The sequence below is a fragment of the Agelaius phoeniceus genome, chromosome 13 (genome assembly GCF_051311805.1).
Source record: "Agelaius phoeniceus isolate bAgePho1 chromosome 13, bAgePho1.hap1, whole genome shotgun sequence".
NCBI lineage: Eukaryota > Metazoa > Chordata > Aves > Passeriformes > Icteridae > Agelaius > Agelaius phoeniceus.
The window spans coordinates 10,429,109-10,547,427 of NC_135277.1; the positions used below are offsets into that span (position 1 = coordinate 10,429,109).

General features: G+C 39.3%; 3 protein-coding genes across 5 annotated transcripts; 2 read left to right on the forward strand and 1 right to left on the reverse strand.

Annotated features, from left to right (window-relative positions):
- Positions 1-6,287: 6,287 nt before the first annotated feature.
- On the reverse strand, positions 6,288-53,462 carry GALK2 (galactokinase 2). The gene is made up of 10 exons (XM_054642134.2): positions 53,185-53,462; positions 50,543-50,631; positions 49,294-49,417; positions 44,521-44,611; positions 41,531-41,677; positions 28,920-29,018; positions 26,044-26,196; positions 21,015-21,225; positions 13,620-13,821; positions 6,288-6,772 (listed from the first exon to the last, which is right to left on the reverse strand). The coding sequence occupies exons 1-10, from the start codon at positions 53,235-53,237 to the stop codon at positions 6,565-6,567; spliced, it is 1,377 nt and encodes a 458-aa protein (XP_054498109.2). The 5' UTR covers positions 53,238-53,462; the 3' UTR covers positions 6,288-6,564.
- A 1,633-nt stretch (positions 53,463-55,095) lies between these two features.
- COPS2 (COP9 signalosome subunit 2) lies at positions 55,096-77,006 on the forward strand. Of its 2 annotated transcripts, none has more exons than XM_054642384.2 (13): positions 55,096-55,270; positions 64,217-64,330; positions 65,393-65,470; positions 66,066-66,191; positions 67,465-67,575; positions 67,692-67,769; positions 68,608-68,782; positions 69,800-69,978; positions 70,118-70,170; positions 72,242-72,339; positions 74,238-74,320; positions 75,395-75,453; positions 76,251-77,006. In XM_054642384.2, exons 1-13 carry the CDS (start codon positions 55,217-55,219, stop codon positions 76,393-76,395), a joined length of 1,353 nt encoding a protein of 450 aa, XP_054498359.1. In that variant the 5' UTR covers positions 55,096-55,216; the 3' UTR covers positions 76,396-77,006. The 2 variants fall into 2 exon arrangements, with proteins under 2 accessions (XP_054498359.1, XP_054498360.1); XM_054642385.2 differs by having other exon boundaries at positions 55,099-55,270; positions 67,486-67,575.
- A 7,055-nt stretch (positions 77,007-84,061) lies between these two features.
- On the forward strand, positions 84,062-112,158 carry SECISBP2L (SECIS binding protein 2 like). Of its 2 annotated transcripts, none has more exons than XM_077185418.1 (18): positions 84,062-84,242; positions 93,338-93,516; positions 94,091-94,415; positions 94,533-94,671; positions 95,063-95,292; positions 95,383-95,407; positions 96,141-96,256; positions 98,048-98,179; positions 98,712-98,795; positions 99,604-99,771; positions 99,922-100,063; positions 101,671-101,840; positions 102,933-103,065; positions 104,048-104,210; positions 104,926-105,146; positions 105,798-105,952; positions 106,415-106,634; positions 107,609-112,158. In XM_077185418.1, the coding sequence occupies exons 1-18, from the start codon at positions 84,225-84,227 to the stop codon at positions 108,280-108,282; spliced, it is 3,294 nt and encodes a 1,097-aa protein (XP_077041533.1). In that variant the 5' UTR covers positions 84,062-84,224; the 3' UTR covers positions 108,283-112,158. The 2 variants fall into 2 exon arrangements, with proteins under 2 accessions (XP_077041533.1, XP_054498357.2); XM_054642382.2 differs by having other exon boundaries at positions 94,536-94,671.
- The last annotated feature ends 6,161 nt before the right edge of the window (positions 112,159-118,319 follow it).

Sequence of the window (118,319 nt, forward strand, 5' to 3'; positions counted from 1 at the left end):
TTTTATTAATTTAACCATTTAATTTGTTTTATGAAAAATCAGCTTTAGGAAGGCATACCACTGCAATCTTAAAATCAAGGAAGTTAAACATTTTATGACTTTTAGGCAGGACAATAAATTTTGAAGGTTTTCAGTAACAATAGCAAGAGGCCTTTAGGTCCAGCTCCTGAAGCAGCTCCCAGAAACCATCCTATTCCCTCTAGAGGAAGTATTGAAAATCATTTGCAGCCAGTGACCCCTCTCTCCCCGCTGGCCATCATCGGGTTATAGATCTTCAGAAACAAAAGCTGCCCAGGCCCTCACTCACTCTCTCAAATGGCCTTCTGAAAATAAATGAAAAAAACAAAATAATTTTTTAAATCAAGGCTATTCAAAGCTCCTCATCTGTTTTGCTGCTGACATAGTCAGATTGGCTGTGGAAAGATTGAAGAGGAATTTGACTGGATATATTTGTAGGGCCAAGGTCTGACCATATCCAACTTGAAAAAAAGCCCAATAGGTATTTTTTCCTTGACCTTTAACCCTTTGTCCCCAAATTTTTTCATTCACAGATAGTATTTGGCTCTAAGTTTATGATTCAGCTGTGGAGCTTTAACTTAATCTGACAGAAGTTCTGTAAATCCTTGCTAGATGTTTTTGGTTCTGATTTTAGCTTCTGGTTTTGGTTAGACTTTTTAATTCAGCTATGAAAGTTAGAGCTTTATGTTCCTAAATAAAATTAGGTTCCGCCCTTCATAAAAAACTTCTTATTCTTGGAGCTGCTATAGATGTTTAAAAGGGTTGCTCTGATTTTTAATTTTTTCCCCTCAAGTACAGGGTCTTGTCTGAATTCTCTTCTAGATTGAAGTCTGAAAAGGAAGGAGATAGGAAAGAATGTTCCCAGGGACAAAGTCAGTAGAAAGTGCTTCAGCATTTAAGCAGAACAATTTCAGTCTGTTGATAATTGATCAGTAGAACACAATTAAAGAATCCTGCTCAATGTCAAAACAGCTCAGCCAACAGAAATAAATGCATGTATTTGTCACATGAGGGACAGATAAGAAACCAGAAAATGTAGAACAATGTGATTAAACCCTTCCACCATATGGAATTTGGCAAAAAATAAGGTATTTAATAATTTTCCTGAGGAATTGCTGTAAGAACTTCATACAAACCTGCTTCAGTATCCCTTGAAAAATTAATTTGTATTTTACAAAAAGAACCCCACACATCTGGCTTGATCATTGGCTGATAAAATATATTTTTATTCCCACCCCAAATCACATACAGCTTGGCTGGAAAGACAGCTGCTTGGGCACTAGTTGTGTTTCAGTCTGAAGTACATCTAATCTTTATTGATTTATTTGATTCTCGTGTGCCAAGTGCAGAAAGTTGTGCTTTAGTGGGAAGACAATTTTTTTCCCTTTTAATATTAATGTGTAATTTTGGCCAACAAAAAAAACGTTTAGAAGATGATAGCAGTTCTCAAAATGCATTAGACTTAAAATCCAATAAGTATACCCAGTGCTTTTGTATGAATCCTCCTCAGTTTGTTGCTTCTACAGGAAGCACTCCTATTGGAAATCAATCTCAAGCATTTTAAGGATCAATTAATTCTGAAAGCTCCTTAATGTCTTCTCATCTGAAGCTTAAACATTTTTTCCTTGTCTACAGTTTTTCCATTGCTAGGTCTGACACCTGTGATGAATTTGGTATGAGTGCCTTAAGTTACTTGTGAGATTTGGGAATGTTACCTCTATGTGCAAACCCTCACTATTTGTTATTGTACTGCTTGAACTGTTTGCAGGGAGTATGGGCTGGGTAAATCCACATTATACTGAAATCAGTGACCAAACCTGCAGAGGCTTCAGGAGCTCCAGAGAACCTTCACCCACAGGTTTCACTGGTCAGACAATCGTAGGTGACCAGAGGAAACCACGTGCTCAGGAAGCAGCGGTCGCCAATGTAGCAGCTCCAGCTGTCCAAGGCAGGGCAGCACTGCAGGGAGGCTGCAGAGGAGCAGGCTGGGCACTGCCCACCCTGGGCACAGGGACAGCTGTCTCTGTGAACTCAGGGCTGTCACAGGAGGCTGTGGTCTGTCGTGTCTCAGAGAATCTCAGTTACTTGTGACACAAGTCCAAAAGCACAGTATGAGAGATAAGATCATTACCAGAATTAAATATCTTGTCTCTATTTTATGATATTGAATCTCAGAAGAGCATTTGATGAAAGAATAGGCTGAACTGCAGAGCTGAGGGAGGACAGATGTGTCGGCAGCATTGCTTGGCAGTGTTTCCTCTGCCAGTTCTCTGTGCACTGGGAAAATCTGTCAAACAGGGCAAACCTATATCACAGTGAGCAATTTGCAGTTAGTTTTACATTCCTCACTGTAGTCCTTTCTGCACTGTGAACTAGCCTCTCTTATCAATTCCTAGCCTTCCATCTCAATTTAATGTGCTGCATGATTCATAGCACAGGTTTCATGACATTGTCTTACCAGTCCAGTTTTCATGCTACTGGTACTTTTTAGTATGAGTTCTTTTATAGAGGTTGTTTTTGTTGATGAACCTTATAATGACAAGAATTGGGGAGCACTACTTCAGTTCTGCCCAGAACAGATATAATTTGCAAGGTATCCTTTTTTAGAACAGGATACTCTTGTGAATGTTGTGTATCTTTAACTAGACCTAGTTGGGATTAAGCACACAAATAAGCTTCGTAGTTAGCTGAAAATACAAGTCTTTCACTTGACTGAAGCTGTAGTGCAGCAGTTGCTCCAACATATCAAGATGTTATTAAAGAGACACATGAACTTGGAGAGGAATTTCAAAAGGATTATACTGACTGAGTACTCAGCAGTTGCTAAAATAAAAGTTGGCATTCAGATCGTATTAACTAGAAACCAATATTCCCAAAAATGTTATGTAAGTAATTATTATATATTAGGTTGCCATATGTCTCTGTGTGTGCTGTGTCCAAGACAGCAAACATCAAATGCATGGTCCTGATCCCCTCCTGTCGAGTGAATGGTAAAATTGCTCTCGTGCTATTTCAGAGGATGAGCATGTTCGTGTGTAAGAGACACAGTCAGCAAGTGCAGTGATGAAGACATACATGTCAGTGGGATTACCCTAATACAGGGTATTAATATGGCACCAGGCAATGATGCTGCACCCAGATGTCTAACAGTGTCTCCATTCCAGATCCTTTTTGGAAATGTTTAGAGCCCATTTACTGCACACTAAGATTAAACTCCTGATTGAATGAATTACAGTCAGGGCTTAAGATAAAATTACACTCCATGGATAATCATAGCTTGTGCTAACCTTTATTGGGTGCAGGGGGTAACATAGTGACAAAGGATGAGGATACGCCTGAGGCACTGAAGGACTGAGGCGGAGAAGGCATTAATAGTAAGAGCAGTTGTTCTCAGGGTACCAAACCCCCTGAGCAGGAGGAGAGGAACAGGGATCAGAATGAGGCACCTGTAATCCAAGGGGAGATTTCACTGCCACTTGGCTTCAACACTCACAAGTTTCTGGGGCTGGCTGGATCCAAGGGAACTGAGAGACCTGGTGGAAGGGCTCACTGAGCCATTCCATCATTGATCAGCAGTTTCACCAGAGGAGGTTTAGATTGGATATTTGGAAAAAGTTCGTCATGGCAAGGATTGTGAAGCACTGAAACAGCCTGCCCAGGGCAGTGGTGGTGATCCCTGGAGGGATTTAAAGGCTGTGTTGATGTGGCACTTGGGGACATGGTTTGTGGTGCACTTGTCAGTGCTGGCACAATGGTTGGACTTGATGGTCTCAGAGGTCTTCTCCAACCTAAACAATTCTATGATCTGATTTACCAATCAGCGTTACTTTAGCTATAGAAGAGATTTTTAAAAGGTAGTCAGGAAAAGCCACTAAAAATACAGACCTGGAAAGCCTTGCTTAGGCAATATGCTCATGAGCTGCTGCGCTAGACTTAGACATTTTCATCAAAATCTTCTTGCTTTATTGTTAGAGATACTTGTAATACCTTTGCCCCTTGTCATTGTCATGCTCTGATCACTGGGGAGTTTTACCATTATGTAGAAACATAATGGTCTTTAAAGGTTTAAAAAGCAAGCAAAACAAAACCCCAAATGCATTTTTTGTTTGTTTAAAAAGAAACATTTACTTCCTGTATATAGTCAATAAGTAAAAATGCCTGACTGCCCTTTTTATATGAATCGAATTCTGTAGGTTTTTCCATGGAAATTAGGTCTAACTCTTACTGGGAAAGAGATTCATCAGAAGTTTAGAACTTTTGGTTTTATTCTTTTATACTGTCTTCCTTTTATATTTGTTTCCTTTTCTTTGTTTATGAGAATATAATTTATAAGATTCATTGTCAGAAAAATTTTGAAATGTACTGCAGCCTGTGTGTTGTGGGGAAGACCCTATGACTTTGTGTGTCATACTCAATTTAAAAAAGAAGAAGAAAAAACCCCCATAATATATTTTTATTTTGCTCATATGCTGATAACTGTTTCCATTAATCCAGCTGAACTGAAGTTTTATGCAAATATCTTAATGAAAGGACTGGTATTTACTGTATTCTACTCCATTTTTATGACAGGATAATAAATAGGAACTCACTGGAGTAAGCTCAGGACTGTATTTTGTTAGGACGTTGGTAACAAAGCAATACCAATATTTTCTTTAAAATATCAGTGGTTATCTTACACATTGTTGAAGATACTTATCTGATTTTTTTACTTTTGGGAGCCCTATAACTACAGGTTTACTTGAATGCACAGTATATCTACTACATTACAAATTGATTATAAGGTAATAAATTTCCAAGATGGCAATAGGGAATGTTTAAGATTAGCCCATTTTATTATTCTGCCAATTGTTCAGAACTGTTTTCCCTCTCCCTCGCTTTCCTCTTCTCACATGCATCCTTGTAACTGTCCTGCCTCCAAATCGTCTTTTCATCTCCCCACCTTGTGTCCAGAGCCCATCCTTTTCCTCTTGAGTGTTTGATTTACTTGACCCAAGCATTCTCTTCCACTCTTCCTGGTTTTCAGAAATAAGAGATCTTCTCTACTGATACTACTGCTATGACATTCCCCTCTGAGGTTCCTGAAAAGATCTGATAGTTTGCATTGGCTGTCGTTCATCTGCTGTGCTCAGATTTGGCAGAGTCTTCTCACAGAATGAGGAGCTTCTGAGAATTTGGGTTTGGCCTGAATTAGCATGGATAATGTACAGAAAATTTGAGAGATCTCTAATTTGATGCAGACTTCTGGACATTAACTTGTGCTTAGCATCACAAAAACGTGCCCAGGGCCAACTCTTGCTGTGTCTTTTATGGCTTCAAGGGCTGTGACACAACCAAATCTCCTCTTTGGTTTTCTTTGGAGAGAGCAGAGAAGTGGAAGTTTGTGCAAGAGAGAGGCCACAGGAGCCTGACTTTCCCCTTGGGAGCAGGGTTAGGACATCTTTGGGGGATCCTGATGTACAGTGCCCTTTCTGCAATCACAACTATTTCTCCTGCTGAGGAGGCAGGTTATGAACTGTGGGTCTGTACTGCCAGAGCAGTTATAGGAGATGGCAGGAGCAGACAGTGGTAGCAAGGTCAGAATTTGTCAGTAATGTCAATGACATTTTCCCTTGGTCCTACCTAGAACTTACTTTTGCTTAGTACAACTCAGTAAATTCTCTCATTAATTATTCCTTCTACATTTTAATTGTTCTTTTACATGGTCAGCAGATCATATTTAGTCCTTTATAATAGTTTTGCATAAAATGAAAATGTTCTATGATGTAGATGCACAGCTGGGACTCAAGCATGAGAGTTTGGTGTTTGGATCACTCAAAATCCATTTGCTTCATTATTTGCTCATTCACTTAAGTTGTCACATCATACAGCTCATGAATAGCATTCATTTTTGTTGAAACTTTCATACCTTCACAAAGACACTAAGAAACATCCCTAGGAGAAAAGTCCTACTCAACATAATGTATTCCTAATGCTTTACTTGGCCTGCAGGTGCTCCTCCAATATTATCATTAATTACAACAGTAATTATCCTACTTGTGGAGAAGAGAAAACTTCAAATGTTTAGCAAGGCCCTTCCAATTTTTTGAATGCTTCAGTTTAATCTTCCTTATTTACAGAACACTCCAAAAAAAAAAAACAATGCCCAGGACCTGAAGAGGAAAAGCATTGAACAGCCCTGCAAACACTGCAAGGTACCCTCCCTCCACTGAGGCAGCTCATTGCACACCTCATCTCTCTTTTAATACAGTAATGGGAAAAGAAGAGAGAGACACTGTAACAAATCATTATCTTTATTTCAATTTCAGTTTTCCCTGTCATTAGGTTTTAGTAAATCAATATTTATACTGAAAGATATATTTAATATGGGGGAAAAAAAGACTTTTATAATCAAAGAGTTTTCTTTTAATTGCTTCTTCAGAAATACATTTTGATAATAGCAACTGCTCATTACAATACAAACCAGAAAAAAGCATTCATGTACTGTGGCATGGGAAGTACTGCCAGTTCTACATGCTCTACATAGTTGCTTTAAAATTTTTACGTTCTTTAGGCCTCAACAAAAACCAAAGCTCCTCTTCCAGGTTTGGTAGCAAACAGACTGTTATTCTCCACTGCTAACCTTTGGCCATCCGTTTGGTAATAAGCTTTTTTTACATTTTTTAGGAAAGTGTTCAGCTTGTCAGTAGGCACCATTGACACAGTGCAGCCACCCCATCCAGCTCCAGTCAGACGTGACCCGATAGCCCCAAATTGCCTAAAAGAAAATAACAGGGGAAAAAATCATGTAAAATAAACCAAAAAGAGGTACTTTGTCATATATAAAATTTTTATAGAAAACTCAGATGTGTTTTGAGTATTCCCATGTCATCAGACTTTTCTGATGTTCACTTCCTTGTAAGTAACACTACAGCAATTTGCAGTTACTCTTTTGGACCAAAGAAAAGTACTGATGCCTTAAACTGCAATATAGTAATTTCTGTCAGCTCCAAAAGTCCCCTTGTTTTCTAAAGCTTCAGCATCAGCTGTTTTTGGGATCACAGCACAGCTGAGATGAAGAAAGCAGGAGAAGAAAGGAATTGTGTTAGCAACATTCATAAGACATCAGAAGTGAAAACAGAAATACATGACAAAAATAACAAAAGAGGGTTCATAAACTAATTGCACAGGATGTAGGCATGCAAGCCATTTTCTAATGTGGCAAAGACAAATAGCTCTATTCTTCCAGGACAGATCTGAACCATGCTGAAGATTCACAGGCTTCTGCATGACTGCTGAGCATGCCAGTCAAGAAGAGGAGAGTTCAGAGACTCTCAAAAAGTCATAGAGTCACTGCACTCTGTATAAATAAACTCACATAAACTTGTGTTTATGCTGAATGGACATAGTTGGGTATCTCTCTTTAGAGGAACCTCAAGAACTTAAGACTGACAGCAGTAGAGGTAAAGTATGAATGTAGTCCCAAAAGAAAAAAATGCTCTTAATGAGGAGTGTGAACAGAAAGAACAATGACAAATAAATGACATGCAAAATATAAACCATTCCCAGCCTCAAGACACTGGCCTGCTAGAAATGTCCTAGAGCAAATCCCATGCCGTTACACTGCAAGACTCAGATGCCATCTCGTTAGAATTTAGCACTGTTTTCAGTAGTTTGCTTACCTGTGTTCCTGATCTTTACTTGAAAAAAGTAGGAAAAGACCATATAATGAGTTACTTTGGGGCTTTTCTAACTTAATGAGAAAAGAACCAGTCAGATTTAGAAAACTCATCTGAAATCTTATTCTTGTGGGAGATATAATCTGACTTACAAACAAATACTTTTGATGTGTTTCCAATAGCCATGCATAGAGAGATTCACCAGCCCTAGAATATGTTAGAGGGAGAGACAATATCATGTGAATAGCATTGGAAAATGACAGCTCATTTGGAGTGTAATTCTTCCTATGTGCATTTTATGTTAAATGAATCTGGTGTAGTGCTGGGTTAGTAGAGGTTTAGGTCATATTTCAAGCAAGTACTTGCATATGTGTTTGATTCTAAACACACATCTCTTCTTGAACAGAAACACTTTCTTCAGTGTGTCTGTGTGGTGCCACCCTTCATATTGACTCGATTTTATGTTCATTCTGCATTTCCTGTTGGTGTTTTATTTTACTTATTGTTATTCCTGTAAGCCACTCATTCTCTGATGCAATTTTGGTAGTTTCTAGTCCATGGAGTAACCTCCTAAAATGAGCAGGATCCAATCCAGTATCAGTTGTAATCAATAAGGATACTCCCATTGACTTTATAAGGCCCAATCCACTTTTCAGAGTCTGTTAAATCAATTGTCTGTACTCATTTCGTCTGTTACCTCAGACAGAACTTCGTATTTCAGATGGTGTCTGGCTTTTATTTTGGTAGGCAACCGAAATCCCTTCAGAATTGTTCTGAACCTTTTATTGATTTCATAATTCTCTGTGGTCATGCTCATGCCTCATTTTTACTGAGTCATTTTCGAATACTTAGTAGAAATAAAGCATAAAGTAGGCAGAAAATATGCCTGTTGCAGAGCTGAAGTCACTGTGTTTCAAAATACTGTGGCTTAACAGTGTCAAATGTGGTGATAGCAGCCACCTGGGGCTGCTGAGGAACCTGATGGGCAGTGCTGCACCATCTGAAAACCAGGTACCTGGTACCACATGGATCCAGGAGGGAGCACCTAATTCTGTGTCTGTAGGAGATGTGGTGCCTGGGAGGTTTCTAGATCAAACACAAGGAAGTTCTCTTTGGAACAGGTCTGAAACTGCCTCATTAAAGTTTTAATCAGTTCAGTACTAAGCTGGACCCCTCTTGTAAAGTGGGATTCCTGGCCAGACACTCCTCTTGTGCACTGGGATCTTTTTGAAGAGGAGTGTGAGCAGACAATCCTGTGGATGGGGAGCTGCCCCACGCAGTGGGAGCTGTGGGTTTCATGTGTGGGAAAGGCCCCGTGTGTGGCTGGGCTGTGCTGCACTGCGGGGCCAGGGAAGGCAGCGAGCAGGATCGTGAGGCTGGACTCCAGGCCTGGGGCACTCAGCCCCCAGTGCCAGCCTTTGCTTCTGGAAATGTTTGTGTATCTTGTTCCAGTCTTCACTGGACATAAAGAGAATTAGCTTATGGGGGTGTAAATGAGTAAAAATATGAGTAGTGCAGCAAAGGAAAGAAGAATAAAAGAATAAAAGGAGGGAGTAAATAGGAAATCCCATAGTTTGGTATATGGAAACAGCAGGCAAAACATGGTAGTAGTCCATTTTAAAAATAACTGTGCTTTTAAGAGGTAAAAAAAACCCAGAGCAATATTGTTAATTTGAAATACTTAAAATTATGAAGTAGCTTTTCAGAAGGCATGGAGTTAACACGGTAAGATTTAAATATATAAATGGAGAGGATTGTGCTTATTCTGCTTTGTAATTTAGTTTGTATTTGGATAGCATCTTTAACTGTTTCTGGATTTGTTGAAATTTCAAATTATGCCATGACTGCAGGCTCTGCTGCTTTAAGAAAATCATCAGTGGAAATGGTAAGAGTCTTGATAAAATGCAGAATTGTGTTGGCTATCATAATACAGATTGTACATTACATCCAGGTGGATGTAATGTACAATCTGTATCTTTTACAAGCGGTCAGAGAGGATTCATCTGTCTGTCAGGTAAGAGGCATGGCTGGGAACACAAAAATTATCAGGATTTATAGCACCAAAAGATGGAGAGTAAGAAAATGAAAGTAAGTTATGTGCAACACTAAGGACTGAGAGATTTTCAAGAGTACCTAACTTACTCAGGAGCTCACATCAGATTTTTTGTCCCATAACTATTTAGTAATCTGCTGTGTTACCTGCTTTAGAAGACCAACAGGTAAACCAGCTACTAAGAGCATGAGGAGGGTTAGAGAAAGCACAAGTCTTCAGTCTTTGCAAAATGAAAAAAACAACTGACCAACTCATGGTTACAGTTTTCAGCACTACAAACCACAGCAAGTATGGATCCCTTTCTTTCTTGGCAGAGGTTATACAGTAAAACATAAAGATCTAGGCAAAAGAGAAAACATCTGGATATGCAGATTATTCTTCACAGTTTAAACCTTGTAAGGAGAGAGCAGCAGTAGACTCAGGCAATTCTGTGGAATGTATTTTTGGAAAAGCTTTTGAAAGTTACAGGGTGGCTGTATATCATCGTGAGTAAAGAATGTAATTTATGTAGTTCCTGACCATTTCTATAATCACATCAGCCAAGTCTTCCTGGAGTGACTAGTGATTTTATGTTCTTTAGGTTTTTTAATGTACAACTTAAGAAAAGTTAAGACTTTTTTTCCAAAAATTAGATGGTGGCTTAGGCTGCATTCATCCAGAAGAACTATACACTTTTAGAAATCTAATTATTGAATCAGAAAAAGATTTAATACTAAAATTCTAGAGAGGAAAGATGCATTTCTTAGGAAATATTCTTGATGGGACAAGACTGCAAAGAATAATGAACAAAAAATTTACTTTTTTCTGTGCAAAGAATACAATACAAAAAATCTGGATGAAATAATTTTAATATATAAATTTGAAATCATTCCATGTGAATGACACTCCACTGTGGTACTTAGCTCTGCCATCAATATACTGTGGGATCTTCTGCTGGTAAATCAGAAATCTGATGTAACACGGGCACACACACATCCCTTTTTTCCTTTACTATTTATATTTTGCTCCCTGGAACTGAAATGCTCCGATGAATTTTAATTTAATTTAGAAAAAATCCTAACTGCTGCTTTCCTTTTGGTGCTGTGGCTGTCCCCCTGCCTGAGCTGGCTGGAGCTGTGTCACCATGGAAGCACAGAGCTCAGCACAAATGAGGGACACAATTTCCATTCCTGTGATGAGCTTCCTGCTGCCAGAGGCTGTCACTGCCATGCTCGCTGCTCTACTGGGACATGGCACAGGTAATTCTGTGTTTGCTGGGACATGGCACAGGTAACTCTGTGTATAATGGGACATGGCACAGGTAATTCTGTGTATAATGGAACATGGCACAGGTAACCCTGTGTATAATGGAACATGGCACAGGTAACTCCATGCTGCAGAGCACATCTGGCCAGGCTGTACCTGCTTGTTGTCCCCTGCCCAGGGCAGGACAGTTTCCTCCCAGCTTTTCTGAGAACAGGCCCTGCCAGAATGGGTTCCTCAGGTCTGCCAAGTGCATTCTTTGGATGGCACTGACTGAGGCACCAGCTCTAGCCAGTTACTGTATCAAAAGCAATGCAGATGTTAATTTAAGGCTCCTGCCGTGCCAGTGGTGCCTCAGAACAGGCAATGCCAATGCCTTGCACAGGATGAAGACTTTGTTGCCCAAGATCTTTGATAATTCAGTAGAGCTCAGTCTCTGTCTCCAGCTGGCACTGGAGATGGTTCTCCCTTCTCACATTCAGATCAGCACATTCAGTTCCCTTTGAGCAGCTGGGATAACTCTGGTGGAACTGTCCTGCTGAGTGACTGTCACAGCTTATTGTATGATGTGATCACTATGTGATACAATAAACTGAACACAGCCTGGGAGTTACACCCTGGACTGGGTCCCAAGAGAAGAATCAAAACTTGTTCTGCTCAGTTGCTATCAGTCTGTCCAGTGGCTATCAGTTGCTTTGTGTTTTAGCACAAAAGAGCACATGTATCCCACATGCAAAATAATCTGTCAATGTCCAGAAGTCTTCTGTTCAGTTTTTAGGTTTGTACCTTTCTGCCTCAGAAAGACATTTTGACTTTTGCACACATTCCATCTTGTCTGCAAAACAAATCAGACCCACCTAAATAATCCAGTTTCATACTCTATTGATTTACAAACCTGATAAATGGGTACTGCAATTTAAAAAATCCATGAGTGCAGAAGAAAAAAACATATGGCAAATTGCATGCTTGTAAAATTAATATTTTCATTCTAAGCCAGACTAATTTCTAAAGGTGGTAAGGTATCAATTATTTAATTTTTTAAACTTCAAATTGAAACTTTATTTTCTTCAAGACTGAAAAGATGTAGAGAGAGGGTGGGATATCTGCTTCTAAAAGACAGTGAAACAACATTTCTTGACCCAGGCCTGCAAACATTTCCCTTCTGGCAGGGCCATAATGCTCTGGCTTAGGGCTGTTTCCCAAACTAAGCACACCCTTCTCCAAGGAGAAGAAGGAACAATTAGGGGCACAAGTTAGGAGGGTGGCATCACCAGGGAGCCATTATGGGACTGTGGGGAGCAGGTGGGACAGGGTGGCTGGAGCAGAGGCAGGGATAGCCCAGCTGGGCAACTGTTTATTTCCCCCAGCCACTGTTAAAATGATCACCAACCACTAAATTCCTTCTATAGGCACTGGATTTAGATGAAAGGTAGTCTGTCCTGTGATTAGGTATACCAGAAAAAGAGAAATAAGGAAGGACTGAAATGTGTCCATTGTTCGATGCTGACCCTGCTGGAGGGATGAAATGCTGTGTAGGATGTGAATACTAAGTGCTTGTTTTTACTTTGTGGATTAACACACGATTGTACCAGATCTCATTGTCCCCTGTAGCTGAGCCATGGAAACAACAGCCTGATACCACAACAACCTGTGTGGGGGAGAAGAGAAGGGACAAAATGGCACTCAGAGAATGTGCTTTGGAATTGCAATTGTTTCCTCACGACCAAACTGAGTTAGGAAGGGATCACAGCTGAAAGATTAATGCTGAGGCAGAGATGGGGACTTAATAATATGTGGAAAGCTCAGACAGCACAGAGAGAAGCAGAATGTCAACCCCTGTAACAGCACACTTATTTCTTAAACAGTGAAATGCTGTCCAACCTATCTGATACCCTGGACAACTTATTTTTTAATTGAAAAAATGCAAATGGCATTTCACTACATTTCATCATAATTCCAAGACAACCTAAGATTGTAGAACAGCTCATTTATGCCCTGGAACTCCTGTGGCAGCAGTACTGAAATGGTTAAGAAACATGAGAAAGGTAGATTTAGATTAGCTATTGGAAAGAAATTCTTTCATATGAGAGTTGTGAGGCACTGGAATAGTTTGCCCAGAGAAACTGTGGATGCCCCATCCCTGGAAGTGTTCAAGGCCAGTTTGGATGGGGCTCTGAGCAGCCTGGTCTGGTGCAAGGTGTCCCTGCCCATGGCAGGGGAGTTGGAACATGATGATCTTTAAGGACCCTTCCAACCCAAATCATTCTATGGTGCTATAATTCTAAGAAACAGAGAAAAAGTAGCAGTTCAGATAGAACAAGTAAGATGATGTTTTAAGAAAACTACTTATGACTTCTTTTGCAACTTAAAAAAGAGTAGCCAACAGTCTAACGTAACACTTGTGACGATGAGTCAGTCCAAAAGCAAAATCTGTAATAAAGCCATAAACCGTGGCTTTCATCTGAAAGTATTACACAGATGTCAGCAGGGAAACAATTGACCATGTAATGTCCCTGCAGGAGATTAATTTTGTAAGAAGAGACAAGAATACTTTCATTTTAAGATTGCAATAGCCAAGGATGTGATGTTTTCTCCTCAATTCGAACCGTATTCTCCACAGGCGATTACTCTTCCTTGTGGTCAGAACTTACAGGCAGATGTCGACCAGGCGGTCCAGTTCAGGACAGCTGCACTCATACATCTCCCTGCAGCTGATATGGCTCTGCTTCATTAATTCTCCCAGCAGCTGGAGTGCATTGGCAGGTGCTTCACTGCAAATCTTCTGGAATTCCAGCACTCTGGCAGCCTCACTGTACACGTGCTTTGCACGCTGGTATAACTTAAAGGTGGAAACTACACAAAAAGAAAACTGCATTATTATTTGCTACAAAAGCAACATACAAAAACATAACAGAATTGTGGGTTTTTAGCAATTTATCCTTTATATGAGAACTCTCTAGGCTGAAAGTCTTCTGCAAAAGTTCTCCTACATCTTCTTTAAAAGCCCTAATAAAACATAATGTTTAGAGGTTATCAAAATGCAATGTACACATATTTTTTTATTTTGACAGCTTCATGCACATGCTCTGGTTATTTCCTGTGCCACTGAACAGGCTCAGTCTCTCTTACTTTGCAGAGGCAAGGCAGAAGCTTAAGGGTTGGCAGTGACAGCATTAGGGCATTAATCTAAAGCTTTCAGGTTTTCAAATAGCAGCAGAACAGAGGCAGAATAGCAGCAGAACACCTGGAGGGTCCCCAGTGCCCTGCAGGCAGCTGTCAGCCAGCACTTGCTGGCCCAGGGCCTTGTGTGTGGCTGCTCCAGGCCAAATCTGCAGCAACCGTGGAACTGTGCAGATGGACCTTTACTTGGAAAAAACAACCACCAAACCACAAAAAACACCACCCAATTTTTTATCTTTTTTTTTCTTTTCTCAACAATGCAGGCTCACTGTGACTGTAGTTAATACTGGATTAAAGGTACCATGAAGAGAACAGGTGCTTTCACTTTGGTTTTCAGGGTTCATTTTTGGTACAGGTTACTTGCCAAAGTGTTAGTGCTGCCTGTGTGGATGTGAAGAGATGCCAAGCCCAGACAGGTTAGTACTGACTTACTAAGATCAAAGACTAGTGCAAGGATTTTGGCTAAATTTTTTCTATTGTGCCATGAAAAAGCAGTTCTGCTGGGAAGGGTCAGGGGGGTGTCCAAACCTGTGTGGCCATCAGCGTAGAGACCTCCACCAAGCCTGAATAATGGGGCACAAAAAGGAAGGAGATCGCTGTGGTTAAAGACAGCACAAGCCACCCATATTTACAGGAAGGTTTGGTTTGCAACTAATATTTGAGAATTGATCTGCTGTTCCCAAGCTCGTGCTGTAGTCCATTGTTTTCCTCTCCCAATATAGTTCTGTTTGCTTTAATACCATGGCTACTATTTAGGAAGTATTGTTCACCAGAAGCATGCATGACATAATTCAATTTATGACTAAATTGGTTTGTGTGAGCTGTTTGGGTGGTAAATATTAATGGACTTTAACCTCTATATGGGTCACCTACTGCACTGTTTCCTTATTTTAGCACAGTAAAGCCTTGCTAGAACACTTCAGAACATCCTTCATCTTCTTTTTTTTCTACATGTGAATTTAGAGAGAAGTTTCTCTCTCAATTCAACTCCTAGTCTCTCTTGCTTTCTAAAATGGCTGATAAAACCCTCAAATAGAGGTAAAAGGAGAAGCAAGACCAGCCCTGTATTTAAAATAGAACTTGCTGTCTGACCCAGTCCCACAGAGTTCCTACTTGGCTGTTCTGTGGAGACTGCCAAGTTCTGGAACCACTTCTGACACTTTCAGTAATCTAGATTTGCAAATACATGTAGAAATCTTCCTTGAAAGACTGGAAATAAAATTAGGTCCAGTATGAAGTCTCTCATGTTGAACACTCCAGGCAGCAATCCTTACAAACTAAAACTTCATCAGCACCTCTATAATGCCTTTTTTTTTCTCCAGAGTATTTCACAACTGTAAATGCTGAAAATAGTGCTGAGTTAGAACTAGTCTAAAATGAGACAGAAACATTTAACATAGCAATGTTCTGCTACTGCTGATATTGCTTCTGCTCCTATTTATTTTGTAATTCAATACAGTCTGCTACTGAGAAACCCTGTGCTGTTTGTCTTGTGAACAGGCCTTCTGAAAGCATTTCAAACTAGGACAGAAATGAGAAAATTGAGTGCCCCCCAGAACCATGGACTTGAGAGTATCACACAGGAAGAGCATATTTTAGTTTCTGATTTCGTTGCTGCTGGAGTTAGTTGCACTGTGTTTTGCAAAGTGGTGCCTCTATTTTGAAAGCTGAAGAAAGGCAGCTTGGCCTATTTTTAAGGATGGTTTCTCTTTAAATATTCTTTTCTTATGAGGCATTGTTTTAGAGCAAGGAGATTTCTAAATGTGCATTCGTTTAGGGAATATCTAAAGTTGCGTGAGAGATTGCCATAGCTCACACTCTCTTGTAAATCACCATAGAACAGTAGTAACCCAAAGAATGAACTGAAAACATGTCTGGTTTCAATTGTCAGGCCACAGACTTGCCAAAGGCTGTGATTGATTCGGAGACCACCCTTTGGCAGAGCAGTGCTCTACTGGCCAGATTACCTTAAAACCTCTGGGGTTGTGTTGTGCTCGTCATGATGGGAATTGGCAGCCACAGTGGGCTCTTGGTTCTGGCTGTGAGCCAGGGGACCTGAGCTGTGTGCTGGGCAGTGCTGGCTCTGGGAGAGCCTCTCAGTGGAGGGGGGAATTTGCTACCTTGACACAGCTTCCTCTGGCTCCTTCCAGGCAGCAGAGAGTGGTTGTGTGTTATTTGCAGACTCCTTTGCAGACGTTTACCAAATGGGTACCAGTTAAAGGCTGGGATCCTGGCATTAGTTGTTGGTCTGTTATAGGCAGCATTTTATTTCCAAAAAATTATGTTCGTGTTTAAAAATTTTTGTTATAGCTTGCTATTCTTCTCAGGCAGTTTTCTTTTCAGGCAGAATTCTCTTCAGGATAGCAAACAGCTCGGTACTCCCTAAGCCTTATTCTAAAATAATATGATTCACGCATTTTCAGCTTTCAACACCAAATGCCTCTGATAATACAGAAACCTTCTTCTATGTCTTCTGTTTGGATGGGTAGTCCAAACAAACCCTCTTTACCTAACTGAAGATAGAGTACAGATGATATTTCTAAAAGTCACATCTATATTGGAATCTGCTACATTACAGCTTGTATATGAGCTCCATTGATTTCCTAAGCCATACTCACTCATTTCCTAAGCCAGTCACAGTTAAAAGAAACAAAACCAGAGGGTCCACACCTGATTAGTTTATATCTGAGCCAAGGATGGAGTGCTCTGAAAGAGGAAAAACAGAAGCCCTCAAAGAAACCCTTGCAGGATTGCACAGAACTGGGTTATATGGTCTCACCTTCTGTGGTGCTCAAAGGAGAGCATAAAAAGTAGGGTTAGGGAACAAATGCCAGATTCTTAAAAGCATGTGGATCCTTAAGGCTACTGTAATGGAATTAAGTAATTAATTAGACCAAAAATGTAAATATACTTTCCTAATCCACTCAACTATAATAAAGGCCTGGTTTCTTCTTCCACTTCAACTTCCGAGTTCTCTGAGCTTTGCTCCTGCAGAGGATTTCTGTCAGGTCACCCATGAACAGGTAAATGGAGTTCACTTTCAAACCACCAAATGCCCTTGAAAGAATGGTGCCATTTTCCAGGGCACTAATAGATAGCACTGCAGCAAGAGCCTTCCAAGTTGCTGTGACCCAGCAGATGAATGTTAATGAAAGCTTGTCCAAAATCCATATAAAATCCCTTAACAGACAAAAATCTGGGCTATTAGACCCAAGTAATTGTGTGTTAACTAAATATAACAGAAATGTTTACTGTGGATTTTCAACTGTATGGTCATATTTTTAATTTTAGCTTTACAAAAATTGTGCAAACCTGTCCAGTCCATTTAAAGGAATTTTTTTTCTGTATAAGTAAATGTTGTGGCTTCTCAGCAACTCCTATTATTTGTTACAACTTCAACTTCAGCAGATTCCTTTCTTTAGAGGCTTCCTGTACAATTCTATCTGACCTTTAGCTAAAGACCAACCTCTCCAGGCAATATATTTTTTTCTAGTTGCTTTGGCAGCTTCTAAAGATACATTTCACTGGAGATTAATGAGCTACACATGGCTGATGGGACTGTCAGAAATTTACAACCGGAAAAACTCACGGACACGCAGTTGCGTAGGGGACAGTTTCTAGCACCATTACTCACGTGGAATTGTACCCTTCTCTGTTAGGCATCCTGCTGATTGAACATGATGAGGGTGAAGGTTTCTGGCTCATAATGTATATAAGAAAATGCTGCCAGATGGCTTTAATTTGAGCCAGATTGTGAACCCCCTACTTGAAGTGGGGAACAGTTACTCTACTGGGACTGCTCAAGTAACTGTTTGCAATCCAGCTTTCTGAAAATAAACCAGGGGACGAGTCATCACTGGATTCGGTGACACATTTAGCAGACACCTGTTTTGAGATTATGATAACTACTGGTTTAAAGTGATTTTTCCTCCAGAGGAATGATGGCTTTACAGGCTTTTGCAATTAATCTGGACTATTCAGTGCCTGTGCCTAACCTGTGGCACACCCCAAAAGCCTCCATCTTTTAGGTATGGCATCTGCCTGGAGCAGCCACATCTCAGTTTCTGTGGTATGTCCCAAAATTTCTCCATGACATGGATCAGAGTGAGGCTAGGCACCTGGACCCTTAAACTGGAAAGTGCTCTGAAGTCTGCCAGTTTGGAGGTGTCATGCAGGACATCTGATGCACAGAGAGAGCTTTTTGTGCCTCTGAGCTGCCTGACAGAACACTCGAGACCCCCTCACCTACACCCATCAGTGCAGGGAGTGTGGAAACTGTTCCTGCACTCAGGTCACCATCAACACCCATGAATGGCTGTTCAAGTACCAGTGGAATTTGCAGCACAGATTTAGAATTCTCTTTCCAGGGGACAAATAGGAGTTAAACAGCCAAATCCACACAGAAAATGGATGCCTACTCCTCCCATGGTGTTTTCATTCTCTGGTTTAAATGTCAGAATTAGATTAATTTTTTTTTATATGAAGAGGAAAAATGGGTTTTAAAAATACCTCATTTAAGAAGAAAAAACATTTCATGGTTAAAGGAATACAGTGTTTTACAGGAGAATATCCTTTTGTGGCGAAGCTTATAAATACTTAATGTCCCACAATCACCACACATTATGTGTTCTGTGAAGCAGTCAAGTCCAAGCCAAAATTATGGCACAGTGCACCTTAGAAAGTAATAAATATTATTTTTCTAGAGATGTTCAGAAGCCACAAGTGCAATCCATGTGTAAACATTTGCAAGGGAGCTTTAAACTCAGGATTTTGAGTTGACCAAGGAACAACTGCAAGAAGTTTAGAGAGGATTTACACACCATCTGTACTTCTCCAAACATGGGGAACGAATGGGCTGTACAGTGGGGAACTGCAGAAATCCTTGAATACTTGCTGTAAAAGGGATGCAGAGTTGCTGTGGCCTTCCAGACCTGGCCTGGGACTTGACCAAAGCCTGTCCATAGAATGTTCCTTTGAGATGTCACCCTTTCATACTGATAAAACTTTATGTAAGTGTACAGTACTGTCACTGGAGGAGTAGAGGAGGGGAAGCTGGACTTAAGGCTATATTAGTATGTACAGAGCACTTTTAGATCCTTAAACATGAGACATAATGCCAATACATTATTTGCATTGTATTTGTAACGATCCCTGGGCATGAAAAGATCTCCTAAATGTTATGGTTTGTTCTTCGTGTTGAGCAAAGAAATTCAATGACACTCTGAAATCCTCTGAAGAGGTTACTTATTTAACAGTATGTTTTCTATCTCACACGAAGAAGCCAAGCATTGTCATTAAAATAGAGTGGGAAGGTGGAGGTGAAGTAAGAAAAATGTTTTCTTCAAACAGCCTCTGATATTCCAAAGCCAACATAATGCGTAATCTGTATAGTGTGTAACAAACCCAGCAGATTTAGATTCTTTCTAGGTCTGTCTTGTTTCTTCTGCATGTTTTACAGAAATCTGTTATTTAATTTTATATTGTACATGCAAAAAGGCTTTCAGCATAATCCTTTTTAATTGGTCTTATCAAATAAAATCACGGTCATGCAAGTTTAAGAGATTCTTTTCAGCAAACATCTGCAAATGGTATTCAGAGCTACAGTATAAAATTTCCTTTGACTTTTTTCTATGGCTTTTATGTCTAAATTTTTCATCTAGACTTTTTTTTTTTGAAATCAAGATAACCTGTATAAGCAACTCAATTTTGCAGAACTGTAGAATTTTGTTTTATAACCAGATATAAGGAGTATAAACATCTCTAAGTTAATAGTCTTGCTTCATGAAGGGGAGAGTGCATGGACTGTGTAAGATTTACAGCCTTGCAGCTTCCCAGGAAAACGCTGCAGAGTGCAGGTACATGGTTCATATATTCCTCATGTACAGATAGTACAAAGTTATCAAAACTCTTTCTATGGAGATAAAGAGCTGGCTTAAGATATCTTATTCCATCCTGGTATCTTCTGGCAGTGTAATTAGACAATAAGATAATCTCATACTGTCTGATACCACTGGGGTGCAAAACAAGTTGAAGATTCAGGACCTGGTCCTTGGTTAATATATAAAATTTACAGTCACTCCAGATGAACAGATTATTTAAGTGTCAGTATAGATAGGTATGTTACAGATCTGTATACATCCAATGTACACATTCCTGAAAGTAGTCTTGGAAAGGACTGATAAGGATGTAATTTGGCTCCAAGAGAATACAGGTATTAATGCTACAGAATGGAAACAAGGAAGAAGGATTCTGTGTAGTTCTTACAGGAAGATTCTGATCTCAACTGGAAACTTGTTATGAATGTGAACAAATTATTTCATAAATTCTCTATTATTTGGTATTATTAGCAACTCTACTATATGAATCCAGGATTCATTTCATGTGTGAGAATGCTCATGACTGCCTGGTATAATCCTAAACAATAATACATGGGAAACACTTTAGATAGCAAATTGTTCATCTCCACCAACATCTTCCTAGAAGAAAAAGAAGTAGTAATAGTAACAGAAACTTTCTCAGGAAAGACTGAGACTTGCTGCCCAGGGACTGTTTTAGGAAGTGATCATGTATTTATCAGTTAAGAACAGAAGCACAAGCCCATCTATGCTGGTCTTGAACACCAGTTAAGTGATCTGCTATTTTCATCATTTTAGAAACAGTTCAATCAAAATCAAAGTTTACTCAATTTTAAGTTAAAAGTTAGAATGAAAATAGCAATTGATGATGGTATCAATTCTTTCACTTCCCAACCAAGATTCCAGCCAAGTGTTCTGGCAAGACTTCCACTTGAACTACTTATTAATGCATAAAACTTTTAAATAATACAAACATTGTACAGTAAACCCCACCATTTCATATATGCTCACCATCTTGCATGTTTTGACTAAGGATCTGAGAGTAGAGCTCCTCCAGGCTAATTCCCAGGCATTTACAAATTTCCTCTGCGCTGTAAGGCTCAGGATGTAATACCTCCTCGACAATGGTCAGCATTTCCTCTAGGCTAACTCCTAGCTTGGTTTGCACATCATGGAGTCTCAACATTTTTCTCCACTCCAAGCCTTTTGACTTTGAGAGAAGCTAAAATATAAAATAAAAAAAAAAGAAAACAGAAAATATTGTGCTTTCCTGTTTAAAACTTTTAGTTGTCCGTAAGTATCTTTAAGGCCCATTTTCTCTTTTCACTTCTTAATTGAGAACCATCAGAATCTACTTTCTATCAGTAAAGAGCAGACAATACTTATATTTATTATTAAAGGTCTGTGAATGACAGGTATTCTTCCCTCAAATCAGATACTGTCTGTAAAAGCCCTACTGGCATTATTTGTGTGACATCAGATCAGTGATTTATCCTCTTCCATGGACTTTGTTACTTCAAGCACTTACCAGCCTTTTACAATCCTATCTGGACAACTGTTTATACAAATGCTATGATGCTGTAACACTAGAAGTCCTTAAAAAGTTTATTTCCATACTCTTAGTATTTGCTCTAACATTTCAGGTTGACATTTCCAATACACCCCTGGAATTTTCTGATGAACATTTGAGGTTGTCATTACAAACTTTTCTCATAATAGCCTTAAAAATATGAAAGTGGTCATAAGATTTGTGGGGAGAATAACCATAACCTTTCTCAATCTCTGGAGTTTTAAGTAAAATTTAAGTACTTTCTTTAACATCAAATTTAAGGAACTTCTGAGCCTTTAAAGGAGTGGTACAGTGTTGGTCTGAATCTGTTCCATTCCTACATGGTTGCTCTGATATTTATTAGTTATAGATGGATCTGCTTTCCCCACTCCTGGCAAGGACACCATGCTTTGTGTATCTGTGTGATGTTTTGGCAGTTGACAGTCGTTACTACAACACACCAGAATCCTGAAAGACAGAATGTCCAACAGGCTTTTCTCTGGAAGGCTGAAATATGTGTTGATGCTCCCATGTGTCTAATGAAAATGGTAAAGCAGCTTTCCTCATAAGGTGAAATATTTTGATGTTATGAATTACAGAAGAATAGTCAGTGGTCATTGACCTAGCACCTGTAATTTCAACAGATTACAAAGTAAAACAAAGATTAGCAGGTACACAGCAATGTCATTTTACTGGGTTCACAGGCACATGGTGTATGTCCAGTGCTGCACCATTTAAATTGAGTTTAAAACTTCCAAATCAAGCTGTATGTCTGGAAAGAGTTTAAAACAGTATAGAAAGACCAGGGAATTAAATCCTTTTTCTAAACAAATCAGCATTCACATCTTTTATGAACAAGGCCAAGATTTCACCCAATGTGTTTTATTCTTTTCCATAAGCACCGGTTCAGAATGAGATTGGTTTGAAATAATTTCTCTTGATACATATCTGAAAAGTATTTGCTTTGTTTTGTGCAAAGTTACAGCAGGAAATTTAAGCAGATCTGCTGCCCAGCGATCTGGTGTAGATTCTTGCTCTCCCCCAATGGTGCTTTTTTTGCAGGGGCTCTTCCAGATTGGCTTTATTGCAGTATCTAAAAATTAACTACTTTTGGTGCCATCTAGTGACTTGCTGAGATTTATGTGAGGCTCAGCAGAGCAAAACAAACAAAATCTTCATCATATAACTTTGTTGCCATTTAAAACACAATTTTACATGTTCAGTGGTAGAGAAAGAAGCAGAACTGTTTAGTGCCTAATGCAGAAATCAGAGCGAGACAATTTTTTCTGTAAAAGACTGGTTAAGTCACTTCTGGCCTCCTTTTTAAAGGCTCTGAATACCTAGAACTCTACAGCCTTTATGTAATTTGTATTTTAGCTTACTTACTGCTAAGTTAGAATAAAAATCACTGCTTCATTTTAGTTAAATATGTTGTATGCTGGTGCATACACATCTTCCTTCTTCAAGGTGCTAAATGAATGGAAATTATTTTCCTCGTGCTTTAATCCCAATATTCAGCATCCCCTGGACTTTATTATGAGAAGTTAAACAGAATTTACAAACAATAATATTCTATAAGGCAGCAAAATTTTTTCTACTTTCTTTTTTAATAAATAATCCCCTGCAGAAATATGCCACGTGCATTGTCACATCTGTTCCCATTTCTTCAAGGGAGAGGCTGTATTTCAGGCAAGCCACTACACTGGGGTTTTACAGGTCAAATGTTCCAAATGGAAACTGACCCTGTTGGGCCAGCAGGCACGGCTTTGCAGAAAGGTCTATCCTGCTTAGAGCAAAGTTTTGATTCTAACAGCACTGGGGAAAATATTATGGGGAAACAGAAATGGTTTTTGAAAATAGTTTAGCTGCAGCAGCTTGAATTGTAATGGACATGGAACAGAAATGGGGGGAAAAAATCCCATCTCTTTAATGTACAAAAACTAATCCCAATACTTCTCCTACAGTCGGATATTTTCTCGATGATCTCTGACTAGATTGATTAAAGATATGGACATCAAGCAGCTCTTAACTTCCAGGATATAGAATCTTTGGGCTTTACTATTCTTTATTGTTCTACATAGGCATACTGGAAAACTGTGAGTAACTGGGAGGAAAACATAATTGGTAAATGATGGGACAAATATAAGTACAAGAAAGTCTGACTAAGAGTAAGTCCAGGAATACTTTTATAGCAGCATCACTTCCTTACACATAGCATTTCTATAATGCCATCTGAGCCCCGTGCCCAGGAGCTGATGGTGGCTCTGCAGCTGCAGTCACTGCTGGCCCCACACCAGGCTGAGGGTGAAGCAGGGGAGCAGCGTCCCCAGCCCCGCTCTCACCAGCCCAGCCGGGGGGAGCTCAGAGCAGTGAGGACAGGAAACAGCTTTAAACTGGAAACTCACTGTGACAGAGTGCAGGAGAGCACTCAGAGGCTGCTACAAGAACAGAGAGAAGGGAAGAGAAAGGCAAAAGAATGATTCTCTACAGGGAAGGGAAAGAAACAGAATCTAAGAAAGATAATTTACCAGGATGATCAAGAACTCGCTGTGGGACAGACTGATAGCAAAATGTTCTACACTAATGCTAGCAGGGATATGTTGTGTTGGCATCTTTACCTATGCAGTAAAGCAGTATGAAATTCTAGAATTACCTAAAGCAGAAAAGGGAGAAAAAAGCCTATCCTAAGGCACTTAGAATGAGAATTTCTTTTAAAGCAGCATCGCAAGGCCCAGCATGTTAGTTCATAGTTCCATTAGCTTAATGGTGCTTAAGAGACTTCCCTGTTTCAACTTACATACCTGCCCTCCTTCACCCCACTGTGACCTCTTCCTAAAGACAGTCTTTTCCTGGCTCAATGTATTTTTATAGTGTGTGCAGCTTTCCATCTGGGTAGCATATGTTTAAAAACAGACAGGTGTATGTTGTTAGTCTCCTTACGATCGAGCATCTGCTAAAAGTACATTTTTAGAGATTGCATCATAGCTAACAGAAATGTAAAAGAAAAGATGTTTCCTTACTACCTCTTCAGTATACTGTACAGGACTAATAATTTAAAGCAATTTAGAAAACTGTGATTCAATTCACAAAGTCTGGTATATGGAACAATAACTTCAAAAGCTCTCACAGCTTAATGCACTCGTTGTACAGTGCCTTTTAGAATGGATTATCTGTGAAGACTTTCTATTCTTTATGCAAAAAAAAAAATTTACAAAAGACGTTCCTCTTAAAAACATATATTTTGTCTATTAGCAATTCCAAATTAGAGATTTATCAGTTATAACAGAACTAACAAATAGACAGGTCCTTATCTTCATTTTCTTAATGGCTTAAAAATCTTATTAACTTCAGTGACAACATCTTTAACTGTGGTCATTGGTGCTATTTGTTTTACCATATCTTAGATACAACTGAAATGCAACTATTCCTTTGATATTTGAGTTTAAAGCCCATTTAAAAAGTCATCTGAAGTCTAGCTTCCCTCCTCAAAAAAATCTCAGCACATTATTTTATAATGCATTTTGTCAATGTCTGATCAGATCTTCAACTACTTTTTTAGCACTAACTAAAACTTGTAAAAAATTATTTTTTAATGGAATCATGATGCCAATGGATGTTCAAAGTACTTTTGAATATTGATCAGATATTGGTCTGATATTCTGTGGCAAGGAGTTCCACACTGCATTTTTCAAAGCTTTCTTCTAGACTTTGTGACCCACATTCTGTTCTTTCCCACAGCACCCTATGCTGGGTGCAACTGCAGTGAATCTTTATGCTTACTCCTCATTTACTCTTATCAAAGAAAAATGTACTGTCTTCCCATAAAGAACTCAAATGAAACCCTACATCTACATGCTCCTAAACATACAAAATCCAGAATTAAAGCAGAACTTAGATTTCCCCTGTTCAATTTCCATACATTTTAGAGAGAATTTCAAGCTGTAAACTGGCAGTACACCCTAAATGTTGGGGTTTCATTCAAGCCTGTTTTCGAACTTTATGCTGAGACACGTGCTGCTCTTCAGCATTTCTAGTATTACTTCCAGGCCTTCAACTCCTAGCTTGGATGCTCTCTAAATTCTAGAAAATACACATCTATTGCCATATATACATATAAACATGTGACCATACTGGTTGCTTTCCATTATTTGTCATTATTCAGCTTATTCAACTTTAATTAGAAACAGTCTGTCTTATTAACTGGGAATATTTTTTAATGAAAAATAGACTTATTTCCTCCACTGAAATATAATAAAAATAAATCTAATAGAACTAAATCACATAATCTTCTATATAAGGACACAGTCCTTGCACTTCCATTAAGCTCAGCAGGAGTTCTGTTCCTGCAGATTGAAGTGTCTGGTTCTGGAAAGAAAAATTATACTAAGAGTAGCACCTAGCCAGGTGTTAAAGACACAAATGGTCAGAAGTGGAAAAAAGCACATATTTAGATGAATGTTTCATTAGAGTTTGACACAAGCCATGCGTTACCTTTGTAGCCAGCCGACACTCCATTACCCTAATATTGTAATGAGAAGTTGCTGCTTTATTCATTTCAACACAACTGTTAGCAATAACAAACGTTGCTCCACTTGGAAGTCTAACATCAGTTGCCCTCAGTGGACTGAACTCTATCAACTTGGCCTATTGAAAGAAAAATGAATGGTTAGTTTTAATTTACTACTAGCTAACAGTGCACTTAGTTCTATAAATCAAATGAAAATTTGCATGTTTTTTCTCTTGAAAATCCAGGCACAGTTAAGGAAAGAAAACTGACATGAAACAGCAAGAGAAAAGATTTAACCTCATTGGTCAACTTACACATACACTTCAAACCCTTCCCTGTAGCTGGATTTTAAAATGTTTCCATTAAGTCTTTGGGTTTTTTCAGCATTTTACAGAACCCCACCCAACCTATTTTTCTTGCCTGTTTAAGACAACAGTTTCACTTTGATCTGCAGAGAAGTACCAGGCCTGGTTGAAGCTAATGTGCATGCCCCTAGAAACAAGGGGCTTTGCATTCCCTGCCCCTTCATCACTGTCCATCTCCCCCTCAGTCTTCTCATTTTGCACTGCAGCAAGATTAGTACACTGAGGTACAGGATGGGACCAACATTTTCAGACTGATTTGAGGAGTGATCATGGTACATACAGACAATCAAACCAAGAAACTAAATAAAACTAAGTGTAAGAATGTAGTTACTGTTTCCTCCTTTCTGACATGAGACTGCCTTGCCTCACACATGCTTACACAAGCTGTGTAAGATGTTCCCAACATTTGTGACCTTTTCATGGAATAAGTTAGGCATCCATTAATTAAATAATTCAGGATGTAATGTAATCAAGAGATTAAATTCACATCTGGTTTTTCACTGGGGTAAGTTGTAAATCATGTGCCCTGTTTTGGCTTCTTAGAATAGACTGTAACTGTGCAAGCAGGGACATCTTACTGGTTTTGGCATAGTTCACCCCCAGAGAGTCCCTTGAGCAGCTAGAGTGCTAAATAAACAATGACAAATCTGCTTGTACATTATGTACAGCATATGTGTTACTCCCTGCCATTGAGATTCTGGACCCCATCACAGAATTCCTATCAAGACAGACAGACTTGCTTACATTTAAATATACCCTTTAAGATCTGCTCCATTAGACCAGAATGTACCACTAAGCTGGTCTAGTGTCCTGATTCTGACAGTAGCCATAAATGGCTATTTAGGGGGAATATAAAGATAGAACATATACAAAGCAATCTTTTCTAGGGGTATGTTTTTCCAGATTCCCATAAGCAAAGATTACAATGGTTATACTTACACTGGAAGAAGCATCTATTAAATTAGATAGCTACATACAGTTTAACACTCTCTTAGTGTATCCACAAAGGTCTTTTTTGAATCCTTTTAAAGCTTCTGTCTTCCACAATGTATGGTATTTCTCAATTTAACAATGAATGTTTTGGAAAAAAACCCAAACTTCCCTGTTTGTTTTTTACAAGCTGCTTGCTAATGTCATTGTGTTTCTATTAGTTCTTCAGTTATGAAAAACATTGAATCCTCCATTTACCTTCTCTTTACTTGTTTAGGGAATCTGCAAACTTCAAAGTATCACCCTCAATTCTTCTTTTTTTCCAAGCTGAAAAGTTTTAAATTGTTCAGACAATGCTCATATTTTAAAAAATAGCTTTGATAAACCTCGGTGTCCTTTATTGTACTTTTCTCTTTTTTTTAAGATGGGCAGCTAAAGCTTCATTCAGCTGCAAATACACTGAAACAAGGATATTTTTCTGGTTTGTTCACAATTCTTTTCTCATCTGTGCTAACGTTTTCTTTGTCTTTTTGGTCACCACTGCTATATATCAGAAAAGCTTCCACTTACATAATCTTGTCTGTGTATGGCAGGAAAATCTGCTGCTTCCTTCTTTCATTATTCATGTCACTGTGTTTTTACTACTAAAGGTAAAAACATGAAGGAAAGGTGTAGAGTAGGTACAGTGATGTGAAATTGAAAATACATGTGTCTCATGATGGCATTAAATGTTTGGTGTAATTCTAGGAAATAGGTTTTTTTCTGTGTAAGGCAGTCCAAGACATGTCATTAGGAACAAAAGCTGTAGAGATATAATGCCACAATCATAAGGAAAGTAAAGGTTGTTATGAAACACTACATTAATTCCAATAAAAGTACTTTGACAGGTCTGAGGTTTGAACAGTTGTAGTCCTGTGCACCTTCTGGGACAGCAGATGAAGCTCACTGTAAATTCCACTGCAAGCACTCATGCATAACTTGGCAGGTCCTGTTTATCACAGCTAGTTCACCTTCTGTCACCACGTTTAAGACTGCTAAATGCCTTCTAGATCAAAATCCAGCCACAGAATTGTCTGGAATTAGCAAAACTGGTGAAAAAAAAAGTCTCCATTGTCTTTGTAACTGAACCTGGCAAAACTTCCTAGAACTGTTTGGTTATAAGAAGTTTCAAGAAAGCATTTTTGTAATAATTATCCCATTTGCACTGAATACAAGGCATGCCGACCATTCAGATTTCATTATATGGGAAACATTCTAAGTTCAGCATGAATTAGCCAAATACTGGAACCTGGTGCTCTTCTAGAGTACATCTTACTCCCACATCTTTTCCTTCCTCCTTGCCATTTCTGATTTTCCTCATCATATCCATTCAAACTTGTCATACTGGATTGTACCCAAGTTTGTAAGTTTAATTCCTGATTCATTTGTATACCAATGGTGCTTATAACTGCTTATTAGGGTATACCAGTTTCTAGTCTTGTCTTTCTTCTAGATACTAATGAAGTCATTTTTTTGCTTGCATAAATTAATACTACATTGTTAGACTAGATTAAAGGTACACATACAGTTCCTTCTTCTGCCAGAAAAGAGATTGACTGGTCCATTCCTCCACCTTCTGTGCCAATGTAACGTTCACTCTTTGTGCAAATTTCTGCAAGTTCCACCTGGAAAAATATTAACATGTCAACCTTCAGCCACAGTTAAGAATGATACTTTTATTCTGCTTACATATTAATTTGTGAGAAAACGAAGGAAACAATGTCAGAGTTCTGAAACTATTATCTCTTACAAGTCAAATAACATAAGCTGCTATCAACCAGGATGCCACATGGCCCCTTTTCCCTTTTGCTCTGAAGCAAAAAAGAACCAACTACTCAGCCTCCAAAGGACCCACCACAGCCAAATGCTTTTCAGAGTATCCTTGTTTAGACACTTAACTCTTGTAGCTGTCTTCCTCCCGCCTTCCTTGTGCACTTCATATCCTTCCATCCCAATAGCCAATGATTTGTTGATTTAATTAGATGAATCCATCTGCATGTGAATCTCAGCTCAGCAAAAAATTGCAAGTTATTATTCCAGATTGTTTTAATGTACTGATTCCGTAATCAGGAATTACTCCAAAACTGTTTCTCACTGCAGATATTCAAGTCAGTGATGCTTGTTGTGTCTCCTTGAGATACTGTACTCTGCTTATCTGAACTAATTCGTAGCTATATGTGATGTGCATTCCTTTGTGACATTTTGGGCATATCTTTGTGCATTCTAATACCTGCAGGTCAGAGGATACTAAGGGAGGGTGGAATATCAATGTTGTAACTGTCAAAACTAATAATTAACAGTAAAGTTTTCAGCTATCAGGCTAAGTCAAAACAAAACACAAGAGAAACTTTGGAAAATGGTCAAAGAACACAGAGTAGTCAAAAAGAAGTGGATTAAGAGAAAGTATTTGTGTCCACCTATTATGACCCCTAGCAGTTTGTTTTTCTAAGCACAAGGTAACCCCAAGGAAGATGGGAAAAGAACTTTAGAAAAGCCACAGGCCGTTTTCCAGTGGCAAAGTCAGATACAGATTCCACAGTAAGGATGCAGCATTACAGGACTGAAAAAAGCTAAGCAGCAAGACAGGGACACTAGCCAGCACACAGCTGTAAAAGGCAGCAGATAGAGGCAGTAAATCACGATGCTCAGAGAGGTATGTGCAGGGTGCCTGCCTGCTTGCTTGCTCAAGTCCTTTAATGGCCCCACTGACACAGCTGTAAAATTGGTGCTTAGATGAGTGTAATCAGGCTGAACTGTTTGCAAATGCACTAACAACCAATTTACTCAGCTCACAGTGCAGTTATGGCCAATAAGCCTTAGGCTGATAAGCAGAAGTTATCAAAAAAACATTAACAAAGTTACTCTAAAACTATGCGGAGTGGATCTCTTTGACTCAAACATGGTAAAAGACAAGAAAAATACCATTAATGAGAGAACATTGAGAGTACAATCAGCAAAAATACTCTCCTTTTTGGCACTGCCTTTCCTTTGTGTATTTTAAAGATGAGCTGAAACAATGTTTCTTTTATTTTTCTTGAGAAACCATAGAAACTTTCAAACTATAGAAACTATAGAAACATTGTGGCACTCTCTCTTTTTAACAAAACCCATTTCCCAGGTTAATGAAACTTCATTTTTCCTCCCTGTCCCATGTTCACTCAAGTCCCATTTCCAGTCCGAACCTCAGATCTCTTCATCCCATCACTGAAAGTTTAACATCTAGTTACTGTATCTCCCTGCTCCACTATGAGCTGAAAATAATTCTGAATGAAATGCTAATGAAGGCAATGATGCTTTTTCACATTTCATGCTAAAATACTCAGCAACAGCTCCACAGAAAATAACAAACCTCCAGACACAGCAGTTTCTAGATACTCACTCCTTTCTACATATGAAGGTGTGCCTATTTACAAACATCTGTTACCTGCATGTTTCAGTCAGTTCTGCTGAACCTGCCTTTTGTCTCTCTGAGAACACAGCAATACCACATCCCTAATTTTTATTGCCACTGGCAGGAGCTTTCAGACTGGAGCTTATGAGTATTACTCACTGTGTGAGAAGAACCACGCTGGCAGATGGGCCATGTGCACTCAAGTAGGAGCTGTGGCTGTGCAAACCTGGCCTGAAGCTCCTGAGGTACTCCCAACATAAATTCTGTTCTTGGGTACAGCTGCCTGAGCTATTACTTCATCTGCAGCTGCCAGATAAGGCTTGGCAAAGTCAGAAATGAGGCATTTCACTCTTCACTTTGGCTGCATCTCTATCTCCACATACACATCAGCTACCACTTGATTGCCTAAATTGTTTAGACTTTATGAGCCTAGGCTTATTAAATGAGTATCAGGAGAAGCCTTGCAGAGGAGGAATGTTAACAATTAGGACAGTGCCACTCCCCTGTCCCTTTACAAGGTCTGGTGAACTGTGCCTGGTTGAGCAGCAGGCCTTGCTGGGTCCCGGCTCTCCAGCTGTCCAGCTGCGTATGCCGGGCAGGCAGCGCTGCTCCAGCTTGAGCAACTTCTGTTTTGAAACTTAGCAAGGATTGGCAGGACCACCAAGTAGTAACTGGCAAGGGTTGCAAAGAACCCTCCCACAAGAAAGCCCAAGGCATCCCTGAAATATTATTTGGTTTCTAATTTAAACGGGCCCTTGCTGACACAGGCTGGCTTTAATACTAGGATGAGAAGCATGTGAATGGAGAGGAAATTGTCATCTGTATAGAGAGCAGTTTCTACTTACTATTGAGACAAATGGGCAAATGTTTGCCTTTTGCTAAAATGAGTGAAAGGGCAAAGTTTCATTGGAAACTAATGTGAAGACTAAACTAGAGAGCCTTGTGTACATATTTGATGCTTGGAAAAGGATGGCCATATGACTGTAACAGTGAACTGAATTTCAGGAGGTCTGGGCTCAATTTTTAGCTCCACATTAAGTTTCTTGTGAGTCAGGGAAAGTTTCTTTAATTCATCACGGCTCCATTTCCTCAGTAAAATGAGGAGTATCTTCCCCCTCTCTCTAATTAGTAATTGCTACTTGGGATTCTTACATGATAATGCTATAAATATGTGTGACTTCATTACTAGAAAGTGAAAAAAATCCCCATTTTACGACACAAGTTCTTAGAGTTTAGACTTCCAAGGAAAATATCTCTAAGGAAAAAAGAACCATGTAATAAAAGGAAATAGCTTTTGCCTATCTCAGAGCAATGCCTTGTCTCCATTCAACTTACAACACCCAGAAGCTCTTTAGGGCAGGGACTGTTTGGATCATCTGCTATTTATGCCTTTTCAGTGTATGTCTGACCTGTAAAAATACAGAGCTTCTCTGTATTTTATCCCAGATTTCACTGCATAACTTGGCAACATCTCAAATGTCTGCCTGAACAATACCTGAGCACAGAACTTCCTTCTGGATGCACTGCAGTTTCTGCAGAGAAGTAACTCAGAGCATTCTCACAGTCACATTTAGGGGAACTGCACCACAGCATCACCTGTCAGCCTGGTAGGTTAGAGGGGCCTGACACTCCTTGGCAGACTTCCAGTTACAGTTGTTATGTGTATAAAATAAACAATGTTAGCCGATTGAGTTCTGCAGAAGTCCTAGAACAGGCTTTCTCACTGAACTCAGGCAGACATTTGTTCCTCATGAGGCACCATGAGAAATACGGAGAATGAGTAAACCCCATCTGCACATAGACTCCACTTGCATCCTGCACATTCTAATTCATACGACAGACCACTTTGAGCCAGCCACAAAACATAGCTTGTTCTATGCACTCAAGGTTCATTAGTATGCTTTTCCATCCCTAAAGCAGTATTTCAAAAATACTAGTAAATCACAATTTAAATCTTCATAAAATTTTACATAGTTTACTTTAAAGCATTCCTATAAGGCTGCTGTTATCTTCAACTTAGAGACAGCACAGATACTTACATGATTTGTTGAAAGTCATGTGAATCAGTCACAAAGATGAAATGAGAATTCAAAAACCTCCCTACTTCCAGCATTGTGGCTTATTCTGTAAGGAATATAGTCTCATGGAAACAGTTGCAGGGTAGATGTAAAATTTTATTCATATGATGGTAAGGAGAAAGGGAACAGAGAGATACTAAAATCATAGTTTAAATGGGTCTGAATAGTAACATTATAACTCTGGAAAAAAACTACTTAGATAAATTAAAAATTTCCTTAGCTCACCTATTGTGAGGTCTACATATGTTACTGCCCTCTGAATTTCTGTATTATTGTTTCAGGCAGTTGTTCCAACAGGACTAACTAGACCAGCTAAACTATATCATGCAGACAGTAAGCCCTGAGCTGTCATCTACACTATTAAACAAGCAAAGTGATGTATTTAATACAGTAATTCAAAAAGCTCAAACATCAGGAGATGTTTCCTTTGATCTGACCCCCCTGCAAAAACCCCCAAAGAACCCAACAACCTAGCTAAGAAGGGAAGTGCATATAATCACAGAATATCCTGATGTGGAATGAACCCCCCAAGGATCTTCGAGTCCCTCTCCTGGCCCTGCCCAGGACAAGCCCCAGAATCCCAGCATGTGCCTGAGCCTGTGCCTGTAAGTAAGGGCTTGTCAGCTGGCTAAAATTCATTAATAGACTTGAGTCAGAATAAAAATATAGAATATATGAAGATAAAAGCAGCCTCTGTGGATCAAACCATCAATACCATTTCTAGTCCTGTATCTTGTAATTGAATGTGGGCTCTTAGTATGGACCAAAGGCCAAGTAAAGATCTTATCTCCCCAGGACTTTATATTGTGATCGGGAGTTCCCTAAGCTGAATGTCAGTTCTGCACCCTTAGTTACCAACAACAGATTTTTATATGTGAATTTGTCCAGACTCCCTTTCAACTCATGCATAACTTTAACATGTAGATCACCCAGGAACAAGGACTTCTACACCTTGTCAGGTGAACTGTCTCCTTTTGTTAATTATGAATGTGTACCTGATTAGCTTTATTTCATACCTGCTGGCTCTAAACACTTGAGGGAGCAACAAACAATGATTCCCACCCACTCAATCAATTAAATTCATCATTTGATGGATCTCTGACCCTTCCTCCTTTAGGAGATTTTTTCCAGAGTCCTAACATGCTTTTTTATGGCAGTCATTCTGTACCTTTAATTGTTCCATGTGGCTTTTTCCTAAATCTTTTTCAGTTTAACTATCTTGGTTGGTAAGAAAGGAGAAAGGCAGACTTACAGCTCTTCCTAGACACCTTGGGGAAAATGTCACTGTATCATTTGCAATTTTAATGTGACAGATGAGCCACATAAAATGTGTGTTAATTAGTGTTAACATAAGCACATTGTAATGCAACCTCAAGCAGTTCAGCACTACTATTCCACCCCTTTCCCTGAGGCTGGAGTACCAGAGTCATTATGTGACCACATCTGTGCAAATTCCCTTTGTTTAAACCTGGCAGTGACATAGCTGAAGCCAACTGTTCCCTTCTGCAGACTGTAGGGAGGTGGGTGAGTGGGGCAGCTGGGATGGAGACTGAAAATACCTGCAGTTATTCTAGCAGTACCCCGAGCTGCTTCCCACTCTGGCTTTGTTCAGCCTCTGAACACGGGGGAGGGATGAGCGTAAGGTGGCAGCAGCAGTAGCTGGCAGGTGAGTAAAACCTTGAAGTCTCCCTGGTGATTTGTCAAGAAACACTAAATATTGCAGCTTTTGAATGCCAGGCCAAATGTCATCCACGCAAACACTACTTTTATAGCTGTTGGCAAGCACACGTGCCAGGTTGGCTGTGCTTCCATGGGAGATGTTTAGAATCAATGAGTTTCATGATATATTAACGTTGGGGTTTTTGCTGTTTATCCAACAAAAAAAAGATACAGCACAATAAATTAGAAAATCCGTAATTAAAACAATATAAAGCCACATCACTAGGAAAAGAATCTCAGCACATACAATTCACTAACAAACAATTAAGCTTTAAGAAATTTATGTAAATTAATTACTTAAGGAAGCTGCTCTCATGTTTTAGACAATGTTAGTTGGAGCACTAGGAAATATCTAAAACTAACAGTTTTCAAAAGGTATTTTTTAGACTGTTTGTTTGAGAAGCTTAATTCTAAAGTCTGTCCAGAATGTATCCTACTGCAGAAGGTAACACCCTAGCAGGCAGCTGCCCCCCTGTGCAGACCTAGGCTAGCTTTTGATCTAAGACTCTACTAACTACCCCTGCTTTTTGTTTGAACAATTTAAAGTTCTCCCTGATAAGAAGCAAGTCAGTCTTGGGTTACAAAGAAAAAAATTACTACCACTTAAATCTGTTTTATCTTTGAGTCACAAGATTTCCTATTCAGCATGCAGAGAGTCTAATCTGGGAAATCATATCAGTGGATATATAATTTAGTCTGACAAAGAAAGGTTGTGATTTTTTATTATTAGTTGCCTTATGTGTAGTTACTCTAGATGGAGAGATTTCTTCTAATAAGAACTCATCAGTAGCTCTGCATCATGTTACCTTGTTTGGGATTTTTAATGGAAAAAGTGACTTTTCAGAAAAATGATACTTTTCACTAATATGTGCTTTTTTCTACTTATATTTCAATATGAAACACCTCAAATTCAGGTTTAGATTTACAACTGAGTCTTTTTGGTCTTTCAAGTCAAAGAACTGATAAATTATAACCCACCCCATACAGCTCACTTGATTCTCTGTTGCCCCATCATTTATTTTACTTCTATCGGTTTGATGTTAGTGATAATGAGCATGAAGACCTAAATGTAGAAAGGTATTTAGATATCCTAGGAATAATGAAAGTGAACAGATGATCATTTAATTATAAAAAATATTCCTAAAAAATAGAAACCTAAAGAATTATCTGAATGAGGACAGATAAGGGAGCTTCACCTTTAGTAGTCCTATTGCTAACAAAGAGGCCAAGGGCCAACTGCTCTGATTTTGACTCATGCAATAATGGGTCTGGACAGTGTGTAAACTGTGACAGAATTTGTCCCTTATATAACTGTCACTGTTAATATGTTCCAAATCAGTGATCAATCCCTTTCAATCTCCCACAGCCCTTCAAAGAAGTAAACTTGTGTAAAAGTAAACCCCTTAAAAGAGTAAGACAATTAGTGAGTAGGAGACAGGCAAATATTTGTTAGTAAAACAGAATTAGTGTTGCTTAGTATTTTTTTGGAACAGCTCACCCTACATTACACAGAAACTTGATATACACAAATCCAGAACGACAGCAGCCAAAATAAAGCAATCTTCTCCATAAAATGATAGTATTAAATTACATCTGCCTCAGTGGTTTAATGTAGTTCATTTTGGCCCAAGTTAAGTGTGCTAGATTTTCTATGCACTACAGTGCAGTAGTAATGGTAACTAATCTTTAAAATTTAAAAAAAAAGGCATTTTTCTTCTTGTTTTAAATTTTATTGTTTGTGACTGGAAGGTCCATGAAGAAAATGCATTTGTTAATATAAGTTATTTTTAGCACTGTCATTTTCAGTGCTCCAGAATTCTCTTCATCATACAAATTTAAGTAACTGGAGTATTTAAATATCAATTCAGCCAAAAGTGCTGTGCATATATTTACTCCCTCTATGGAAATAGATTAATGGTCCCCCAATGAACATTCCTTAACATTTCAGCAAGTTAATCTGAAAAGTCAGACACAATCTGCTGCTTTCCTTTACAACAAATAATGTTGGTAATTTAATGGCAAATGTAGTGTAGATTTTCTGTAAAATTCTACAGAGTTTGGTTCACAATACACATGACTGAAAATGCAGAAGAAACATTTATAGATAAAGATGAGTGGTTTACAGTAAGAAGGAAACATTCTCCATCATATAACACATTTCAACTCTAGTTAGACTGTCATTTTTTCCAATCTGTGCACATTTTATATATATGAATACAGGTATAAAAATAATTTCTGAAATATAAGGTACTGTGTTTCATTTAGGAAGGCATAAAATGATGATCAGATTTTTAATGTTATTTTTACCACCAGGAATGCCTTTTTTTTTAATATCTCATCTTGACTAGGAATAGGTTGCTGAAAGTTACCATCTGCTTCCAGTTTGCACATAAAATTCCAATTAGCTGAACTTCATATATGTTTTGCAAGGTAATTATGCTTACTTTTTTCCAGAATGGGAATATATTTGTCAGATAGTATCTGGATGTCCTCATAAGCACAGCAATCTTAGCTTGACTTTGTCTGCCCCCTAACATGCTCAAATAGAAGATTATCAATTAGGTTGATGAGAGATTATGGCCTTTGATTACCACTGCTCCAAAGTACTCTGTTTCCCCTTGATTACAAACATACAGTCAAGCTTAACAAGAACCCTGTTTTTCAGAAAGGAACTTTAGCATTTCTCTGTATTAAGAGTACTTTAAAATACAGTATCTACATGCCATTTTTTGTGTAAACAATTTGGTTTCTTACATAATTGTCCTGAGCATGTACCTATCAAAGATTTTGATAGATCAAGAAAATAAATTATAAAAAGAAATATTTTAAAAATAAAATAAATTATAATCCAATCCTAAGGAGTATTATCAGCACAGGTTCCTCATTTCAAAGTCACACTACCAGTGTGGCTACTCACAGACAGCTATGGATTAGCAGTGGTAAAGGGCTCAACTCAAGCCATTTCATTATTATACAGAGGCTTCAGAAACCAAGTAGAAAGGATTCCAGATGGCCTTTCTATTCTCCCACTGAAACCAGTGACAGTAGCAGGTATAGCAACTGTTGAAATACTGTTTAAAACTGTTTAAAAACACCCACACTCTAATTCATCTGAGCCATAGTTTGGGAAAAGTGAAACCAATGGACACTGTGCCATTACAGGTTAGGTTTAAGTCCTTTTTTTACTCTGTCTGACTTAGCTTTTTCTCAGTCTAGATAAAGCCAAATATGATTCCCCTTCCTATGCTTCCTATGCTTCCTATTTCACATTAAATTAGATAAACCCTATTCAGTTTTGATCTCTTCTTCCCAATAAGTATGTGCACAGATACCCAGCCTTGATGTAACAGAAAAATGTTAAGGTGGCTGAACAGACCTTACTTTCACAAGACCTAACATTTGACAACAACATTATTATCACATCTTTGAAGTAAATCTAGTTACAGTCCTGAGTGATTTTCTGTACTCATTAATTCCTACCACAAAACACAAAGCTGGGACACTTTAGAGCATTATTATGTTTCCTTTACAAAAAGTATCATGTCCTGATGAAAAGTTATACAAAAGATTGATTTTGTAAGAGTGAATTAAAAATCACTTTAAAATCAAGAACTACTACTTCTGAGCATTGCTGCTGTTTGAGTGATGCCAACACAGCCTTAGAGTGGTATCCTGTTTGGAGGAGAAAAATGGATTCTTTTTAAAGATTGCATTCTACATTTTCCATCTTGTTATTTGAATGCTATTGCACTGCTGCAACTGGTTAGCACTGCACATCTGGCTGAATTGTCTTGAACTGGTATTTTCCCTAACTATTGTGTATGTGTATGATGTTTTTTTTAAAAAAAATATTGTATGCACACTGAAACAATGCCCTGTTTCAGACTGCTACACACAATTAGTGAGAGCATGTTTTTTTCTGATTTTGTTTTCAATGTCAAAAAAGTGCTACTTTTAAAGTAAGCCACCATGAAATTCTAGCCATGCTTTTACAATGTTTTTTAATTTTGTGGGGTTTTGGCTCTTAATCTCATAGGCCTGAACCTCACACTGGAAGTGTTATCTCATAAAAGCTCTAAATTTCAACGGCTTTTACTCTACAGCAACTATTTTAAACTTACATTTATCAGGAAAAAGAGCATGTAACTAAAATATTCTCATAAAAATAGTTTCACAGAAACAAAACAGATAAATGTTCCATTCAGTAAAAGGTCATTTTTTCATAACTTTGGCTACAGAAGCCCTACAGTTCAGCCAAATTTGATTCCAAAGCCAAAAGTTTCCTGTCTTCCTGCTACAAACCATCACATTAAGATTTTGCAAAGTCCATCAGACTAGTGAGGGGCAAAAAGTCAATATTTTCTCATAAAATTACCATCATAACCAAATATTGTTACTTATAAATACCACAATTTACAAGTTTCACAACTATAAAGCATTTGGAAAAAAAAAGATGGATGGGAGGGGTAAAGTGATATTTCTTATTTAAAATAAACAAACACATCAATATCCAGAGCCTTAAAAATACACGGTCCTAGTTAGCTTTCTAATAGAAAGGATCTGGAAGGCCCCTACTTGTGCTCAGCTAAGAATTTCCCTGCCATGGGGGAGCTCCCTGCTGACACAGAGCCAGCAGGACTGGATCCTGCACAGATCCCATTTGACACCAGCACAGGATGCATTAGGAGCTGGCAAGAAGTGGCCAGAGCACGTTTTATTCTTCTGAGGACTCACATGCCTAAATTGCTCTAATTTATACTCTGACTAGCCCTGCCTTTTACAAGGCAGTTCTGCTAGGCTAAGCATAAATCCAGTGCAACTCTGGATTTAGCTACATATAAGAAGTCTCTAATGGTAAATCATAAATTAGCAAAAAACACTGAATGAGTTTTTACTGTCCTATAAGATCTGGGGCAACTTAATGCCTGGACAAAAGCAGTCAGTCTTCAGAGCTGTCACCCTCTCTCCTAAGCAGGACAACCAGGTGCCTTGGTTTATGCAAGCATACAAAACCTTGGATATGTTCTTCACTGCTCCTATGGAGGCTATTGAGAAGTCTCATCTGTACATTAATTGCTCATTTTTCATTGTAAGTGCAAAATATCTGGCTGCAGGCAGCAGGGTTCCCTGACAAAAATGTGCAATTGTGTCTCTTGCGTTTGTCCAACTGTATTTCAGACACAAGCTTAACTTTCAGCACATTTTTCAACTAGCAAGAAGAGGATTGAACAGGACACATGAGGAGAAGAAAAGACACTCAGTGGAGTCTCTGTCTTCCTTCTGTTCTTCCATAATTTTCTATGAAAATGACAGAAGGAGTTTTGCACCTTTCTTTACAACAAATCTGGCATAATGCTGGCTGGTACTCCCAAGCCAAGTGTAGGTTCAGCCCAAGACACACACTGTATCATTTGTTCTCTGAAGAACACTGTGCAGAATTGGAATAATGAAAACCTGGCTTCTGGTTTTCCAGATACAGATTTTTACTACCTAGTAAAATGTGGGCTTTCTGACCTCTGCCAGTTTTATGCTTGCGCAGATACCCAATTTCTGAACATGTGCACTCCAGTGATTTTGCTCAGTTGTTCCCAAGCTTCACTCTTGAGGTGACCACCATCAGAGACAGTGCTGACCTGTGGTAGGACCATCTATGCAAAACCAGAAGCTTCTTGTCAGGCCAGGTACACATTCAGTCACCTCCAACCCTTCAATTACAGTCTCACTCATCCAAGAAGGATCCCCAATTCTGTGTTTTCATCTACCACTGCTCTCACCTCCCAAACCAGAGCCTCTCTTACAGTGTCCAATCCCTTACTGACCTTTGATCAAACACCAACACCAGTCAGGGTGACAGTAACTGTAGCCACATCCTCCTACCTAAAAAGCTTCCCTGCCTCTCCAAACCTGCTCCCTTCTGCCTGAGCCCTGCCTGACGCTCCTGAAGGCAGCCCTGGGACAATGTGGGATTGTGCACTCACTGCTGAGAGCATTCCTGCAACTGCAGCCTCATAGACAAGTAAATCTCAACAGATCAGCAAAAACCTCCTGTGTGGATCTGTTCACCTCATGGCTCAGAGAAGTGCTTGTTACAAGCAGAGTTAACAGCTGCCATCATCATGTGCCACTTTCAGTTGGCTTTGTACCACAATTTGGGAATGTCTGTCTTAGACAATAGGCACAAATATGTGTAACAGTCACATTTAGATCTGTTCTTTTCTCTTCCTGACAATGTTCTAATTTAAGATCCTAGTTTCACTTAACCGGACATTTTTAATGGAGAGAACTTCGTTCCAATATGGCACCTTCAAGGACCATGACTCCTCCAGAAATCTGTATTACGCAAGCCAAACAGTGCTAACAGTTGTACTGCTAACAGGTCACATACTTGGGGTTTGTTTTTAGACTAATGTTTGTTTAAAAGTGAGGAATACATTTTGGATTGTAAATATGTGTTACAAAAAAACTGTGAAGAGAATAAGGAGAGTCAGATGGAAGAATTTTACCTCTACTTTGTGCTGATTACATAATTTATCAAGAAATTGTTCCACAGGCCTCCAACAGATGCTCTGTTGTTAAAGCCATGAAAAGTCATTCAGGGAGAGAGTAAAGGCCTCGGGGGTGTGGTCCACATGCTTCAGCACATATATCCTCAGCCCTGGCCTGCAGATAGCACATCTGGTCCAGGCATGGACCTGATGGTTGGCCAAGATACAGGCTTACAATAATGCTCCTTTTTTCAGCTTTAATGTAAGCCTGTTTTCTTGCCAAATTCAAATCCTGCCAAAATTTGGCCAAAGATGTTTGCTCGATTGTGCAATATCTTAAGTTTATATCCAACAACTCTTTGCAAAAACAATTGTATCGTGTTTTTAATGTTTACAGGCATTAACAATATTTAATTTTAAGTAGAATTTTACTGCTGACACTCTCATGTTTTACAGTAAATTACCTTAGAGAGGGTTTTTCCATTAGCTCTGAGTGTCACGAGTCCTGCACAGCACACCAAAGCACTGGAGCTAGAGAGACCAGAACTTGGAGGGATGGTTCCATCTAGCAGACAATTCATTCCAGTTGGGTTATTGAGACCAAAATGTTCCTAACAATGAAAAAATAAACAATCTCAGTTTCAAGTACAGACTGGCTCAGGCTTGCAATTATCTGATACTTAGAAAGAGAATCCTTCTGTTGAGTTGCTGGAAGCAAGGACCTGCTTCTGGTATCTCCAAAATAAAGCAAAAGCAAAATTTTCATTCTATTCCTTAGGAACAAAGCCAATGGTGGGGCTTCAGCCAAAGGTATGTCGGCAATGGCTGTACACAAACATATAACTACCCCAAGCAGAACTCAGGATGGGCTGCACGCCCAAGAATTCACCAAGCTTCGTGGGTGGGTTTTGCAGCAACTGGCTCTGCTTTGAGCTGCTGTGGTGACAATGCAAAGTTACCAATCCTTTTGTACCCTACTTTTGTCCTTTTCTCAACAGCTCTTCAATTAGGCACCACAAAGAGCTCAAGGTCCACTTTATGCTTCACTTCCAAGGCTGGCACGTGGTATTAGGGAGCCACATGACACTGAGGGGGAACCAGTAGCCATGCAGTGTTTTCCAAGCAGATACTTGTGTCCTGAAGCACCCACAGGACTGAAACTGGGAAAACCACAATGGTACTTTAGGAACTCTGTGCTTTAGGATCACAAAGACACACCTACCAGTGGGGATTTTCTCTGGCATGCTATTTTTTGAATGAAGTTTAAAATATACTAACATACATGAGAGATACCACAGATAATACATTTAATCCAGAAGTCATAAATCCTCATGTACATACCCTTTTAAATATTCTTTAGTTGCTTTTTCTTTTTATTTATAATCACTTTTGTATAAATTTCTCTCTGCTATTAGTTTGAAACAAACATGCAGCACTTATTAAAAAATCATTGTACATGGGGGGTATATGAATAGCTAACTTCTGATGCAATTGATACGTCAATAAACTGTTACAGTGCCAATAATCAGAAAAAAATAACAGTATTTCCATGGAGAAATGTCCATCTTGAAGAGATTTCTACTACTTCTCCTGAAACAACTTCACAATGGTAGAGATCAGCAAACACAAAGAGCGTCCTTTAAAGTCTTCTACCATCACTTCAAATTATATTTTGAATTTCCTGTTTTACAAATAAAGGAAATTCATATCTAGCATACTATTGCTGCCCATGCCCCTTCATGAAGAACACTAGACAGGCTTGTTCATAAACAGAAAATGCTTGAGTAACCAAAAACTGATCCACAGTTTCTGGATCGTCTTGAATGTGAATCAGGCTCGCAGACTTATCACGCGATGTTTAAATAGAAAACGTACTTCGGTTTCAAAAATGAAAATGGACTTTGCCAAGTTCTGCAACAGTCCTGTCCCAAAAGGATAGCATGCTCAACTTAATATAAACAGATTATCCCGCTGGACCCTCTGAGTACTTGTATTTCAGACTTTCTTAAGTCTGTAACATTTATGCTTATTTTCTGCCAGTACCAGAGTCTGCAAACCTGCTTTGCAAATTAACCTTCAAGTATGAAAGCTTGTCCTTAGGAAACAGATCTCAGTAGCAGACTGCAAAATAAATAAAGTCAATTGGTCATGCAAGCCTTAATATAAGAAAGGATATATTGTAAAGAAACCTAATCTATATCTCTACATTCAGTCCAGTTTAAATGCCTGTATTACTGAGCAATACAAAATTGAAAATACTCATGTTACTGCACACATAAGTAATTTATTTGGGTCTATGCAAAGGAGCAGGGGGCGGTTTAGGACCTGTGAATTGTAATAAAGTGATTTGTGGCACTGATTGTTCTGAATATTGTATTTTGAAGACACCAGTGGCAGGTCTGAGGTAGGCTTTTCAGCAGTCTGCAGTCCTTATCTATTGGGACATCCTGAGGAAAACTTCATGTGCTTTAAAAAGCACATTTACCCATCATTTGGGCTGGCTGTGGCAACCTGTTCCTGACCTGCCATCACTGTTTATTCCATCTGCCCTCCCAGAAATATCATTAGATTCACATCAAGCAGAGAAGACACATTTTTTTTTCTCCTCAAAGGGCCACGAATTCTGTGAATTCTGTGCCTCACCTGCAAAGACCAGGTAAGATTTGCAGGAGCCTCGATGGGGAATTAAGGCTGCCTCCCAGGACCAGCACCTGCTTTCACAAGAGCTGGGTCTTCAGGCCAGGCTGGAGAGGGAGCTCCCCAGGGAGATAAACCTGGAGTGGGCAGACAGGAAAACATCTGGGATGTTGTGCTCCTGCCTTTTCTGTAAGTGTGCCCCCTCCTGCACAGCTGCACTTCTAGCTCAGGACATTCTGAAAATCCCATTCAAGTTCCAAACCCTGAAAACCAGGATGAGTAATGGTTCTTAATGGATTATTTCTTCTGTATGCTGTTTACTTGGCTTTTGCATTTTCTTTTGCCTATTGCATGAGTCAGCTTCACTCAGCTGCTGTGCACAAATTACAGGTTTTCAGCTTTAATGGAAGTTCATTGTTTTTAAATGCTTCCATGGAAAGAAAAGGGTTAAGATATGATCTTCATGTCCTGAAAAACAAACCTCTAAACCTTTTTCAAAGCAGATTTTAATTAAAGAATTCCATTGGAAAGCATTCCTTTTGACTTCAAAATACAGAAAAGTCATCCTGATAATGTTTGATCACGACTTTCCAAAGCAATTATTTGCTATTGTAATTTGTTTTATAGAGATGAAAATAGTGCTCTGCCAATATTTTAAAGCAAACCCAGTCATATCTCCTCTTCAAGTTTTAACATTAAAATACTTAATGTTAAAAAAAAAGCTGTAGAATGCAGGAAAACATTTCAAGGGTAAATAGGTATTCTTGTTGTATTTTACTTCTACATTAATTTCATAAATTAAATGGATTTGGCTTACCTGAATACCCTTCAGTCCACACAGGAAGTAGTTATGCCACTGAGGTTTGGTTTTGTTAATCTGAATGTTATTAACACTAGTACTGAAATCCCTGCAAAAACAGAAAAACCTTAAGGCTTTAATTTGTATTAAATTTAGTTTGAAAAAACATGGCTTGTTACTGCCACCTGCTGATGGACTAAACTGGCTTGATGGTTTGCAGTGCAATGTTTTCTGGCTTGGTTTCTTGTTTGATCTTTTTACATATCTTCTTTATTAATCATTTCTATATGGTTATTTTAGATGAAAGCATAAGAATTCTTGAGTAAGTATAAAGAATATATTAAATAAATCCAAAAATTAAGCTGCCTTTGACATCCTTAATTAAGGCAGGATGGCTTCTATCATGTATGTGTATGCTATCATGATTTCTTAGAAGTGGAAATTCAAATAATCATATCTGTCAAACCATGACTAGAGACAGATAAACTTCAGGCTCTCTGGTAATTCCTGCTCAGGATTTCATCTTCATTACCTTTGCTCTGAATAGCACTTCACTAAAACAAGCCTAATGCTCCAGATTTATATTATGTATGTTACAAAACAAAAATATTTAGTTTAAATATTTTACCTGTTTCCTCCTGGATAATTCCTACTCCACCTTTCTTTCAAAGTAATAAAAATATTGAGCTTGAATGTTCCTAAAGAATAGCCAGGTGCTGTCAAAATAGGCATGGGTGACACCCAGAGGCCTCAGGGAGGTGCAAGTTTTTTGGCAGTCTGTACCCTTGAACACCCAGGAATTTCATCTTCTTGATGTTGTGACAGCAGGTGCCCAACACAGAAACAGCAAAGGCACTGAGAACAGCAAGAAATCAAATTAAAAATATTCAAAATTTCCAGACTAACATGTGCTCTACAAGGCAAGGTCTGCTATATGAACAGAGGCAGCTGAATTCCTGGAAATATTTAACAGGAATAAAACCAGTTTCAAGAAATAATACTTCAGGGGACAGTCTGCAACTCCTAAAAGGATGGAATTTTCCTTCTTACACTGGTCCTAGTAAACTACATAGATTATTGATTTCCTGGGTTTATTTTTGTCCAAAAGGACATGACTGATTAACACCTGTAATGGATACCAGTGAAAAGATGTTTTTATCAGTTAATTATTCTGTTACCCATGGAGAAATAGTTATACAAACCTAAAGCATCTTTAGACATTCAAGTTCAGCCTTAATTGCAGTGCAAACCCATCAGGTTGGTGTACAGTTTAATGTGCAAGCTGCTTAGTGCCACAAAGAGGATTTTATCAGCAATGCAGCAGCAAAGATTGCACAAAACCAGAGTAAGAAATTACGAGGTTTTGCTGAGGAACACAAAAGATATGAAAGGGAGTATTGAGATTAGAGTACTAGGGACATTTGAGAATGGCTGTAAATTCTCCCAATTTGAGATTCATGTGCATTTAGAATGATCTCCAAGAGAATAAAATTTGCTTATGGTTTTTGAATAAAATAAACCCCCCACAAGGTATTTGTAAAATAGAACATACTTGTCATAAGTAATGAAGATTTTAAAATTCTGTGTTTGTTTATGCTTGCTTCCTACAATAATCCTAAATTATTGTTGTAAAAAACAAGGCTGGTAGAAAGCAATGGATGAAAGTGATTAAGAGAAAAGGAATCTTAAACCTTCTTTGCCTCAAATAATTCTAAAATATTTTATCTTCATAATTCATTTTACCCTCTCAGACAGAGTAAAATTTCAATGAACAAGAAGACACATATTATGATTATATATTTGCTGGTTGTCAAGATAAATTAAGATAATGACTTCTTAAAATGCATTTTGCTATTTTTTGTAATCTTCTCACATAGAAAATGGAAGAAAAATATGGCTTTGATTTTGGCAGGTTTTATATGGACATAATTTACACAAACACAGAATGTGGGACTGTCAAAATCCCCAGAATCCTTAAGTCTATTTTTTGTTATGATATTCAGTTTTTTATAAAAAACAGTTCCTAAATATCCAAGCTTTATCTTAAATCAGTAAATCTGCAGGCTTGCCTTTGAACCTCCTACTGAAAATGAGGCCATTTAATATAAGAACTTTATAACAAAATAAAATAAAATACTGGGAAAAACATACCCATGAAATAAAAATACTCTGATATTGTCTGTTCCAGCCTTTCTGTTTTAAAGAATGCTTGGGGGAAAAATGCCAGTTCTTCATAAACAGACATAAAAACTTCAATTTTTCTGTATAATTAGAAGAGATAGGATTTTTAAGTAGTGTGTCTGAGGTGGTTTTTACTGCTTGAAAAGACAATAATCCTTATTTTTGGGAGATCAATTTGGCTCTTTCTCACAGAACCTTATTGTCTTGTCAATCTGTTAGTTTATCTGTTTGAGTCTTCTGTACAAATACCCTGATTTAAAAACAAACAAAACTTTCAGGTTTTGTCGCGAGATGGAAACTGATTGGTAATTACCATCCTCTGGTACTTCTGAAGGCACTTTGAGAAGTATAATGTCAGATATTCTCTCTACACATACTTCTCAATTTCAAAGATGTTTTGTGAAGGGAAGGTATCAAGAACTTCAAAAGAATGTAAGTTTTGAATACCTTTTTAGTCCCAATAACATAAAAGGCATCAGATCAGTTGAGATAATTTATGATAAAAAACAAGCAGGTGCTTTTTCTAGGAACCTGTTCTCTGTTCTATTTCTACTAAAAGTTAACATGAACTATCAGGGTGGAAGAGTGCAACAGAACTGTTCCACAGTTTACCAGTTCACAAAATAAGAATGAAATAGGAAATAGTAATTCTACAGAGGATTCTGGTTAGTCCTTGGTCACCAAAGGCCTATCGATACACATTCACCACAGGCATAAATCCACCAGTGTAACAGGCTGGGAAAAAAAGACATACTGTCATCAGTTTTGTTATGTGGTGTAACATTCAAAGTGTTGAAAAATATTTCTTTGTTATGAAATTATGGACATGTTTTAGCTTTGTTTTTAAGCAGCAGTGTCTCAACAAAACCAAGATGCTTAATGCTGTGTTCTGAGATCTTTTGTTGGTTTATAGTTTAAAGCATATGATTTTAAACTGAAACCAGGGCAGATGTAAAAATATAGTGACAGTGTGTGCAATTTAAATTCAAAGGTTGTAATTCTACATTTTGTGGAACTGTCCTGAGAAGGCCATTTCAATTGCAATATAATGCAGCAAAGCTTGAAGACTGAGTGAAAATGTTTACCTTTCTATTACTGCTTTATTTTGTGTTCACTATAACAACTTGTCCTAGTCAAAACTATTGTAATTCTGAAGCTATTGTCTCTTGCAGAATGGTTTTGCAACACAGCTTAAGCCCTGGTGGGAGGTTGCTGTTGAAGAAAGAGAAAAGTCCCATGCATACCTTCCATTTCCCTTCCCTGTTCACCACTGCTTTTTCCCACTGTTTACCCCAAGTCAGCTTTAGTGCTGAGTGCATGGCAATTCACTAAAATGACAGAAAATTATCCAAGCAAAAATTGGAGGAAGAGTGCACTTTACCTTAAGATCAAACAAGTACTCTACACCTGCCAAAAGGCAGAGGCTGAGTTGATCTTATAAGCAGGTACAGGGAGACTAGAGGTAAAAGAAGTCAAGCCATTGCTTTTTGGCAGTGGCAAACTCCTAATTCAGCCCATCTATAATGTGAAAACATATTCCACAAAGTGAAAAATCTCTGAGTATTTATACTTAGCATGGAAGTACAAATTCCTTTGAACTGTCTTAGTCACAGGCAGCAGTTCAGAATGTGTTTATAACAAACTGGGCTTTAAGCAGGAATAAGTGCTCAAGTATTTCCCACTTTTGACAGTGTGTTCCTGTCCCTGTGCTGCCACACACTGTGCTTTCAGGAACTAATTTACCAATTAAGCCAATGGCTCAATAAAAATGGCTTAAACTAAGCTTTTGCTGATTCTCATTTTTGGAAATGCCCACAAAAGCTCATGTGGGTGAGTGACCTGATCTGAACTGCCATGCAACTACACAAATATCAGTCTGTGACAAAAAGGCAGAAAAACGTGCCTGAAGTTGAAAAGAGTGGCAGGATTATTTCCCTATGTTCAGCACTTGTGAGACCATAGCTGGAATATTGCATCCAGTTTTGGGCTTTCCCAATACATGAAAGACATTGGCAGGGAGTTCAGCAGAAGGCCAACAAGATTATTTACAAGGGATCTTCAAAGGTCCTTTCCAACCTAAATTGCCCTATAATTCTGTGAACAACAGCTGTGGAGGAAGTGGAAGTGAGGGAATACAGGTTTTTTGAGCCAGCATTGTTGCTAAAGCTGTTGTGCTGTGAAAACACAGGCCCAGGTTCTCCAGAGCGCGGGGGGAGTGTTTACCTTGCTTTTGCAGTAATTGATTACAAAACATTTCAGTCCCTTCTCCAGGGGACATGGAGCTGCTGCCAGTTATGGGGATTATATCAAGAAAGATGAGATAAAAGAAGGGAGGACAGAATTGCAGAATTTTAGAAGGATTGAAAAGTCATAGGCCTTACAGAGTAATATGAACAAACAGGTGGGAGATAGCAGCTGCAAAGCTATTGCTCTGAACTAATAGACATGGCATGGAGTCAGTCTGTGGGATTCCATCTGCTGATATAAATTGTTCACACAATCAGACTCTGTATTGCAATGGAAGTCTGTCAGATCTCTGAAAAGGTAAACTGTATTGCAATGCATGAAGAAGTTCATAAAAAATAATGAATAAACAAAGTAATCACATACAAGTATGAAGAATTGGTATTTGCCAGTTGCACAACTTGAGTTTGTGCAGGTTCTACTGCAATCAGGATATCTTGTTCTATAGCCATGGGGAGCACAGCATAACCACAGTAGTCTATGTGTTCTCCTAGCAAAGAAACAAAGAAAATGCTTTGTAATAATTCTTTCTAGAATAGCACTAACACAATTTCTACAGGGCTTCAGTGTTGTTTACTGGATGAGACAATTTCTTACTGTAGTTTCAACTCTTATTACCTAAAGTTTGGGGTACATTTCTTCCATTTCTTATTACTTCACAAAAAGTTTTTATTTCTTTAGTGATTTTTATCTATTGCACCTGTTTATAAATGTTCATATTTTAACACTGGCTTACAAAAATTCTAAAAACCCCCACCATGTTGATTACTGTCCAAGAATGAGAACTGTGATGTACATACAATTTCTTGCTTTTTCCAAGAAGATAATGACTATATTTAAATAATTATTAATACAGTTGCATACAACACATGAAGTAACAATCAACTAGAAAATGTGTGTAGTAAACATCTCTCCCTTGGGAATAATTCCCAGTTACCATATGCTGTCCATTTAGTCTATATGAGATGTTCACACAACACAGAGATAAAAATTAACATTAATTGCATAATAAACTAATTGACTTTTACAGCTCTGTTTCTCAGGATCCTTTTACTACGTCTTCAGATGTGTAGGATTATTTCATGCAAGAAACTCAGCTCCAGAGAGAACACAATCCTAACACGACAGAGAAATCTAAGAAAATAAGGCTGCTAGAGAAATAAAAGTAAGTCCTAAACACAAAATAATTGTGACTCTCCAGCCTGCCAGTGAATCACATCCACTATTTTAAGTTCTGTGGACACATATCTATGTAAAGAGTAAACAAGAGATGATGGTAGAATCATTTAATACTTTATCATGTATATTGTTGTGGGGCTGGTTATATTTGGTAACTTTAATTAATTAAAAACAAAAAAGCTGTCAATTTACTCCACTTTTCAAAACCATCACTACTCTCTATAAATGTTTTTCTCCAAAACTGATATCCATGTAGAGTTGTTTATAATAAGATACAGAAAAAACTACTAAATTATATATGATTTTCCATTTGTAACAAGAAACTTCTCTGAAAAAATAAAATTAAGACCAGCATTTCCATTCTGTGTTTTAAACTACTAGATTTCCATGATGACAGATGAAGTAAAACAACATAAGGTTAATTTTTCTCTTTTACCTATTAAGTTGACTCGTCCTGGTGCACGAGCATAAAACTTGGGAGCTGATCCAAACTTTGATATAAACATCTCCTTCAGTTTCTGCAATCTGAAAGGCAGGTTAGAAACATTTAGAAGGACTACATTTGCATAAAACACAGGAAGCTTCAATGCTTCTTGAAGCAAATTCTGTTCAGCTTCCTGAAGTATGTGGAGTTTTCTCTGCTACATCAGGAGTGACATTAAGCTGGTTATTTGTGCTCTTCACATAACATTGAAGACTCTACTTAGATTTTGATTTTTATCAATTTTCATATTTGGCACTACCCCATCTTTGTATAAATACACACACAGAGAACTAAAATTCCAAACGTCAGATTATCCCCATGACTTATGACAGTATTTACTCCACAGGATTCCAGCAAAAGTACTTCAGGTTTTCCATTTAGAGGTACCTGATGTGCTACTGCAAGTTCAAAGCAAATAAACTTTGTCATATTGCTTTACTTCCTGCAACTGTAAAGGTACCAACCTTCTGCCTGATGTTTGCAAAGTTGGAACACTTTAGTGTGTCATGCAGAACAGTAGGAAAACAAGGGCTGAGAACAGATGAAGCAATTTATTTTAGTGAAGCATAGGAAACTTGATAGTAATTCATTTTGAAACTACCTTAAAGCAAAATTTTAGTCTACTGACAAAAATCTAGTAACAGGAACCCTGATAAGGTTTCTACATTTAATCTAAATCTAGAACTGGAAACCTAGTTAATGCAAAGTAGAAGTAAGAAGACTGCAATGAAAAACAGATGTTAGAAAATTCCACAATTACTTTGTTTCTACATCTTTGTAAAGGCTGCGTTACTGTTCAGCTACATTTATGCAAATGTTTCATAAGGTTTTTATAAATGGAAAGCCAAAATATGATTTGTTGTGATATTTTTTAACAGATCTTTCAGTACCTATCTTTGTGCCCTGTTACAAAGCTGTATTAGGTCTGTGATTTCCCCTTCTTATAATCTCCCCTAGTATTGACTGGTATATCGCTCATCCAATTAGCAAAAGCAATTTCTGCCATTTCATTGTTCAATCCCTTCTCTAGATCACATTAATAATATTATAGTCCACAGGGGAATCTGTTGGCAGAATTCTAGGTGTTAACTTTATTCCTTTTTGTTTCAGTATTTAGAATGCTGCTTTGTTTCACAGATATTTTTATAGTAGTGTTGGTACCAAGAGACAACAAACAAAGCAGTCTTTAGAGCATGTTTATCTAAGTGCTGACTGATCTCTTTTTTTAATGTGGGTTTTACAAGCAGGCGTGATGAAAGGCTATTTACAGGCTTTGGCCTTGATGTTGCAAGACACACACTGCATTTCAAGCACCTCCATCAAGAAGAAAATTGTCAGAAGCCTTAAAGGAAAGGCACTCCTCACAGCTTCACACTTCCAAGTCTGGAAATGCTGGACTCGTCGTTTCCGTGAGATTTACGGTGCAATCCTATGCAAGTAAGCGGCGTTTTAAGAAGTGCCCCTTGTGCAGCGCTAAGGCAAGCGGAGAGGTTCGTGTGTGTGTGTGTTCATTGCACACACCGAGCAAGCAGAAAGGTTCGTCTGTGTGTGTGTGTTCATTGCACACACCGAGCAAGCGGAAAGGTTCGTGTGTGTGTGTGTGTGTTCATTGCACACACCGAGCAAGCGGAAAGGTTCGTGTGTGTGTGTGTGTGTTCATTGCACACACCGAGCAAGCGGAAAGGTTCGTGTGTGTGTGTGTGTGTTCATTGCACACACCGAGCAAGCGGAAAGGTTCGTGTGTGTGTGTGTGTTCATTGCACACACCGAGCAAGCGGAAAGGTTCGTCTGTGTGTGTGTGTTCATTGCACACACCGAGCAAGCGGAAAGGTTCGTGTGTGTGTGTGTGTTCATTGCACACACCGAGCAAGCGGAAAGGTTCGTGTGTGTGAGTGTTCATTGCACACACCGAGCAAGGAGAAAGGTTCGTGTGTGTGTGTGTTCATTGCACACACCGAGCAAGCGGAAAGGTTCGTCTGTGTGTGTGTGTTCATTGCACACACCGAGCAAGGAGAAAGGTTCGTGTGTGTGTGTGTGTTCATTGCACACACCGAGCAAGCGGAAAGGTTCGTGTGTGTGTGTGTTCATTGCACACACCGAGCGCAACTCCGCGGGCAAGGAGCGGGCGCTGGCAGGTGCCGCAGCCACTCCCAGGACGGGCCAGGCTAGCGCTGCTCCAGGGCTTTTCCAGAAAAAAGGACGAGAGAATAATCAGCATTCCCCAAAAACTCTAGGGGGAAAATGACGTAGGCGAAATGATGAATGACTAAACGAATGAATGAACGAATGAATGAATGAACGAACGATTCCTCCTGCTGCCCCAGCGCCACCCTGCGAGGGGCGTCAGGGCGGGCCGGGATGCTGTAGGGCCGGAACCTGGCGCGCCCCGGCCAGCGGGAGCTTCCCGAGGAGTCTTTGGTCGTGTCAGGAAAAACCTACGGAGTGTGGACGCTACGAGTCCACACCTCCTCGCACCTCAGCCCGGAGCATGAGGACGGGCTTTCCCACCCATACTCCCAGCCCCCGCGGCCGCCCGCAGACCGCCCACCCGGCCCGGGATAAGCGGCGGCGGGGTCGGGGAGCGACCCACCCACCTGGGCTGCTCCACCAGCTGCACCGGGAGGACGCTGGGGCTGTCCCCCGCCATGGCGGCTGCACCGCAGGCCCGGCTGAGGCGGCTCCGGCGAGGCCGCGGTCACGGGGCAGGCGAACGCCGCGTCCTTCCGGGCGGCAGCGCCGGCGGCCCGGCCCCGTCCCGCCCCGCCGGCCGTGCTCGGCCCTGGACACCCCGCGGCCCGCTCGGTCTGGAGCCGCTCCGCACTCGGCCCCGCGGCCGCCACAGCCCAGCTGGGACGGGGACGCTGCTGCGACGTGCGAAAGAAATGTTTGGGGTTTCCCGGTATTCCTGCCGGTGCTCCTGCAAAATGCACGTGCGGTAAAAATAATGGACGGTCACATCCCTCATGGCCTGGAGGGATGGGTGTCTCTGTCCCCGTGTTTTATGCGGTGTGTGGTTCCTCCAGCTCCCCTCCCAACAGGCGGCCTCGTGGCTCCTGTTACCCCCGGATTAATGGCTACAGATACTTGCAAGGAACTGAGCATTTCAAAAGTGCTCGCAGGCTCACTCACTCAGTGTTTTGGTGTATATCTTTGTCCATTTTGGTATCTATTTTACTGTTACTCATCCCATTCAGCAAGCTTTAAGTGCTCAGACTGAAGGAAGCACAATAACAAATATCATTCTGGGTTTTCTTTTGAGGTAAAATATTTATTTCGCCCTTAGTACAGTTGTAGAATACAAACAAGCTTTTAAAAGACTTGCCAGTAGCTGTCGGGAAAAAAAAAAAAACCAACCAAATAAAAACCCACTATCAGAAACCATAACAGTATAAAATTACCAACAATAGGAAAACCTAGTAAATATTGTAGATGCATCTGTGTGTCTGTGAGAACCCCAGGCCTTGTGGAGATGGGGAGGCAGAGCTAGTCACTTGAGGGTTTTGCCTCACTCAGTTGAAGGCAGCAGCAGAAATTAGCATGTAAAAATCTTTATAAAGCCATTGCTTTACAAGGCCTGTGGATCTAAAGAGTTCAGGCCTTTAAAACTGGTATAATTTTTTTTATGGTGAACGCATCCCAGGTAAACAGTTCAGCAAGCACTGAGTAAAGCAAAATGAAGCTGAGCAGTGATGCTGGTCACAGCAACAGGCCGAGCTTTCACAGAATGGGTCAGGGTGGACGGGACCGCCGTGGGTCATCTGGTCCAACCTCCCTGCTCAGGCAGGGTCATCCCAGAGCACATGGACCAGGGTTGTGTTCAGACGGTTCTGGAATATCTCCAGTCAGGGAGCCTCCACAACCTCTCTGGGTAATCTGTCCCAGTACATGGTCACTTGCACAGTAAAGTTCTTCCTCATGCTCAGGTTGGCCTTTCTGTGCATCATTTTCTGCCCATTCTTCCTTGTTCTATTTGATGGCACCACAAAGAAGAGCCCAATTCCATCCTCTTGACACCCATGCTTTACACAGGAGCCCCTCTCAGTTGCCTCTTCTTGAGGCTGAACTGGCCCAGCTCCCTTAGCCCTTCCTCATGAGAGGTATCTCCAGACTCTTGGCCAACTTACTAGCTCTCTGCTGGACCTGCTCTAGGAGTTCCATATCTCTTTTCTACTGTAAAAGTCATAACTGCGCACGGTTCTCCAAATGCGGCCTCATCGGGGCTGAGGGGCAGGATCACTTCCCTCGACCTTTCCAGAGACTCGCCAGTCACCAGACTCGCAGCCTCCGGGGGGAACTCGGGCTGGCAGCGCCCAGCCGGACCCACGGCAGGCGGCCCCGGCGCCAGCACGGCGCACTCCGGGCAGAGGCAGCGCCGGCCCCGGAGGTTCCGGCGCGCAGTGCCCAGGCCCCGCCCGGCCGCCGTTGCCAAGGGCCGGTCGCTACCAGAGGGAGGGAGCCGGCGGCGGGGCGGCGCGGATTGGGCTCCGAGCGCCCCGGGCCGGGGGCGGGAGAGGCGCGGGCGGCAGCGGGTTCCGGGCGGAGCGGAGCCACATTGGGCAGCGCCGCGCGGGCTTCTGGGAGAAGGGGCCGTCCCCGCCGCCGCCCCCCGCCCGTCCTCCGGCCAAGATGTCTGACATGGAGGATGATTTCATGTGCGATGATGAGGAGGACTACGATCTGGTAGGGCGCGGGGCGGCGCGGGGGCTCAGCGGTACAGCCGGGGGTGCCGCCGGCGCGGCGGCGCTGCGGGCCGCTGCTGGTGCGGCGCACCCGCCGCAGCGGCCGCCCCGCCGGGTGCTGCCCCGGCAGGGAGCGCGGACATCCAGGATGAGTTTCCCTCCCGGGGAGGAGGATGCGGGCAGGGGGTGCGAGGGGCGGGTACTGCTGTCGGAGCAGCCGCTCGGCCGCCTCTCCGCGGAGCAGCAGGCCAGCTCCGGGCGGGCAGGTGGATAGGCCCGGGCTGGTGCCCCGGCCCCGGGCTGGCCCCGGTGTCCCCGCAGGGCTCCCGCTGAGGGGAGGGCTCCGGCGCGCTGCCTCCTCCCCTCTCTCCTCCTGCCCCGGCCCAAGTGCCGGGCACGGAGTGAAGTGATAAAGTTGCCCGCCCTTCTTCCCACCCGCGACTGCGAGAGGCCCTTGGGGCAGATACCGCTCGTGTCCTTGTGTGAGCCACAAACTGGGGAAAAGTAAGGGGAAGAGAAAGGAGAGTGAGGAGAAATGGCCTCACGGCCGGTTTCTGAGCCAGCGCGCCGAAGGGTGCACTTATTTCTAACTTTTTGTCTTTGTAGTCTTTGTAACCTTTCTACCACTCCCTTTTTGGTTTTAATTGTAAGGTTTAGGAGTTTTCGTGTTACATTTAGTTAACTGTTAACATCAAGTTTTGTCCTAAGCTTTTAAAGTTAAAAAATTGCTGCTTGTCTGATTAATTATACTTATATTGCCCTTACGTTATATTAGAGCTTGAGGTTTGCTTGTTTGGTTTTTTTTCTTTTCTGAACTTTGAGTGGGTTTTTAGAACTAGAGACTTTTTTTTTTTTTTAAAAAAAGCTATGTATGGTAGAAGATTGAGAGTCTGTTTAATTAATTTCATCTAAACCTGTGTTAACAGTGTTGCAGTTTCACTGAAAAACTCCAGACACTTGCTTCTGGAAGACTTGTTTTCTGACACATTATTTGGTAGTCATTGCCACTTAGAAATTCACTTAAAATGTTTACCTAATTTCATTTGGAATAGTTTCTGGGCAGTTTTTGTTAGGAACTGCTTAGAATGGTTGGATGACAGTAGATATAGAATAAAAGCATCTGCTTTTGGTTTTGAGGGTTTTTTTCCATTCATGTAAGAGTGCTTGCTTGACAGGCATTGTCATCAAAACCCTGCAAGCTGCTCAAGTCACTATTCCAAAAACTGTTTGTGTTCCCCTTTCAGTCTATGAATGAATTCACTGTAGAGACAGGGTTACTGAAGGAAATACACAGAGACCATTAAAAACATTTTGTTCTAAAATTAATTTCCATTCATTTTTATTAACACTGAAATTTGCATCCTGATGTGAAATACTGTGGTGGTTTTTTTCCATGTGATACAGTCAGGAATATTAAAGACAGTGGAATTCATGTTCCATATCCTTCCATAACATGAGAGCTGGGCATGTAGAGAAACCATTGGAATTGCATTTTTCAATCTATACAGACATGAATAAAAGTGCAGTTCAAACTTACACTGCTTTATGTCAGTTTTCTCCAAGAATAATTGGTCTAGTGCTTTTGTCTGTTTGTTTCTTCTGAAGTACTTTATTTCTCATTGGAAAAACCTTCCTGAAGCACCTTGCTTGTGGCAGATTTCCACTTCTGACTGGGGTTACTTTTACTGGAACATTTTCATTCTCATTAATTACCCTTAGCTCAGACCTTTCAAAAATCTTAAAATACTGCTTGTGTTAGGAGCACATTAGTTTTTTTCTTTTCAGTGTGTAACACCCATGTAAAGCATCAACCAATACCCAAGCTTCAGAGTTTTAAAATTTTATTTCAGTTCATAATTGATGGGGGAAAAAACCCAAGAATTGAAGAGTAAAAACATTCCAGCTAGATTAGTTTCAGCATTCTGCGACTAACAAACCATGATTGACTGTTGTTTTCAGAAATGCTTGAGGCTGTAATTGTAGTGTTCCACAGAACTGTTTCAGGAAAAACTTAAAGGTCCTGAAGGTAGGGCCTGATTTCTTCATTTCATGTTGATAGCTCGTTAAATTAAGAGAAGATTGTGAGGTGATTCTGGAGTTGAGCATCAGGGCTGCTGCAAGAGGCTTTGCAACAAAAGAATGAGTACAAGACATAATACTCCTATCAGTGCAGAATTGAAAGTAAAAGAGCGCATGTGAGTGCTGTGAATAAGAACCAGAGGAAAGGCAGTGATTGCAGAAACAGTCAATGAAAGAAGTAGCTATTTTGTCAAAATACGGTGAAACTAGGTTCAGGTCTCCCAGGGTAGCTGCCATCATAACAATTGCAGTGAAGACTCCCCAAAAAATTAATTTTGTCAGCTTTTATTAGAAGTGATTATGGCTGTTCCTCTTCAATGTGCACTTGACCTGCTGATTATGTAGACCCAGTCAGTTAAATTTCCTTAAGTATGCAAATGTTTCACACTTGAACTGAAATGAGAACAGATATTCCAAAGTCCCAGATCTTTCCCAGCTTCATTGTGGAATTTTATATAATTAGAGTAATTACTACACTGTTAAACAATTGAAGACTATCCAGGTTGTATTGGATTGTTTCTGTTTAGTTTTTCAGTAGGCAAAAATTCAAAGTTTTACATGTAAATGACCTCAGCCACTCCTACAGAAATGGAGTTTATTCACTAGAATCTTGGTATCAGGAAGAAATTTCATTTATATTTGTGGGTAGATGAACCTAGATTCACAATTTGCTAGTAATGTGCTGTGACAGCTTTGATTATAACATGAATTATTCCACTTTATGCTTCAATGAACAGAATAATGTTTACTGGTCATTATGAAAGCCACTCAATTTTAATTTTTAGTTTGGTGCTGCTAGGTGCCTTTCATGATTTCAGTACAAGTTATTTTTACTAGATCCAGCTTGAGGGTGAAGAAATACAAAGAGGGAAGGACCATTGTAAATTCCATTTTTGTTTTCAGTCTGGGACAAAAGACTATATTTAGAATTGACTTGGAGGCTAAACTCAGTCTTCCTCCAGAAATTGATTCTTCCAGGCACAATGACAACACATTGACAGTTGTTGTAGTACATCTACTGGTTTACTTGTTTTGTTTTAAATAAATAAGGAATCTGTGGTGTTCTTAATGAGTCATCTTACTGTATTCTGAAATTCAACTTTAAAATTAATCTGAGGAAAGATTGGACAAATATATTCCCAAGCAACTGGTCTGTTTACCTTATGAAGTTGTATTGTTGCAGTGGCTTGTAGGAGACCTGTAACAATTCCAATGAGCAGCCCTCAGTTTGCACCCTGTGAGATGGCTGCAGGTCCATGAGGATTGGCACAACTCAAATACAGCAGCATCCTTCAGATTGCTGAGGATTTCCTGTTTCAGGATGTGATGATATCAGGACATAGGCAGCCTTACTACTTATCTCAAACTTCATGAGTTGGCTGTCTCTTTCTTTCCAACAGAGTGAAAAACAGAGTCCTTTGCAAAAGGAATTTTTGTTTGTTAGCGAACTTGATAAGCAATCTCATCAGTAGACAGAGGCATTATTCTGTCTTTTATTGCTGGATTTTAATAGATACAGTTGAAATTTCAGGTGGATGTTGTCTCCTCTTCCCAATTGCTCATATTTCACTATTATCATCATTTTATGAAATATGTATATATGGTGCAAACAAGAATGTGGTAATGCTGTAAAAACAAGTATTCAGATCTACCAAATCAAGCATATCCACTTGGCCCTCTTCTGTTTCTTAGTGAAGTTTAATTACAGTAGTATGTGATTTTAAAAAAGTGCACTTAGCAGAGGACATAGGATGTACTGTTCTCTAAATTAGTTATTGTTTCATATTTTATATGGATTCAGCATGTGTTGTGATATTTTTTATGCATTCTCTTCAGACTCCAAACACAGAATTAATATATTTGAGGCTTATTTTGCTCATTACCATAATGTCTCAGAAGGAAGTATTGAGGCAAAAAGCCTGAGAATAATTAGTCAGTAAATTCTTTCTATCTAAACATTGACAAGTGTTGGTAAGTTCTGGTTTTTCGTTGGCTTCTTTTGACAGTTATTTAGGGTTGTGTTTAGAATGGTGCTCTCCAGGATCTGATATGCAGTTGGGTGTTAAACAGACATAAATTTCCTCTAAGTTATGCTGGAAACTGGACTTTCAGAAAACTACAGAGCTGCACAACAGAAGTAGAAAGAAAAGGCACTTTTTTGCTGTACTCTTTACATGCCATAATACAAGGTTTTCCTTTCTGCAGTCTCCTGTGTCATTTCTGTGTATCTTCCAAATGAAAAAAAAAATAAAACAAAGGCAGAACACTGTTTTCATGGAACTCTTGTGACGCCATTGCAAATCGCTGGTTTCACAGACTTCTATTCCTGGTGTCAGCCCTGGTGTGAGCCAGCAGGCACTGGATGACTTGCAGAGTTAGGGAGCAGCAGCAGAACAGAGACCTGGAATGTGAAGGAAAAGAAACCAGGACTCCCAATGCACGGCCGAGCGGCTGCAGGCTCCTTACACAAATCTCACTCTGGTTTTTACTCTCAGGGTTTGCCTCTGTTTTTTTCCTCTTTGCTCTTTGCATTCCAGTCTGATTGCTCTCTTTATATTCATGTGCCTGGATACCAACTGGCAAATGCAGGTAGAACCTGGTAGTTGCTGCTTGTCCTGCTGCCTGCAGGTGAGCAGGAGCAAATGCAAAGAAAGTTGTGCATTAGACCTCCTAATGCCATGGTTATGAAACAAAGTTAGCTGAAGTAAAATCAAATTTGTACCGGATTTGTTCTCAGAAACAGTTGCACTTCATAAAAAAATAAATTGTTTGAGTCAGCCAAATGGATGAAATTTGGTAAAATCACCAGCAACTGACAGTTAACAGTAATAAGTATTGCAACAATGTCCTTGAAAGATAATTTTTTACAGAAATAGAACTCTTTGTATTGTCTTTTTTTCTGGAAAGTTGCCTGTATATAGCTGCTTTCCCCCTACTCCTTTTATTAAAAAAGGTTGGCAAAGTAGGAATTCAGTTCCTGTAGTGGTGGCAAATGATAAACAGAGGAGCACAAGTTTAGGTAAGAAGTAGATGTAGAAATTAGAGAAGTGCTTCAGGCAAGTGAGGAGACCAGAAAATTGGTAACAACAGTAGTTTTCATTAAATACTTGTATCTTTGTTTTTATTGATGTAGAGCTTTACCAGGTCAGTGTGCCGCTCTGACAGATAGAATGCCACACGTGTACACTGAGATGTCCCTGATACACTGCTATGGTCTCCTGTCCCTGTCGCTGTTCTGGCCCCCAGCACAGGGGCCGTGCCTGGAATCTCTGGAGGCCGCAGTGCCAAAGCTCCTGCCCCAGTCCTCAGAAAGCAGCACGGAGCCCAAGAGCCCAAGGCACGGTCTGCTGCAGGGAAGGGAAGGGGCAGGCTGGGAGCAGGGCTGGGGAGGAGCCGGTGCTGGGTGCTGTTCTCGTGCCTTTGCTGCTGGACACACTGCACATGGACCCGGGCTCTGAAAAGGGTGACTAAAGCTGACTCGGGTGAATTGACTTCTGGGTGTGCTCATTTTACAAGCTGAGGCTCAATGTTTTAAAGCTGTTTACTAGATAAAATTCTATGAAAACTTAATATGTAACATAATAAAGACTTCTTGAATAAATTGGTTTCTTGATACTAATTTAACTTTTTATTAAAACTATTTGAAAGAACAATATTCCAGACAGAGTAAACTCCATCAGAGTTTTATCTCTGTTACAATTGAGCTAGTGTAGTAATTTCTCTTCCTCCAAAAAGCAATGGGATGGCCTAGGATTGAATATAACTGATTACATTTAGAACATTAAGATTTTCAACATAGCAATGCTTAAATAATATCCTAACTTATTTAACTGCATTTTTTCAAGGTCTTACCAGGGCTTTCAAATTTCTTGAGTGATGATAAAAACCCTAATTGTTTGTTTTGATGATCCTCAGAGGAAGGAACATTTCAATGGGTTTCAAAGAGCAATGGATTTCTGTGTACTCAGACTGCTCTTTTTTTTTTCATTTGTACTTATAATGTTGATGTTCATTTGAAAAATATAAACAGGACCTTAGTTTTAAAAATTCCTAGGCCTCTTACTTTTTTTACATCAGCTAGAGATAAATTATATCATCCGGCTGCTTTTATATCTCAAAGTTCTAATTAAGGATGTTCGTCACTATGCAAATTGTTAGGTCTGGATGCTGTAGTGGAAATTTTTAGAGTTATGTAGAAATCCTATTTGTAAACCATATATTTCTACCTAATTTGCAGCAAACTTTCTACCTATAAGGTTTGAGCTGGGGAAGTTGTTCAGGCAGGAACTAGGGGTATTGAAAATGAGGGTGAGGAAAGGCTAGGCTCTTGCTATCTGAGTTTATTGTTAAAAGAACTTTTCTGTTTTCAGAACTGAGAAGGAAATTAATCTTTTTCTTAATTGGATCTTTCAGGACACAGCTTTATACTTTCCTCCTTTTTTGCTTTTGGCAGAAGCTTAATGTTCTTGCATTTGTATCCTAGTGCACTAAGCCATCTCTGCATCAAAAGAAGACAGAGTGCTTGTCCTTCTGAATATCAGCACTGGCATAATGAGCATCAGTGCTTGAAATAAGATTCAGTATCTACATGGCTGATGTTTGGTTTTTTTAACATTGTCTAAAGATTAATGGCATCGGCTCATACTTAGTTGGAGGTTTTAAAGTTTTCACAGCCATTAAGTCTAAATATGTCTTTTTAAAAATAAACCACCTTACATTTTCTGGAAGTAGGAAAGCCTTATCTCCATTACAGCTTTGAGTCCATATCATCATCCTAAGTCTGATGCACATAGGCATCAAGTGAAGAAAAAATATAGCTGTGAAAATGTAAACCAGTACTTTTTATGAATTTCAATGCATTTCCACTGGGGGAAAAAATATCAATAGACTTAACACTTCTTTATTATGTATTAATGTTATGAAATTATCTTTATGGGATATTTAAGTAGCATTGAGAAAAATTATCTGAAAAAAGGCTTTCTGCATGAATCCACATCCAGAATCATTGCCAGAGCGAAGATGAAAGTTCAGATGTTTCTGGCTTGAGGCTAATGGAGCACGTTGTCTCCTAAAAGGAATTAATTTAGTTTGCTTTCCTTTTATCTTTGCAAACAGACACTTCTGCCAAAAATATTCCCCATTGTCCAAGTTAAGCATTAACAAGACATCAGCTGATTACACATATCTTAAATGCTTTGTTGTTTATTTTTTGGCAGCCTGTGTGTATAAGGTGCCTGATACAGCTGTTGACATCGGGTTGTGCCCATAGCTGCTCCACTGGAGTTGGATCGATAGGATAAGGAGTTTACAAAAACAAGCCAACCAAAATGAGACACTGCCCAATTAAATAAGACACTTGCTTCCTGTTTTCTTTGCTCTTTTCAGTATCACATTTTTATACTTCTGTGGGAATTCAGAAAACAGGTTGGTGGAATTGACAAGACTTTTCAGTCCATTCATTCTCACTAATGATAGTACTTCGTGGGTGAAAATAAATACATACCTGGGCAACTTGCCTACATGTTACAAATAGAAACATTAAAAGGTAGAAGGACAAATGTCTCAAGTACCATGTTTATTAAAACTTGGTTTGACTGTGGGCTCCCATAATTCATTTTTACTTTAGAACTTCAGCAAAGTTAAACTTTGAGAGATTGCTTGCAGTGCAGGGAGGAGAGAGCTAATTTAAAACTTTTCTTTTGTCTCATCTTTTTTCATTCCTTCCTATGGTTTTGGAGGAGTCCATTAATAGTAGGAATATACAAATGAACAAAAGAATAAATGTGTCTGACAAAGTACAGCAAGAGTAAAATCCACCCTAAAGGAAGGAACCTGACTGTGCATTGCTTATGTTGGTGCAAGGGAAAGTTACTCTGACAGCAGCAACTTTGAGATTTAAACAGATTGTGTTGGAACAGTTCATCTCCTAATAGCCAAAATCCTGTTCAGAGAAGTTAGCTTGAAAATGCAGAGGTGTGAAGTGGTTTTGAATCATGTAAATATCAAATGAAATTATTATTTGAACTTTATTAGTGTTTTGTAATTTGGACATGCAGCATTGTCCTTTAGCAAAAGAAGATAAAATATGCAGGGATTTTTCATCAGAAGTAGTCTCAGAGTACTTCCTAAAAAAATTAAGTAGCAACTGTTAGAAGTAAATACTTCAGTTTCTTTGGCACTAGTGTGCATGATGGATAATTATTTGATTAAATTATCGTGCCCCAACATCTTTGGCAGCATTTTTAGCATTTTCATAATCATCTCCTGCTTCTCAGGGCATAAGCAGCTGGTGTTATTGTCATTATTCTTTTTTTAAATTTCCTTAGACAAGGATGAATCGTTGTGGCATAGAAAGGCAGATTACAGAGGGATTCATGGACGTATTTGATACCCTCCATGGCTGAATCATTCCTCGTGTGACAGCTCAGCAGAGCCTCTTCTGTGCCTACCAAAGGCTGCATCATTGAGTGCCTTCAGGAGGAGCAGTGGGCAGTGTGTTCTCCCCCTCCCAGAAATGCCAGGTGCTCTGGGCCTCTGTGCTGAAACTCAGCATTGGCAGAATTTCAGTAATCCAATCTGTACTTGTCATAAAGGTGAAGTTGGTGGAGCTGTGAGTTCATGAACCCAGAAAGAAACCTGCTGACAGCAAATGTTGGTGGATGGTGAGCCTGGCCTGGAATGGGAGAGAGGGAGAATCATTACATGGCTCCATACCTGTTCTGTGCTCTGAAACCAAACACTGCCTCTTCATACACAAGCATTCTGTGCCAGTTGGAGTACTATGTATTACTATTTTTCAGCAGATTTTTTTCTGATTATTATTTCTTTTTTTTTTTCTCTGATTATTATTTTTTTTCTTGAAATGTAGGAATATTCTGAGGACAGCAATTCTGAACCAAATGTGGATCTGGAAAATCAATACTACAATTCCAAAGCTTTGAAGGAAGATGACCCCAAAGCAGCATTAAGCAGTTTTCAGAAGGTTGTCTGTCTTTCTATTCTATCTCTTCTTTTTATATTAATTCACATTTTAAAAATTTGGTACTATTTGAGTTATTTTCTGAAATTTTAAGAGTAGGATTTATCTTTTAAATTACTAATGTGCTAAGTTTATTATTGAGTATCTTAAACTCCGGGCTGACTGCCTTTCAGGATCATTCTTAGGGAGAACAAATAGGACAGGGTATAGTCTTATCACAGATCTGACTTTTTAATCTTCAGGATTTACAAAGTTAATTAAACAGTTCTAAATGTGTTTTCATGCATCAACAATAGAAACCAGATCCATTTAGGTTTTTTAAATAAAATGGTGTTTTCCCCAGTGTCTTATGTAACATTATATTTGCTTTGCTATCTGATTCCAGACCTTTAAATGTGTAAATACTAACTAACACAGTTTCTTTTCTTCATCTCAGTTTAAAATTTTAATGTTTGCACACTGCTATAAGAAAGCAGTATGTAAGATGCAACTTTTAAAAGAAAAAATAGATTTTTGCATCTCTTTACTCATTTATAGTGTATAGCAAAACTATGTACATGACGTCAAAAAAAACTTTCTAAAGTTTTTACTTACAAAACATTTCCTTAACTATGCTGCATTAAAACCTAGAAGCCTTTCTCCTTTGTGAAGGAATCTTCTTCATAGTAATTCAGAAGGGCTTTTTAACTTAATTTGGTCAAAATTCAGTTGACTCAGTTTTGCAGGAGGTGTTACAACTATTTTTGCTGACACGTTTATGAAGCGGTGTTAAAATTTAGTGTTTGGCAATAAAGTGTTTGCTGTTAGATGATAACAACAACAACAGCAACAATCATGTTCACCCTCCCTATGTCAGCTAAGTTGTGAAAACTGAGGAGATACACTCTCACTTTTTCAGTATTAACAGGAAAGAATAAAATTGAAGAACAGGGCAGAGTCAAACATTACTTTGTAAGAAGCAAAGTTGTGGGGGTGGGAGGGCATGTATGGGATATGTATATTTTAGACAATTCAAGTTTGAATAAAGCTTTTATAAATATAGTTTTAAAAATTCTTCTTTTTCAGGTTTTGGAGCTCGAAGGCGAAAAGGGAGAATGGGGATTCAAAGCTCTGAAACAGATGATTAAAATAAACTTTAAATTGGTAGGAATTACATCTATCACTTGGGAGTAAATAGCATAAATATGTATTTGGTCCAGAGATCTTAAATTAGTGTCCTAATTTATGGCTATGACAACTAAATCTACCAGAACTTGCTTTTTACAGCCTTTAATGGCTTCTACAGACATGGCAGGGAAATTATGTGGTGTTTGCAAGACAAAGGCAAAATGGATGCAAAATAACTGCTGTAGTCAGCTGGTACTGCATGAAAGTGTGAGGCTCAGTCCTTGCTGTGCTGAGGTGTCACACCACTGACAGTGGGCACGTTTCTCTGTGTGTACTGCACCAGGACAAAACAGAAAAATTTATATGCTATGTATGCAGCCATTCCAAAGAGTTGTATGCCCAGCTCTGTTTTCTTCATTGAGATGAATATTTTAGATGTGTGTTTTATGCAGTCCTGAGGTTATTTCTGATTCTGCAGGTTATGAATGAAGTGGTGATATGAAAGTTTTAAGAGCAACCACTACTGCATTGTCTTTCTTTAAGCTTTTTTTTTCCTGCATGTAAACTTGCAAGATATCTTAGATTCAACAATTAAAACAAAAATTATAATGTGATTTTGTTTTTCTTTTAGACTAACTTTCCTGAAATGATGAATAGGTATAAACAGCTATTGACCTACATACGGAGTGCAGTTACAAGGAATTACTCGGAAAAATCCATCAATTCTATTCTTGATTATATCTCTACTTCCAAGCAGGTTGGATCATCAATTCTTTCATCTTCATAGTTTTCAGTTTTGCATTTTTAACTGTGGACATTTTTTATGTTTGGTTTGGGCTTTTTTGATCTTAATAGAGGAATTTTGAGTATTCATTTACTGTCATATGTAAAAATATATTCCCACAAGTAGTGGATTCTGTTAGCACAGATAAATCTTCATAAAGTTGTCCTTTTTGACAACATTTACCTGGAATTTCTATTTCGTTTTTAGCATAGCTACACAATAGAAGTGCCCTCTCAAATATAATTTTAAATTAAATAATGTGGGTTTTTTTTATTTTGGGGGCAAAGGAGAATCTTTGCAATGAAGTGTTGGTGTGAAATACTGCCTGTCCAGTGCACTGTGCTGCTACATGTCCATAGATACAGAGCCCAGCTCCTTTTGTGTTGTTGTAGAAGTTTTACAAAGAAAAGGAAACTCCCCTCACTGACTACCTGAAGTAGCACCTTCATATGGAGGATCATTGGTCTTCAGTGCTGAGTCCTTGGTCATGATCACAATCCTGTCACTCTTAGAGGTGGCAGTTGAATGCTGGGTTACTCTGAGGTCTACAGGATTGTCTCAGACTGTCCCTTCTTGGCAGAGCTCAGTGTCTCTGGTTTGTAGTTGAGCCAGACCTGGAGGGACAGTCTGGAAATCTTAATTTGATATATAGTCACAGATTTGTTACCCCCAAAGGAACAGTGGCCATGAGCAATACTAATGCATTCTTTGTAGAACCCTTGTAAAAGGTAACACTCAGCACTTTAATTCCCATTTCAGATGGGGGTTTTTTGGCTTTATGCCAAGAATTAGTTTGATGCACTCAAGAGCTTTCTTCCACTCAGCATTGCTACTCCAGAAAGAAGAAGGCATCTTTTCCTTTGACCCTATTCCTCTTTTTTGTAAAGCATATTTTCTTTTTGATATGTAAATTATTTTTATTCTTTTAAGCGGGAGCAATATTGCCTGTGTTTGTTACAAAACATCAGAGTTCTGTTCCTTGGTTATATAAGATGGGTTTTATAAGGTGGCTTTCATTTTTCACAGGTGGGTACAGATCTTAAAATGTGAATACTTTTTAATGATACCTGTTTCATGAAAAAAAGGTAATGTAGTCAGTTTGGTTATTTTAGAAGCTGTTTGCAGTTTAAATGCAAACATTAAGTAAGATGCAGATACCTTTCTTATTTTGAAGTTCAAGCATGCACTTTTAGTTTGTTCAGATTGACTTTATTAACAGGTACAAATTTGCTGTTTACAATTATAGAATTCTGATTTTTTATGTCAGATGGATTTGCTTCAGGAATTCTATGAAACAACACTTGAAGCTCTGAAAGATGCTAAGAATGATAGATTGTGGTTTAAGACAAACACAAAGGTAAAATATATAACTTCCTATTTTTTGCTTTTCTTTGACACCTTCAGCTAATTCTTATAAATTATAATTGTGAAATTTTAATAGACCTCAGTACTTCAACTTTCTTTTCATTACAGCTTGGCAAATTATATTTAGAACGAGAAGAATATGGAAAGTTACAAAAGATTCTGCGTCAGCTGCATCAGTCATGCCAGGTACCTTTATATTCTAAATCACTGTGCCTTAGTAAACAGCATTGATGCTTTTTTTTTTTTTTAATGTATCTGTTGTTGGCCTTTGAGGCATTTTGCTGAGCTTTAGTACAGAGGGAAGAAATACTGTGCCTGATTTTGTTATGTGCTTGATAACATGAACAAAAAATGCTAAGTGCTTTATTCTTTCCTTAAAGATGATTTTAAAAAAATTATTCACAATTGCTGATAGGGTTTCACTTCAGGTGCAAGGATGAGAAGCACATATCAATAATCCATAATGCATGAATATTCATTTTAAAATATAGCAAAGATTCCAAGTGAGCTTTATTCAAAACTGAAAGTGCAGTTGTTACTTCCCCATCTGGAAGGGGAAAAAATAAATTAGCCATGCAGTCTGCTGTGCTTGTTTCTGACACTTTTCCTCCTTCAGTATGGAAATAGGTTACAAATATCTGGGAAATGGTTTTGTTAGAGGTAGCAGAAGAGTCATATGTGTTACCTATATATATATATATATATATGTATGCATTTGTGTCAGTCATTGTATTTATATACTAAGAGTGTGGCTTAATGTGGAAAAGAATTAAAGTTTTGAGAAAAACATTTAATAGGAAATAATGATGTTTTAAATAAAGGGCTTCAAAATGTGGCCTGTGGTAAGTTCTTTGAGTACTATGTTTTCTGTAAGTAGTTACATCAGAATTTCAGAGTTTTAGGAATATCCTTGTTTTTGACAGGAAATTACTGAGAGTATTTGGTTATCAGTGTTTTGCTAGTATAAAACTGAAATTGCTGTTCTCTTAAAATTTCACAGTATTTATTACTTAATCTGTCCTAGACTGATGATGGGGAAGATGATCTAAAAAAAGGTACTCAACTATTGGAAATCTATGCTTTGGAAATTCAAATGTATACAGCACAGAAAAATAACAAAAAACTTAAAGCACTATATGAACAGTCATTGCACATCAAGTCAGCCATTCCTCATCCACTGATCATGGGAGTTATCAGAGGCAAGTTCACCTTGAATTTTTCATTTGTCTTCTGTTGCAGAGATTTGTTCATGAAAATATGATAACCAGTGGTTTTTTTCCAGTTCCACCTATAAAGACAGAGGCTTCTGTAGATTCAGTCTCATCATTTTCTTCTTGCAGGACTTCAGCTCTGCAGTTTTGGTGCCCAAGTACCAGAGGCACTGGTCAGAAGGGCAGGACAGTTGGCTAAATAACTGTTAGGAGAGAAGCAGTAGAAAGACAAGAGGAGGACTTGCTGTTTGACCAGGGGAGGCAGCAAAAGAAGAATGCAAAGGCATCTGCAGGGCATGAAAACAAAGGCTTGACAGGACTGCTGGCAGAAGGGACTGCTGGCAGAAGGGCTGCTGTTCCTGCAATCTCCTTTTATAAATTTGTGTCTTACCTCACTAAAACTCAGCAGAAACCAAAGGGCTTTAATATGTGTTTGAAAATATAATTCATTATCTGCAATAATGAACTGTAGTGGAAACAAGCCATGTGTCTTGAAAAAAAAACCAGCTTTCTTCAGAACACTGTTATGCCTTCCTCCTTTCCCTGGTGTAGATACTGCACAGACAATCAGGCAGCAGTGGGTACTTCAGAAATAAAAGGATACAGAAAGTATTTCTCATTTTTGCTGTGTGTTTTTGCTTAACAGATAGGGAAAATTCCATAAATATGCAAAGTCTGTTGCCACTGAAATGGAGGTAAATTCTATCTCAGCTTTTGCAGTATTTTAAGATAATGGTGATGTAATTATTGGCTATGAGGATTAGTGTTCTTTAAGTTCTATGGTGTAGGCTGGGTTTTGTTTTTTCTTCTTTGGAATGAGTTTATTCAAATGGCAGTGCTATATGTTAAGACCTTAATGCTTTTTTTTCCTAATGATTTCTGAGAACCAAATCACTTCTGAAAATGTTTCAGTAATCTGTTTAGAAATAGCATGGAACTTGAGTACAATTATTGTAGTCAGCAACAAGCACACAGTGTTCCTTTTCATCTCTGTTTTCTTTTCAGAATGTGGAGGCAAAATGCACTTAAGAGAAGGAGAGTTTGAAAAGGCACATACTGATTTTTTTGAAGCATTCAAGAATTATGATGAATCAGGGAGCCCCAGAAGAACCACTTGCTTAAAATATTTGGTCTTAGCAAACATGCTCATGAAGTCTGGAATAAATCCATTTGATTCTCAGGAGGTATTTTTTTCTTTCTCCTTCACACACACACCCACCCCCCATCCCCTCACCCTTTTCTGAATATATAGAGAAATTACCCAAAGGATGGAAATGGAAAAAAAAATCTGAATTTGCATATTATGCTTTCTGTTCTGTGTAGGCTAAACCATACAAAAATGATCCAGAGATTCTAGCAATGACGAATTTAGTAAGGTAAGATTTTCATTTTTCTGGAGAAGGGAACAAAATGATAAAAAGAAAAAAGATATATTGTCCAAACTTGAAAGGGAATATTTTTAGAAATGGCGTTTCTCTGCACAGTTAACACAGTTATTCATAAATATTGGGCAAATATTCAAGGATTGTTTTTCTTTTGAAACTTATTATGAGAGATCATAGTATAGATGCCACACTATGTAGGGGTATCGAAGCTGTGTACTTTTGCCACTTTATGGTGTGACAAAACTCTCTTTTCTCCCCTTAAATAAAGTTGTCCCATCTTGTACTGCAACTGGTCTTTTTAGGCTCTGGCTGATTACATAAGAGAAATTGAGTTGAGTGACATCTCATACCAAAGCCAGTAGAATCATTTGCTGCATGGATATATCATGAGTTCCTAAGTTAGGAATATGAAACTTAACTTTCAGTGATCTCCTGTATCCTTCAAACAAGTGAACATCAAAAGAAAGCCTCATTATCTCTTAGGCACCTCATTACCTCTACCTCACAGGCAACTGTGAGAATTTCCAGTGTATGAGGATCATTAGGTCAATGAACTGAGGCAGGTTTTGTACACTGGGTTTTGAAGCTCACCTACTGTATCCTCTCTGGCCTGCCTCTGCTCCTTTCCCCTTCTTTTCCCTACATAAGAAGTAATGTCTGCTCTCATTTTGAAACAGTTGATCCTGTGTTGGAACAAACTGCTGTGATACTGCTGCTGTGCTTTACCATTGTATACACACAAATTGTTTCTGAAAGTGAGGACATTCATCCATTATTGACATGGTGATTGAATAAATTATTTGGCAGTTTAGTAAGGGACTATTTCCAGTAACTCCTTCCACTTTAGATGTGTTTTTTTCTAATTCACTGTCATAGTTTCATACGAATTTGAGGCAGAAGGAACTCCAGATGGCCTTACCCAATCTGATTTTATTCATGTTTCTCATTTATATCTTTTATCTTGACATTTGAGTATAACTCCTTCTTTAAAATTAATAACACAGTTAAAGCAATATTGATAAGGAATGTGTGATGATAAAATTAATTTCAAATATTACAGTTATGTTTTTAATCCTACCTATATTCTACAGTGGGAACTTGCATGCTTTACATATGATGAAAAGACTTGTGAAATAAACAATAAAATATACTGAACTGAAATTTCTTTTATTATGAAGTAAAATTTACTGGTTTCATGTGATACAGTCCATGCCATTCACATAACTATTTATAAGCTGCTGAAGTTCTGCCTTAAATTTAACAGGTATTTTTCTTGGCCATTTTAATAACAGATGAATCTTTTTTGACCAGTTTCAAAACAATCTTAAAATGTACAGAATATGAAGGACAAATAGATGTTGTTATTAAAATGTTTGATATTAGTATTAAACAGAAGTTGAAAGTTTTGTTTTGAAAGAATGTTTTTCAAGAAAAAGGCCTTTCTTCAGAGGTTGCAGCTCTTGGCCTTTAAATGATGCTATGGTGGCACCTTCTTTTTGCAATGCTTTCTTAGATGACAGGATCGACTTGTGAAAGGACATATACACAAACAAGCTATAAGTAAAAATCTAAAAAGTAATATTATGCCAAAATTACTGATGAATAATCCTGGAAGTCTTTATTTCTTTCACCTTTCAGTATTTTTAGCATTCAGCTTAAGCTGGACATTGTAGAGACAGCACCAGCCCTGTAGACTCTTTTTAGCTCTTATTTGTTCCATAAAGTATGACTTCATGAAGCCAAAATTCATGTAATGATACTTTTCAAAACAGGGTATTTAAGAATAGCTTCTTAAAGTGCAAAAGTTTTGATATTGAGTGCACTTGTGGAACAACTCAATGTCCATACCAAACTTCAGTAAATGTTGCTAAAATTGAAACAGGAGAAAGGTCATTTCTGCTGCATTTCATCTTGAAATCGAGTTTTTGCATATAAAGGTTCTGAACAGAAATATTTTCCACCAGTGCTTAATACATGTTTTTTTAGAAATTGTGGAACATAATCTTATGAGTCTGTTTTAATTTTAAAATGAATAATTCAGTCCCTTGGTTTTTTTCTGAAGTGCCTATCAGAATAATGACATCACTGAATTTGAGAAGATTCTGAAAACAAATCACAGCAACATCATGGACGATCCCTTCATAAGGGAGCACATTGAAGGTATTTTAAAGGCTGTTATAATAATTTTTGTTTTCACTACTTAGTAAGCTCCTTTTTTTTTCTTCCCCCACCTTGGTTTATTTTTCTTTTTGGCACTAAGAGTTCCTTGGAATTACTTGTGGGTTATTCCTTTACAAGTCATTTAGAAGTTGGTCAGGGCTAACTTGCATCCAGGCATGTGGCATGACTGCAAGGATATGCAAAGTTGATGGAGAAAGTTCTAGAGGAGTGGATATTGTAAGATATCTATGGTGGTGTTAAGACACTTTGAGTATTGTTTTTGGAATAGTGAAATGAGAGTAAGCCTCATCTCTAAAGATGGTTTGTATGAGTCTCACCCACTTTGATGTTTGCTAGTTTATAATTTACTGCTTCAGATTACACAAAATACAAAATACATAGACAACGTAATGAAGGTTGCACTAATAAATATGTAGTAATATAATATTGAATTAAAATTAAATATATATATAATTTAATATATAATATAATAATATAATATATAAATTTATAATATATAATTTCTATGTATTATAAATTATATGTAATATATATTATATATAATTTATAATATATATAATTTAATTTTCATTTAATATAATGTTAAATGAAAAGATGCATACTTTTCATTTCTATCTTGTAAACCATAGTTGGAGTTATAGTACCTCTACTTAATAGAATGGGAGCACATTAACACATGCCCTTCTGTTCCATTAAGGTGCCAAAATAAAGTTACCTCACCCATTTTTCATGTATCTGAGAATTGAAGAGTCTCTTCACTTGAATACAGTGCTCAGTTCTTCAGCTAAGTGTTGTTTTCAAGAGTGAGTCTGACTGTGGCAGTGCAGGATCATTTAGCTGGATAGTTACCTGAAAGAGTTAAATCCAGAGACCTGGTTTCCTTATACTTGTTTGTAAAAGAGAACAGGGCAAACAGCAGGGGAAACTAAATATAACCCAGTGCTGCTGTTCCATGTGGACTGCTGGTGAGCTGCAAAGTCTTGGAGGGAGACTTGGTAAGATCAGAGCTGGATGCTCATGGAGGAAGGTGTGCCACAACTGGAGAGCAAGAGCAGGAAGCTGAATTAAGGCATTGAAGGGAATTGAGTGTCACTCCTTATATGCTACTGATGTCTCACCATGTTCACTCTGCAGTGATACACAACTTGTTCATAGTTATGTTTACATACCTTGCCTCGTTGTTTTCATCTCCATAGTTTATTGAGACACATAATCTGGTGTTCAGTGGCATATTATTATATAAACAGTCCTTGTTTAAACAGGTAAAAATGAACCTAGTTTTTTTTTTCTCTGTTAATTTATAATTTATGCTTTCATTTTATCCCAACTGTCTTTAATAATGTAAAAATTTATAAAATGACTGCACTATTTTATGTAAGCAAAATGAGCCTTTCCATGCAGACCATTTTATACAACTTCAGTTCCTCATTGTAATTACACCATTAGGCCCTGACTTTTAACTTTAAATGTGAATACTCCCCATGAAGTTAAATGCTCAGACATTTAAAATTGCATGGCTTTAAGCCCCTTTTCACTTTTGTACACAGCAAACATTCTAGCCATAAATTAGGGGGGCAGACATACCAGACAATGATTTTTATGATCTATCCAGTTAACTTGAATAAATAAAATTTTTACCAGAGAACATGTTGCTCCATGTTTAAACAGTTTTCAGCTCTGTCTGTCCACCTTCAGAGTTACATATTGCTTGGGTCCCTGGAAAAGGAGGGTCCTTGTTATTTTGCTGGGCTTCCCCACCCATTGAATTACACTAAACACCATGGTCTTTGAAGGTAGCATCTTTCTGGATGGAGTGCTATTGCAGCTTTATTTCAATACTGTTGTTTTTACACTGTTTATGTTTTCTTCTCTTACAGAGCTTTTGCGAAACATCAGAACACAAGTGCTTATAAAATTAATTAAGCCTTACACAAGAATACATATTCCTTTTATTTCTAAGGTATGTGGCAGTAGCCTTGCATTTGCTTAAGTAAATGATTAACTGTGAATAAAAGCTTTTAAATAAATACAGTGCTTCCAGAAATATAGCATCTAAAATACACTCTAAACCATGAAGTCCTAATGATGCACTGCTGGCAGCTTTGCAGTGCAAAAATGTAAATTTCAAGTGTCATCCAACTGCTTATTATAATATGTACTATGATATACTTCTAAAATACTCAACTACCATATTCTACTTGGTGTAGAAAAATCACATTTCTTAGGAGAAGTAAAAGAAGTGAAATTTGTATAATAAAAAATGTAATTATGAACATAAAATTTATGGACTTTTAAATTTTAACCTCTTTTGCTCATAAGCCAACATCACATGTTTGTGTTGTATGAGTTACAGAACTGTGGTAGTAGAACAAACCAAGTATTAGCATAGAATCCCTGATTTCACTGCCTAATCTGCAAAGAATGAAATAAAAACCCAGTGGTAATATATGACTATTCCCATCTCCTGTGGATCTGTGATTTTGCCTGCAAAAATTCACAGCATTACAAAATACATCATGAAGTATTAGGGATGCCTGTTTTTTATGCTTAAATTCCTTTTAGAACTCGGTATACTCTTTTTTTAGCTAGACTTAACACTTGCAGAACTTGCTTGAACCAGAAGATGCAATTATGTCTCTAAATGGTTTTGAGTCCAGATCCATTCTTTTCTGATAATTATTGTCTTATTTTATTTCCTAGGTTTTTGTGGTTGTGGTTTATTTTGTTGTTATTTGGTTTGGGATATTTTTTATCTGTTTGTTTTTTCAGTAAGTCAGTAAAGGAGCTCATTTCTGGAGCTTCTAAAATTTTGCTTTTGCCTCTTCAGCTTTTTCTGAGAGGTTACTGGTCTCTTGATTCTTGGCCATGTGTCCTTTGGGTGGAGGTCTTTTGCTTAATTGATCATTACTGAATTGATACTTATGAACAGTAAGAAACAGAGGTTAAACTAAATTCTGTATATGAAAATAAAGATTGGGGGGGTTTAATGTTGCAGAACATAGTAACAGCATAATGAGTTTTATTTTTGTTTCAGGAGTTAAACATAGATGTAGCTGATGTGGAAAGCTTGCTTGTGCAGTGCATATTGGATAAGTATGTACCCGATTCTTGATTATTGATCTTTGATTACTTTAAAATAATCAAACTGTAGAAGAGGCAACAAAACTATTTTGGGGCATTGTGATAATACTGGTTGATTCTAGAAGTGAAAGGGAATGGTGCTGACTTTGTATTTGCTTGGTTTCTGAGCAGTAAAGTGTGTTTGAAGGATGGGAACCAAGAAAATTATACAGGGAGCATCTTCTTTCTTTAATTCTTAATTAAATAATAAATTCCCTGAATTATTATGAAATTAGGAAAGTTGTTATTCTATGAAATTATGAAAGTTGTTATTTTTAGTAATTGCTGCTTACACCCTTGTATATTTTTGAGTGCATTTTCAAGTTGACAGATTGATAGTCTGCTCTCTTAACTAGAAGAATTTAACTACAATTTGTAAAACCTATTTTTCTGGAGAGTAACTTGTTATAACTACTACAAATATATAATCCATGCACAGGCTTGTATTGTTTGATTTCTCTTCACATAAATCTCCATTTTTCATTAATTCTTTGACTTTGAAGAACTGTTTATGTCCTATTGCTTCAGACTATGTTGGGGTCATAGCCAAGCAGATAAAACATGCATTGCCCAATGAATTAGTTGTTTGATTTCCAGTCATGACAGCTTAATAGGCAGTACTGCCCAGGACAATAATTATAAAAGTGCTGAATTCTGAAATGGACTTTGTGCCTCTCTTGTAGAAGACCTCTTATTTTACCTCTGATTCATTGTTAGCTCCTATTTCCATGTGCATTAGCCATTGATAGTTTTTATTTATTCACTCCTAGCACTATACATGGCCGAATTGATCAAGTCAACCAGCTCCTAGAACTGGACCATCAGAAGAGAGGTGGTGCACGTTATACTGCGTTAGATAAATGGACCAACCAACTAAATTCTCTCAACCAGGCTGTAGTCAGCAAGCTGGCCTAACAGAAAACAAGCTTCTACAAACCTACTTAAGGCAACAGTGCAGTGATGTAAACCTTAAAAGAACTGGGAATGGCAAAACTACTGTCGGTTGGTGTGCCCTGAAATTATTGGAGTTATGGCAGAAGTGCTTTTTTGATCAGCTGGTTTGTGTTTTGCTGCTGCATTTATCCCAAGAAAAAAACAGCTTTAATCTCCAGAAGAAAACCAAAATGCCACGGGATTTATGCTGTATTGACATCTTGCCCTAAACATACAACATCCTAGTAATTTGTCAAGGGGCAATTAATGACCAGAGAGAAGATTTTTGTCATGATTTTAAGTACACTGACACGTTACTGTTGGTTAAATTTAAATATGTTTTACCTGCAGAAATTCTCTCACAGAAATAACCTGCAATAACTTGAAATGCATACCCTTTTGAACACTTCCTTTTCTCATGTATAAATTGAAATGTTTGCTGCATTTTGCAAAATGTCAATTCTCCAAAAATGTGTCCATATATTTCTGTACCTGCAGTGTAGTAAAGGTTTAGAAGAAACCCCATAATTATAGTGGCATACTGTCACTTAGGTTTCAAGCAGCAAAATAAACAGTGCAGTTCAGAAATTGTACAGTTTGTTTCTTGATGTGCTTTCATTATACTTGAATTTTACTTGTGTTATTTTTAAAAGAAAATAGGTATTACTTGATCTCACCACATTTGTGAAGGACAATATGGAGATTCTGACACCCTTGGTATGTGTGCTGTTGATTTTTCTTTTTTTCCCCCCTTGAAATAATGAAACATAAATACTAAAGAGCTGACATTTAGCAGTGTTGCTAACTAACTTTTAGCTTCAAGATGCCACACTATTATCAGTCCTCTCTAGTTATGTTGGTGGGTATTTGGCATTTCTCAGGGATATTCTTAGGTTTTATTTTGCTACTTTAAGAAAGGAGATTTTCCATGCAGCTCAGTGGGAATAGATGCAGACCCTGATTGTTCTCTCTCTTTGCCTAATCTGTGGTCTTTTTGAGCAGATTCAGTGTACACAAAATGACACTGTGTGTATGGAGTGGGGACCAAGTACAGTGACCTTGGTGGTAATGGAATCTGTTCTGTCCCAAACATTTGAATGCACTGCAATCCCTTCAGAGCTGCTGTTCCCTACCACAGTAAGCCACATGCCTTTTGTGGCCTAAGATTTTGGGATCACCAGATCATTTTAAAATAAATAAAGTGTTGACCACAGCAAATTTTATTCCTGTAGCAGATTGGAGCTGACAGAAAAATTCTCTTGCAGGTCTCAGAAATGTAGTAAAAAGGGTCAAATTTTCCATAAATGCAAGTATTCCAGTTTAAAGCAGAGAGTAGTGATGGTACACAAGCAATGCCACACACAGGCATTGTAACAGTAGAAGGAAAAGTCTGTATGTAGAGTAATTAACAACACCTCAAAAATTATGAAAAAGTCTAATAAATTACAAATGTTCATCACATACATGCAAGGCAGCGTGGTAAACTCAATGTTCTAGGGCAGGATTTAAATTGGTAACAGGGTATAATTAAATAGGATAAAATTAACTTCAATCTGAGGAATAGTTATGTCCCTTAGAAAATGATTTTGTTCTGCAGTTGTCAAAGCAAGTGATTTTTTTTCCTAGTGTTTACACCATAAAACTTTAATGTGTACCATGAGTAGCATGATATTGAATCTTGGGTGAGAATTTCTTCTTCACTCATGTATTTTTTTACCAATAGGTGTTTTTAATTTATCCATTTACTTAAAGTAATAGTAAAATTTAAATTTTTAAGCAAAGTTTTTTTTCTTTTGTAAAATTTGTATATAATATTTGACTAAAGCACCTTGTATTTTGTTTCCTTATAATGCTGTGATGTGTAATGTAGTTTTTACTTTGAAAATTCCAGTAATACCTGGTGATGTGAAATTGAACTTAACAACAGTGCACAATCCTTGGGACCCTTACCTACAGATCCAGAGATTTTATATTGGATAGCAGATCTTGCAGGGTTCTTCCTCCCATGGGGACAAGGCATTGTCACAGCTCCGTCAAGGTTTTCCTTCCCATGGGGACAGGGGACAGTGTTTGAGTGTTGGTTTGAGTAGATTTCCTTTCTGTGCCATTTCCCACCTCCCTCGCTGTGGGAAGGAACAAGTCCTCTCTTCTAAAGGAGGGGGAAAAGGAGAACTGTCCATAAACTTAAAATCACTGAAAATAAAAGTCTTCTTGACTTTGTCTGTTGTACCTGATGTAACCTCTTCCATCCCAGATATGTCTGCTGGGGAGGCATTTTGGCATTCTTGGATTTTTTTCAAGAAGGAAATGGGAATAGTGCAGTACATCTTGTCATGTCCATCTAGTTCCCGTGTTTTATCTTTTTCTTCTGAAGGACTAATTGTTGTAGGACTATTCCAAGTAGTGAAGGACTGTCAGTCTGAACAGTGAGGGCTAGCAATGTTTTTAGACAGAAGAAGGGTCAGTCTACCTCTAAGAAATGGTTGTGTGTTTTGGCATTCTTCAGGTCTTACTGATGTGTACAGTGCCTTAGCATCTGTGCTCTAGGCACATAAGGAAGATTTATATCATCCCTAAGGGATTCTGCCCCTTTTCTGAGTTCACACAATTCTTAAACTGGAAGATGAAGATTTTCTCTGGGGAAATACTGAGAAGCTCTGTTGTCATACAACTGCAGCAGAAATAAATCACCAAGAGTTGCTATAGCCCACCTTTAGTCCCTGGTAGATTTGGTTCTGATGTCATTTCTGTCTCCTCAGGAAAAGTGAACAAGCACTTGAAGGAAGAGGGTGAATGATTTTTTTTCCCAAGAAACACCACTGCACTGCAGGTTGTTTGAGACATGGTAAGCAGCTTCACTGCATTCTCAGTCTTGGGTCCAATCATTAAATTCCTACAATTATTGTTAATTGTCAGACCCACACTTGTCACAACTCCTTGGGTGATTTTATACACCTCTTGTTGCTGCTGGTACAAGACAAACTGGCATTTTAGCCAGTTACCATAACACTGTTTGCAAAAGAACATTTTAATGGCTGTTGTAATCTTATGTAAGATTACAACAGTGATTAAGCTGTGTATCTCTAAACCCTTCTTTTGAGTTGCTGGCAGCTTATGCGTTACAGCTGAACAACAGGCAGATCTGGGAGGATGTGGGTGCTATGTCTGCGTTTTAGATTTTTACTATTATTTTTAGTCAAACATACTTTGAAGGAATGTATTCTTTGTGCATCTCAAAGTCCTATTCTAATGGATTGGATCTGAAACCAATTTATTTTCATTTTCCTTTTAAAAAGGCCTGAAAATACATTGAACAACACAACAAACCCCAGAAAAATGGCAAGGCAGCTGAAATGCACCTAGCAAAATAATATAATGAAGTTATTTGAATTTTAGTCTGTAAATAAACTCTGATTTCATAATTACTCAGGAGTTGTCAGCTGTAAAACACTGTCTGTAATTGAAGATTGTATTTTCATATTTTTTCTTTGAGAGGTACTGAATTAATTTGAGTAGAAACTGTGTATATATGGAGTAGAGTAAAATGACATCACTTGGGACAGTACCCCTTGCTTTCTCAAAAATACAGGCTAAATACAGAACTAAATTTCTTTATATAGATGGTAATATGGAATTTAAATATAAAAGTGTAGCTGTTACTTTATTATTTTCAAAGTGCTAAAAATATTTTAGAACCAGGTTAGTGAACTAAGTAAACTACATTACAAGCTAGTCAACTATTTAAATGTTAATTAAGATATTAAGAGAGGATTATCACCATTGAAATGCCTCTGTGTGGTAAGGTAGGTTGCAAACTATCTGTGATAGAATAATTGCATATGTAGTGCTAAATTTTAGATGTAATAGTGCAAGCCTTGCAGCAAGGGTGAAGGCTGATCCTTCCCTGGCTGTGTGAGGAGGGGCTGCATGGCAGCTCTGTCCTGGCTGGCTCTGCTGCCTCTCCCTGCAGCTGCTCTCGGTGGGAGTGCTGGGCTCTCTCTGCCTGCTGCCAGGCAGTAATCGCTGGTCAATCGTGATTCTCAGCTTCCTGGAGCAGCTCCCAGCTCACCTTCCCACTTTGGTTCCAGTTCTGTTCCCTGCTGGGGCTGCCTGCAGGACAGCACCTGTCCCATCGCCACATACGGCTTGATGTGCCAAGATACACTTCGCTCTGTGGACTTGTCTTTTTCAGTAATTACGCTGAAGATTTTAGTCCCAGGCCAGTAAAACTGTGATTTTGGGGTCTGCTTCGTTCCTGCTCCCTTTCCCACTTGCTCACCACGGCAGCCTCCAGCCCCACTCGTGCTGCTGCAGTCCCTGTTCAGGTGCTGCTGCTGCCGTGGAGCTCAGTCTGAGCCTGCCTGGCCGTCAGGGGGAGGCTGTTACTGAGCAACCTTTATTTCATGCTTCCGTGCCAGTGCCACTAAGCCTTTAGAAATGTTCAAGCTTTCCATATGAGAAGCTGCCTTGACTTCAGTGAGATGTGTGTAATCAAATCCTTGTGTTTCACAGGACTTTGTACCCACTAGATGTAAACAGAGCCCATATAAATAAGGGTGTGAGTAGCCCCACATGTGCTGTTAGATTCGCTTGTAATCCTATGATTTGAATTCTGAATACAGTCATTACCAAGTGCCTTTCCATTTTACTGAGATATTTTGGTTTAGTCTCCCATTTTTTATTTTTGTGTCAACCTAGATTTTCTTCTTCATTTGATTTGTTTCCTTCATTGTGTTCAGGAAGAATATCTCCACTACCCAGTAGATGCAGCAATGAAGTCAAAAACTTAGTAGCAAAATTGCAGTCAGCACCTGCTGAGTTCCACCATCATTTTTGCTTATGAGCTAGTCACTTCATGTTGCAGCAAAGAAATACCAATAATTGTTTACAAACTGCCAGATTTGAGAACTGGACCCTTACAATTGAGTATGAAAAGTCGGCTGCCAAGGATGTTTAAATTCAGCCATGTGCAGCTACCAAGTGTTTTAAAATTCAACAGCGTTTGTAGAATTTTTTGATGGCTTCCTTAGGAATTTTGACACTGTCAAGTTCTCTTACACAACAGTTGATCAAGATGATGTTGTAACCAGATACCCTGGCATATTTGGGATAGCTGTGGATAGAGGATCTAACATAACTGGTTCTGAGTGCTTTGATTTCTTTTTCTTTTTGGTGATAACACATTTAAATTTCAAGGGAGACTTGAGTTTTATTCACCTGAGTGACCACTCAGGTCAGCCAACATGACTTTCTGTATATTGTACAGATTTATGTAGATATTATGTCTATTTAATCACTGCCCAATTTAGATCTTAGACATTCCTGTTATTTGAGTGTGCATAACAGCCCTTTCAAGTGTGACCTTTCTGTTGGTATGTATCTTGGGAACAAAAGAAGAATTTCATTACGGACAGCCTTGCCATAATGAGTCATTATTTTTTAAAAACACAGCAACTATCTTAAGCAAATGTCATAATATATATTCCATGGTCAGCATCAATTTGAACAAATTAAGCTGCATTCCACACTGAAACACTGGTGTGATAATACAAGAAGATGATTGTTCTAGTTGTTTCAGTGGGATTTTTTCACTGTTTTCTGTCCAGTCAGGCAAGTTCTCCCACATTGGAGATGAAAAGTTATTAAGTTTGAAATAAATCTACGTAATTCCACACAAATAAGTGAAACACATTCAACTGCTAGAATTTTTCTCAACTGCTACTTTTTTCTCAGTAGAGATTTGTTGTTTAAGTGAGATGAAGTTTAGGTAGCTTATGTTTCATAATTATTTATCTGTAGATTTCCATCTCATATTTAAGTTCATCAATTACTGATGAAATGCTGTTGCATTGCATCAGCTGAAAGCTCTGTGTAGAACCAGCTTAATACCCAGTTTTACTTTCATGACTTGTGTTGAAATAACAAATCTCATTGTGTAAAAGCCCCTGGGAACACAACCTCATAACCTCACATTAGTCTGTCTTACCACCCAGCATTATAAACACTTATGTGAGTTCTGCTGACCATTTAATCTTGTCAAGAAAAGTGCTGGGTTACAGAAGTGCATATAAAGCATACAACTGCTGCAGCTTCTCCAGTTCAGATGAGATTTCTGTATCAGTTAGGACACTGCAGCAGCTCTCCTGTTCTCTCCACTGGTAGTAAAACACTGTACTCACTGAAATTAGTAGAAACCTGAAAGTTCAGTTTAATTGGGGTTACAACCTGGCCCACTCCCTTTCCCATATGCTCAGTGGGACCTATGAATTTGTGTACTGTGACCTCATGAAAACTTAAATCACAGAACATACGTAATGTTGCAGATATCTAGGCAAAAGTTACCTTAGATGGTGATCCTGCTGATGTGGATGGAATAGCACAGAAGGCAGTGACAGTCTGCTCAATTCTCTGTTCATCTCATCTGTTCACAAGATGAGATCTTGCTGTGCCATGCAATAGCCATCTTCATAATCCCATATGGTACATATTAAGTTATAATGGTGAAGAGCAACTCCAAAGAAAGTACAGAGATTATGTTGGTTTATCCAATAAATAAAATTTTAAGAGGAAAAATTGTTATGTTTTATCATAACTCTGGAAAGATTAATTATAAAGTAAAGGTTCAATCTAGGAAGCTATAGCAAGATTAGTCTGTCAAGACATTCTTGATAGCTTCTACTACTGTCAAATTCAGATACAGGCTTTCTTACTTGACTCTTTAAAAAGCAAGCCATTTATTCCTCAAAAGAACCTCTATCAAGCAAGAACCTGACTCATGTATTAATAGGTAATATTTTTATAATGTATTTCACCTGGAAGCACTCAATAGCCTGATCTGGGATATCCTTTGTATATTTCTTTCACAAAGGTACTTAGTCTATTTCTGCTTTATTTTTCCCCTTGCCATGAATCAACCAAGTTGTAAATAGATCATGCTTCATTTCCATTAAACCCAAGGCAGCAGACCTATTAGTGTAATGAAACGTGGGGCCATCCCCCGCAGAACACACGTAGGGGATCGTGTGTTGTTACGGGATCATGTGCAGCACAGGCTCCTACATGCGTTTTCCATTCTCCTGGCTCAGGTGAACACGGTCTCACGGATTTCGCTGGCGTTACTCATCATTCACCACATGTTAAAGCAGGGCAGCAAAATAAAGGAAACGTCACACAAGCCGTGCCAAACCTCGGGTCTCAGAATCTCCCCGCGCTGCTGCCGCCCCAGTCCCTGCACACACGGGACCCGCTCCACAGCCCAGCCCTGCGCTCCAGACGCTGCTGCGACATTTTTAGATTTCTGCCTCTAAATAAATCACAGGGTTTTTTGATTTTTTTTTTCCCTCGGTGTTCCAGATAATTTCAAGGACGCCGTCGGCCTGAGCCTCCCCTAGCGCCGCCCGCGAGCAGACGGGCCCGCCGCGCACCTGCCGCCCTCGCTGGCCGCAGGCGAAGCGGCCCCGGGTGGGGGGACAGCGCTCCCCGCGCTTATTCCCGCAGGTTTCCGCCACGCTGCTGTCACGGCCTCGTTTGTTTTCGGGCGGCCGGAACGCGGGAGGGGAACGCCCGCCGTAGCGGGGAGCGAAGGCGTTCCCGGGCTGAACCCGCCCGGCTTCCGTCTCAGCTGGTCCCTCCCCGCTGCCCGTCCCGCCCCGGCCGTGGCGTAGCCGGTCCCGGTTCCCGTGATAACCGCGAGCGGGGCCGGCACCGCTCCGGGCGTGTGCGGAGCGCGGCGGGGGAAGCAGCGCCATGGGGGAGGCGGCCCGGGCCCTCCGCCGCCCTCATTAGAGCCGTCGCCCGGCGCAGCTGGAGCCATGGACAAAGCGGACAAGGTACGAAGGGACCGTGAGCGGCCGCGGCGGGAGGGGCGGCGGTGAGGGCGGGGAGCGGAGCGGGCCCGGCCGTGCCAGCCCCGGCAGGGCCCCGGCAGCGGCCGAGCGGCGGGCAGCGCACGGCAGGGCGGGGCGCGGCTCGCGGCCTGCGGGGCGGGGGGCGCCGGGACCGCCCGTGAGGGCACCGGGACCGGCCCTGAGGAGCCGCCGCCCCGCGCCGGCGGAGAGCGGCCCTCGGGAGGCGCAGAAAGGGCGTTCTGCGGGCTGGAAGCCGGAGCTCGGTGTGTGCCCGCCGCCGCCGTCCCCTCGCTGGGCGGGAGGCGTCAGGCCGCGCCCGGCCTCGCTGTCCGGGGGAGCCGGGAACCCGGGAGCGGCTGCCCTGGGAATTCCAAGGAAATTCAAAACTCGGGTCTGTTGTTCACCCCCCTGTTCCTCCAGGCTTTGTTTCAAGCTTAGGGAAGTATCGCAGTTAGTGACATTTAGGTTAAGCCTGCCTGGTCAGTAGCAGAGACTTGGTTTCTGGCGAAAGAAGCAGGTTTCTGTGAGAACTTAACAGCACAATCGGGGTGTCACTCTTGTTGATTCCTGTAAATGTCACGGTTGGGTTGAAGTTTTCAGTGATAGGACACAGCTGATGGTCTCCTCATAGCTCAGTGGGTGTAGCTCACTAATTCTACAGGTCGCTGTATTTTTTTCTTCCGTATTAAACTTGGCTTTGTGAGGTAATCAGTTTGCCTTCTTTTTATGAGCTTTTATTAGTGTAGGTATGAAGAAACAGAAGCAGGGACTTAAGAATTCGTATGATTTGTTACATATGTGCAATAAAACATTTCATCATCTGGAGGTAGTTCTAAAAGATGTATCTGAAATGAATGATGTCATCTGCTAGAGCCCGATATTACTTCTAAGCTTCTGTTTCAGCTGAATGTGTTGAGAATTGGTGATTTACAGCTCTTTGTTTCCTAGTTTTTAGCTTTGGTGTCTCCAGGGGTTCTAATAGTAGGGTTAAGGAATAAAATAACACAGGTTCCTGTAGCAAAGTAGATAATGACTAATAATGTACTCTGTAAAGATACACTGCTTTTCATTCTGTACATATATCTAAGGAAGTTTGTGAACAGTGTGTGTTATTACAGTATGGCTCCCACTGTGGCTTTCTTCCTGGGCTTTTTGGTGTGGTAATAATTTTAATTTTTAATGCTTTTTATTTGCTCTCATATAGAAAACCCCATCTTATTCTGTAAAATTTACATTAGTCCAATCTGTAGTACTTTTTGCTTTAAAATCTTGGATTTTGGTGTGGTGGGGTTTTTTTCCCCTTTGTTTCATCTGCAATTAGTACTGCAGTACACTTGTGAAATATTTATTCCTTGTTGCTCGAGCTCTTCAGTACTAGAGGTTCCCACACGTGTCCTTATCAAACCACTCTCTTTTCATCTGTCAAATAGTTCATGAAAACAGAGAGTTCTGATGTTATTTACAGTATAAAGTGTCGACTTGGAGTGATTGTCTTAACTAAGTGCAGTATTTCAACTTGAAGGTGTAGTTAAGCTCTGAAGTAGGAATCATCTTGTTTATTATGTTTGCAGCATATCAGGTCCTGTTGGTTCCTTAGCCCCTAGTGAGGCTTCTAGGCAGACAAATAATGAATACCTGATTAGTTTCTAAAATGATTCAACAATTGTGTTGCTTTTGTCTGCTCATTATACAGTAGCATCTTGATTAGGAGACTCCTAGATGCTTTGGGTCTGACCCTTTTGTGCTGTAAGAATTGAATGTAATAATTTCTTACCAGTGTAAGTGTTTGGTAAGGTTGCATCAGTTTTGGGAGCCATTTCATTTTTTCGTTATTTGGGCTCCTTTCTGTGCCTGTACTGCATGACATCTGATAAATGAGCATTAAAGCCTCCAAATGTGTGTTAGCAGTACTGATTCTGTCCTTCCTTTCCCTCAGAATGCTCTCTCAGGCACAGTATAGTAACTGTATGTGCTTTAGGAGTAACTGCTGTGGAACTGGAGTATGAGCAGCTTGGACTATTGTGCTGTGTTAGTGTGGTATTTCAAGAGTAAAGGAAGATCACAAATGCTTTTGATGGGTAAACAGTTTTGTGGTGTTGGCTTAGTGAATCAGTATGAGATTTCTGGTTGCACGATCATTTGGGCACCTAATTGACAAAAAAGATGTTTCTTTTGGACTGCCTTTAAGGTTTCTGTTACCTAATTTTTGATGTGACTTGTTATAATATGCTCAGTGATATTTTGGCAGCTGACAGAGATGAAAATGGAGTAAAGCTGCTTAAGGCCAATTATTTTATGATAAGAGTAGTTGTAATTTTTGTAGTGGGTGTGTAAGTTTACTTCTGTCTACACCAGAACAAAATTTTTCCCATTAAAAAGTGTACGGATTTCAGCAGAGAAGCGTGGGTTATTTTCCTAAAAGAGAGAAAACTCAGCAGATGATGCTTTCTGTTGAAGCAGAATATGACAGAAAACTAAAGAGAAACAACTTCCCCTTTCAAAGGTACTGCTGTGCTGTGATTTTTCTCAGTCTTATACTTTTGTCTTGCTCTGTGATTAAGACAGTTGGTTCCTTTAGTACAGTTGAGAAATCAGGTGAAGTTGCAAAATCAGTGACCTGTGTTTTGTTTTAGTATTGCTTAAAGACAGCCTGTTCTGCTTACCTCTGCTATTCGTGACCACTCAACAGGTGGCTTGATAATATGATTGTCATAGAAGTAGATCTAGATCAATGTTTTGTGCTCTTTTATCCTCTCCAGTTTCTTTCAGTGTTTCTTACCCATGGAAGGTTTCTCAACTGAGGAAAACTGGAAAATGTCTGGTTTCCCATACATTGCTTTCTTTTGAATCTTGAAAGTGCAGATCGATTTTGGATTTTGTGAGTTTTGTGTTGTCTCATTTTAGAATATGTTCTTTGGTGAATTTAAGTGTTATTGATGTGATTCCATGAATATCTTAACTGTTTGAGTACAAAATTATTTATCATTGACTAGTTCGTGGAGATCAGGAGACTGATTTGCATAAATGGGCTGGATTTATCCTTTTAGTACACTATCTACAAAGCACTCAAATATTACTACTTCATTTGGATAGTATAAGTTTAGAAGTTTGTACTATTAAATGCTGTAAAGTAGGTAAGTGAAAAGGATCCTTTTGGTAGCTTTTTTGTGTCTTTGGACAAGCTTTGTGAGTATTAAATTTTAGTTTGCCCCCCCCCCCCGCCCTTTTTTCTTAGAATAGTCTGGCTTTGAGTTTAAACATGCCAGCTTGTCATGTTGTGCCACTTGCTTGTTTTCTATATATAGGTAAAAATGTTAAATATTTCGCTTTGTTATGTTCTGAACATGATACTTAATTCTGTGAAAGGGAAGAGAATTGTGCACGATTCCCTTTTTATGAGCTGAGGGAAAAGGGAAAAAGTCACTTCATAGTGTATTTGCTTTAAGTGCTGTGTTGAAATGACTATGTTAAATGTAAATAGGGAAGATTAAATTTTGTGCTTCGTTAAATGGCCTGCTGCTGGTGTTTCCAGTTGGACTGCATATTTACCATTCCCGAGGTATCTGCCACTTAGAAGCAACTAATTATAGAAACAATGACTTCCATATTTGTAACGTTTATCTTAAAATAGATGAACTGTGACTTGCCTTACTACTAACACAGCCTTTAAATGATGAAATCCAGAATTCAGAAGCAGGATTGTTTTTCTTAAAAAAAAAAAATCCCAAAAGTTTGAGCTCTGTTTTTATTTTACTTTGGGATGAGACTTCTTGTTTCCAGACTTTGAGACAGTAAACCAGCTGATTTTATTATACCCCTCTGAGATGTGGCATCTGTGTCTATTTTCTCACCCTGTAAATGGTGAGATTGATATCTAAGCATTCTCCTCTGAGAGCAGGATGACAGAGATCCTATTTAATGGAAATTGCTGAATGATATTAGGCTACAATGAACAAAAACTTTTCTAAGATTAAATGTACAGTGCTATAACTATAGGACAAAGTTTACCAGTCTGTTCCTGCTTGTGTCATCTTCTGTCTTTGCAGCTGTTGATGACTACAGTAGCTTTTATATAGGAAACAAAGGAGCTCTTCAGTATATGTGCTGTCTTGAAAGACTTGTAATTGTTGGACTGAAATATGTAATGAGCTGCTGCAAAACGTTTTGTAAATTGAAACTAGGGGTATCTACAAAAGAGGCTTCTGTCTCAATCTTGGTTTCTTTTGAAGGGGTGTGTTTCCATTAATAGGCAGCTGATTGAAAATCTGATGTTTCAGCATGACTTAAATTTATGTTTAGAATTGAGTTTGGTTATCAAAAGTTGATTCCAATAAAGCTTTGTTTGGCTTTGTGATGTGAAAGGTTGAACAAACATGAAAAAGTTGCAGTCAAAAATAAGTTCGGTGTTGCAGTGTTTTCAGTGTTTGCTTTTAGATGGCGTGATCAAACCACCTTGCATTTACTGATGGCAGTGGCAAAGCAGTAATTTGTTTTAGAGGATGCAGACTAGAATAAATCTCAATGCTGTGAGAGCAATTAAAGCATAAGCTTGTATCACAAGTGCTCTGTTGTAAAGACTAGGGAAAGTGTGGCAGCCTTCTCCCAAATCTTTTTGTGTTTGACAGATCTTTCTTGTCTGTGGTTACAAACCAGTGGCATGATCAGTCCTGTTTGTGCTGTTCGTGTGCACTTGGCACCCCACTTGTACTGTGTGGGTGAAATCTCTGAGGAATTGTGTTCACATATATTTGCATGCACTTTGTTTTATGCATTTTCTTGTTTGCTCCTGAAACAAAAAGGAGCTTGTCTTGTGTTCTGGAGTTTACTTCATTTGTTACTGGTTGCATTTTCCCCTGAGTCTTAAGCATGTCAGTATTTAAAAAACCAAGCCCACCACCAAACTGCTTCTTTGGCATTGTTTCTGTGGCTCACCAAAGGAGCCTTTCCTTTTAGAAAAAATTACAAGTTCCAATAGGAGATACCTTCTGTTTGTCCAGTGCAATGAGAAATTAGTAGCACCTTCACTTGAGACTAAATTGAGTGATGGTTTTTTTTTTTTTGTTTCAATTTTTCTCCTTGCACTATGAAGGAAGAAGGCCATTTATCAAAAAGAGGAGGTACTTTGCTGTCTGTCCTCACCAACATTTCCTCTATGGTCCTAAAAAGGTCTGCTAAGATTTGGATAAATTACTTAGTGTTGCTTTTTTGTTTCCCTCACTTGTCTGGTGAAACCACTGGCCATCTGTGAAATGTGCTGAAATGTCTGGAGAATCACCCTGCAGAGTTGATTCTGTTGATGTTTTGGTTTGGTTAGCAGTCCGACCTGACTTAGTACATTTGTTTCCCCTTTTTGCTTTAAGGTCGGTAAATTTACTGCCCTCGTTTGAACACACAGCCTGTGAAACACTCTTGAAGTATTTTTGAAAGCCTGGTAAAATGCTCTAAGGAAGCAATATGTTGAAGTTAATTTAGTTTAGTTGGTAATACACTTGGGCTGCCTTCTGTTTTCTACCCCAAAGTGAAAATGGGGCCCTGTTGTCTAATGAAATGTATAAATTATGTGAGAATTGGATGTATTATGCTTGCAGAATCATTTTGAAACACCTGTACTGAGGTTTCTAAGTTTTCAGTTGCTGTTTTGATGAGTTGGCATATATATGTGTGTGTGTGTGCGTTACAGAACAAAATGCAAAATCTGAAAGCAGAAGTTTGCCCTAAATCCTTTGCCAAAACAAGTTTCTTGAAAGGATTAAAAAAACCCAACTGCCATAAACCAACCAAACCTGTAGGTGCAGACTGAACTGCGCAAGAGAGTGTTTAAGGTGTAGGGCATGTAAGAGGTATGTGAAACAGTTCTGATTCCTTTAAGTAACAGACACTCCTCAATTCTGCAAGCAAAAAAAGGATTTAACTTTCAAATGCACCCAGATGTGTTTATGATTATAAGATCTGCTGTATCTTTATTTTACCACTACAGGTAAGCTAAACTTGTTTTGAGCTGTACAGAAAATGATAATTAAATATATCAGGTAATTGCTCTGTCATAGCAATAGTAATCATAACCTGTATAAGGGACTGACAACAGGAAAGGAAGAATTAAAGTTGTCTTTCTAGTCTGGGCATCTCTGAATTGTTTGAGCTTGATAAAACCAAGCAGAAGAATGTGCATTATTTTCCTAAAATCATGAAATTACATTAAAAGAGTGTTAAGTCTTGTGGAGGTTTTTAATAAATATAAAACAAAAACCCCAACATACCCTTTTTTTGCTGGACAGATTTAAATAAGTCAAATTTTATCGAATCCACTTTGGATGTAAAAGTAAGGTAGGGATTATCTTTGAGAATTGAAATATTTTGCTATGGCAGCCTTGCAGGTGGGAATCACTCACTTCCTGCTTGGATCAGCTACAGCTCTATTTCTAATATCTGATGTGAAAGACTGTTCTCTCACAATCCTAATAATGAGTGATGATATAGCACAATATCACATAAATAATTGTCATGAGACCATTCTGCAAGAGATTTGTCAATAAAGAATGATTTTTGTGTTTTCATGTAAATCTCCCAAATAAGGGAAAGAGCAGACAGCCACATAGGAGAGATCCTTAAAATGGGAAATCTGGTCCCAATATGAATGACAAATAGAATGTTTTGACTGTTTTCTGAGCCAGTACTAGTTTATTTTTAGTATCTTGGCTAAAGTTCACTTGGCACGTTGTGGTAGGATAGTGACCAGCAGGTTAGGAATAGTTGTTTGGCAGTTTTCAGTGTTTCCTTAGGAATGCCACATTTTATAAAACACTCATGCCAGTTTTACTCCTGTGTGTTCTGGGATGAGGCACCCTTGGTGTGTTCCTTTAGCGTTTTGATTGCTCATTGATTAGAGCAGGTGCTGATGACACTGAGGTTGTGGGTTCAGTCCCCATATGGGCCATTCATTACAGAGCTGGGTTCAATGACCCTTGTGGGTCTCTTCCAATTCAGAATAATCTCTGATCTAGTTTTATAGGCCAGCCCATAAGTGAGTTTATTCTTAAGCAAATATTTTTGCCTCACAGTCTTGAAATAGCATGGAAAAAACCCTCTTAACTCTCAGGGAGGGGTTTCAGTGTTGATATTTCTGGTACTTATTATGTCTTTGCTGTACATAAAAACTTTTTTTAAAAAAACGATAAGAAGTTTTTCTCTTGTGTTGAGGAGAATGCCTTGGAGCTTTGCAGAGGGGTAGGCGAGTCACGAGGCAGCTGAGGGATGTGCCCGAGGCCAGAGAGGAAGCTGGGGTAGAGCTGGGTTTGATTTGTGTTGCACAAGTTCGGTGCTGCTGCTGCAGCTGCCCCACAGCTTCTCCTCTGAATGGAACTTCAGGAAATAGAAGAGTTACTGTAGAAGAATGTTCACCCTCTACTAATGATAAAGAAATGCATTTAATTGATATGAAGGTAATTGTTCTGTTGTACGGCAGGAGTGATACTCCTGTATCTGTGCTTACAGAATCAGACTGCCCTGCATTGGAACTGACCTGAAAACTCGTTTGGTTCCAAACCCCTGCCATGGACAGGGACACCTTCCACTACACCAGGCTGCTCAAAGCCCCATCCAAGCTGGCATTAACGCTTCTAGGGATGGGACATACTTTCATATATTATATTCCATATATATAAATGTCCATACTATAGACATAAACACTTTCAGAACAGTCATTAAGATAATCTTTCCTGCCAAGAACAGTGTATCTTGTCAGTTTAAAAGACATTTTTCATCGGGACAACTGTATTTTCAAAAAACTTTTGAACTTGCCCTTCCCACCTCTTTCACTCCCATGCTAACCAATATGGGATCTTATTTAAGTAGAAGTACTTTTGGGACTTGGAGGTTCAGATATTGGGTGGGAAGGCTGTCTCAGGATGGATTGTGGATGTGACACAGAGCACAGGCATGGAGTGAGAAGTGTGTGGTGGGTGTGGGACTACTTGCTATGATACTTCCAGAGCTCCCATTTAACTGTTTCAGCTCATGTGGATGTTCTGGAGGCAGTAGCAAGGATAGAAGACTGTCCTCAGCAAACATTTAGGATTTCATCTTTCTACTATAAGAGCATGTACTCATACAGGTTATGTGTTACCTTTGAGATTATTTTGTAGGCATATGGAAGGAAAAATGTCTGGAGTTCTTGTCTGCTTTAGAATAAATCATCTTAGTATTTGATACTCTGTGAGGTAGTAATCTGAGACACATATAATTAGGCTGAAATATTTGTACAAAAAAGATTATTTTCATCTGAATGTAAGTTATAGTGGAATATAGAATTTAAGGGTTCTTTGGTTCTGCGGTTGTTTTATGGAATACAGCATTTTTCGTTGTTTGAGTGGAAGATGCAGCTATGTTGTACAAAACCAAAAATGTGAGCAAAACCATCTTAAACTAAGGATACCTTCAGGATTGAGGGAGATAGTTTTCTTTGAAAGCACAGTTTAAAACTGATTTCTGAGCCCTCTTCATGACGACCTTTAATCATAATCCTAACACTTTAAAATACATCCAAGTTGTGCAGCTAGAGTGTGTGGGGAGGGTTCTTCTGTGGTGCATCATCTCTTAGCAGTTAAACTATGGTTTAGTGCTGAAAAGTCTTTTTTATAATTGCCTAGAAACATGGTCAGTTTTGTAGAGCAGGCCAGGCATTACTACATCTTCCATATGTTGGTTTCACTTCTGAAAGCCTACACAACTGTGCTCCACATACAGTGCTAATTTGGTTTCGTTCTGTGCTCCGACTCATATATCCTCTGCAAGATCTGGGCTTCAGTCCCTTTTAAATTAATTAGTGCTTGCATTGCAGTTGTAAAGGTTAACACAAATGCTAAATGTTAGTGATCTGTATTACACCCTGCATTGATTGGAAGGATGCAATAAGCTCTTGCCAACTGTTTTCCACCTCTCTTGGTGTCCTGCAGGAATCCTGTAGCCTTGTCATCCGTTTGCCTGCTGTTCATGGTTCTTGCGTACAACTTTATCAATCTAAATTTTCTCAAGCAATTTATGATTGTAATTAATGAAGGCATTATTTATTTTCTCTTAAGAATGTCAAGCTGTCAGCTGAAGTAGAACCATTTATTCCTCAGAAGAAGGGTCCAGAAACACTAATGATCCCAATGGCACTTCCTAACGACAGTGGAGGAATTAATGGCATGGAACCAACTCCAATCCCTAGCTACCTGATCACTTGCTATCCATTTGTACAGGAAAATCAGTCCAACAGGTAATAAGTGGCTGTCATCTTCATGGAAGGTGATTGGGTTTTAAATGGGTTTAAACTTGGAGGCTTGAAAAGAGTCAGTGATTATGGGCTGTATATTAAGGTTTTTGTTCACCATGTTTAACCCTTCATGTATGAGGAGGAAGTTTCTCTGCCTTCAGTCTTTTAACTGTAGTCTTCCCTTTGCTTTTCTCCAATCGTATTCTTTGTTACGTTTTGTTTTTTTCTTGGCTATGAAGGTCTGGTACAAATCCCTCCCAAAGTCACCAGCTGTGCTCTTGTATCATCTAGGGCAGTCAGGAGGGGTTTTTTTGTCTGAATATCTGAATGAAGCCAAGCTTTGGGTGTCCTGCTTGGGTCCTGCCATGGTGAAACATAGCATGGTGCCATGTAGCTGGTTCAGTATTATGTGTAACTGTATCCAGTTTTCTTCACGTTATTAGTGGAGAATATGTTGAGTTTAGGAACTTATTATAATAGAACTGTTATTTTTGAAGGGGTGATCAAGGCCTGAATTTTCTTTAAGAGGGGGAAGACTTACTGAGCAGTTTTCTTGCCTTTTGTTTGTTTTTAATAGGCAATTTCCATTATATAACAATGACATCAGATGGCAACAACCCAGCCCAAATCCTGCAGGACCATACCTTGCTTATCCTATAATATCTGCACAGCCACCTGTTTCTACAGAATATACTTACTATCAGCTGATGCCAGCACCCTGTGCTCAGGTCATGGGTTTCTATCATCCTTTCCCTACGCCCTATCCTGCACCCTTTCAAGCAGCAAATGCTGTAAGTGCAGTAACCACAGAGTGCACTGAGCGTCCCAGCCCCTCAGGCCAGGTCTTTCCATTGTCCACTCAGCGGAGCAGAAGCAGTAACAGGGGACCAGTCATTCAAAAAGTAAGTCTGCTTTTGAATAGGATAAGTAGAAAGTGTATAAAGAAAATGTCTTTGCAGAGGAAGCACATATCTCATTTTTTATCACTTTTTTTTTGTGTTTGTGGCAATGTCTGAAAGCAGCAGCAGCAGCTACAGATGCACATAAAAAGTAAACGTCCTCCAGTGAAAAATGTTGCCACTCAGAAGGAGACCAGTTCATCAGGTCCTGAGAACAGATCAAAGATTGTTTTGTTGGTTGATGCATCACAGCAAACAGGTAATTTTATTTTTAAGTTCTGGGTGTAGGAAATAACTAGAACTACGTGTCAGTTGTCATCTTTTCTAAAAGAGGGTGGACCTGATTCAGGTGCAGCTTTTAAGAGAAGTCTTTGCAGCTCAAAAGGATAATGAAGAAAAGGTGCTGATGGTTGCAGATACCTTCTCAGTATGTCACCTTATAATGTTGCAGTGACATGGTTCTCCTGCAGAGACTTTGCCAACTCTTGAAGGAGTTTGTTATCAATAACAGTTGGGCCTAGATGTAATTTAAATTAAATGCTGATTTAATGCAAAGACTGGCTTTTTCTATTTGTTTTTATGATGTGTAGCTTTTTCACGTCTCTTACGAACTCCTGCACAAGTAATTTTATTTTTATTGTTTCTTGAAGACTTTCCTTCAGATATAGCCAATAAGTCACTTTCTGAGAGCGCCTCCACGATGCTTTGGAAGTCAAAAGGCAGGCGCAGGAGAACCTCTCACCCTGCTGCAGAGTCCTCCAGCGAGCAGGGAGCAAGCGAGGCAGACATTGACAGTGACAGTGGCTACTGTAGTCCCAAGCATGGCAATAACCAGGCTGCAGCTATGGCTTCAAGAAATACAGATTCATGTGCAATGAATGTATGTAAACATAACTGAGTAACTTAACTATATTTGTAGCCTACAGACTAATGAAAATTACAAAAATAATTGGTTTTTTTTCCTTTTCAGGTTGTAGAACCTTCGATAAATACAAGTAAGCATTGCCTTGACTGGTGAGCTGTTTAAAATTTGGCTGGGTCACATTTGTATTTTTGCTTTCCATACCTCTTGATCTACTTCAGCATGCTGCTCTAACTGATCAGATACTTCTGAGGATGCATCTTTACTGTGATTTCCAACCACCTCCACTAAGACACCTGTTACTTGCTGAATGAACAAGTATATAGCTATCACTAATAATTTATTAACAGCTGTCTTTCTTTAATGAGTTAAAAAAAAAAAAAGCTAGGTACTCCAGTGGCAGCATTCAGGCAAAGCTGTGCTCCTGTTTAGTTTTTCCTCAGGGGCTGCAGTACATACCTGGGTAGTAACAGACCAAGGGAGTTCTTATTCTCTATTTCAGAAGCACTGATACTTTTTAGAAGCTTTACATATACCATGAACAAATAGTTTGATTAGTCTGGAAGTAGTAGGTGATACCAGGCACTGCTATTTATGACTGAACAGAAATAGATATGAATGTGAACCTAAGAGTTCCTTTCTCACTGCTTTGTGGTGATCAATTCTTGGCAGCTCGAATGTTCCACAAAGGTAACTGCCAACATCTGAGAATAGCTACGGAAGTCAGTGTTGTCACAGGAGAATTAGACTTTCTCCAAGAACTTTATTTGTATCAGGATTGTGTTCCTGGCTCTGGTGGCATATGAATCACTATGATATGTTCTGGATACTAATTCAGTTTTTCATAGATGGCACTTCTCTTTCAGCTGGTATAGGTTGGACTAATGTAAATTCCCAAGCAACTCAAAAAAAACCTTGGATTGAAAAAACTCCAACCTTTTCTAGAGGTGGAAGACAAGCTGAGCAAAGAAACAATCCACAGGTATGCTGCCAGTGGTTCTCAATTGAAGTATTTGGGGCTTTTTGAAATATGGGGAAATAAGGAATTTGGAGGGAATTACAAAATTAACATTCAGAAGCTATTTAATGAAAACAGCATAGAAAGTTAACATTAAAGTCTATTTGTGCATTTGCTCATTTCTAAGTGGGTATGTTTTGTAAGTTAGCTCTATATAGATATATAAAATTTAATATCCTTGACAGTTCTCTGCCTATAGCCTGTGCTTTATCTGTATCTGCCTAGGGAGAACATTGGATATATAAAGCAACCTGTGAAATGACGATAGTGTGGATGTAGAAAAGTTGGTTCAGTTTTTGACCCATTCACACTAGAGAAGAAAAAAAATTCTCAAACTTTCTAAAGAAAGATTCTGATGTGTTGGTGAACTAGAATCCTGTGTTCTCACACTTGTTGTCTTCAAAACTTCTTAAAATTTACATTAGCATACCATTTTTAAACATTTTTTATTTTTTCTTAATGGCTTAAAATTCTTTTACGCTGAAGCTTGAATATCTTTCTGTAGACTTCCTTCAGTTGGGACAGGATTTCTGCTATTAGTATGTGAGGAGAATGGAGAAGGTTGTCTTCCTAATTTTGAGAGATTTTACTGGGGCAGGTGATCCAGAGGGGTACAAAGAAAGCTGAAACGTTTGCCTGTGTTTGAACATAGATTTTGCTTGAATTCTGTTATTGCAGACAAGAAATCTGAGCTCCAAGTGGGAGCTGTGTATAAACGTGCCTGTTTGGGCAAACATATGTGAGCCAGCTTGGCCTGTTTAGGTTTTTAGATGGAATTCTTAAATTGTCTTGAATCTTCCTGTTTGGTAACTGTGGGTTTATTATAGAAAGAAGTTTGTGGATGCTTGTATCTGGCAGTGTAGCAGTTCTGAATCTTTTTATAACCTGCTGTCAAATCAGAGGCCTTGGAAGCCACTATTGTTAGTTTATGGCATTGGGAGAGCAGGAAGAACCAGACTTTCTTTCATCCAGTCACAGTTTAGGCTCTAAATCTAGCAGCTATTTTAGATATTTAAAAACAAAGCTGGCACAAAAAGTTTTAAATGAGGCTGCCTCAGCCAAATTCACTGTACCTCAAGGCAGAATTGTCCTAGAAACTATTTTCTGTTGAAACTAAATTGGTATGAGGTCTGTAGGAAATTTTCTTGATAAATAGGTAAGTATAAATGTGAAATTCAAGTCATCCACTGGTTTTTGCCAACTACTCACACATGGGTTTCCACCAACCTGTCACATAATAAACAGAAGAATCCTTATACCATTATGCTGCTGTCTCTGGCCTTTAGAGAATTGTGTGCATGGGCATTGTCATAAAAAATGTGTTGAAAAGGCAGTAACTGCATGCAGAATAATTATGTAGTGGGAGGAAGTTCTTTGGAGTGATCATGGTAACAGACAGTTCCTTGGGGTTCATGGCTGTTAGTCACCAGCAGCTCCTGAGTTTCTTCATATTTGGCGAAAAGAAACCTTTTTATTTAAGTTACAAATTTGAAGATTAACTGTCTTGAGGGGCAGGAATAATCTGGTACTGTCTATAGAATTTTTGTGCAGGCTTTGAAGAAAAATACAACCAAAAAACCACACCAGAAAGCCTCACCAAAAAAAAAAAAAAATCCACAACACCGAAGCACAATTTATCCTCTAAAAACTGTACCTAGTTGCTGATTAGCAGGGATGAGACAGCTTTATGTGCATGCATGTCCGTAGCTTGAAATACTGAAATTACAAAATGCCAATCACATTTGTGTTTTTCAGTCTGGTTTCAGATGCAGAGACCACAGCACATCTTCAGAAAGAATGCAGAGTTTGCAGAAACGACACGAAAAACCTTTAGCTCCGAGCCAGGCGAGCCGAGCAGAGCAGAGCCCTGAACCTCTGTATTTTGAGGTACTGGTGTAGGAAAACCCTTTCCACACCGTAGCAATGCCAGTTGTGTGTGGAATAAGTGATGTTCTCAGAGGGAAGTTACAAAATGTTTCACTCCAAGAGGTTTACAGTCAAGGTCACTAATTTATTAGATGATCCTTGCATTGTGTACTGAAAGAGACTTGTATGTGGATGTTGTGGAAAGTGCAGTAATTTAGAACACTGTGGTTGACAAATTAAATAAGCAGCCTTCAGGTAACTTTTTCTGTTCACTTGTGAATAGAAATTGGTGTGTTCGCTGGCTTATCCCCTCTAATTCTAATAGGATTTTTTATTTTGGTGTAAAAAAGAAAATTTTTCTTAAAAAATACTATTTGGATACAGAAATGCTTTCCTAATTTTTTGTTATTTTTTATTAGTGTCCCATAATCCCTTCTAGCTTATGTGGGGACTTAGGCATTCAATTTATTTTTCTACTTTAGGCAGTTTCAGTTGATGCTTCTCAGGTGACCTTGGTTCCATCCTTTTTATTCTTAATTTCTGCATTGTTTAGGATGAAGATGAGTTTCCAGAGCTAAATAGTGACAATGGCAGCAGCAAAAGTAGCAGCATCCAGCAGAAGATTTCACCCAAAGTAGTAAGTAATTATTTTCTTTTGCAAAGCATTGTCTTTTGAAACTATTCAGTTTGTGTAATTTTTTTAGGAATCTCTGCTACAAGAGTTACGTGTCAGTAATTGTGATGATCTTGGGGTTTTTGTGTTACCAGCCTTGGATGCTAAAGAAATGCCAATTAAAAAAAGTGGTGAAGGGAACCCATCTTAAAAAAAACCAACAACACAACTTCAGGTTTTTTCTCTTTTAATGAGATTGTAAGATACATGTTGCAGGCACTCAGTATCACAGACTGTCCCAGGCTGGATCATGATGCCTTTATGCAGACATCTCTTAAAATTGTTAAATCTGCAAATATTTAGTAATGGTGTCAGTTTTTCAAAATAATTACAGTTTGTAGTTTCTTTAATTTCAAACTGCATCTGCTTTAAGGCTGTGGGAGCAGTTGTTGGAAAGGTACTTTTTTTAGCATGTGATCTACTTAAATATTTTGTTGCAGAATTGTGCCTATAGACTGCCTAATCTATTTGGCTACTTTCCAGGAAAGTCAAGGCCTATGTGAAATCTTGGGGAGGGGGAAATTCTTTATTTAGTAATCAGATTGGAAAACCTTCTGAAGCCATCATTGGAGCTAAATAGAATAGCTTTCCTGTACTAAAATGAAATATAAAGTAGTTTTATTAATTAGCTTGTGTCAGCTAGCTGTAATTAATTAGGATGTCATACTGGTAATCAATACCTTGGGTGATTTGATTCTGAAATGCCCCATTGGTGGTCTGGAGAGAAAGGTCTTTTAACTGTGGGTTTTTTGCATTTTGTTTAAAATTCTAGTTGGATGACTTACCAGAGAATTCTCCAATCAACATAGTCCAAACTCCAATTCCCATTACAACCTCTGTACCAAAGCGTGCAAAAAGTCAGAAGAAGAAGGCCTTGGCTGCAGCACTTGCAACAGCTCAAGAGTATTCAGAGATAAGCATGGAACAGAAAAAACTTCAAGTGTGTAGCACCCTGCCCACCCCCAGCACTTGGTCAAGAGGAGGATTTGTTATCTGTTGCTCCTCTTAATCTCCAATAGCAGTAATCCTGTGTAGAGAATGTTGCAGGCACATTTCTTTGTATTTATGGTATGTGATGTTCCTGTTGTAGGAGGCTTTATCAAAAGCAGCTGGAAAGAAGAGCAAGACCCCTGTTCAGCTGGATTTGGGTGACATGTTAGCAGCTCTTGAAAAGCAGCAGCAAGCAATGAAAGCTCGTCAGATCACCAACACCAGGCCTCTCTCATACACAGGTATTTCTAATGTGCCTGGCAATGCCTAAATACACTTTGTGCCAACATGAATGTCATTGATCTGAGCATCTTAAATGTTTTTCTTTCTGTCAAGTTTTAGCTTTTGAATATAAGCATGATTAAAAACCTGGGAAGGTTATTTTTAATGCATTTCTCAATAAATTACATGTGCTATCATCCTCTAAGCTGCTGTACACAGTGGTGAAAATCCATCTGGAGCTGAGGCCAAATGTCTTTTAAGAAGATCTGCTATTCAAAACTCAGTTGTGTCCTGAGAGTAATTCTGTGCTGAAATGAACATGTGACAGGAACATCTCTACTCAAGATTTTTATAAAATACTCTCTGGAAGAGGGGATACCTTTGACTGTGCTATGGAGGGATATGTCACTAGGATATTCTTCCCATTTCTGCTGTTTATAGTTCAAGGTCTCCTACTCAAGGCTTACTCAAATCAAATTTTTCTCTTTAACTGTCTGTTGTTTTTACCTTATGCTTTTACTATGCATAATGTCCAATGGCAATGAATTGTAACCTTACTACATCCTGTGTGGAGAAACTTTTCTTTCTGCAGTGTTTTTTTGGGATGGAGGTCAGTATTGGGTTTTTTTTGTGCTGTAACTCAAAATTTTGTTAGCTTTCACAGCCTTTGTATTACAAAGACTGAGCAGTTATTCCCTTCTTTCCTCTTCTGATTCTTAGATGTCTGTTAGGTCTCTGAGGAGTCCTACTCTGTTTAGTTCTTTAATTCTGGAAGTATCTTTCCTGAGAATCCATATTTCTTTTTGTGAACCTTTCTCTAGTTCTACTGTATTCTTTTAAAAATAAGATCAGACATACACAGATTAGGTTATAGTTCCATCATGAATGTATACAATGGCTTAATTATGTTTTTTGCTATGTCTTTATCAGCACAACATTAAATTAACTCTTTTAATACTTGCTGCCAAATGCAGACTTGACATTTTTGTAATTACTTATAACCCTGCCAGTCTGATTCCTAAGCTCTTGTATGTAGCCTGGAGTCCATCATTATGCACATAGTTACCCTTTTCTTTCTGGTGTGTTGGTTCCTTTACCTGCTTTGAGTTTCAGCAGTGTTCAAACATTAATTCAAGTTGGCAAGGTTATATCAAACAAAGCTCAGCAAAGAACTGTTGGCATTTCCAATGGAGACAGTACTTGTTTTATTCTTTCTGGCAAAAGATCCACTTAACTACATGCTCTGCTCTCTCATCTGTTTTGTCCTGTCAACTATTCAAGTCTTTAAAAACTGAAAATCAACGTTTGGATAAATATTTGCAATTTATCTTAGCATAATCATCTCACTAATAAAGCTACATGTAGTCATTTGAGAGAGACCCCTTACCATTTATTAAAATAATTCCTGGAATCCACAGTTTCCTAAAACATGAAGCTAAGTTGAAGAAAGCTTAAAACCATCTGGAAGCAACAATATCTGATGATGTAATTTTCCTGTCATTATGAACTGCTTTTTTTCCAAGGAAGGAAAATCTACTTAGAGAATTCATCAGTGGAAATTCTGAAAACAGTGTTGAAATAAAGCTGACATGGCTTTTGGTGAAACTAATACCTATCTTGTGTTTAGTTGGCAGTGCTGCTCCCTTTCATACCAAAGAATCTGCCAGCAGAAGGTCCTTTACAAAGGGACAGCCCTCTATGGGTTGCCTTAATCCTTTGGATTCGACTGCCCCAAAAGTGAAGAGAGGAAAAGAGAGAGAGATTGCAAAACTGAAACGCCCTACAGCACTTAAAAAGGTAAATGTGCCACTCTTGCAGTGTTTTGAGCCACACTCATACTTCAAAAATAATCTTAAAAAAAACCCTGTTGTTTTCTTAGTTGAAGACTGCTTGCCATGAGCAGTGGGCAAGGGAATTATGAGCTTTTGCCTCCAGTTCTGTTAAACTGATGCCCTCTCCTTTGGATCTAGACATAACAACATAACTTTGATATCTGCATAATCAGTTGAAGTTAATAAAAATGTATCTCAATACAGATTGCAAGGGTGTTTTCTTTTTTTAACTGCAGGCATCAGGACACATGGAAAAGCTTCCATAGGTTTTTCATGTGGCTGATTCCTAGTCAGTTTAGTATGCTAACCTTAGTTTTTCTTACTCCTTTTTGTAGAGATGGGTAAAGAACTTGAAGCAAACCCACAATTTTTGAGTAAGCTTAGAAATAATTAATTGCTTGTATATATCTATATTCACGCAATCATAAATTATATATATGCAGAAGGAACAGAGTGTATATATATGGAGATCAGAAGGTAAAATATAAAAAAGTGACCCCTAAAAACGCAGGCCTTTTTCTGACTGGCCTGTGATCTGAGTTAGAGGAATTCACCTGTTCAGAAAAGTTTTCTAAACTCTTTGTTGTCAAGGCTTTTATGTTTTTGCTATTAAAAATGATAGTAATACCAGTATTTCCATGGCTACTCACCTTTTCACTTTCCTGTCTTTTATAGAAAGGGTTGTCTTTATTGAGGTGCTTTATAAAGATGATTGGTATGCTTGCATTAGGTATTCTTTTACAGGCATGGGGATGAGGAATTGTTAATGAGTGAATGTTATGTATCAGAAAGGAAGCTGTGAAAGTACTTAAACTACTGAAAGTACTATTTATGTAGAAGTGTGTGAGTATTGAGTATACCATCTGTAAAATGCTGCAGTGAAATACTCTTTGTAATCCAAGAGGAAACTTGAAATGATTTCCAGGGTTTCTAACCTGGCATGAGTAGGAAGGTTCAAAACAACCTGTTTAATATTGTTATGTTCAGTGAAAGGGATGCTTTTATTTACAGGTATATCTAATTTGCAGATGCTGACAGCTGTTGGTTTTGTTTCTAGATTATTTTGAAAGAGAGAGAAGAGAAGAAAGGCCGTTTATCAGCTGACCACAGCCTTCTGGGTTCTGATGAACAGAAGGAGGCTCATTTAAACTTGACTGCTGACCAGTCTCAGGAGCTGGCCTCTCAGGAAGGTTGGTCTCTGTCTCTAGATGCCCATCACTCCCCCTCAGCTGTACTAATCTGCTTATTTTCATATTTTATGCTTCTCTTCTTATGCCACACAATTGACATAAGAAGAGAAACATAAAATATGTTTCTCTTCTTAGCTGTCCCTCAGCTGTGGAAGGCTCAATACACTGTGTGTTCTCAGTACATGATCTCCATACAGCATTTTAATTATCATCTCAAGTGGTTGTTCCCACCACATGTCAGAGTTGATAGTATTTTTGATAAGCAAGAAAAATGTGACTCCTGTCAACCATGCTATGTTGATCACAGTACTTTTTAATGATGAACATACTGAAAGTTTTCCAGATATAGAAGTTGCAAACTGTAAATAGATTTCTCCAGTTTGTTGAACATGTCAATCAGCTGCAATTTCGGAATTGTCAGTTTGCAGCAGCAGGCCTGAGCAACTGAGAAACTTCAATGAATTTTCCATGTCTTCAACATGTTTGGGGCAGTGGGAGTGGGGGAAGGAGGTGTCTGTGAGGATTCTGCATGTACTGCTTGATAACTTTTTCTTCTGAATGGACCTGTCTGACTAGAGTGGGAAAATCCTAGGCATTCTAGGAATAAGTTAGTTGAGTATTTTATAGATATATATAAATAGTAAGGAATTATTGGAAGAAGTAATAACATTTAAACAGGTTTTTTTCTTCTGTTTTATCAAGTTCTGTTTCTTCTGTTTTATCAAAGTAACCTCAAGATATTTTTTAATGAATATTCAAATACTGTTTATTTATCCAGTCCATGCTAAGTGGTGGATGTGTGTTCAGTTTATTTTCTCCCCTTTCTCCTACCCCTCCAGAAGGGGAGGGAAGAATAATGTTTAGGTTTTCAAAATGGAATTTGGACAAAGGAAGGGAGTGATAACACAAGAAGTGTGGTTCTGTTTCTTTCACATTAAAAAAATGTATTTGTATTTTGTAATGTTTAAAAATTGCCTTTCAGAAACTGGTCTGAGTATGCCTAGTGATACTTCACTTTCTCCAGCAAGTCAGAATTCTCCATACTGCATGACCCCAGTGTCACAGGGTTCACCTGCTAGTTCTGGAATAGGCAGTCCAATGGCATCTTCTGCAATAACCAAAATTCACAGCAAGAGATTCAGAGAGTAAGAGTTTTGCTTTTTTAATATAAATTCAAGACTTGCACTTCAGTCACCCTTGTGTTTCACGTGTGGGTAGATTTAGACTTAGGAGCTTAATGAACATAAGCTTCCCTTTCAGAAATAGAAGGTTCTGCAAGTATTTTCTTTTTTTTCCCCTAAATGGATCGCTTGTGTTTGCACACAAATGTGTGTATAGATGAACAAACACTCACTTGAGACTTTCTTTTGTTGCCACAGCAAGTAAGCCAAGTGGGAGTATTCTCTGCAAAATATTTTTTGAAGGAAGGCTATGTATGCTTAGAATGGGAAAGGAAGGAATACTTAGGAATGCTTAAAATACTGTAATAGTACCTCTTAATGTGTTAGGGCTTTTTTATTAATGTCAATTAATAAAGTCTTTGTCATGTACTAAATTAAGTAGAGGAAAATTGCTTGTGGCACTTATTGCAGTATTTGTTAGTACTTTAAATATTATTTTTGATTGGCTTCTTGAAATAAGGGATATTACTACAAATACAAATGTTTTATGGATGTGTTTCTAACTTACAGTTTGCAGTCTGATTTCTAAATCCTTTTAATGACTTTAGTAAAAGCTAAATGACTGTTCTGAGGAAGTAAAATTATTTTCATTTGCAAAAAGGCCGGGTGAAACATTGGTTATGCTAACATTTGTGAAGCAGCAATGCTGACTCTTGTCAATCTTGTTTTGAATTGACAGATACTGTAACCAAGTTCTAAGTAAAGAAATAGATGAGTGCGTGACTCTGCTATTGCAAGAGCTCGTCAGCTTCCAGGAGCGGATTTACCAAAAGGATCCCACGAGAGCCAAAGCCAGGAGGAGACTTGTCATGGGGTTACGTGAGGTTACAAAGCACATGAAACTAAACAAGATCAAGTGTGTCATCATATCCCCCAACTGTGAAAAAATTCAGTCAAAAGGTATAAATGATAAAAACAACTGGTGCACTTGGCTCTTTTCAGTTTTCTTGTGCTGATTAAATGTGTTAATTAGCAAGGTTAGAAGCATTTATTATTATGTATGATGTAACATTCCAGACTCTAACTGGGTAATTGCCATTCCACATTTATTCCGTTCTGTTCTGGAAGAAACTTGTTCATGAGGGTGAAAAACTTAAAGAAGAATAGGTACTGTAGAATTGAAATTTACTCTGTGTGTTATGTCCTTCTGTGTTCGGTACACCTTGCAGAGAGTCCTGAGCTCTGGGTGCTTTTTAGGAAGGTTCCTTAAGAAGAATGTGAATTGTTAGTTAGCCAACCAAAGCATTTTGCCACAAACAGAAGTATAAACAGAGGCTTCCTGAGATAGGAGAACAAAGCTATCTTAAGAAAAGACCTGTGAAACTCTGGTTTGTGTGCAGAACTAATAGAGAATACAGAATATCACCTTCATCTGTACTCATTCACTACCCTTGAAATGTATTGTGTGTTATCCTCTGGGACATAGGAAGCTGCTGATGTGTGTATTGAAGTTTTACTGGCTAATTGCAGTTAAAGTGGATTAGAGAATTGTATCATGCCATGTGATGACTTCAAGTGACTAGATATCTATTTAAAATTGCTTTCTTCAAGGTGGACTAGATGAAGCTCTCTATAATGTAATAGCCATGGCACGGGAACAAGAAATTCCATTTGTGTTTGCTCTGGGCCGCAAGGCCCTCGGCCGCTGTGTGAACAAGCTGGTTCCTGTTAGTGTTGTGGGCATCTTCAACTACTCAGGTGCTGAGGTGAGTCAGTCATTCCAATCACAGAGGTGGCTGGACTAAACAATTATGTAGTAAAGAATTGTTTTGGCATTGGAGCACACCTAATACACCTTTGATTATAACCCTGACCTCATCTATATTATGGTGTCTTTTCTTTGAAATTCAGTTTTATGGTACTGAGAGACTGTGCTAAAACACTTCGGTCATATCATATGTAGATTTTAAACACACTTAAACTGTAATCTGAAATTCTCTGGAAGACTTAAGAATGTAAGAAAAAGAGTATCCTAAAGTATGTCCATCTCCTCAAAGGTGCATAAACCTGGAGTGGTGTTTTTAATACAGAGAACAACCAATTCTTAGTTAAAGTTGAGGTATTTGGTGCTAATCTTGAGGTTCATATGTGGTATACCTTGGACTGAAAGAAGTAAAGTGAAAACTATTAGTAAGAATTACTGCTGATAAAACTGCCTTTGTACTTAGGACCTGTTTAATAAGCTGGTATCCCTGACTGAAGAGGCCAGGAAAGCCTACAGGGACATGGTGGCTGCAATGGAGCAGGAACAGGCAGAAGAAGCCTTGAAGAACGTCAAGAAGGCCCCACATCACATGGGCCATTCTCGTAACCCCTCTGCAGCAAGTGCCATCTCCTTCTGTAGTGTTATTTCTGAACCCATCTCTGAGGTCAATGAGAAAGAATATGGTAAGGAGCTTAAAGCTTACCTTTGGAAATAGAAGCTGGGGTTTTCCAAATGATGTTTGTTTGTTGTGAAATGTACTAAAGATGCGATCCTTCTTCCTAATTTACAGTGTTCTGCAATGTCCAGGGATAAGAAGAGATCAGCTAGATTTCAGTAAATTTCAGAAGTAATTTTTTCCCTGAAAAAATATAGGAAACAATAATTTCTGTCCTCAGAAGTGTTATAGGTATCTAACATCAGTGTAGGTGGCTTCTCCAGTTTTATTGAACTGTTTTAAAACTGATAGCACAGAATTGATCATATGACTGAGGAAGAACTGATGGCAGCAGGAACTAAAATATGAGGTCTCTGAAGATAGGACATGTTTAATGTAGCTTACATTTTTAAACTTGAGATGGCAGTGAGTGATTCTACTGTGAGGAAAGGGGAGTTCATTGATCCAGTTGCTTAAGCCCAGATGAAAAAGAATATAAAAGGGAGACTACTTGTTAGAAGTCTAAAGCCTTCTTTTTTGATTCTGAGAGTGAATTAAAGAGAATGTTGTTGTCTTTTTAGTGAATTCTTTTTTGTGGTATCTTAAATTCATTTCAGGAGTTAGATGTTTTATAAGTAATCCTTAAATAATAACTTAAGATGGTGGCAATTTTCTTCTTTTAATTTATACTTGAGAGTAACCTCTTTAACTATTCCTAGTACTACAGTTGGTGTTTACACAGGAAACTAATTGGCACAAACTTTCAACTTTGGAATGTCTGCTTTGGGGTACTGTAAAACCCCAGAGTTATTCACAGCTCTTTCTGTTGTCTCTCCTTTTCTCTTCTTCCTCTTTTTTCTAGTAGGAATGTTTTTAGAAAGCATAGAATAATATTAATATTAGCTCATTTTGCTATTTAGGCTGTTGTTGCATGCTCAGGAGAGATATTCTTATGTACAAGGAATTAATGTTTCCTACTTCAACTTCTTTCAAAATTTGTAGAAACAAACTGGAGAAATATGGTGGAAACATCTGATGGGTTAGAGACCTCTGAAAATGAGAGAGAATCTGTGTGCAAGGCTGCAGTACCAGAAAAAGCTGGTAATGGCCAAATGGAAAAAACCACTCTTAATAAACAACCACCTCTGGCTACAGCTGGCACTACCTCAGCAACAAATCACGGGAAAGCCACGCCAGGTGACAAAGATGAGGTGAAACCAGATGACAACCTGGAATGGGCCTCACAGCAGAGTACAGAAACAGGATCCCTGGATGGCAGCTGCCGAGACCTTTTGAATTCCTCCATGACCAGTACCACCAGTACCCTTGTGCCAGGAATGCTGGAAGAGGAGGAGGAAGAGGAAGATGACGATGATGAGGATTATGCCCACGAACCAATTTCTGTAGAAGTTCAGCTTAATAGCAGAATTGAATCTTGGGTTTCAGAGACCCAGAGAACTATGGAGACGCTGCAGCTCGGGAAGACCCTTAGTGGTGCTGAGGAAGACAATGCTGAACAAAGTGAAGAGGAAGAAATGGAGACCTCAGAGCAGGCTGATCCCGGCACTGATGGGGAGGAATGGACAAATGAAAAGCACGCAAGTAACACTCAACATAAACCCACCATCTGCAGCTCTTTGAACAAAGAACACACAGATTCCATCTATATGCCGTAAAAATAAGCAGGAACTCAGGAACTTTTTAGAAACTACAGTAAAACTAACTGTTGTAAAGGTTGCAGCCATTATTCCATATGCTTCATCTCAACATTTTGCACTGTTAAACATTTAATACTTGTATTTAATTCACAATGATATTTTTGTAGCTGTCTGTTACTTTTTTGATTTAAAAACTATCTTAGCTCTTAATCAGTATTGATTTCCCAGATTAGAAACTGTGTGGAAAAGTTGTCAGTAAGCATTCATTTGATGTTTTGTAAAAGGAAACATCTTGTAACTGACCAGTTTTAAGAAAAATTCTTTGAAGTTGTGACTCTTAAGCTTATTTTCAAACAGGTAACCTACATTAACACTGACAAATTACCAACAGTTCATGTTGGTTGGTATGGTGTTATACTAGGCCTGTCAGTGTATTTGGCCATGACTTTCTAATTCTATCTAGAAATAAAAAGAAAATTTTGATTCTCTTTCATGAAAAGCTAGAAAAAGCCATTTGCAATCTTAATGAGAATTAAACAGTAGAGAAATTGTGTGTGATTCTTATGCTAAGATTGATGCAGCTTTTTAGTTGATCTTGGTGAATGCATCATTAAAAAGCTGCTGATAGCTGAAATGGTTACAATAAGCTATAATAACTTTGATTCCAGAAAAACTTTAAACCAGAGGGATGCAATTAATGTTTTTGCAGGTTTTCTTTACAAGGTAGAAATATTGCATTAAAAAAAACAAAACAAAACAGGAAAGAAAACAAAAATTCCCCATTCTCTCTGCAGTTGCTGTCTGCCAAACCACACTAAGTGACTCATTAACCATAATCCCTATTCAGGGCTTTTAGTAAACTGATGACTTCCTCTCTCTCCTGTCACTTACCTCAGGAATGCTGTTTTGCATTTTGTATTCTGCATAACACTGCAAAAAGCAAGAATAATCCTTTAAGAGCAAGTGTGAATGATGTGGTGGCTATCTCTGCCTTCACCTACATGCTGTGATCCTGGCCAGGATGGATCTGAAGAACTACTGCTGAAAACGTGACCTCTTTGTCTCTTCTTGCAGCTGTAACAGCTTTAGGAGTTGACCTCCAGATAGAGAAGAAAGTAGTTATTCCAGGACATGAGGAAGTGCCCTGTAGTTTGGGGAAGTATTTCAGTGGTGCAGAGGTAAAAGAAACAAAAGATGCCCTCTCTGAAACCCACTTGTTGCTAGAGAATCATTCCGTGTTCTGTTCTGAATACTGGAGTGAAATGCATTAACTGGTGATGAATTTGTTTCAGACTGAGGATGGAGTGTGTGTCTAAACCTTGCACGTCAGGAGTCTGTTTTCCATCTTTGGTATTAGCAAGGGATATTCTGAAACTGCCAGCAGCAGGAGCTTCACCACAGGGGTAGCCAAAGAGTAACTCACGTGAATAACACTTTCATAGCAAACATGTTTCTTTTAATTTCACTTAATTTTTTTTATCACTTGTATCAAAATGCATGAAAAGCCTCTGGGTAGGCTGAAAACCACAGGAAACTGAAATTAGCTGAGTTGGGTGTTCAGTCCACACTTAGGAACATGGGACCAATGTTTATAGCAGTAGTGAAATGCTGGTGTTTTAAGTTGCACTGGGAAAATAAGACTCCAGGTTTAGAAGTCATCTAGCCCTGGGTTTTTGGATGCTAATGAGAATAATAGAAACTGTGTATTATGTAAATAATGCTTTGATAGCTCTAGGCATAGCAGATGCTATGTAGATAAGCAGTAGAGAGCTGCTGTGACAACTGGCTGTTGTGTCACGTTCTTAGCTCCTTAGTGTAATCCTCCTAGGTGTAGAACAGGCCTTTCATAGGAAAACAAGGACTGAGGAATGATGCCTCCTGAATGTTAAACCTTTGACTGTCCCCATGGCAGATTTCTACTGTCTGTATGTTTTAAGAGTTTTTGCTTTAGGACATGACAGGTGTTTGAACTGCTGACAAGCAAACCTTGCCCTTGGATGTGTAAGCACCTCTCGGCACAGGTGAGATCGGTGCATACGCTGAGGGCGAAACTTGGCCAGAACATGGAAAAACAAAGGTGTTTGTAGTTCCTCCTTTAGCCTTTTCAGTGCCAGTGATTCAAATAACTTTTGATCTTGAAGTATTAACATCAGAGGCGCATCTTTTTATATGTCTTTCTGAACTTGGACTGTCATTTTAAAGTTTTCTGACATTTCTATCAAAGAGGTCTTGTAATATTCAGCCCGCTATTTAACTGCAGTTTTGCTACAAGTTTAATAGAGTTCTTGAAAGTGGTACAGCACTTATAATTATCTCTCAATTTGCCAGCAAATAAGGAACTAGTTTCTTTTTAAAATGTGGCAGATCACCCTTAGGGGAGCAAACTGAAACTGAGTAAAGAAAACTGGGTTTAGTGCTTCCTTTTTGATAAGCTGGGAATAAGCAATAACTGTAAGAATGAAATTGCAATTGCTTTGGGAGTGATCCATTTGCATCGGAAATTAGGGAAGTTCCTTGCCACTTGAAGCACTTAAGGAGAGTATCTCACTGTGGTAATTTTGGTTCTATTATCAGCAGAATTTAAGAAGAAAGCATACAAATGTTCTACAATACCATGATTTTTTTAAAAAGTAGTTGAATTTCTATTTCAGTGTAAAAGTGTGCAGTTTATACAGGTTGTTACTGTCCCCATGAAAAGATGTTTCTGTAGTTATAGGTGTATAGATATTTTTGTTGTGAAAATAATTATTTGGGAAACAAATCTACTTTTCTTAAGGCATTGTTTATAGAAATGATTTCACCACTTACTTTATCTGGTAAAATCAAAAATAATGTATCTGTGGTAGGGGTAGGGATCTTTAAAACTGATAGAGGTGGCTATGTATACAACCTATTTATATAAATACTCTTAAGTGTCTCTGTCAATAATAAAACATGGATTACAAATCTGTAAAAGGGAAAAATTCTGAAGAACTTCAGTCCTTCGTTGGACCAAGTAGCAATGTCTGATTAAGGCAAAGGCCCTGATCCTGCTCACACATACTTTGGAGTGTTAGTGCCACTGGCTTAAATTGGTGGCCTGTTTATCTGCTTAAGTTGTGTGCAGGCTGTTGTAGGATTGGAGCTAAACAGTGACAGAGAGTATTGACCTGTGTTTTAAAAATTCATTATAGAAAATGTTCAGTAATGCACTTGTTGGTGTTCTTCTGGTAAAGCTAAGAGGTGTCTTTATGGGTGGGTGGGAGCTTACACAATGTGGTTCTGTCCAGTTCTTTAACACAAGCTTAAATTTTAATAATGTTACTTTAAATATGTATGTAAAAAAGTATTATTGTTTGAAAAGCTGCTGTTGCTGAAACTGTCACTTAGTATTTCTTGTGAAGTTGTGCCAACTAATGAAACTGTTCAGATGATTTCAGTGTCAGCCATTTAAAAATTAGACATGGCAATTTGTTAACAGAACAAAACCCAGCAGAAACAAGCCATAGAAACCAGGAACAGGGGGCTCACCCTTCCACACACAAGGAAACATGAGAATGTCTAACCCAAAACTTCCTCACCAATGAATGGTAATGCTGAAAGTAGAAACCCAGTTGGCACAGCCCACGTTCTAAATGTTCATCAATAGTTCATATAATTTACTTTTTAAATAGATTCTAATAAGGAAAGCTGTTTAATCTTCGATGTCTTAAAATTTATAGTAATATTTAGGTTAAAGTAGTAGAAAAACCATTATAAAATACAATATGAAGGGGTTTGTTCCATTTCTTTTTTGCTGTATGAAGGATAACTGTTCTGTCTACCGTACTTTTTGGAGTAATAACAGCTTTTTTGCACTATGTAAATACTAGTGGGGATTCTTCCATAACTAATAAAAATGATTGTAGAAATTTATGGCTTTATTACAGCGCTGTGTTTGTTCAGGACTCTTTGATGCCGAGTTGATGGGCAGGGGCTGCCGCGGCGCTGCAGGTGCTGGGAGAGGTGTGTGTCACACTGCGGCCACAGGGTGGAGGAGCCGTGTGGTGCCACTCGGGGTGACCGAGCCCCTCACCACAGCAGGGGAGTGGCTGAGGCAAAAAGCAGGATGAGCAGAGGGCTTTTCACATGGATCCCGGCCCTGTTTATCACCTGCTATGTCACTGACCAGAAAAATATTACATAAAAACACCCACCCTTCTTCAGAGACCCTGGGACTGAAGCAGGTCCAGAATATCGAGTTGGAAATAATGTTTTACTTAAGAGGAAATGAACAAGGATAAGCACAGGTACTTCCAAAAGCTGGGATTTTTCTCATACTCAGCTGGCTGAGAACTTCAGTTTACCTGCCCTTATTGTTGGAGTGATGGATGAAGTCACCTTTGGAAAATAACATGAACTTCCCTGGATGTTGTCCCCTCTTTACCTGCTCACACCTCTGTGTCAGGAACAGTGACCTGTAACAGTGTCATTAATTGGGTTGCAGCTCCCAGGTGTGAAAATATCTATAGCAGTTCAAAAAGGATAAAGCTGTGTCCTGTAATTCTGAAGTTTCTCTTTATGTACCTGAACTTCATGTTTGAGTTCTGCTATTGCAGTTGTCTTCTGGTGGGAGTGCTTCTGTTACAAGCCTCACTTTGGAGGTTCTGACTTGCAGTCAGAATTACTCCAGCAATTACTCCTCTTGTGTGGGTTCAGCCTCTGTCTTCTCAACCTGATCAGAGTTTTGGAAAGTACAAGAAAAAGTGGGTGGCACACTGTGATCTGTGCTAGGGAAATGACAAAAAACTAGTTACCCTTATGCCTTTACAAACTGAATTTTTTTACTCCCTCTTCATTTCTTTGCCATTTAAGAAACACTAACGTTGAGCAAATTTGCTTGCCTCTGGTGAGTTTTTAAGTGCTTTGCATTTCTGCACATACCAAAGGGCACCACAAGAAAATAATTGCTCCTGCTAAGTTCCTTCAGGCAGCACTGCCCTGCCTGTGCTCCCACAGCAGCATGGGCTCTCCAATACCAGGTTTATAGGGATGGGGCTGGAATTTTCTGAATCTGTGTGTCCACAATGTGTGGAAAAACCCCAGTCAGTCAAACTGCACTAAGCAAAAAGGACAGCTCCTTGGACTTGCTTTAGATTTTTGGGATCATTGTGAATAAACACAGGGCTTTATTGATTTTTTGTTTGTTTATTGTTGTGGGTTTGGGTTTTTTTTAAGTGCTACTGGGCAAAACCAACCCACCCCAGAGGAGCTGCTGCCAGCTGCAGGCTCTTTACCTCAGGGGCTCTTTTGGGTTAGCAGATGCAGGGGAAGCTCAGCTGGAATGCACTTCCTGGGCCCAGCTGCAGCCCCAGTGTGCTCCAAGCTGGTGAAGGAGTTTTCCAGGGAGCCTGGGGAGCTCCCACACGAGGCAGAGGCGTGGGGGCTCTGTCTGGGCACCATGAGAACACCCAACTCTCTCCTGTGGTGTTCTCCAGGGACACAGCCTCAGTGAGTAATCTGCAATTTAATCATCACATAAGGCTGATAACAGACTTGTTCCTCTGCAAAGGGAAATGGGAGAGGGGGCATGGCATGAACTGCATGTCCCACAGAATCTGTGTGGAGCTGTGGTTGGCTTTGGCTTCCTCCTGAGACTGGAGGCTGCAGCAGCACTGCTCACACCCACAGCAATTCAGTCTGTGTTTACAGGGAAAGTTAATGTGTGTCCACACCAAATTTAAAACAGCTTTGTGCCTCTATAAGGCTTTGTACTGCTGTACTAGGTTACTCATTTCTTGCAGAGTTATAAAACAATAATAAATGTCACTCAAAACCTTTGGGGGTTCTATACAGTTTTCAAAAAAATTGTAGCAAAAGTCTTCCTTAAGTGTCATCTCTCAGGGAAAAGAACCCTAAATATATGTTTAGAGCATTAAACTCCTCATATGAAACTCCTAATAATGCTTTTCCTGCAAGGGAAGGCTGCATTTTCAGATTCATTCTGCCCAAGAGTGCTGTTTAAAGGTCTTGGGGACTTCCTGCCTGCAGGTGTGATGGTAAGTGTCCCTTCTGCCACTGACTGTCTCGAGGAATAGGTAAGTACCAGAGAGGTGAGGATGTTTGGAAAAAAAAAAAAAAAGGCAAGAAGTGATTGGAAATGCCCCCATGTCAATGTTTACTTTCTGATTTTTCCAAGTTAAAGGCAATGACCAAGTATAGAAATGGCAGATGCTGAACAAGGGTACTTCCTTCAGTGTTTCCTTGGGTCTCCTCTGCACACCAGGAGACACTGGGAGAAGTTCAACCCTGTTGTGGGATTTATTGTTTTCTAATATGGGCTAGTGGATTGCCCTACAAAAATACAGATTTATAGATAATTGCAGGAAAGGATGGTTCCCTGCCTGCTACCACAAGGATACCAAGCCCTGTGATGCCACTAAAGCATGACTGCTCCCAACTTCCTTTGGAGCTGACCACAGTTTGGTGATGCTGTTGCTGAAATTTGTTTCATGTGGTGGGTTATTCTGTAACCTTTAGGCTACTTTGGGCTGAAATTTCTCTTTTTATTCTTCCTGCTGTGGGCTGTGCCCAGAGCTGGCCCCAGTCACTAGACTCTTAGTCTGCTCTTTGAGGACTTGGTGTAGCCCAGGTGATGCTGGGGTTTGCTCATGGGCACTGGGCCTCCTTGCAAGCAGTGCTGAGGGAGCCCAGCAATGCTGCTGAATGTATCTTTGGGCTCAGTCTGCAGAGCCTTTCAGGGAGCAGTGGTTAGGGCAGGGTGGTGTTTCTGATGGCTTGCAGCAGCTCTCACTAGCTCTTCTGTTTTGGGCATGTCCTTGTTGAACGTGCAGATGTTGGCAGCATCCACCTTGGAGATGGGACAGCTGTAGCACAGGTCCCCCATGCTGTGCTCTCCTCCCATGTTCAGCTCTCTCTGTTTATGTTTGTTGGCTGCTTTCCCTCAGAGCTCCAAGGGCTGGCTCTGTGCTGGCTTCTTGAGCAACCTTTAGACTAGATTTGGGCTTTTGCACAGGACTTTCCATCTCATTTCTGTTCCCCTGCGCTCTGGCACTGTCCTGGGGGAAAAGACAACAAAGCCCAGCAGTGTTTGAAGGAGGAGGTGGTGGTCCTGCCAGGCAAAGGGGATATAAAACCAGAGGGCATCCAGCTCAGCCCTGTTGCACAGCAGGCTGGGTCCTTCCATCCATCCTGCCCAGCTGCAAGGATGTGAGCTTTGCCCAGGTGGAGCAGCCCTGCCTTCTGCTGCCCTGTCCCACTGCTGCAGTTTTGGGGAGAGCAATGTTGCTGTGGCTGGTGAAACTGGGCTGAGCTAAACAGAGCCTGCTGCCCATGAAGGGAAATTGCTACTTGACTTTTTCACCCTAGACATGATTTCTGGGATTAGCTAGAATAGGAAAAAAGCACTGATAGTCTTAAGGTCTGATTTTTGTATCCAGGGCCCTGCCTTTGTCCTCCTCAAACCCAGGAGCTCTGATCCCTGTGTTTTCAGCCCAAGCAAATCCTCTCAGACTCTCCTGGAAAGTAGGAGGGGCTGCAGTTCTCAAACAGACTTGCTTATATCTCATTCAGACCAATGGATGGGAGTGAGAATGATTCAACATGGGGGAAAAGAAATTTCTCTCAATTGAAATAAAATAGTTTGTGTGTGTGACTTGCTCTAGTGGAAATAAACTGCTTCAGGCTTCCCAGAGGTGGCTGCCACCATGTTGTTACCTGCCACAGGGATTTTCCTGCCATTCTGTAACAATTTGCTGATTTCTGCCAGGATCAGCCAGGCATGTCAATGAGGAAGTAAGGCAGATCAGCTTGGTGCACCTCAGCATGAGTTAACTCTGCTGTTTCTATTTATAAAGGGAAAAAAGTCCCTTGGTTAGTCCATATTCTAACAGAAAGGCCAAGCTCTGATGCACAGGTTGCAAGCAGCATGTAAAGGCTTCCTCTGGGCTGCTGTGAGAGGCAGCTGCTGCTCGGGTGTGCTCTGCAGGTGTGTGACAGCGTTCTGCCGTGTGTGCTGCCCCCACACTCCCCGGGTGAGACGGCTGGGCTGGGCTGGGCTGGGCTGGGCCCTGCTCTCCTCTCAACTGGTCCCCAGCTCAGCATGAACGCTCCTGTCCCCAGCGAGTGCTGAGGGCTCTGCCCTGAAAGAGGAGGTGGGGTGGTGCCATTAGGATGAGCTGTGATCCCACAGCCCCAGATCTGAAACGGGGCCACTGCCAAGGGTGCCCGAGGCTCCAGGCTGACACTGCTGCTCCAGGCAGAGCAGCTGCCTGTGGTGATGCTGGAGCTGTGGCTGCTGCTGCCTTGGCTCCTTCTCTGCAGCTCTTTGAGAGGGTGTCAGAAGTGGCTGGAGCTGGTTAGCTGCTCCTGAGTAGCGGTGCTGCCCCATCCCTGTGGTTACACCTCCCGAAGCTCCTGTCCCCTCTGACAGTGCCTGACTGCAGGCTGCTCACAGCAGGTTCTGCTGCAGCATGTTTGAGGCTGAGAGGCTGCTTGGGGCTGTAACAGGGGGTGATGGAGGGCTGGGTGTGATGGGTAACAGAGATTGAGGGAGAGGTTTCAGCTGTGCACTGCTAGGGCACTCCCATGTGTGGCACAGCGCTTGGTCAGCAGCCATGTGAGGGGAAAAATGGCTTTTCCCTGTGTCCTGCTGGGGCAGCAGCAGGGGTGGGCAGGGAGCTGGGGGGGTGAAGAGCCCTGAACACAGTGAGCAACAGGGAACTCGAGCTGTGAGCAAGAAACACAGGCTCCTTTTAGACAAGGCTGTAGGCTCAGTTTCACTAGTGCTTAAAGGAGCTTTGTTCTCTGTGCTGGTTAGAGGCTGATTTCCCAGTATCTTAAACAGAAATCTTGTTTTAGCCTTGAGAAAAAAAGCTTTTTAATTTATAAAGACATGGCATTTTTCTTTTCCCTCCTCTCCCTCCCCACAATGGCTGGTATTGCTTGGACAATGCTGCTCTTTGCAGCATTGTCCAAGGGGGTTCTGCTCTTGAGCTTGTATTTCTTGATCACTGCTGAAAGCAGAGCTTGTCACAATTGCATTTTTCTCTGGAACCTGCAGCAAAACACCAGCTATTCTTCACCTCCCACACTGTGATCACACTTGCTGGTGCCTGTGAGCAGAGAAATGCTGATTAAAGTACCAGTCTCCCTTGTCTCTCTGGAGAAGCCACCCTGAGCCCCCCATGGCACCCTGAGAGGGCAGCAAGGCTTTGGCCATGGGGCAGCAGATGCTGGTGCCATGCAGGGCTCCAGACACAGCTCATGGGTGATTAGTGAAGGACAGGCTGCTGCATCACTATTTCTTTTTGTTGAAAATGTCCCCTTTCACCTCACAGGTTTAAAGCCTGCCCCATTAACCCTTTTCACCTGCCAGCTCTGGTTAGCTGCAGTGGGACATGGAGGGGATTGCATCTCCTGCAGGCCCAGCAGGGACCCCACCTGCCCATTTTGTCACTCACACAGGTAAAGAAGGCTCAAATCACCTCCTGAGCAAGAATCAGCAGGCAGGCTCAGGAGATGAGCACCCAAGGCACAGGGGCCTGTCCTGTCACCAAGTCATACCTTCCTGGTGCTGTCATCTATGCCAAGGGGCTGCTGTAAGGCAAAAAAGACCCTTGCTGTGTGCTCAGAGACAAGGTAGGAAAGATGGTAAGGCTGATCTTGCACAAAGAGGAAATTTGGCTTGTCTCTTTGCATGTGTTTCGTGGCAGTAAAAAGAAGACAAATCTGGGAGGTTCCCCAGTATGGAAGCTTGGGGCATCAGCGTCTCCCTGAATGCTGCTCCTCACTGTCCCCTCCATGGGAAGCACAATTTGCACTCCCCTCCAGGCCCTCTTCATCACCAGCGTGGGCCCCATGGCCTCTCCATCCCAGTTTTCCTTCCAGCCACATTCATGTCATGCTCCAGCATGGCATTGAAGGAAAAATGCTCCTGCTAGGAGAGTTTCTGTGCTTTATGTACAATCAGTAGTGCTGCTAATCACTTCTGAAATTTTCTGTTCCTTTGTGCTCAAAGCCATCATTAAAGCTTCATGAGAAATTCGTCATTCTTTGTAACTTGTGGCTGGTCCAGG

What these genes read in the sequence shown, in the direction of transcription:
- COPS2 (XM_054642384.2), top strand. Translation starts at nt 55,217, where the DNA reads ATGTCTGACATGGAGGATGATTTCATGTGCGATGATGAGGAGGACTAC. An exon ending in GGTTTAAGACAAACACAAAG is followed by an intron (nt 67,576 to 67,691) that starts GTAAAATATATA and finishes TTTTCATTACAG; the next exon opens with CTTGGCAAATTATATTTAGA. An exon ending in AGCTGCATCAGTCATGCCAG is followed by an intron (nt 67,770 to 68,607) that starts GTACCTTTATAT and finishes AATCTGTCCTAG; the next exon opens with ACTGATGATGGGGAAGATGA.
- GALK2 (XM_054642134.2), bottom strand. Translation starts at nt 53,237, where the DNA reads ATGGCGGGGGACAGCCCCAGCGTCCTCCCGGTGCAGCTGGTGGAGCAG. An exon ending in CAGCTGGTGGAGCAGCCCAG is followed by an intron (nt 50,632 to 53,184) that starts GTGGGTGGGTCG and finishes CCTGCCTTTCAG; the next exon opens with ATTGCAGAAACTGAAGGAGA. An exon ending in TAGTCAAAACATGCAAGATG is followed by an intron (nt 13,822 to 21,014) that starts GTGAGCATATAT and finishes CTTTTTGTGTAG; the next exon opens with TTTCCACCTTTAAGTTATAC.
- SECISBP2L (XM_077185418.1), top strand. An exon ending in GGGGACCAGTCATTCAAAAA is followed by an intron (nt 94,416 to 94,532) that starts GTAAGTCTGCTT and finishes AATGTCTGAAAG; the next exon opens with CAGCAGCAGCAGCTACAGAT. An exon ending in TGAAAAAATTCAGTCAAAAG is followed by an intron (nt 105,147 to 105,797) that starts GTATAAATGATA and finishes GCTTTCTTCAAG; the next exon opens with GTGGACTAGATGAAGCTCTC.